This window comes from Oncorhynchus clarkii, chromosome 23 (genome assembly GCF_045791955.1).
Source record: "Oncorhynchus clarkii lewisi isolate Uvic-CL-2024 chromosome 23, UVic_Ocla_1.0, whole genome shotgun sequence".
Lineage (NCBI taxonomy): Eukaryota > Metazoa > Chordata > Actinopteri > Salmoniformes > Salmonidae > Oncorhynchus > Oncorhynchus clarkii.
The window spans coordinates 14,450,383-14,594,561 of record NC_092169.1 but is presented as its reverse complement, the minus strand read 5'-3'; the positions used below and the strand labels follow the sequence as shown (position 1 = coordinate 14,594,561).

The window sequence follows — 144,179 nt, the reverse complement described above, 5'->3', positions numbered from 1 at the left end:
GTTGCCTTTGTTTGTGGCACTATAGCCCTTAAGCTTCACTGTCGTTTTGTATGGTTTATTGTTTTGTTGGCGTCATTTTTAAATAAAGGAAAAATGTACGCTCACCACGCTGCGCTTGGTCCAGTTCTTTCGACGGCCGTGACAAACTCGCATTTTTTAGACTAGTTCAGTATCTGGAGCATCAGCATTTGTGGGTTTGATTACAGACTCAAAAAGGCCAGAAACAAATAACTTTCTTCTGAAACTCCTCAGGCTATTCCATGCGAGAAATTGCCAAGAAACTGAAGATCTCATACAACGATGTGTACTGCTACCTTCACAGAACAGTGCAAACTGGCTATAACCAGAATAGAAAGAGAAGTGGGAGGCCCCGGTGCACAACTGAGCAAGAGGACAAGTACATTAGTGTCTAGTTTGAGAAACAGATGCCTCACAAGTCCTCGACTGGAAGCTTCATAGAAAAACACCAGTCACAACGTCAACGGTGAAGAGGCGACTCCGGGATGCTGGCCTTCTAGGTAGAGTTCCTCTGTCCAGAGTCTGTGTTCTTTTGCTCATCTTAAAAGCATATTTTTGTTGGCCAGTCTGAGATATGGCTTTTTCTTTGCAACTCTGCCTAGAAGGCCAGCATACCGGAGTCACCTCTTCACTGTTGACGTTGAGACTGCTGTTTTGCGGGTACTGTTTAATGAAGCTGCCAGTTGAGGACTTGTGAGGCGTCTGTTTCTCAAACTAGACACTAATGTACTTGTCCTCTTGCTCAGTTGTGCATCGGGGCCCACTTGAAGGGGCGGGACTGAGACAGGTAATGGCGGACTGAACATAGTTATTTTGAGCACCTCAAGATAAAATGTAATATTCAATATCAGCAAGTTAGACTAAATATTAGCACTAGACAATCTGGTGGGTGATAACCTTCAATCTGGATAATAACACAAAACAAATCTTAAGTCTAGAGAAATTTATCAACAAATATTACGAGAACAAACACCCAAAACATGACGGAGAGTAAGACAGGGGAACCAATTTCTAAACAAAAATGTGACTGTTCTACAGACACAGATGATTTAATATTTTCACCACCGGGAATGGGAAAGGTCGAAACCGATCTGTTAAAATCAATAAATGACAAACTAGGTATACTTGAATTAGTCAGTAATAATATAACAGACTTGAAGGCAAGCCTCGAGATGAGTGATGAAAAAGCTGCGACATTGGAGAAGGAAACAAACAAGCTAAAAGTGACAGTCAATAAGATTGAAACCGAAGTGAATGAACTCAAAAAGGAGAACACCGTTCTGAGAGAAGCCTTACTTGACATACAGACTAGATCCATGAGAGAGAATCTGGTACTTACAGGTATCCAAAAGAAAGAAGGAAAAGTTCCTCAGTCCGTAGTTAGAGAGATACTTCTTACAGCGCAGCAGCTTCCACGCGAAGCTGTCGACAAAATCCAACTCGAACGTGTACACCGCTTCGGACAGAGAGGGCAGAGGTATGAACGCCCAATCGTTGCCAAATGTGTTTCATTTAAATATAAAATAATGGTTAAAAGCCTGGGTAAAAGACTTGCTGGGACCAAAATTGGCACGAATGACCAGTAGGAAATTGCAGAACAGCGTAAAGTTCTGTATCCAATTGTCAAAGAAAATAGATTAAAAGGGAAACAAGTAGCTCTCGTCGTCGATAAACTATATATTGATAACGAGTTGTTCAGAGACAAAGACTTCTCCATGGCTATTTAAAAAATTACAAAGTTCTTATAGACGAGGAAAATAATTAAACACAATTCTAGCCCAGTTATGGGTTATAATAATACAATACAAAATATAGTTTTTCTATATATCTTCAAATATAACTAATTGGAACACAAAAGCACGAATTCAACATGGTGAAGATAAAAACTCAGTAAACAGAAGGCTCAGTATGTGTGGATGGTGTGGTGTTTTTTTTTAAATGTTTTGGAAAGTGTGGCGTTGAGTGAGAAAGGAAATGGTTGCATATCCCAGAACCAATGTATTGCTGTGAGCCGGGGTATGAGAGGGCTTTCAATGTTGTTCAGATGAGGGATATAATTTTTATAATGAATTATACGTCTTATTTATTTATTGTCCTATCATGGTGGAACAGTATTTTAAAATAAATTATACATTTGATTTATTTATTGTCCTATCATGGGAAACTACATTTTTAAAATAAATTAAAAATCTAATTTATTTATTTATGATCCTCTATTGATGGAACAGTCCACAACCCTATACCTTAGACACCCAGCTGAATGACCCAAATACAAAGGAGAAGTCCCTAACTGTTTAATGGGCTTGCTGTAAGCGATCTGTATGCAGCCAAAAAGCAACCAGAGACCTAGAGCAGCACAGCACCCTCAAGTTTCTGAGCCTGCTTGGCAGGGTTGGTCCTGCAAAGCCAAAGCCCCATAAAGGGAGAGCATACTATGCAAGGACATTATCAAAGCTGCTAATGAGAACCTTGTACCTAGCCGGTGGGGTGCCCCCACCCAGACAGTGGCAGTGCTGGCAACACTACCTGCAGTAACCCATGGGGAGGGGGGTCACACTCGGACTTTCAGAGAGGGGGTATATTATTGTGGCCCTGGTGGAACAAAATCAAAATTCTGGCTGCATGGAGATGCTTGGGCATATGGTCAATAAGGGAGACCGTGTTGTGGGTGTTTCAGGGAAAAGGTGTACATTTGACCTCCATCTAGGACGTGACAATGGTTAATAAAATCTCTCCATTTATAACCAATTTTTTTTTGCACAGTCTTGCAGGCCTTCTCATATAGCTGCAACTGTATATGCATTTGGAAATCAAGACCTTTCTTGAGTTGGGCTCTGGGATGGTGCAACTGTTGAGAATGTGAGCCTATGGTTGTGTGGGGGGAAAGGGTTGAGTGTGTTGGTGTATGTGCGTATCCCACAACTGTTGCGAAGGAGTAAAAGATGTCAGGGACAATATAGGATGATTCACAAGAATTGTTTGCTAATATAATAATTGCTTGCAATAATGTCATTTTGGTAATGGCGAGACTGGTGATAGGTAAAATCCTTTGCATAAATTGCCTACATTACTACAAATATTAATAGCTAATTATGGAAATTAAGAAACAGGATTTAAAAAATATGTATACAGTGCTGTGATATAGTTTTTGCCCCCTTCCTGATTTCTTATTCTTTTGCACATTTGTCACACTTAAATGTTTCAGATCGTCTAACACATTGAAATATTACACAAAGATAACCCAAGTAAACACAAAATGCAGTTAAGTGATGCTTTTATTTATTAAGGGAAAAAAAGCTCTCCGAACCTTCGTGGGCCTATGTAAAAAAAAGTAATTGCCCCCTAAACCTAATAACTGGTTGTGCCACCCTCAGCAGCAACAACTGCGATCAAGCGTTTGCGAAAACTGGCAATGAGTCTTTCACGTCGCTGTGGAGGAATTTTGGCCCACTCTTCTTTGCAGAATTGTTTTAATTCAGCCACATTGGAGGGTTGTTGAGCATGAACCGCCTTTTTAAGGTCACGCCAAAGCATCTCAATCGGATTCAAGTCCGGACTTTGACTAGGCCACTCCAAAAAAAAATTTTTTGTTGTGTTTTGGATCATTGTCCTACTGCAGAACCCAAGTGCGCTTCAGCTTGAGGTCACAAACTCATTCTCCTTCAGGATTTTTTGGTACAGAGCAGAATTCATGGTTCCATCCACTTTTATGTCAGATGTAACGGGACACACACCTTCCAAAAGTTCAACTTTGTCTCGTCAGTCAACAGAATATTTTCCCAATATTTCATTTTTGGTCAGCACTGGTTTCGCCTTGGAACTCTGCCATAGATGCCATTTTTGCCCAGTCTTTTTCTTATGGTTGAGTCATGAACACTGACTTTAATAACTGAGGGAAGTGAGGCCTGCAGTTCTTTAGATGTTGTTGTGCGTTTTTTTGTGTCCTCTTGTCACTGCGCTCTTGGGGTAATTTTGGTAGGGCGGCCACTCCTGGGAAGGTTCACCACTGTTACAAATATTCTCCATTTGTGGATAATGACTCTCACCGTGGTTCGCTGGAGTCCCAAAGCTTTAGAAATGGCTCTGTAAGCCTTTCCAGTCTGATAGATGTCAATTACTTTGTTTCTCATCTGTTCCTGAATTTCTTTGGATCGCGGCATGATGTCTTGCTTTTTGAGATCTTTTGGCCTACTACACTTTGTCAAACAGGTTATTTTTAAGTGATTTATTGATACAACAGGTCTGGCAGTAATCAGGCCTGGGTGTGGCTAGTGAAATTGAACTCACGATTTCCAAAAAATGTGATTAACGACAGGAAATTCATGATTTAACAAGGGGGGAAAATTACTTTATCACATAGAGCCATGGAGGTTCGGATAGCGTTTTTGTGTTTACTTGGGTTATCTTTGTGTAATATTAAAATTTGTTTGACTATCTGAAACATTTAATTGTGACAAATCTGCAAAAAAATAAGAAATCAGGAAGGGGGCAAATACTTTTTCACAGCATTGTATACAGTTGAAGTCGGAAGTTTACATACACTTAGGTTGTCATTAAAAATTGTTTTTTAACCACTCCACAAATGTCTTGTTAACAAACTATAGTTTTGGCAAGTCGGTTAGGACATCTACTTTGTGCATGACACAAGTAATTTTTCCAATTGTTTACAAACACATTATTTCACTTATAATTCACTGTATCACAATTCCAGTGAGTCAGAAGTTTACATAAACTAAGTTGACTGTCCCTATAAACAGCTTGGAAAATTGTCCCTATAAACTATATTGTCCCTATAAACAGCCAGAAAATGATGTCATGACTTTAGAGGCTTCTGATAGGCTAATTGACATCATTTGAGTCAATTGTAGGTGTACCTGTGGATGTATTTCAAGGCCTACCTTCAGACGCAGTGCCTCTTTGCTTGACATCATGGGAAAATCTAAATAAATCAGCCACGACCTCTGGAAAATAAATTGAAGACCTCCACAAGTCTGGTTCATCATTGGGAGCAATTTCCAAATGTCTGAAGGTACCACGTTCATCTGTACAAACAATAGTATGCAAGTATAAACACCATGGGACCACGCAGCCACCATACCGCTCAGGAAGGAGACGCGTTCTGTCTCCTAGAGATGAACGTACTTTGGTGCGATAAGTGCATATCAATCCCAGAACAACAGCAAAGGGCCTTGTGAAGATGCTGGAGGAAACATGTACAAAAGTATATATAGCCACAGTAAAAATAGTCCTGTATCGACATAACCTGAAAGGCAGCTCAGCAAGGAAGAAGCCACTGCTCCAAAACATCTATTAAAAAAAGACATACAGTTTGCAACTGCAGATGGGGACAAATATCAGACTTTTTGGAGAAATGTCCTCTGGTCTGATGAAACAAAAATAGAACTGGTTGGCCATAATGACCATCATTATGTTTGGAGGAAAAAGGGGAGGCTTGCAAGCCGAAGAACACCATACCAAACGTGAAGTACGGGGGTGGCAGCATCATGTTGTGGGGGTGCTTTGCTGCAGGAGGGACTGGTGCACTTCACAAAATAGATGGCAAAATAAGGAAATAAAATTATGTGGATATATTGAAGCAACATCTCAAGACATCAAGTTAAAGCTTGGTTGCAAATGGGTGTTCCAAATGGACAATGACCACAAGTATACTTCCAAGTTGTGGTAAAATGGCTTAAGGACAACAAAATCAAGGTATTGGAGTGGCCATCACAAAGCCCTGACCTCAATCCTATAGAACATTTGTTGGCAGAACTGAAAAACTGTGTGCGAGCAAGGAGGCCTACAAACCTGACTCAGTTACACCAGCTCTATCAGGAGGAATGGGACATAATTCACCCAATTTATTGTGGGAAGCTTGTGGAAGGCTACCTGAAATGTTTGAAGTTAAACAATTTATAGGCAATGCTACCAAATACTAATTGAGTGTATGTAAACTTCTGGTCCACTGGGAATGTGATGAAAGAAATAAAAGTTGAAATAAATCATTCTCTCTACTATTATTCTGACATTTCACATTCTTAAAATAAAGTGGAGATCCTAACTGATCAAAGACAGGGAGTTTTTACTTGGATTTTAAATGTATTTGCCTGAGGTGTATGTACACTTCCGACTTCAACTGTATATTTTTTGATTGCTATATATATATATATATATATATATATATATATATATAACAGAAATCGAGGTGAGGGCGATGGAAATGCATTTAGCGGTTGATCTACTTCTGTTCTGTAAATGGCACTGTTGTCTTTTCGAAGGATGTATCCCAGTCTTTTCAGGGATATGGGATACGGGGGGGTCGGGGTGGTCTATCAGGAATTGGGATGACAACCCAACTCGGGATGAGGAGGGCTTTTAGCGGGTGGAATAGTGGGGAACAATTGGAGGTTTCCTTAGTAGCAATGCAAATATCATGGTACAGCTATTAAGACACTCAATCATCATGTTACTTTTTAATGGTACGTTAACACACATATTTTGATAAATAGAATTGTACGTTTTGTCTCATTATGGTAAGTGGTGAAATAAGTATAGCCAGTTACAACTGTAATGGCTTAGCAGATAATAAGAAATGACGATCAGTATTTACCTGGCTAAAAGAGAAGGAATATAATATCTATTGTTTACAGGAAACTCGTTCAACAATTTTAGATGAAGTTTTGTGGAAAAAGGACTGGGGGGCGAAATATATTCTCCCATGGGCAAAGAAATTCAATTCATTCGTATCAACTCTACATGCAACACTAGACTCTATTATTATGGTGGGAGATTTTAATACCGTCTTAAATACCTCTATGGACCGGAAAGGAAATCACACTACAAACTATCACCCTCAGGCACTTAAGGAAATCATAAATGTCATGGATATATTGGAATTGGTGAATATATGGAGACTTAAATACCCTGACCTAGTGAGATATACATGGCGGAGGCTTAATCAAGCTAGTCGTCTTGAGTACTTTATGCCATTCTCTCTGGCACCAAAAGTTTAAAAAGTGTTGATAGGGGACAGAATGCGGTCTGATCATCACATAATTTGCATATATTTTGCTCTTACAGAATTTCCACGTGGGTGAGGATATTGGAAATGTTATCAAAGCCTACTAGATAATAAATTGTTTAGAACTAGGACAGAAGAATTTATAACTGACTTTTTCAGACAACATAGGTACAGCAGATCACCTTATTGTGTGGGACACTTTTAAATGTGCCTTTATATGCAATAAAATGCATTATTCATCTATAAAACAAAAGCTATTTTTATCAAGAGTTGCTATCTGACTGTATTAACAGTACAGTTAGATAGCAATAAAAACTGTACCATAGAGGCACAGAATAAGTTAGAGGAAAAACAAAAAGAAATGGAGGAACTTATTCAAGAAAGATCCAGTATAATATATTATAAAAATAAAGTGAACAGGATGGAATATGGGGAAAAATGCACCAAAATCTTTTTCAATCTTCAATCTAGATTTTTGTTTATTGAAACTTGTTACAAATGATAGAGTCACGCATGATTCACCGATTTTCTTCCTAATAATAACGTAAAATTAACATCTGTACAGAAAGACTCATGTGAAGGTCAAATTACAGAGGAGGAACTTCTTTATGCAATTAAAGCCTTTAAGGCTGGGAAAACTCCAGGGCTGGATGGCATACAAGTAGAAGTTTACAAAACCTTTTTTGATATACTCAGATGACCATTATTAGCATGTTTTAACCACTCCTATATAAATGATAGATTATTGGACACGCAGTCTGATATCATTATTATTGAAACAGGACCCAAGTGGTGTATATAAAGATCCAGTCCATTTAATAAAATTGGACACCTTTTACACTTCAGTGTTGTGATGCAAAAATCCTATCAAAATGCTCGGAGCATAGAATTTAAAATGTATTGTCAGATATTATTCATCCTAATCAGACAGGTTTTTAACATGGATGATACATTGGAGATAATATAAGACAAGTACTGGAAACAATAGAATACTATGAAATATCTGGGACACCAGGCCTGGTTTTCATAGCTGATTTTGAAAAGGCTTTTGATAAAGTACGACTGGAGTTTATATATAAATGCCTAGAATATTTCAATTTTGGGGAATCTCTTATACAATGGGTTAAAGTTATGTATGGTAACACTATGTGTAAAATAGTAAATAATGGCTACATCTCAGAAAGTTTTAAACTATCTAGATGTGTAAAACAAGGTTGTCCACGATCGTCATATCAATTTATTATTGCCATCGAAATGTTATCTGTTAAAATTAGATCAAACAATAAAATTAAGGGATTAGAAATCCATGGCTTAAAAACGAAGGTGTCATTGTACGCTGAAGATTAATGTTTTCTTTTAAAACCACAGTTAGAATCTCCCCATCGCCTCAGAGGATATAGATACTTTTGCTATCCTCTCTGGATTAAAACCAAATTATGATACGTATTGGATCACAAAAATATGTACATTTTACATTACCATGTAGTTTACGAATTAAATGGCCTGACGGAGATGTGGACATACTCGGTATACAAATCCCAAAGGAAAGAAATTATCTCACTCCAATACATTTTTACAGAAAGTTAGCAAAAATAGATAAGATCTTGCAACCATGGATAGGAAAATACCTGTCTATTTGTTGAAAAATCACCCTGATTAACACCTTAGTCATATCACAGTTTACCTATTTTCTTATGGTTTTGCCTAAACCTAGTGACCTGCTTTTGAAATTATATGAACAATTTTTTTTGGGGGGGAATGGCAAGCCACACCAAATTCAAAGGGCCTTTTTATATAATTAATATGAATTTGGAGGGCAGAAATTATAAATATTAAAGCATTAGACCTCTCAATAAAGGCATCAGTCATACAAAAGTTATACTTAAATCCAAACTGGTTTTCTAGTAAATTGGTAGGAATGTCTCATTCTATGTTCAAGAATGGCTTTAATGATACGTGCATTTGATTTGCTTGTGTCGAAACAGACTGCACACAAGTGCATGCATTTCATTAGCATGCAATATAACCTACTTATATAGCGATATAACAAAACTTTCCCATGGAGTAAAATTGAAGTAAAATTGAAGGTCGACCATATCCCGAGTAGCTTAGATATAGGGTTTAACAATCATCCAAAGATACCTGTAAATTGACAAAGAGTTGCATCAGTTCTCATACTCAAGTGAATGGCATCACATGAAGAGATTTGGTGCATTTTAATGTTTGGAAAACAACAAGGAAAATGAACATCGGATAGCACAATCAAACCTGAGATCAATGTAAGGTAAAATAAAAAAATCTGAGGCAACTCAGAAAATGAATGCAAAGAAAATAACAGAAATAAACTGGACTACCCTACCTCATGTAACAAAAAACGCTGCAAATAATTAAAAAGCCTAACCTTGCGGTGACAATTAAGATGGAGCCGGTCACTGCTATAAAGTGTGTGCTTGGATTATGAGTGCCTCAGAAATAATCTATTAGTCCTAAAATAAATGACACCATCGTTTTCATGTGACATTTTGCCGATTTGTTAGAGACGCGACCCACTCGTTCCTTCTTTGTGTTCAGTTGCATTGCTCGCTGAAAAAGTTCTTATCCCTTGCTTGCGGCTAACGAGCTACGACTAACTCTGCAGCCAGAATAGTTACAGTTTTCTATTGACATTCATTTGGATACATCCATAACAATGAGATGATAATGCCTGATAATACCTGACATAGTTAGACATGTTTGAAGCCTTGTCAGGAAACTTGTCTACACTGACTGTTACTTACTAGGAGATCACATTGCATTTCAAACAAGATGCTAGAAGCTAGCTAAATAGCTTGTTGCGAACAAACCTGCCAATATGACAACCTATATAAAACACTATCAGTTGCTGAAAACAGCTAGTCAAAATAGAACCACGTGGGAAGATTTGACAGCTTTAGCGGCGAAGGGGACCATAGAAAATAATGTTTGTCACTCACGTTAGGTCATCAGATGCTCCAAGAACATATGCCTCTGCAAAAAGCAAATCAATTCTGGCTAGCTTGCTAGCTAAGTGTTTTCCTCGTTGGACCTGCATTTACAATGTATCCAATTTCTGTTTGTTTAGTTGTTAGTTTAGCTTCCTGTGTCCCGATATATTTTCCAACTGTCCCGCTATGCATTATCTGGTTGTAATGTCTATTCTAGAATGCCCTTCTTGCCAATCAGAAATTAGTATTCAACAATGCTGTGGTTTAATTCCCAATAAAGCGTGGTTTATTTGCCCGGTAGAATTCAATAGCTACAGTTAATTCTTACATGTTCTATGTTTGAGCTGCCTTTGAAAGCAAAAGTTTCATTGAAATCATTATTGGCATTGTTGAATTTGATTTTCATAATAGGAATGATGGTTTGGTTACCTAAACTTGAAAATAGTTGTTTGGTTACCAAGGCAACTACTGTCACTATCTAGTAAACTTGTTAGCTACTTCAGTGGAGTTTGAACACATTTCGACCTGCAAATGAACACATTTGTTAAATTATAGCCATGATATGAAAGAGATAATAATCTTGGCTCTATTTTTTCTCACGAAAATAATGCAACTCCATTGAAGGTTAGTTCCAGAGACCTTTCACTTCGTTCATTCATTTTGCAGAGAATGCATAGCCCGTAGTTGATTATCCCTTACATGTTGGTAACCAGTTGTATAAAAGTGAAAAAGCCGTCGAAGCCGGTGTTTGGAGGATACATTGGCACGGTTTGCCGGCACTCGACTTAATCTCGGGTCTAACAACACCTGTGCCAATATATCCTCCAAACACCTGCTTCTCGGGCATTATCACTTAAATATTACATTGTTGCTAAACTCATGATCGGCATGATTTTCCATATTTGAAGCGGGCCTGTATAGGCCTATTTATTTGGCAAGACAGATGCACATGGCTACATCTCATTGTAGGTGGCTATGTTTTGGTTGTTTAGATCTCCACTTGCCTTTTGTTTATTGTTAATGTAACTATCCTAAATCTAGATTGTGTCATGCCTTTATTTTGCATTTACATTTTTGGCATTCAGAGCATTCATCTTAAGATAGCTAGGTTGGAGAACCACATATCACAGGCATAGTATGTACACTTTTCCTTAATAAAATAGTTATTAGTAATTAGGGGGGGTGAGGTGAGAAAGAGGATTATTTAAGATACTCTTTGAAGAGGTAGGGTTTCAGGTGCTTTCGGAAGATTGGCAGGGACTCTGCTGTTCTAGCTTCAGGGGGGAAGCTGGTTCCACTATTGGGGTGCCAGGACAGAGAAAAGCTTGGACTGGGCTGAATAAGTGGCAGGGGTTTGATGGCACAAGCGGGGAGCCCAGCCAACAGCGTGTTGCTGTAGTCCAGATGGGAGATGCCTGGATTAGGACCTGAGCTACTTCCTGTGTAATGTAGGGCCGTACTCTACAGATGTTGTAGAGCATGAATCTGCAGGAGCGAGTCACTGCTTTGATGTTTGCAGAGAACAATAGGGTGTAGTCCAGGGTCACGCCAAGGTTCTTTGCACTCTGGGAGGGCGACACTGTGGAGTTGTCAACTGTGATGGAGAGGTATTTGAGCGTGCAGAACTTCCCCGGGAGGAAGAGCAGCTCCGTCTTGTTGAGCTTGAGGTGATGGGTCGACATCCAAGCTGAGATATCTGTCAGAAACTCTGAGATGCATGTCACCGCCTGGGTGTCAGAAGGCATAGCAATGATAAGAGAGAATATGTGAGGATATGACGAACCCGAGTGACTTGATGTATAGAGAGAAGAGGATAGGGCCTAAATGCAATCCAAGAGTGTGCAGAGCCTGAGAGGGTAGAAAGGAGGATGTGATGGTTCACAGTGTTGAAGGCAGTGGATAGATCTAGGAGGATGAGAACAGAGGCGAGAGAGAGTCAGCTTTGGCAGTGCGGAGAGCCTCTGTGACACAGAGAAGAGCATTCTCAGTTGAGTGACCCTTCTTGATGCCTGACTGGTTAGGGTCAACATTATTGTTGTGAGAGATAACAAGAGAGTTTATCAGAAACAGCACGCTCAATTGTTTTGGATAGAAAAGAAAGAAAGATCATGCAGGTCTATAGTTTTTGATGTCAGATGAGTTGTGTTGGTTTCTTGAGGAGGGAACTGACTCGGGCCATTTTGAAGTAAGAGGGGATGCAGCCAGTGGTCAGGGATGAGTTGATGAGGGAAGCGAGACATGGGAGGTCTCCAGAGATGGTCTGGAAAAGGGAGGAGAGGATGGGATCAAGCGGGCTGGTTGTCGGGCGGCCAGACATCACTAGTGGCATGATTTCTTCTGGAGAGAGAGGGGAGAAAGTGGTCAAGGCGTAGGTCAGTTCTTTAACAATCTGATATTTTGTTTATTAGGTTTATACTACTTCGCTGTTTTCTTCTGTTCACATTTGTTTGCATTCGCTGTTGTGTCGGTATTCTAAGCCAAACTGCTATTCAGTATTTTTTGTTGCATGCATGAATAACTAAGCTACGACTTTCAGCATTTAGTCTGCATTATTTTGATAAGATAGCTGAGTATGGTTGGATTCACATAGGCTGTTTGTAATAGGTGAATTGGCCTATCTATCTTGTCGTTTTTTTCATCACTGTCCAATGTGCTGATACAGAGCAGAAGAGATCTAAATCTCTCAATGTCGGATTCTCTGCATTTAAACGTTATGTTTATGGTCGTTTAGCTTGATTATACAGTGGGGCAAAAAAGTATTTAGTCAGCCACCAATTGTGCAAGTTCTCCCACTTAAAAAGATGAGAGAGGCCTGTAATTTTCATCATAGGTACACTTCAACTATGACAGACAAAATGAAAAAAAAAAAATCCTGAAAATCACATTGTAGGATTTTAAATTAATTTATTTGCAAATTATGGTGGAAAATAAGTATTTGGTCAAAAACAAAAGTTTATCTCAATACTTTGTTATATACCCTTTGTTTTCACACACTGTTGCTGGTATTTTGGCCCATTCCTCCATGCAGATCTCCTTTAGAGCAGTGATGTTTTGGGGCTGTTGCTGGGCAACACAGACTTTCAACTCCCTCCAAAGATTTTCTATGGGGTTGAGATCTGGAGACTGGCTAGGCCACTCCAGGACCTTGAAATGCTTCTTACGAAGCCACTCCTTTGTTGCCCGGGCGGTGTGTTTGGGATCATTGTCATGCTGAAAGACCCAGCCACGTTTCATCTTCAATGCCCTTGCTGATGGAAGGAGGTTTTCACTCAAAATCTCACGATACATGGCCCCATTCATTCTTTCCTTTACACGGATCAGTCGTCCTGGTCCCTTTGCAGAAAAACAGCCACAAAGCATGATGTTTCCATCCCCATGCTTCACAGTAGGTATGGTGTTCTGCTAATGTAATTTAATTATGTCAATGTGTTTTCATTAATGGAAAACCCTTAATCTATTTTATGAGAATTTGTAAGATTCTTGTTTGCATAAAATAGACGGAGACTAGTCATTTCAATAATAGGTAACAGAATTTATTCTCGGAGCGCGCTGCCACTTCACCACGAGCAACAGTTTATATACAAAACATGACGTCATTTCATTGTTTAACAGAAACCCCTCCTCTCGACAGGGACAAAGTGAGGTGAAAAGTTCATTCTAACTTATTAACACACTCCCAGGTATCTTTTGACTCCTCAAAATTATCGATCACCCTTTAGCTGACAGTTCTAATTAACAGAAAACCTAGGAATGCACTCACTGTCTTATCTTAAACACCCCAGAGCTAAGTTGCGTCGGTTCAACCATAGGTTAACGACCTTATCTGTTTACACAGTCCACTTCTTTCTTCCTAGTTGGAATGGTGTTCATTAACTTTAATTACTCCTTGTCTGTGTCTCACAATCACATCTTATGAACTCATATTGTTAATCAGATATACTAAAACAGAGTATAAGTTTACTTAGTTACAGTTCCATTTAAAATGATTTGTTCAGTCATTTAATGATAATTTTACCAACATGTTCTTTGGATGCAACTCAGCATTCTTTGTCCTCCAAACACGACGAGTTGAGTTTTTACCAAAATGTTCTATTTTGGTTTCATCTGACCATATGACATTCTCCCAATCTTCTTCTGGATCATCCAAATGCTCTCTAGCAAACTTCAGACGGGCCTGGACACGTCTGGCACTGCAGGATTTGAGTCCCTGGCGGCATAGTGTGTTACTGATGGTAGGCTTTGTTTACTTTGGTCCCAGCTCTCTGCAGGTCATTCACTAGGTCCTCCCGTGTGGTTCTGGGATTTTTGCTCACCGCTCTTGTGATCATTTTGACCCCACGGGGTGAGATCTTGCGTGGAGCCCCAGATCGAGGGAGATTATCAGTGGTCTTGTATGTCTTCCATTTCCTAATAATTGCTCCCACAGTTGATTTATTCAAACCAAGCTGCTTACCTATTGCAGATTCAGTCTTCACAGCCTGGTGCAGGTCTACAACTTTTTTCTGGTGTCCTTTGACAGCTCTTTGGTCTTGGCCATAGTGGAGTTTGGAGTGTGACTGTTTGAGGTTGTGGACAGGTGTCTCTTATACTGATAACAAGTTCAAACAGGTGCCATTAATACAGGTAACGAGTGGAGGACAGAGGAGGCTCTTAAAGAAGAAGTTACAGGTCTGTGAGAGCCAGAAATCTTGCTTGTTTGTAGGTGACCAAATACTTATTTTTTTTATCTCATTTTGTCTGTCATAGTTGAAGTGTACCTATGATGAAAATTACAGGCCTCTCTCATCTTTTTAAGTGGGAGAACTTGCACAATTGGTGGCTGACTAAATACTTTTTTGCCCCACTGTATAAGCAGAATTCAATATAATTCCAATGGAAGGACCCCAGAAAATGTTGCACCCTGCCGATTTCAACTGCCCCCTTCGTTAATTTATCCTGGTGCCGGTGTGGTGATATAACTTGATCCCTTGGAATAAGGCCATAGGAGCACTTATTTCAAAGAGTGCTCCGTAAGCCACGCCCCAGTGGGCAGACCTTGGCATAATGGACTGGACACGTTTTAATATGAAGAAAAGCCTCTAATTTTACAATGGGTCCGCTGTGGTTCAGTGTATACTAATTATGCCAATATATTGGAATACATTGAGTGAGTTGACAAAACAGACCACTGGATGCCTTTTCACACATATATTTATTTGGTTCACAGTGGGTCTGTGTAAACTATGCGATTATATTGGAGACAGGTTTATAGCAGTGAATGTCATCTATTAATTTACTGTTGTAGTATTTCTAAGTAGCAGCATACCAGCAAGGGAAACTAATTGTTCTCACTTTATGATAGAACATTAAGATTTTTCTGCCTGACTGTGACGCTCTTTACCAGAATTGGTAGGATTTCCTTGTGACCATAACAAAACTACTTATTTTGTTCAAATAAACCACGTTTCCATTCATTGTTTTTATGCGAATAAGGGACAGATCATGGTTTACTGGGTGGAGGGGTGGTCCAAAATAGGGGAGGTTTGTCAAAACTTTTTTATTTTGCTTTGTGGAGGTTTGTGTGTTTTTTTACCCCCTGGTTTACAAGTTTTACTGTATAATTTCTTCCATCCTAGCCAAATTTCCTCATCTGCTTGCATGCACTTCCTCTATATCAAGGTGTTTTTGTACTTCCATTATGCACAGCGCATTTTTGTGTTCTTACTTTTATTATACCACAAGTCAGTATAGTCTACCAGTCTAACGGTCCCTCCTGCCCTCTTTAGTGGTAGGTGGATCATTTTTCTAGATCTGCAATAGGCTAACTAGCAATCATACCACACATAAAAACATTCAAAGCTTCATCAATTTTAAATATGAATCCACAAGAACAAATAGGATTAGCTGATAGGCAGTGGTGAGGCCAGATGCATTATTTCGCATTAAATAACAGTGAAGACATGACACACAGCTCAAAAAAGCTCCCCTATTGATCTTGTTTAGGGACAATAAAATGATCCTACCTAAACTAGACTAGCCTAATTAATTAATAATTTCATTGTTGTTTTCAAGCAAGTACAAAATTATATTCTAGTCTGTAGTGAAAATGTCATTCCAATAACGACAAAATCCCTGTGATTTGAATGTTTCATTCAATTTGGATCAGTTGTGGATCTACTCTCGACAGTTTATAAGGTCTAGAAAGCCACAATAGCAAGCCAGTCTGGCTGTATTCTTACTTCTGATACTGAATGCGCTGTCGGTTGCAGATCATCACTCTCCCAAGTTGTTACATGATAATGTGGCCACATGCAGTGCATTCGGAAAGTATTCAGACCCGTTGATATTTTCCACATTTTGTTACATTACAGCCTTATTCAAAAATGTATTCAATATTTCCCCCCCTCATCAATCTACACACAATAACCCATAATGAAAAAGCAAAAACTGTTTTTTATAAATTTTGCAAATTTATAAACATTACATTTACATAAGTATGCAGACCCTTTATTTAGTACTTTGTTGAAGTACCTTTCACAGCAATTACAGCCTTGAGTTTTCTGGAAAGGGATTGAGCGATACCTAGTGGGTATGACGCTACAAGCTTGGCACACCTGTACTTGGCGAGTTTCTCCCATTCTTCTCTGCAGGTCCTCTCAAGCTCTGTCAGGTTGGATGGGGAGCGATGCTAAATAGCTATTTTCAGGTCTCTCCAGAGATCTTCGATCGGGTTCAGGTCCGGGCTCTGGCTGGGGCACTCAATGACATTCAGAGACGTTTCCCAAAGACACTCCTGCGTTGTCTTGGCTGTGTGCTTAGGGTTATTGTCCTGTTTGAAGGTGAACCTTCTCCCCCAGTCTGAGGTTCTGAGCGCACCGGAGCAGGTTTTCATCAAGGGTCTCGCTGTACTTTGGTCTGTTCATCTTTGCCTCGTTCCTGACTAGTCTCCCAGAGCATGATGCTGCCACCACCATGTTTCACCATAGGGATGGTGCCAGGTTTCCTCCAGACGTGACGCTTCGCATTTAGGCCAAAGAGTTCAATCTTGGTTTCATCAGACCAGAGAATCTTGTTTCTCATGGTCTGAGAGTCTTTAGATGCCTTTTGACAAACTCCAAGTGTGCTGTCATGTGCCTTTTACTGAGGAGTGGCTTCCGCCTGGTCACTCTGCCATAAAGGCCTGATTCTCCCATCTCTCATCTCCACAGAGGAACTCTAGAGCTCTGTCAGAGTGACCATCTGGTTCTAGGTCACCTCCCTGACCAAGGCCCTTCTCCGATTGCTCAGTTTGGCCGGGCTGCCAGCTCTAGGAGAGTCTTGGTGGTTCCAAACATCTTCCATTCAAAAATGGAGGCCACTGTGCCCTTGGGGACATTCAATGCGGCAGACAATGTTTGTTACCCTTCCCCAGATCTGTGCCTTAACACAATCCTGTCTCGGAGCTCTAGGGACAATTCCTTCAACCTTATGGCTTGATTTTTGCATTTTCTGACTTGCACTGTCAACTGTGGGACCGTATTATGTGTAGATTGCTGAGGGGAAGAAAAAAATAATAATATTCAATTTTAGAATAAGGCTGTAACGTAACAAAGTGGAAAATGTCCAAGTGTCTGAATACTTTCCGAAAGCACTGTATATCATAAAGTGGACACCTAAGCCTTTAGCCTATTCATGCATTGCCCTGATGCATTTAGTGCTCACATCTCCGACAGCTGAACCGTGAGATGGGCAATTATTGTTTTAGGAAAGTAGCCCCCCCCCCCCCTCCCCTAAAATAAAAAGGCTATAAAAAAATTGCATATGCTACACATCGAGACCCAATGAATAATGTTTTGTAAGTTGTTATAGGCTGTTTGGAAATGTAAATATGGCTCATTTGGCCAATATCCCTCATTTATTGATGGCGCTTGCTGCACCAGGTCGGATCTGAATGCATATAGATGTCTGGTAAATTTCTGAAATGTCCAATTATTTAAAATCTTCATGTTTACGTTGTCCAGTGGCAAATGCTCCTAAAGGAAACTCGCATATTGTTTATATACAGATATTACAATATTCACATGGAAATCTGTCACCAATTTGATGGAAAACTAGCTATAGCCACCCTTTGTGAGAAGGACAATGGATATGCAGCCAAAGTTAATGGTCACACACCTTTGAGTCATTAGTAATAAAGGGTATTCTATAAAAGAGAAAATAGTTGACACAAGTTGTTGTAGTAGTAACGTTAGGTTAAGACGATGGATCCAGAGCTGTATAGGTTAACTATGCACTTTAAAGTAGCAGACAGGTAGCAGGTAGAGGGGGCCCTGGTGGGATTGGGCCAGGTACGTCCAGGTGTCAGGCCAGGGTGTCCTCAGTCGTGGTCCAAGAGCCTCAGGCCTCCGGAAAGAGAGACAGCGAAAGATAAAACAAATAATGGTTAGTGAGAGCATGGCTAAGACCATAGATTTTGATTTGATTTGATTTGATTTGAGTACACCACATGCACTGGGAGTAGAGAATAATCAATAGTGTTGCTGTGGACATTGGATAATCTGACTAACACACACACACACCTGTTTGACCCGGCTGTGATACTGTAGGCCAACCTATTTTACTTTTCTGAGTCAATTCAGGTAGCATTCAATATCCTACTTTTCAAAGAAATACCATTTATTTCAATGATTTTGTTTTCCTTTCTTGTTACCTGTTAAATAACAAACAACCATGGATAACCACAACGAAAGTAAGGTGGAAAAACACCCATGTCAGCCAGGCCCATCTTTTTAATAAAGAAACATCATTTTTTTGTTTATTGACATAAATCGTTTTGTTCTGGTCACAAGATAATTCAGAAAATTACGGTAAATAGCGCCACACTCAGGCAGAAAACTGAACGTTCTATTCTCAGCCATGCCCGTCTTTTAAAAGAAAACACAATTAATACATTTATATATCTATTTGAGCAAAAATAAGTCATTTTGTTTGATCATAAGAAAATCCTAACAATTCAGTTAAAGACCAACAAAGTCAGGCAGAAAAATCTGAATGGTCTATCAAAGTGAGAACAAATAGTTTCCCTGGCTGATATGTGATAGGAGAATTATGTTCTCCTGTTCATTAACCAATTCAATTGTAATTACTCAGTCTGCTATATCAGGATTTGTAAGACACTGACGGAGGCCCAGTCTACCACAGTCAAATGTTTATTCATGGGAACGTTCTGACTTGCACAGTACAAAGACCTTCATTTTATAGCGACACACATACTTCCACACAAAACATCAGGTATCTACCCAGCCGACAGAGATTGGGGTCCGTGAGAATAGCCTCTCACCTCCTTCCCCCAAGATAGGGAGAGACCTGGGAAGTTCTCAGTGTCCCAGTCAAGGTCGGCACAGAATCTGACTAAGATAGTCTGTTATCCCCAAAACATTAATTCCCCAAAACATTCATTCTGACTAAGAACTACACTACAGGGTATAATATTATTCTACCGACTATAACCACACACAGGATTATAATAATCTAACGATTCTAATCACTTTCATACATGCATTATAATAATCTAACGATTCTAATCAGTTTTGATTCAAATCAATTTTATACAATCATACGGTTTCGAAGTTATGGTTTCAGAGTGTAATATTCTAATTTATTAAACACAAGTAAAACATATTCCCTTAACAATATGGCTGCTACTTTGAAATACTATAACAGTACATGACATTCACTGCTATTAACCTGTCTCCAATATAATCGCATAGTTTACACAGACACACTGTGGACTTTGACAAATAAATATCTGCGTGAAAAGGGGTCCTTGGACTGTTTTGTCAACTCAATCAATATATTCCAAACACTGGTGGTAACCAGATGATCCCAATAATTGATTTAGCCTGGTAAACGATGCCCCCCTTTGGTATGTTCTATTGCGAACTGTCTGGGACTCGTTGTTGTTTCCATTTTTACTACCCAAAGATATTTTACTTATTAAGTCAAAGAAGAAATGAACAGCAATACAATTGTCTCAAATATATTAGCATAATTAGGCTACACAGAATCACGGCGGACCCATTGTAAAAATAGTTTTTTTCTTTGTATGAAAACGTGCCCCAGTCCAACATGCCTAGCTCTGCCCAGTGGTCTGTGGATTATGGAGTGCTCTTTGAAATAAGTGCTTAAATCGCCTTATTCCAACTGATCGAGTTCTCAGCACACCGGGTCTGCCTGTGATACGTAGCCTACATAAATAAAGTGTATGTGCCCGTGTGTGATAAACGTTTTTATCATAAAACGACCATCATCATATGACTGTACAGCTGTTTCCCTACATACAAACTTTCACATTGCTATTAACTATGAAAGTGTGTAGACTACACGTTATGCCCCACACTGAAAACAATGTGTTGGTTGTTTTGCAACGTGTGTATAAACTAATGTTTGGTTGATTACATGTTGCTCAGTTCTCTACTCTCTACTCGTTTGAGCAGATTGTGATTTGGCAACATCATGTCTCAGCCATATCCTTTCTAGCCAGTGGCTACCCGTCATTCAAGGCAGGTGGGGCTTTTGAGGCCCACATTTTTGGGGGGCTTTCCTATTTTGCATGCCATTTTGGCAATAATACGTGTCACATATCAGTTTGCAAACAATGTCAAAAATATATAATTGAGTTAATAAAGCTGCATACAAACATGGTCTCTTTTTTTGTTTTCTTGAGTAAGAAAGCTCCAAAATGCAGCTGTTTCAGCCTAGCTCTGGCTTTCTGTGGTGGTGGGGCAAGTCAGCAGAAAATACTGAGCATTGCACTGTGATTGGCTCAATGTTCTGTCACTCATGGGGACACTACGTCAAATCATATTATACCTGTATCTACAGTAGCTTTGATTGGACTGATCATGTCAACATCATACTTTCAAAATCTTAAAAAAGCTTGCAGTCATAATCATGAATCATGTCGACAATCTACTGGCAAATCCTTTTTAATCCTTGTCATATGAAGATAAATAATAAGTATAAATTATAGATAAAACGTATTGGTGCTCATCGCCCATTGGACATAAACATTACACAACAAGTTGGAAATTGCAAATTCAACAATGCGTGGTTTGGAAGTAATCAATGTGTCTAACTGCAAGCATTGCAAAGGTCCAAAGTTTAAGATTAAGGGCAGGCACCACAGGCAAAAAAAAATGATTTTTTGTCAATTTTCAGATTTTGGGATATTTTGCAACTATAACTTCCATACTTTCATAAAATGTACAAACAAATTGTCAATAATGTATGTAAATACTTTTTGTATCATTTTATCCCAACTCTGTCAACCACAACTACCATAAATGTCGTTCTTGATAGCATGTTTCATGTAGGACTTCAACCGCTGTCACAGCTTCCACCGAAGTTGGTCCCTTTCCTTGCTCGGGTGGCGTTCGGCGGTCGAAGTCACCGACCTTCTAGCCATCACTGATCCACTTTTCATTTTCCATTGGTTTTGTCTTGTCTTCCATCACACCTGGTTCCAATTCCACCAATTACATGTTGTGTATTTGTCCTCAAAGCGAGCAAAAAAGTTGTTTAGTCTGTCTATGAGCAAGACATCCTGGTCCGCGATGGGGCTGGTTTTTCTTTTTTAGTCCGTGATTGACTGTAGACCCTGCCACATACCTCTCATGTCTGAGCCGATGAATTGCGACTCTACTTTGTCTCTATACTGATGTTTAGCTTGTTTGATTGCCTTGCGGAGGGAATAGCTACACTGTTTGTATTCGGTCATGTTTCCGGTAAGCTTGCCCATATTAAAAGCAATGGGTTGGGCTTTCAGTTTTGCGCGAATGCTGACATCAATCAACGGATTCTGGTTGGGGAATGTTTTAATAGACGCTGTGGGTACAACATCACCGATGCACTTGCTAATAAACTTGCTCACTGAATCAGCGTATTCGTCAATGTTGTTGTTCGCCGCAATGCGGAACATATCCCAGTCCACGTGATCGAAGCAATCTTGAAGCGTGGAATCCGATTGGTCGGACCAGCGTTGAACAGACCTGAGCACGGGAGCTTCCTGTTTTAGTTTCTGTCTATAGGCTGGGAGCAACAAAATGGAGTCGTGGTCAGCTTTTCCAAAGGGAGGGTGGGGAGGGCCTTATATGCATCAATGAAGTTAGAATAACAATGGTCTAGGATTTTGCCAGCCCTGGTAGCAGAATCGATATGCTGATAGAATTTGGGGAGCCTTGTTTTCAGATTAGCCTTGTTAAAATCCCCAGCTACAATAAATGCAGCCTCAGGATATGTGGTTTCCAGTTTACATAGAGTCGAATTAAGTTCTTTCAGGGCCATCGATGTGTCTGCTTGGGGGGGAATATACATGACTGTGATTATGATCGAAGAGAATTCACTTGGTAGATAATGCGGTCGGCATTTGATTGTGAGGAATTCTAAGTCAGTTGAACAAAAGGACTTGAGTTCCTGTATGTTGTTATGATCACACCACGTCTCGTTAACCATAAGGCATACACCACCGCCCTTCTTCTTACCAGAGAGATGCTTGTTTCTGTCGGCGTGATGTGTGAAACCAGGTGGCTATACCGACTCCGATAGCGTGTCTCGAGTGAGCCATGTTTCCGTGAAGCAAAGAACGTTACAGTCTCTGATATCTCTCTGGAATGCTACCCTTGCTCGGATTTCATCTACCTTGTTGTCAAGAGACTAGACATTGGCGAGTAGTATGAGCGGTGCGCGTCTACGGAGCCTGACCAGAAGACCGCTCTGTCTGCCCCTTCTACGGCGCCGTTGTTTTGGGTCACCGGCTGGGATCTGATCCATTGTCCTGGGTGGTAGGCCAAACAGAGGATCTGCTTAGGGAAAGTCGTATTCCTGGTCGTAATGTTGGTGAGTTGACGTTGCTCTTATATCCAATAGTTCCTCCCGACGTATGTAATAAAACCTACAATTTTCTGGGGTAACCTTGTAAGAAATAACATTAAAAAAAAATAAAATACTGCAGTTTCCTAGGAACGAGAAGCGAGGTGGCCATCCCTGTCGGCGTCTAAACACTTTACTGAAAATGACCATAGACCCCACCAACCAGGGATTCTGTGAGTTGAGAGAGCTGATGCTGCTTCAATGTACGTAGCGTGCCAAGCGTAGGCCCAGCAAACAAAGAGGGCCTTACATATGGGGCAGGAATTGCTGATTAATGTTCTGCACATTTCAACAGCCATACAAAGTATGTGACAAATTGAGCAAAGTGATATGAGAATTTGCCCAAAACTGCATATTTGCCCAACAGACCAGTATTCAAAGCATATGCTCTATTGCTTGAAACAAATGTATTAAATGTGAAAATGTATTTGTAAAAGGTATATTTTATGTTTATTTGTCAGTTTAGAAGTGATATATGAATAAGAGTTGAATTAATGTGACATAAATTGTCATATTTATGGAAAGTACATTTTAATTGCATTAGCTTATCTTTATCTGCAATTTTCTCAAAATGACATGTTCCCCGTGCGCCAATTTATTTTTCTCAGTATTCAAATGACATAGACGTACATTCACATTATTCCACACACAGGTTCTTAGGTATAATTGTCAGACTTTTACAGAGGTTTTTTTTTTACATCTTGTGTCGTTTTGATTTTAAGTGTCATTTTATGCATAAATATATGCACAATATGCATCCGTCATACATGTGAATAGTGTTTAAATAATTCCATGAAATAACAATATTTTGATAAAATAATCTGTAAAAGTCTGACCATTGAGTGTCTTATCACAATAAAAAATATACATAAACAATTCTGCCTTGAAGCAATGTGTTGAAAAACAGATTCTAGTAATATGGAAATTAGCTCATATTTAAGGAGGTTTTAACTCATTTGCATATTTTTATTTTAAAATAAATACAACTTTTAATACAATAATATATTTTATTTATGTATACTTTCAACTGGTAAGTTACAATATTAGCCTATGGTGCCTGGCCTTACTCTTTTCATAGTTTAAAATTATAAACATTCAACAATGGCCATGCTGTCAATGAAGCATGATTCGTGCCTTGCTCAAAAGAACTGTTAACTCAGAAAAATCTGACTTTTGTGAGTTCAAGACAACTGGGATCTCGGGAGAAAATGAGCTACAACTGGGAAAATACGTTTTGAACTTTCATCCAAACGAACTCTGGCCTCTTTCTAGAGCTATGACCTGAAGATCACTCTGACATCATCATGATTCAACCTTTTTTTCCCCTGAGTTCCCAGTTGTCTTGAAAGCACCATAAATCCAGAGAATGCCAGACTTTGATGACAAAGTTTAATGACAGAATTTGCCCATGAAGGCCCACCGCGCCACCTTCCTGTTCAAGTGAACACAGCACAACAAGGTCCAAAAATGCCTGTATGCTGCTGTATAAATGATGTAATATGCCAGGGAGATATGTATACTGTAGCTAAGAAAGTAATAATAAGTGTATGTTGGGTAGTAAGATATTAGTAGCCCATGTGCCTCACCCTAATAATTTGGTCTATTTTCACCTCTTAATTTCGCCTACTGTCTTGGTGGTGCACAAGTAGCCTATAACCTGTTTTTGAGAAAGTAAATCCGTAACACTCAAACTTTGGTATGGTTACATAGTCTGCAGTGGAGGTTGCAGGATTGGATGGAAAGCATGAACAGTCAGTAGCTTTTTTATTCCTCACACATATCGTAATTAATTAATATGTTACGTCTTCATCTCATAATTATTGAAGGTAGTGCGATGTTACAGCTATCTTTAGACATGCAGTACCACCACTGAAGTATATATACAACCTGATCTCAGAGCATTTCATATTTTTCTGTATGTAAATCCGAGGGCAGTCTATTTAGTATGATATGTTACTATTCGTATGATTTAAATACATTTGTGGAAGTCCGTCATTTATTCGCATATTATGTTGCGAATTACAATTTGTGTGATACGTTATGAATTTAAAAAATGTGGGATAATGTTAGCTAGGTGACTAAGTGGCTAAGACTTACATTAGTTAGCTGGCTAATGTTAGCTAGGCTAGGGGTTCAAGTTAACGTTAGGGTTAAGAGTTATGGTTAAAGGGTTAAGTTCAGGTTTAGGGGAAGGGTTAGCTAAAAATATTAAGGTTAGGGTTAGGCTTAGCTAACATGCTAAATAATTGCAAAGTAGCTAAAAATAAGTAATTCATTGAAAAGTTTCTAATTAGTTCAAATGCTCAAGTTGTCCATGATCAGATTTGAACAAGCAACCTTTGGGTTGCTAGACATTTGCGTTATTTCGTTTTTGCATTAAGTTACCTTCTGTATTATGTAACCATACCAAATGTAACATACAGTATCATACTCATAGACGTCTAGGTTGTGCGTACAGGTAGATAGGCCTATGACTCTGCTTGCTCTGGTCTACAGAGAAGTGACAGTGTGACATGATATCCCTAGTTGATATTGAATGCTAATATTAATTACTTTTCAGCTCAAAATTCAGGTGTAAAACACTGTTTATTTCTGCATCTTGCGTTTTGAAAATGCATCACCGTTTATTTGCGCAGAGATTGCATGCATGCTTGTGTCTCGCATGCTTTGAACCACTACTATTTTGGGGTTGCCTGTTAAAACGTTTGGAAACCACTGAGCCATCAAACAGATTGCTGATTTGCCTTACAGCTATAAAATCGGTTGCAGGCCAAACGTCAAATTGCAGCGAGAGAGGATTGCCATAAATGATTGTGCAACTACAAAAAAAATTTGGTGATCAAGAATATTAACCGTTTACTTTGCAAGGTCAAATGCAAATGGGGCAACAAGCAACAATTACTAGCATCTTTTGGTATGTCAAAATTGCTTGAAATTGATAATTTACTTATGAAGCTTGCATTTGGATTTTGTTGTTGAGATTAACATAAGCAAAATGTGTTGTAGACAAAATAATGGAGATGGCTGATTGGTAGCCTCAATAAATAGACACAGATTTGTAAATTGAACAAGTCATTGCCTGTATCGATTAATTGTTTTAATTGACTTGAGACTTGACCTAAAAACTTGGCTTGACTCGACTTGCTCTTTAAATGCACAATTTGAACTACACTCAACCCGTTCTACTTGGGACTTGTCTTGAGCCTTGGACCTTGTGACGTGAGACTTGTTTGTTACTCGAATAATAGCGACTTGGTCCCAACTGTGCTAGTTTTGCTGGCAAAATTAACACTGCCCTAAAATCTACTTACCTGATGCAACCTATTTACATATGGCAATAGTAGGCCTATATTCCACTAGAGTGAGCTTCCTGAAACTGAGGGTATTTGAATCGGTTGGTTTCAGTCTTTGGGATGAGAAGAAGGAGAATGTAAATGTGTGTGCTGCTGTGTGTTGCTACGTTAGCCATGTCAAGTTTGGGCCAGTGTATTTTGCACCTTTTTTTCTTAATTTATCCTTGGTCTTGAGCACATGAATGCTGTCGCCAATGATAGCTCCCTAACCCATTATTCAATAAATCCGGCACCTGTGCTGCTGACCTACAGTAAGAATTTAATTTTATTTATTTTTTATTTCACCTTTATTTAACCAGGTAGGCTAGTTGAGAACAAGTTCTCATTTGCTAGTGCTGCTTTTGATACCATCGATCACCACATTCTTTTGGAGAGATTGGAAACCCAAATTGGTCTACAAGGACAAGTTCTGGCCTGGTTTAGATCTTATCTGTCGGAAAGATATTAGTGTGTCTCTGTGAATGGTTTGTCCTCTGACAAATCAACTGTAAATTTCAGTGTTCCTCAAGGTTCCATTTTAGGACCACTATTGTTTTCACTATATATTTTACCTCTTGGGGATGTTATTCGAAAACATAATGTTAACTTTCACTGCTATGCGGATGACACACAGCTGTACATTTCAATGAAACATGGTGAAGCCCCAAAATTGCCCTTGCTAGAAGAATGTGTTTCAGACATAAGGAAGTGGATGGCTGCAAATTTTCTACTTTTAAACTCGGACAAAACAGAGATTCTTGTTCTAGGTCCCAAGAAACAAAGAGATCTTCTGTTGAATCTGACAATTAATCTTAATGGTTGTACAGTCGTCTCAAATAAAACTGTGAAGGACCTCGGCGTTACTCTGGACCCTGATCTCTCTTTTGAAGAACATATCAAGACCATTTCAAGGACAGCTTTTTCCATCTACGTAACATTGCAAAAATCAGAAACTTTCTGTCCAAAAATGATGCAGAAAAATGAATCCATGCTTTTGTCACTTCTAGGTTAGACTACTGCAATGCTCTACTTTCCGGCTACCCGGATAAAGCACTAAATAAACTTCAGTTAGTGCTAAATACGGCTGCTAGAATCCTGACTAGAACCAAAAAAATTGATCATATTACTCCAGTGCTAGCCTCTCTACACTGGCTTCCTGTCAAAGCAAGGGCTGATTTCAAGGTTTTACTGCTAACCTACAAAGCATTACATGGGCTTGCTCCTACCTATCTCTCTGATTTGGTCCTGCCGTACATACCTACACGTACTCTACGGTCACAAGACGCAGGCCTCCTAATTGTCCCTAGAATTTCTAAGCAAACAGCTGGAGGTAGGGCTTTCTCCTATAGAGCTCCATTGTTATGGAACGGTCTGCCTACCCATGTCAGAGACGCAAACTCGGTCTCAACCTTTAAGTCTCTACTGAAGACTCATCTCTTCAGTGGGTCATATGATTGAGTGTAGTCTGGCCCAGGAGTGGGAGGGTGAACGGAAAGGCTCTGGAGCAACGAACCGCCCTTGCTGTCTCTGCCTGGCCGGTTCCCCTCTTTCCACTGGGATTCTCTGCCTCTAACCCTATTACAGAGGCTGAGTCACTGGCTTACTGGGGCTCTCTCATGCCATCCCTGGAGGGGGTGCGTCACCTGAGTGGGTTGAGTCACTGATGTGGTCATCCTGTCTGGGTTGCCCCCCCCCCCCCATGGGTTGTGCCGTGGCGGAGGTCTTTGTGGGCTATACTCAGCCTTGTCTCAGGATGGTAAATTGGTGGTTGAAGATATCCCTCTAGTGGTGTGAGGGCTGTGCTTTGGCAAAGTGGGTGGGGTTATATCCTTCCTGTTTGGCCCTGTCCGGGGGTGTCCTCGGATGGGGCCACAGTGTCTCCTGACCCCTCCTGTCTCAGCCTCCAGTATTTATGCTGCAGTAGTTTATGTGTCGTGGGGCTAGGGTCAGTTTGTTATATCTGGAGTACTTCTCCTGTCCTATTCGGTGTCCTGTGTGAATCTAAGTGTGCGTTCTCTAATTCTCTCCTTCTCTCTTTCTCTCTCTCGGAGGACCTGAGCCCTAGGACCATGCCCCAGGACTACCTGACATGATGACTCCTTGCTGTCCCCAGTCCACCTGGCTGTGCTGCTATTCCAGTTTCAACTGTTCTGCCGTATTATTATTCGACCATGCTGGTCATTTATGAACATTTTAACATCTTGGCCATGTTCTGTTATAATCTCCACCCGGCACAGCCAGAAGAGGACTGGCCATCCCACGTATGCTCTCTCTAATTCTCTCTTTCTTTCTCTCTCTCGGAGGACCTGAGCCCTAGGACCATGCCCCAGGAATACCTGACATGATGACTCCTTGCTGTCCCCAGTCCACCTGACTGTGCTGCTGCTCCAGTTTCAACTGTTCTGCCTTATTATTATTCGACCATGCTGGTCATTTATGAACATTTGAACATCTTGACCATGTTCTGTTATAATCTCCACCCGGCACAGCCAGAAGAGGACTGGCCACCCCACATAGCCTGGTTCCTCTCTAGGTTTCTTCCTAGGTTTTGGCCTTTCTAGGGAGTTTTTCCTAGCCACCGTGCTTCTACACCTGCATTGCTTGCTGTTTGGGGTTTTAGGCTGGGTTTCTGTACAGCACTTTGAGATATCAGCTGATGTACGAAGGGCTATATAAATACATTTGATTTGATTTGATTTGCAACTGCAACCTGGCCAAGATAAAGCATAGAAGTGTGAACAGACAACAACACAGAGTTACACATGGAGTAAACAATAAACAAGTCAATAACATAGTAGAAAAAAATAATCTATATACATTGAGTGCAAAAGGCATGAGGAGGTAGGCAATAAATAGGCCATAGGAGTGAATAATTACAATTTAGCACTGGAGTGATAAATGATCAGATGAACATGTGCAGGTAGAGATACTGGTGTGCAAAAGTGCAGAAAAGTAAATTAAATAAAAACAGTATGGGGATGAGGTAGGTAAATTGGGTGGGCTATATAGGACTATGTACAGCTGCAGTGATCGGTTAGCTGCTCAGATAGCAGATGTTTAAAGTTGGTGAAGGAGATAAAAGTCTCCAACTTCAGAGATTTTTGCAATTCGTTCCAGTCGCAGGCAGCAGAGAACTGGAAGGAAAGGCGGCCAAATGAGGTTTTGGCTTTAGGGATGATCAGTGAGATACACCTGCTGGAGCGCGTGCTACGAGTGGGTGTTGCCATCGTGACCAGTGAACTGAGATAAGGCGGAGCTTTACCTTGCATAGACGTGTAGATGACCTGGAGCCAGTGGGTCTGGCGACGAACATGTAGCGAGGGCCAGCCGACTAGAGCATACAGGTCGCAGTGGTGGGTGGTATAAGTTGCTTTAGTAACAAAACGGATGGCACTGTGATAAACTGCATCCAGTTTGCTGAGTAGAGTATAGGAAGCTATTTTGTAGATGACATCGTCGAAGTTGAGGATCGGTAGGATAGTCAGTTTTATTAGGGTAAGTTTTGCGGCGTGAGTGAAGGAGGCTTTGTTGCGAAATAGAAAGCCAACTCTAGATTTGATTTTGGATTGTAGATGTTAAAGGCCTGCTCGCAGAAGTGTTTTAGGGAGCGTTTGACAGTGATAAGGGGTGGTCGTTTGACCGCGGACCCGTAGCAAATACAGGCAATAAGGCAGTGATAGCTGAGATCCTGATTGAAGACAGCAGAGGTATATTTGGAGGGCAAGTTGGTCAGGATAATGTCAATTAGGGTGCCCATGTTTACGGATTTAGTGTTGTACCTGGTGGGTTCCTTGATGATTTGGGTGAGATTGAGGGCATCTAGCTTAGATAGTAGGACTGCTGGGGTGTTAAGCATATCCCAGTTTAGGTCACCTAACAGAACAAACTCTGAAGCTAGATGGGGGGCGATCAATTCACAGATGTTGTCCAGGGCACAGCTGGGAGCTGAGGGGTGTCGGTAGCAGGCGGCAACAGTGAGAGACTTATATCTGGAGAGATTCATTTCGAACTGTTAGAACTGTTTGGGCATAGACTTGGAAAGTATGACAGAACTTTGCAGGCTATCTCTGCAGTAGATTGCAACTCCTCCCCCTTTGGCAGTTCTATCTTGACGGAAAGTGTTATAGTTGGGTATAGAAATCTCCGAATTTTTGGTGGCCTTCCTAAGCCAAGAAATAAAAGGAGCAGATTTATGGGCGTGGTAGAATATATTCAGTGCACATGTGCAGACAGGGGTATGGTGGGGTGCGGGTACAGTGGAGGTAAGCCCAGGCACTGGGTGATGATAAGAGAGGTTGTATATCTGGACATGCTGGTTATAATGGGTGAGGTCACCGCATGTGTGGGAGGTGGGACAAAGGAGGTATCAGAGGTGTGAGGAGTGGAACTAGGGGCTCCATTGAAAACTAAAACAATGATAACTAACCTGAACAACAGTATACAAGGCATATTGATATCTGAGAGAGACATACAGCAAGTCATAAAGTAATTGCAGGTCTTGATTGGGAGAGTTTGCTAAAACAACAGGTGAGACAACAACAGCTAGTCAGCTAACACAACAACAGCAGGTAAAATGGCGATGACTAGGCAGAGGGGGTCGGATTAACTACACACAGAGCCTGAGTTCACGGCTGGGGCCGACAGATAAAACATAAATAAACAGAATGGAGTACCGTGATTAATGGTCAGTCCAGCAGGCATCAGCTATGTAGCCAAGTGATCATAGTGTCCAGGGGGCAGCAGTAGATGGAACAGGGAAGCCGCCACTACGCTAGCATGCGGGCGACACAGCGTTTAAAGTTAGTAGCCCGGGGGTGGTAGGGGGGGTCTGCTCAGACGGAGGCCGGTTGAAGGCACAGCGGATGGAGTATTCGTCGGCAGACCAGTCGTGTTGGTGCGGCGGGGGGCCGTGTCGACAGAGAATCCAAGCCAGATGGCGAAAGAGGTATTGTAGAATTTAGTTTGCTAGCAGGGAGATGTGCCCGGCTCACGGCTAACTGGTGCTAGCTTCGTGGCAGTGGCGTTAGTCAAGGTCCAGAGTTTACAGCAAGGATCCGGTGGAGTATTGGGCTCTAGCCGTGTATGAGTGGGGTTCGGGTGAACAGCTGAGTAGGCCGGGAGGTGGGCCTCAGGGATAGCTTCGGTACTGGGTGCAAGCTAGCTGTGAAGATCAGAAGTAGTGGTCCAGGGATTACGTCAGGAATCCGGTGTTGTTATGGAGAGACAGTTCGATACAGGTAGACTGGCGAGTATTATCCAGGCTAAAAACAGGGCTGGCTGTGCAGAAGGTAAAAGCCGCTAGCAGTGGCTAACAAAGACTAAACAGCTTGTATCTAATTAGCTGGTTAGCTTCTGGAGGTTCTTGAATGTATTCTAAAATTAAAAATAATTGCGATTCCGTATCACACTGGGTGAGGCAGGTTACCGGAAGGTAAAATCAAATTAAAAATCGAAAAGAGATTGAAAATAAATATGGGTCCAGTGAGTGGTTGGGCTGGCTGGGGACACGGCGATTCAGACAGTTAGCAGGCCTGTGCTAACAAGTTAACAGTTAGTAGGCCGGGGCTAAACAAGCTATCAGTTAGCAGACCGGGGCTAAACAAGCTAGCAGTTAGTAGACCAGGGCAGGCTAGCAGTTAGCAGGCCGGGTTAGCAAGCAAGCAGATAGCAGGGGCTAGAAAATTAGCCTTTGGAGGACGTCGCGATGGGGTTACATCTGTTTTTCCCTCTTCATGCGGTGAGGTCGATAGACCGGTCGTGGAATTAGTAGGGTTCCAAGTAGCTCTAGGTAGCTAGCAGGCCTAGCTGGCTAGCATAATGGGCCTTCAGCAGGTGTCGCGCCTGAGGGGCCTGTTGGAGTCCTTGGGCAGATTATGTCGATATTCCAGTCGTAGGGGATCTGCGGGGTTCCATGCTCCGTACCGGCTGTAGAAGGGGTTCGGATATTGTAGCCCAGGAGTATGCTTCAGTGGTAGCACAGGAGCTCTGGCCGGGCTAGCTTCAAGCTAAGTGGATGGAAACGCTAGCCAGGAGTAGTCATCCGGGGTTGCGGTTAACTAGTTGTGAAGATCCAGATGAAAATTTTCAGTTTGCGGTGGGAATCCGGGGATAAAAATAATAGGTCCGTTATGCTCTGGTTAGAACTGGCGAGAGCTATTCGAGCTGAAGGTTAGCTGATGACCGCTGGCAATGGGTTGCTGACTGATAGCTGGTATTTAGCTGGCTAGCTTCAGTTGAGGGATTCTAAATCCAAAGTAAATATAGATACTTTAGAAAAAAAAGCAGATCCACGCTACATTGGGTGAGGTGGGTTGCAGGAGAGTATTTAGATGTTGAGGTTTAGCAAAATATTTTAAAAGATATGCAAAGAAAAATATGTAAAAAACGATATATACAAGGGACACGACAGGACAAAGACATCTGACTGCTACGCCATCTAGTGATGGGTCGTTCGCGAACGAGTTGGCTCTAAGAGCTGGCTCTTGTAGGTAAATGTTGGGCTCTTGTAGGTTGGGATCCGGCTCGCATATCAGAAGAGCCAAATCTATTTAAAAAATAAGATATGAATAATCAAAAGATTGAAATGAATAGAATTAACTAATTCAAAGAATAAAAACAAAATCATAATAATATCGGCCTAAATGCTCAAGCGCATACACATTCATTCTGACTGTCTGCTCAGACTAACACAGCCTCACCTGTTGTTCCTGTCAATCAGACACGCAGTGTCAACCAATGAACCAAAGATGCGTGAGGAAGGGTCGAGCCAACTCACTCAGTCACACACTTAGCAGCCGAGGAGAGAGGAAGGACAGCTGTGAAAACAACAGCTGGAAAATGAGTCGGAAGCACAGTAGCATTTGGATGCATTTTCATAATGTAGACAATATTAGAGCACAGTGTAGAATTTGCAACCTACACCGGTATATGCAAACTGTGCACCCAACTATGAAGCTAGCTGTAGCGGAGCTTTGATAAACTAGTGGGCCTGCTAGTGATAGCGGTGGAGCCAGCATATCCACTCGGTCAGGTAGACCTACTCCGCGACCCACAGCAAGGCAGTCTTCTACAGACGAGTGTATGCCAAAGTCTATGTCTGTAGCAAAACAAGGCCAAATTGATATTGCATTGGCTAAAACGATTGCCACCAATTTCCAGGCATTTTCGATCGTGGAGGACAGAGGTTTTAGAAATTATGGCAATAGTCTAAATCCAATGTACACAATTCCAAGCAGGAATAACCTTTCAAAATCACTTATTCCACAACTGTATGAGACCACAAAGGCTTCAGTGCGGGAAAGAGTCCAAAAAGCTACTGCAGTTTTCCTTACAACTGGCTGCTGGTCATCAAGAGTAATCACTTCTTACATGTCGGTTACATGACACTTCATTGAAGATTTTTCAATGTCTAACTGTCTTCTAGACTGCTTTGAGTTCAGTGACAAACACACCTCAGAGAACATGGCAGAGGAACTGTTGAGAGTGGCCAGAGAATGGCAAGTAGATGGAAAAGTGGTCTGTTGTGTTAGCGACAATGCAGCTAACATAACCAAAGCCATTAACATTTTTAAATTAACCCATCATCCATGTCTTGCCCACACAATCAACCTGATTGTATGAGATGCTCTGAAGGTGATGAAGTCCACTGTGGACAAAGTGAAAGCAGCTGTGGAATACTTGCACAGGAGCACAGAAGGTGCTGAAAAACTAAAGTCTACACAATGCCAGATGGGGATGCCTGAGCTGAGGCCTAAACAAGACTGCACTACAAGGTGGAATTCAACATGTTATATGTTTAAGCGGTTTCTTGAGTCAAAGGATGCCATCATCTCTACCCTGGCCATTGTCAATGCACCTGATGATGCTCTGACCCAAGAGGAATGGGAGGTGGTGGAGGAGGTATGCAGAGTCCTGGAACCCTTTGAGCAGGTCACTGTGGAGATCAGTGGAGAGAGGTACAGTAAGCAGTTATTACTACATCTGTCACGAGTCCGACCGAGGGTGTTTCCCTTTCCCGGGCAGGTGGCGCTCGGCGGTCGTCGTCACCGGCCTATTAGCTGCCACTGATTGTTTTTCCTTCCCCTCCTTGTTTGTTGAGTGGTAGCACCTGTGAGTGTGTAATTAGTTTGTCTTTATTAGACAGCCGGCCCGCCTGGTTGTTGTGCGGGATTATTTCATTGTAAACCTTCGGCTCTGTGGTATAGGCACGTTGTGTCCCATTTTGTACATTTTTCCCTGTGTTTTGGGAACGTAAAGTTTTTGTGAGCACCCTGTGGTGCATTGGTGCGATTAAAGGACGCGCAGCATTGAACTCTCTGTCTCCTGCATTTGACTCCACACCCACGACACCCGGAGCATTACAACATCATTATTTAATCCAGTATTATATGTATATGAGCAGTAGATGAGAATGTAGTATCAGTAGACAAGAACTAACCTGAACTAATAAGTTATTGTTCTCTATTTTCAGCTATGTGACAGACTCAAAAATGGTACTCCTGTGCAAGGGTCTGCAGCAAATCACAGCTAGCCACCAGAGAGAAGCAAATGTAACCACAGGACATGTGACAGAGTTGATGGAGACCCTATGTTCATCAATAGACAGAAAGTTCCACAGAATGGAACATAATCACGTGCTATCAGAAACCGCTGCACTTGACCCCAGGTTTAAGAAGTTAGCCTTCAGTGTTGCCAGAGCGATTGATGAGGCTCTTCAAATAATAACCTAAGCAGCAGGGAGGGAGAGCCCCAGCGGTCAGCTGGCTCAGACACCAGGGCAACAGAAAGAAGAGAGCAGATGCTGTTTGACGAGAGAGTAACTGGGGATGCAGCACGAAGGAATCCCTCAGCAGGATCTGAGCTAGTGGAAGAACAAGGCCTCTGTCTACCCACGGCTTACTAAAGTCATTACAGGGAGACTCTGCATAGTGGCCACATCCGTTCCCTCTGAGAGGGTCTTCTCGAAAACAGAACAAATAATTACTGGGAGAAGAAACTGCATCAGCCCCTCGAAAGTGAGGCAGCTTGCATTTCTGAATGCAAATCTCTCATAAAAGCAAAATATGGTCAGCATTGCTGTGTGCTGCTGGTTATAACATGGCAATAAAGAAGAGAGAGAAAATATGGACCAGTTCAATGTTTTAAGTGGGATGCTGCAGTTTTGCAAGTTTTTTTTCTTCTGATATGGTGCAATATTATATTATGCTGTTCAGATTGTATTCGTTTTGAATGGTTAGATTTATATGCCCTTTGTTTATATACATTCAAAAGTTATACTCTAAATGCAAATGTTTAATAGCATTATTTTTCATAACAAACCAATGCATTTTTAAATACATTGTGGTTAAGTATGATTTAATTTAATAATATAATTACAATTGCTTTAACGCCAATCATAGTCAAACTATCGCAAACTGACTTGAAACAATACAAAACATATTTTCTTTTATAGAGCCGTTTGGGAGCTCACTGTTTGGGAGCTCACTGAACGGAATACCCATCACTATTCACCTCCCTAGGCCCCGAGACACTGTTGGCTATCCATTGTTTGTGTGTGTGTTGTTGGCTGTTTGCTCTCTCTTACCAACAGATGGCTCTGTTGATAGCCTACCGTAGTTATTGTGTGATTCTCGAACAAGATACGAACGTTAATCAACCTTTCAATAAAACGGTGTAGACTAATAATTAAGTGTGTAGCCTATGTTCAGGAATTAGTCATTGCAGGCTAAACACCTTAGAAAGGACTAAACATAAAACAAAAACGACATTTTAGGCTACCAGGAAATCATCTGACTTTAATTATCTTCACTTTATGTGCTAAACAGTGCCAAGTCCCTGTTTATTATATATATATATATTAGACCTATTACACTTATGCTAGTATCCTACTTGTGCGATGTCACTTTAATTTCAATACGTAGGCGTGTTTACAGGAAAAACAGAGAATCAGAGAAAATTACTATCATGGAACGTTCAGCAGCTATCATCATTACGAATTGAGGGATGTAGATGATGCGCCGCTCTGCAGTAATGCTCACTCCTACCTGCCTGATGTAGATTCATGTAGACTATGCGCCCCGTGGGACGGACCAGGCCTACTTCGCTCATAGCGACTTTTGTACAACAGCATCATTGGCCGGGCAGCAAGATTAATATTTTCGTAAGAAGTTTGCGGCAAGTAAGATAGTCTTCGTTTTCATATCCACTTCTCATTAACACCAGCGAATAAAAACACCGTTTTTTTTTCTCAGCCAATAAACCATATAATTCATCAAGACGCTGCGAGATCACATTTCCTACATCTCTACGGTAAGAATGTATCTGCTTTGATGATGCCACTTCTATTCATATGGCAGCCTGAGCCTAGTGAACAAACAAAAAAACAGTTCTGAGATAGCTCTCTAATGTAGACCGAACCGATATAGCCTACCCAACCAATCATGTTTTACAATTCAATCCGTGTCAACGAGCACTGTGAATAGGCCTAGCGCATTTATATATGGCAGATGTCAAAACATCTATTCTCATATTGTCCATGCAGCAGGCATATTGTGTGCTAGCTTTGAATGCAACATGAATAATTCGAGTTCCTTAAATTGGCATGATACGAGGTTGGCGACGTCTACACTACAGTACGTAGAGCAAACCCGTTCCTCTTGCGACCACCAAGAATGTTCACGAATGCATTCATTGATAACGTTTGATCACTGTGGATCTAACCCTGTTTAAAATGTACTTTTCTGAGCCTTCAGAAGCTCATATTCACCTGTAGTATCTTACACCGTCACTAAGGACAGGGTGTTGAGGTTAGCCCACCCGGTTTAGACGGAATTAGGCAGGGGCGAGGAGCAGATACACATTGGATATTTATTTGTAGGCTACCCAAATACAGCAGCAGGTTGCCTAATGTCACAACTGTGGTTCACCCATGACCACCTTCAATGATAGATGCTGTATGAGACATGTGCATCTTTTAAAAGTAGATATTCTAGCTGTGTATCTAAGAAATTGCTCGATACTGTAATTGGTAGGGGTGCAGTAGATATGTTATCTATTGACATGGGTTTCTACAAGGGCTGGCAAACCATGCCAATATATCCTCCAAACACCACCTTCGAGGGCATTATCACTTTTATACAACGGGTTATATTAACATAATGATTGACATATTTTCATTAAAAAACGTTATTTTGATGAATTTATTCATGCCATTTCATCCTTCCACAAGATATATATATCCCCGACACAAATCTAGGGTTGCTACCCAAGCCAGGCTGGTCGTTAAGTATTTTTGTTCTATAGCTATGGACGTGACCCAAACGTTTCGTAATAAATGTTCTATTGCAATGGTTATTTGGAGACATTTATTTCTAGAGACATTTAATTGGAGAAATTCATAACAATTAGCTAATGATGCGATATTTCACCTGGCATAGAAAATGTGCTCTCCTCAGGACACTGTTCTTCAGAGGAGCTAGCCAACACCACAGCTAATTCACTCACGTCAAACCGAAGCTGGGTAGACTGCAAACTAGCTTCATTTCGTTTCGTTTTACCTGTTTTCTATTGACATTTCTTTGTATATAGCCATAAAAACTATGCTGATTCGTGATTTCGACTGGCTGATAAAAGCTGCCTGCCTGTATTTCTCGTGCCGACTCCCAACCCCTACATGTTCTTTTCTGTATTTACTATGGGACTATTTCATCCTTCCACAAAATATAGTCCCGACACAAATGTAGGGTTGCTACCCAATCCGGCTGGTCGTTCATTCCATTGGTTCGGTTGCCAGAGACCGACCCAGTCGCTCAGTCTTTTTGTTCTGTGTATATGAACATGACTCAGTCGTTCATTCTAAATGTTCCATTGCCATACTGGCTGGCAACGTTCTTATCCCTTGCTTGCTATTGCTACAGTGCCTTGCAAAAGTATTCATCCCCCTTGGCGTTTTTCCTACTTTGTTCTATTACAACCTGTAATTTAAATTGATTTTTATTTGGATTTCAAGTAATGGACATACACAAAATAGTCCAAATTGGTGATGTGAAATGGGGAAAAAATAACTTGTTATTATTTATTTTTTTTAAACAGAAAAGTGCTGCGTGCATATGTATTCACCCCCTTTGTAATGAAGCTCCCAAATAAGATCTGGTGCAACCAATTTCCTTCAGAAGTCACATAATTAGTTCAATAAAGTCCACCTGTGTCCAATCTAAGTGTCACATGATCTGTCACATGATCTCAGTATATATACACCTGTTCTGAAAGGCCCCAGAGTCTGCAACACCACTAAGCAAGGGGAACCACCAAGCAAGTGGCACCATGAAGACCAAGAAGCTCTCCAAACAGGTCAGGGACAAACTTGTGGAGAAGCACAGATAAGGGTTGAGTTATAAAAAAAATAACAGAAATTTTGAACATCCCATGGAGCACCATTAAATCCATTATTAAGAAAAGGAAAGAATATGGCACCACAACAAACCTACCAAGAGAGGGCCAGGCAAGGAGGGCATTAATCAGAGAGGCAACAAAGAGACCAAAGATAACCCTGAGGGAGCTGCAAAGCTCCACAGCGGAGATTGGAGTATCTATCCTTAGGACCACTTTAAGCCGTACACTCCACAGAGCTGGGCTTTACTGAAGAGTGGCCAGAAAAAAGGCATTACTTAAAGAAAAAAATAGCAAACATATTTGGTGTTCTCCAAAAGGCATGTTGGAGACTCCCCAAACATATGGAAGTAGGTACTCTGGTCAAATGAGACTAAAATTTAGCTTTTTGGCCATCAAGGAAAACGCTATGTCTGGTGCAAACACAACACCTCCCATCACCCCGAGATCATCATCCCCACAGTGAAGCATGGTGGTGGCAGCATCATGCTGTGGGGGTGTTTTTCATTGGCAGTGACTGGGAAACTGGTCAGATTTGAAGAAATGATGGATGGCGCTAAATATAGGGACATTCGTGAGGGGAAACCTGTTTCAGTCTTCCAGAGATTTGAGACTGGGACGGAGGGTTCAGCTTCCAGCAGGACAATGACCCAAAGCATACTGCTAAAGCAACACTTGAGTGGTTTAAGGGGAAACATTTAAATGTCTTTGAATGGCCTAGTCAAAGCCCAGACCTCAATCCAATTGAGTATCTGTGGTATGACTTAAAGATTCCTGTACACCAGCGGAACCCATCCAACTTGAAGGAGCTGGAGCAGTTTTGCCTTGAAGAATGGGCAAAAATCTCACAAAAAATATTTTGCATCTTCAAAGTGGTAGGCATGTTGTGTAAATCAAATGATACAAACCCCACAAAAATCTATTTTAATTCCAGGTTGTAAGGCAACAAAATAGGAAAAATGCCAAGGGGGGTAAATACTTTCGCAAACCTTTGTAGCTAGCCAACTACGGCTAATTTACAGTCAAGTCCAACAGTGCAGACATAATAACAACATTAGCTACATTTGTTTAAGCTGTTTGCTAGTGACATTTATTTGGAGACATCCGTAACAATTACCTAATGAGGTACGATTTCACCTGGCATAGAAAATGTGCTCTCTCTTTAGGACACTGTTATTTAGGGGAGCTAGCCAACAACACAGCTAACACAATAACTTCCAACTGAAGCTGAAAACACTGCAAACTAGCTGCACTTCGTTTCGTTTGACATTTTTTCAATTGACATTTCTTTGTTTACATCCATAAAAATGATGCCAGCTGATTCATGATTTCGACTGGCTGAGAAAAGCTGCCTGGCTCTCTCTCGGCCCGAATCCCGAACCATACACGTTCTTACTATGGGACAGTTGGAGATCGAATCTGAATGTTGAAACAATGTTGCAAATGTCAGAGAGATAGACAGCAAGGTTTATACAAATCTCTGCTGTTGAAAACTACATGTTAGTCTTAAGGAAATGTGAGATAATGTCTAGATGCTTTTTATTAGTGTAGTTCAAGTCTATAACTTCCATGCCTGGGCTGATGAGACATTGGATTGCGCAGTGAGAGGCAACAGAGTAAAAAGGCATTTCAACTTCATAGCTTTTAACCAATCAGTGTCCAAGGTTTAGACCCACCCATTGTATAAATACATTTATGTGTGCTCTTCATTTAGGTAATAGTGATGTTCATAACAGGAGCCTGAATTTAACCTTTCAGACAGGATTATTGGGGACTGGATTGATTGAATGTGTGCTGTGATTTGTTTACATACCTTTCTAAAATCAGATAATCTTAACAAAGGCACACCATTGAAAGGATACAGTTGGGCAAAAAAGTATTTAGTCAGCCACCCATTGTGCAAGTTCTCCCACTTAAAAAAGACGAGAGAGGCCTGTAATTTTCATCATAGGTACACTTCAACTTTGACAGACAAAATTAGAAATAAAATCCAGAAAATCTCATTGTAGGATTTTTAATGAATTTATTTGCAAATTATGGTGGAAAATAAGTATTTGGTCAATAACAAAAGTTTCTCAATACTTTGTTATATACCCTTTGTTGGCAATGACAGAGGTCAAACGTTTTCTGTAAGTCTTCACAAGATTTTCACACACTGTTGCTGGTATTTTGGCCCATTCCTCCATGCAGATCTCCTCTAGAGCAGTGATGTTTTGGGGCTGATGCTGGGCAACACGGACTTTCAACTCCCTCCAAATATTTTCTATGGGGTTGAGATCTGGAGACTGGCTAGGCCACTCCAGGACCTTGAAATGCTTCTTACAAAGCCACTCCTTCGTTGCCCAGGCGGTGTGTTTGGGATCATTGTCATGCTGAAAGACCCAGCCACGTTTCATCTTCAATGCCCTTGCTGATGGAAGGAGGTTTTCACTCAAAATCTCACGATACATGGCCCCATTCATTCTTTCCTTTACACGGATCAGTCGTCCTAGTCCCTTTGCAGAAAAACAGCCCCAAAGCATGATGTTTCCACCCCCATGCTTCACAGTAGGTATGGTGTTCTTTGGATGCAACTCACGACAAGTTGAGTTTTTACCAAAACGTTATATTTTTGGTTTCATCTGACTATATGACATTCTCCCAATCTTCTTCTGGATCATCCAAATGCTCTCTAGCAAACTTCAGACGGGCCTGGACATGTACTGGCTTAAGCAGAGGGACATGTCTGGCACTACAGGATTTGAGCCGCTGGCGGTGTAGTGTGTTACTGATGGTAGGCTTTGTTACTTTGGTCCCAGCTCTCTGCAGGTCATTCACATGTTCCCCCCGTGTGGTTTTGGGATTTTTGCTTACCGTTCTTGTGATCATTTTGACCCCACAGGGTGAGAACTTGCGTGGAGCCCCAGATCGAGGGAGATTATCAGTGGTCTTGTATGTCTTCTATTTCCTAATAATTGCTCCCACAGTTGATTTCTTCAAACCAAGCTGCTTACCTATTGCAGATTCAGTCTTCCCAGCCTGGTGCAGGTCTACATTTTTTTTCTGGTGTCCTTTGACAGCTCTTTGGTCTTGGCCATAGTGGAGTTTGGAGTGTGACTGTTTGAGGTTGTGGACAGGTGTCTTTTATACTGATAACAAGTTCAAACAGGTGCCATTAATACAGGTAACGAGTGGAGGACAGAGGAGCCTCTTAAAGAAGAAGTTACAGGTCTGTGAGAGCCAGACATTTTGCTTGTTTGTAGGTGACCAAATACTTATTTTCCACCATAATTTTCAAATAAATTAATAAAAAAATCCTACAATGTGATTTTCTGGATTTTTTTTCTCATTTTGTCTGTCATAGTTGAAGTGTACCTATGATGAAAATTACAGGCCTCTCTCATCTTTTTAAGTGGGAGAACTTGCACAATTGGTGGCTGACTAAATACTTTTTTGCCCCACTTTCTCTGTTTATTGTGAAGAAACCTTATTAGCCTGTATAACAGCAAATAGACTCTGAGGTACATTTGGCAGTAATTGGTCAAATATGTGACATAGGCCGAGCATTGAAATTAATCAGTATTCTCACGCATTAATTATAGATGTTATTCATTCACAATATTAGTGCTGTAATGTCCTTCAGTTCTATACCTGATCAAATGACGAAAAAAAAGCTAGATCATTTTAGACTGATAAACAGATGCTTCATCCAGAAGTCGATGAATAATATATTGGCTTTTTTCCACACCTGGAGATATGTTGGATGGGATTAGATACTCAAATGCTCAAATGGAGATGATTAATTTCATGATTACTTTTTTCCATGTTCTGATTCACATTCCGGGTAGTAAGGTAATCATTTCAATAACAGTGTTTTGCAGGTTTGGCTTTTGCTTAATTGCAATTCGGTTAAAGACAGACATTTCAAAGAAATGGCATAGTTTATACTGTATGTGTATTTTGTGTGTAACGTGGGCCTTTACAAATACGTACTATTCCCATGGAGTAACAACATGACTCTTTATGCTTTTGATTGGACAAAACATTTTACCAAAGGGTTTTGTATCTCCACAGCATTCAATATACTGTGTCTACTCTTACAAGGAAGAGGAAGGAAGGGCTAATTTAAATAATTTAGCAGAAGTCCTAGTTCAGATTATTAGAATCTTGAGTTACTATTGGTTTAAGTTCACTCAAAATGGTTTAGCATTGACTGAACCTATGTACTAAGCTTATGTACTTCCTCATCTTGACTCAAGTAACCAGTGACTACATTCAGTAATGCTGACCCATTGGCTAAATCCATGCATGAGTATCTCTTCATCTCCTTTTCTTTATCAGCACCAATTTGACACCACAGAATATGTTAAATAAATGTGTAGTTGAATGAATCACTTGTTTTTATTATCTTGAGAGTAATGGTATCACTGCTGTTTCTGTTCACTAGGTTCATACACTTGAACACATACAGAACACGCCCATGGTTGTCCAGGGTTGTTATATGAATGTCAAGATCCACTTCCGTGCTCTGACATTGTTTGCTGAAAAGATTCAGATTGCCATCTGCCTGAGGAATAATTCAATGGTTGCCATAGAAGCACAATTATATTACAGCTGTGAAATCTAATCCTGCAGCCTTTACAGTCCCATCAGGTATGCAGTTGGACATGGGATGGATGAAAAGAGGAGGGAGAGATTAGATGAGAGGGAGTGGATATGGATGAATTGTCCATCTCTGAGGAGAATGAGTCTAGATAGAGGTCAATTTAGCCATTTTCCTGCTAATCTGAAGTGGGAATTGGCTGTGAACTGTTTACCATTCCATCAATAGGGAGGACACTGGGAAGCCGTGTTCACTTCACTTTGTTTGCAAATCGTAAGAAATAAACACAAAGGCTACATTGCCCATCTTTCATTATTCCTATTCTGCTTGGAGTATGCTGCAAGATTTTGGGTTTCGTTCATTAAAATCTTTGCAAGGATTGAGTTGCATAGTATTGTGTTAAAGTGTCTGGCTTATATAAAAAATATATTAAATCTCATAGAAAATGTAGTTTATTTTGAACTGCCCTGTATACCCATATGTGCTGATACAGTCCACATGGTTTATGTTTCAACCCCTGGTAGTATGCTCCTACTTGGCTCATTTGGCATATATTGCAGACCATAATTGCAAACCACCCTGACTGACAATTGCAAACCACCCTGGTGTGTGTTCTACTAAAGCTAAGATTGAAGGGTGCATCTGAGCTTATTGCTACTATACATCTGTTTGTGAGCAGCTGGGTAATTACAATTGGGATGAAGTTAAGAGGCACTAGAATGCTGTTACATATTTTATTTAGTCTGCCTTGTGTCCTTGAAGTAGGATGCTTAAGAAGTCTTCTGTTACTAAGAGGCCTGTTGGGGTGAGAGAAAGTAAAATGGAGAGAGAGAAGAGGCAGAGAGACCTTGTATGCACTTGTGTGCATATGCATAGGCTAAATATGTCCCTGGAGGAGAGGAAACATGACACATTGAAGTATCAACCTGAGTTTGCATGTTACAATGCATTAGTCACACTGGAGCAAACTAAGTTGATGAGTTGTGCCTGGCCTTTCACTTCCCTGTAGGGAAAGCTGTGGGAGGAGGTTGGCTTTCCAAAAAAATACACAACAACGTTTCCGTGTAATCATAATGATAAACTGTGTGGGAATGGAATTGCCCGTGCTCCTTATATGGATTGTGGGATGTGGGACTGGGATGTGTCAGTTATAGTGCACTGCCTTGCAAAACCTCTGTCTCTGTTATCATCATTGGGCCTTGCTATAAGATTACTGTAATAGACCGTTTATAGTAGCATCACAAAGCGCAAGGTCATCAAAAGGATGACCACATCGACAGGTTGTGATTGACTGTTGTACATCAGATATCATTAAACAACTTGATGTGTCCTGATCTGACTCAGTGGAGAGGATGTTCATGTATAGGGAATGCCAGTGGTTACAGTGAGTAAATGTTGAGGGAGAAGAAGGAAGTGTCTTTTCACTTTACTGTGCCCGTCTGCAAGCTAACACAAAGAGCTGTTTCTTTAAAACTTAACTTAAGCAGTTCATGAAACCCGGCTGTGAGAAGCTAATTTGAAACATTTGAAAAGATGACGGTGCTGCGTAGTTCTTGAATGGCATCCTAGAAACTGAAACTGTGAAGTACAGTATGTTTTATAATTCCCGTGTGGCCCAGTTGGTAGAGCATGGCACTTACAACGCCAGAGTTGTTTGATTCGCACGCGGGGCCAGTACGAAAAATGTATGCACTCACTACTGTAAGTCGCTCTGTGTAAGAGCGTATGCAAATTTACTAAATTGTAAAATAATTATGACACCATGTATTTCCCATCATTGTGGAATAACTGTAATGTTTATTTTTCAGCATGATGAACACGTGAAGAGTTCTGATAAAGTTGGACCCCACGTTGTAGGAGGATACTTTGAGTTGTAATTGTAATGATTATGTTTGCCGGTTCCTGGTCTCGCCTTGGCTGTGGCCTAGAAGTGTAATTTTTGGTCCCCTAAAACTCAAGGGGCGGCAGGGTAGCCTAGTGGTTAGAGCGTTGGACTAGTAACCGGAAGGTTGCAAGTTCAAACCTCTGTCGTTCTGCCCTTGAACAGGCAGTTAACCCACTGTTCTAGGCCGTCATTGAAAATAAGAATTTGTTCTTAACTGACTTGCCTAGTTAAATAAAGGTAAAATAAAAAAAAAATTAAAAAAGGGTGGGGATCTCTGGAGTCATTGGTTGAGGTTTGCTTTGCTCGTCCATCCACACTCTAAATCGATCATAGTCGTTTATGACATGAAATGCAATATCTGTGATGAATATGTATCTAGCATTAGCATTTCAATGGCACATCTCCACACATCCACTTGGCAAAACCTCCTCAAACGTCCCCACACATCCGTGTTCAGTATGTCAGTATGTCTAGAAACCACAACTACAGACAAGGAATGACCTTACCATAAGATCAGCTGTTCTCTGTGAACCTATAGCTCCTGCATCCCAGAAATATATCTACATGCACGTGGAACAGCCCTTTAACTCTTTCTGCTTAAAGACGCCTCGTAGTGGAGCAACTAGCAAGACACTTCCCTTAAAATACAACATCATCTTTTGTCATTAACTCAGAAGCCTACAATGCATTTGTAATTCCAACACCGGAGTGAAATATTTTCCAACCAATGTTTTGGCTGCTATGCGTAGACTATGCATGGCTTATGCACTACTTGATGATGTGTGTTTGTAAGTAAGTATGAATGAATGATCAAGTCACAGAGGAGTACTACACGATGACTTCACACATACAATCTTAATGACTGGCATATGTCCTCTCTCTTAGTCAATGGGCAAATTGAGTAATTATTCTGGCCTATAGCATGTGTCTACTTTACACTGTAAAACCTTTCCCTGTAATGTGACACGCCATCACATCTGGTTTGCACATAGTGGGACTATCATTTGTTTTTCAACAGGACAATGACCCAACACACCTCCGGGCTGTGTAAGGGCTTTTTGAATTAAGGAGAGTGATGGAGTCCTGCATCAGGTTGAGAATGTGTGTATAGACACATACACACACACACACACACACACACACACACACACACACACACACACACACACAAAAAGTCCTCAATCTACACACAATACCCCATAATGACAAAGGAAAAACAGGTTTTAATTATTTTTTGCAAACTTATATCATATGTACATAAGTATTTAGTACTTATGTACTTATTTAGTATTTACTCTTTACTCTGTACTTTGTTGAAGCACCTTTGGCAGCGATTACAGCCTCTAGTCTTCTTGGGTATGACTCTACAATCCTGGCACAACTGTATTTGGGTAGTTTCTCCAATTCGTCTCTGAAGATCCTCTCAAGCTCTGTCAGGTTGGATGAGGAGCTTTGCTCCACAGCTATTTTCAGGTCTCTACAGACATGTTTGGGCTCTGGCTGGGCCACTCAAAGACATTCAGAGAGTTGTCCCGAAGCCACTCCTGCGTTGTCTTGGCTGTGTGCTTAGGGTTGTTGTCCTGTTAGGAGGTGAACCTTCGCCCCAGTCTGAGGTCCTGAGCAGGTTTTCATGAATGATTTCTCCTGTACTTTGCTCCATCTTTCCCTCAATCCTGACTAGTCTCCCAGTCCCTGCCGCTGAAATACATCCCCACAGCATGATGCTGCAACAACCATGCTTCACCGTAAGGATGGTATTGGCTAGGTGATCAGCGGTGCCTGGTTTCCTCCAGACGTGACGCTTGGCATTCAGGCCAAAGAGCTCAATCTTGGTTTCCTCAGACCAGGGAACCAAGGTCTAGAGTCCTTTAGGTGCCTTTTTGCAAATTCCAAGTTAGCTGTCATTTGCCATTTTACTGAGAAGTGGTTTCCGTCTGGCCACTCTACCATAAAGACCTGATTGGTGGAGTGCTGCAAAGATGGTTATCCTTCTGTCAAGGTTCTCCCATCTTCAGATGAACTCTTTCAGAGTGACCATTGGGTTCTTGGTAACCTCCCTGTCCAAGTCCCTTCTTCCCTGATTGCTCAGTTTGGCCAGGCGGCCAGCTCTAGGAAGAGTCTTGGTGGTTCCAAACTTTAAGAGTGACGGAGGCCACTGTGTTGTTGAAGACCTTCAATGCTGCATAAATGTTTTGGTACTCTTCCCCAGATCTGTGCCTCGACACAATGCTGTCTTGGAGCTCTACTGACAATTCCTTTAACCTCATGGCTTGGTTTTTGCTCTGCCATGCACTGTCAACTGTGGGACCTTATATAGACAGGTGGACTCCAATCAAGTTGTAGAAACATCTCAAGGATGATCAATGGAAACAGGATGCACCTGAGCTCAATTTTGAGTATCATAGCAAATGGTCTGAATAGTTATGTAAATAATTTTGAATAGATTTGCTGATATGTCTAAAAAACTGTTTTCGCTTGGTGATTATAGGGTATTGTGTGTAGATGAGGAAAAACATTTATTTAATCCATTTTAAAATAAGGCTGTAATGTAACAAAATGTGTAAATAGTCATGTGGTCTGAATTATTTCCAAATGCACTGTAAGAATTCCCACTGTAATGATTCTAACATACATGTTAGAATCACCTTTGGCAGTGACTACAGCTGTGGGTCTTTCTCTTTAACTATCCAAAAGCTTTGCACACTTGGATTGTACATTATCTGCTTATTATTATTTTCAAAATGCTTCAAGCTCTGTCAAATTGGTTGTTGATCATTGCTAGACAACCATATTCAAGTCTTGCCATAGATTTTCTAGCAGATTTAAGTCAAAACTATATCTTGGCCACTCAGGAACAATCAGTCTTCTTGGTAAGCAAATCCAGTGTAGGTTTGGCCTTGTGTTTTATTGTTTATTGTTATTGCCCAGCTGAAAGGTGAATTCATCTCCCAGTGTCTGTTGGAAAGCAGACTTACCAGGTTTGCCTATGCTTAGCTCCATTTGGTTTATTATTTTCCTGAAAAACTCCTGACATAGTGTATGCTTAGCGATATTCCATGTTAGGGCAATGTGACTGATCTAGCCCCAGATAATAGTTGGTAATTGATATTCACATATTTTTTAATTGCAAGTAATGCTTTACTTCATTCCCTTCCTCGTCTGTAAATAATATCATAGTGACGTAACGTTATTAAATGTCCAGTAGAAAGCTAAAGCAGCATTATCTTTCCAGCTCCAGAGATTATTCACAGGGCCATTTCTGGCTGGATACACTATGATTCATATTTGACTGACAGCTTCTCTAATGTGATTTGTTTGTGCACGACCTGGTCAGGGGGTGGGGCTGTGCCATCAGTGACGGTCCTTGGTCAGTGTGGGGTTCCTGTTACTATATCTGCTGGACTCTTGCAGGCTACTGTGCACAACATGGTGATCAAGGATTGAGGGCAATGTTTTATCAAATCAAATGTATTTATATAGCCCTTCGTACATCAGCTGATATCTCAAAGTGCTGTACAGAAACCCAGCCTAAAACCCCAAACAGCAAGCAATGCAGGTGTAGAAGCATGGTGGAGATTATAACAGAACATGGCCAAGATGTTCAAATGTTCATAAATGACCAGCATGGTCAAATAATAATAAGGCAGAACAGTTGAAACTGGAGCAGCAGCACAGTCAGGTGGACTGGGGACATCAAGGAGTCATCATGTCAGGTAGTCCTGGGGCATGGTCCTAGGGCTCAGGTCCTCCGAGAGAGAGAAAGAAAGAGAGAATTAGAGAGAGCATATGTGGGGTGGGTTTTATCATGTTTAGCCTTGCTTGTTATTGTGCAATTGTTCATCTACAATTTAGTTTTTCACATTCTTGGATTACAAGTACAGAGTGCAATTGAAATAACTTTACTATATTTTGTGACGTTCAGTGCTGTTGTACTTGACAAATCACTCATTTGTCATTAGGCAATGCTCTTTAGATCATTGTGTTGCCATCACAAAAACAACTCCCATTCTCCATGGGGAGTCCAGGAAGATTATGTATGCTCTCGCTGTCCTTGGCTGAGCCATACCATAAGAAAACATTTTCATGGTTTGTCATGGTATAGAAACAGACGGACACAATAGACACAAAAATGTTGTACTGTGTCTACTAAATCATCAGGGAATAGATTATGACCTTGTGATTTGTGATAGTGTCGCTTTTTTTCTCTCAGACATGTATGTTGTAGTCTCATCAGTAAACTGGTCTAGCTAAAATATGGGTTTAATGAACACCGCTTCAATTAGTGAAATGTATACTTCGGCCAAATGTTTTTATTACATTAGGAACATGTGGATTTATTAGTTTGTATATGTTTGTTGCTGCGAAACAGTGCACCTAGATGCATTCAGGGTCAATCCACTTAAAACCCTTTTGATAATATAAAGTAATTTGTATGTTGGCATACACTAATAGATGGTAAACAGCTTCCGTATGTTGCGTGGGTAAATATGTGCTTAATTTGACTCAATCAAATCAAGTAAACTAGGGATGCACCGATATGACATTTTTGTCCAATACCGATATCGAATATTTTCCTTGCCCCCCAAAAAATGATTACGATAAACGATATTTAACATTTTTGTGGCCTTTTAAGCATTCTAGTACAGTTAAATAGTTAACACACACACATCTCAGTGCAAGAGGCATCACTACAGTCCCTGGTTCAAATCCGGGCTGTATCACATCCGGCCCTGATTGGGAGTCCTGTAGGGCAGTGCACAATTGGCCCAGCGTCGTCCGAGTTTGGCCATCATTGTAAATAATAATTTGTTCTTAACTGTCTTGCCTTGTTAAATAAAGGTTACACACACCACATACACACCAAACCACACTGACCAAAAAGTTATTTTGTTGGCATTTACGTATGTCCCCATTACCAGTAAAACGTAATCAAAACCTTTTTCTTTCACTTACTTGCTGTGCTGTTTCGTTGTTCATTTGTTCAGTCTCAACCAGGATTTCATCATACATGTCAACGATTGAAGTTTCAGCTCTGTCTGTCCGTGGCCTCTCTTCCTCAATGCGCACTGTCACCATGTCCGTTTCCATCTTGTCCAGCTGTGTAGTGTACAATATGTAACACTTCACGTAAACCCTTTTTCTTGTCTGCATCGAAGTAGCGGTCCTTGTACCTAGCAGTGAGCATGGTGGCGACACAGTAAAGAGGCTCAGAGGGAATACCACCGAATCGCTTGTTCACAGCCTTGAGTACTTTTGTAAGATTTAACCCCACGGTGTGTGTCGGCAGTTTTGCTGAGCAGGCATTTCAATGCCATGATAGAGGGTATCACGCCTGCTGCAGACGCAGTTGTCGTGTCTCTGACTATGATTAAATTATATGACATGCTATTTTATCAAATCAATTACCTAACGTTTAATTGATTACGTGATTTAATTAAACCATGCAACAATTAAGCCATTAATAACTTGGGGCACCACGGAAACATTCATATATATATAGGTCGGTTATCTCCCGAATCCACTCTCTTAAAGATCTGAAGATCTTTACTCTCAATAGCAGTCAATTATTAATCGTCACGTTATTCAGTCTCATATTCTTCCGGTGCCGACAGAGATGGCCGCCTCGCTTCGTGTTCCTAGGAAACTATGCAGTATTTAGTTTTTTTACGTGTTATTTCTTACATTGGTACCCCAGGTAAACTTAGGTTTTATTACACACGGTCGGGAGGAACTACTGGATATAAGAGCAACGTCAACTCACCATCATTACGACCAGGAATACGACTTTCCCTAAGCGAATCCTCTGTTTTGCCCACCACCTAGGACAATGGATCAGATCCCAGCCAGCGAAACAAAACAACGACGCCTTAAAAGGGGCAGACGAAGCGGTATTCTGGTCAGGCTCCGGAGACGGGCACATCGCGCACCGCTCCCGAGCATACTACTCGCTAATGTCCAGTCTCTTGACAACAAGGTAGATGAAATCCGAGCAAGTGTAGCATTCCAGAGAGACATAAGAGACTGTAACGTTCTTTGCTTCACGGAAACATGGCTCACTTGAGACACGCTATCGGAGTCGGTACAGCCAGCTGGTTTCTTCATGCATCGCACCGACAGAAACTAGCATCTTTCTGGTAAGAAGAGGGGGCGGGTATGCCTAATGATTAACGAGACGTGGTGTGATCATAACAACATACAGGAACTCAAGTCCTTCTGTTCACCTGACTTAGAATTCCTCACAATCAAATGTCGACCGCATTATCTACCAAGAAAACTCTCTTCGATTATAATCACAGCCACATATATTCCACCCCAAGCAGACACATCGATGGCCCTAAACAAACTTTATTTGACTCTATGTAAACTGGAAACCACAGATCCTGAGGCTGCATTCATTGTAGCTGAAAACAAGACTCCCTATATTCTATCAGCATATCGATTGTGCTACCAGGGCTGGTAAAACCCTGGATCATTGTTATTCTAACTTCCGCAACGCATATAAGGCCCTCCCCCGCCATCCTTTCGGAAAGCTGACCACGACTCCATTTTGTTGCTTCCAGCCTATAGACAGAGACTAAAACAGGAAGCTCCCGCGCTCAGGTCTGTTCAAAGCTGTTCCGACCAATCGGATTTCACGTGGATTGGGATATGCTCCGCATTGCGTCAAACAACAACATTGACGAATACGCTGATTCGGTGAGCGTGTTTATTAGCAAGTGCATCAGTGATGTCGTACCCACATCAACTATTAAAACCTACTCAAACCAGAAACCGTGGATTGATGGCAGAATTCGCGCCAAACTGAAAGCGCGAACCACTGCTTTTAATCAGGGCAAGGTGACCGGAAACATGACCGAATACAAACAGTGTAACTATTCCCTCCGCAAAGCAATCAAACAAGCTAAGCGTCAGTATAGAGACAAAGTAGAGTCGCAATTCAACAGCTCAAACACAAGAGGTATGTGGCAGGGTCTACAGTCTATCACGGATTACAAAAAGGAAACCAGCCCCGTCGTTTTGCTCCCAGACAGACTAAACAACTTCTTTGCTCGCTTTGATGACAATACAGTGCCACTGACACGGCCCGCTACCAAAACCTGCAGACTCTCCTTCACTGCAATCGACGTGAGTAAAACATTTAAACATATTCAATCAATCCTTATCCCAGTCTGCTGTTCCCACATGCTTCAACAGGGCAACCATTGTTCCTGTTCCCAAGAAAGCTAAGGTAACTGAGCTTAACGACTACCACCCCGTAGCACTCACTTCCGTCATCATGAAATGCTTTAAGAACCTAGTCAAAGACCATATCACCTCCACCCTACCTGACACCCTAGACCCATTCCAATTTGCCTACCGCCCCAATAGGTCCACAGACGACGCAATCGTCTGTGGACCTACCACACTGCCTTAACCCAACCACACTGCTGTTCATCGACTGCAGCTCAGCATTTAACACCATAGTACCCTCCAATCTCATCATCAAGCTCGAGACCCTGGGTCTCGACCCCGCCCTGTGCAACTGGGTACTGCACTTCCTGATGGGTCGCCCCCAGGTGGTGAGGGTAGGAAACAACATCCCCACCTCGCTGATCCGCAACACTGGGGCCCCACACGGGTGTGTTCTGAGCCCTCTCCTTTACTCCCTGTTCACCCCCGACTGCATGGTAATGCACGCCTCCAACTCAATCATCAAGTTTGCAGACGACACTACAGGGGTAGGCTTGATTACCAACAACGATGAGACGGCCTACAGGGAGGAGGTGAGGGCCCTCGGAGTGTGGTGTCAGGAAAATAACCTCACACTCAACGTCAACTAAACAAAGGAGCTGATCGTGGACTTCAGGAAACAGCAGAGGGAGTACCCCATCTATCCACATTGACAGGACAGTAGTGGAGAGGGTAGTAAGTTTTAAGTTCCTCGGCGTACACATCACGGACAAACTGAATTGGTCCACCCACCCAGACAGCGTGGTGAAGAAGGCGCAACAGCGCCTCTTCAACCTCAGGAGGCTGAAGAAATTTGTCTCACAAAAATCACTCACAAACTTTTACAGATGCACAATTGAGAGCATCCTGTCGGGCTGTATCACCGCCTGGTACGGCAACTGCTCCGCCTACAACCGTAAGGCTCTCCAGAGGGTAGTGAGGTCTGCATAACGCATCACCGGGGGCAAACTACCTGCCCTCCAGGACACCTCCACCACCCGATGTCACAGGAAGGCCATAAAGATCATCAAGGACATCAACCACCCGAGCCACTGCCTGTTCACCCCGCTATCATCCAGAAGGCAAGGTCAGTACAGGTGCATCAAAGCAGGGACCGAGAGACTGAAAAACAGCTTCTATCTCAAGGCCATCAGCCTGTAAAACAGCCACCACTAACATTGAGTGGCTGCTGCCAACATACTGACTCAAGTCCCGCCACTTTAATAATGGAAAAATTGATGTCAAAATTGTATCTCTAGCCACTTAAACAATGCCACTTAATATAATGTATACATACCCTACATTACTCATCTCAAATGTATATACTGTACTCTATACCATCTACTGCATCTTGCCATCTTTATGTAATACATGTATCACTAGCCACTTTAAACAATGCCACTTTTATATGTTTACATACCCTACATTACACTTCATGAAAAGCCCCTAGTGCTAACCCGATATGACGGCTGGTTACACAAAGGAATGGGGTTGGGTTTGAATGAAATATTGGGAAGACCAAAGGGATTGGGTCTCTATCGGACCTTGAGAAGCTATGCTACCGTAAATACAGAATATTATGCCTTCTAATATCCACCCATTCAGAAAACGAAAATGCAAGATATATTTACACTGAGCTGTGCTTCGATAGATGGGTCGAAGATGGAAGACTGGTTACCCAGCAGAGATCGCCATTGTCCTGTGAAGAATCTTTCTGAAGAATCTTTCTGATCATAGTGTTATAGAGTGGATACGTTAAAGTACCTTGTCTTTATTAGGAGATTGTCTGTCCTTTCCTAGGCCACGTACGTTTTCAGCTGCAGCTGATAGCTCAACGTCTAGGAGGTATCAATTCTTATTTTGTGAATAATCGTCAAAGTTCATACCAAGTTGCCACAATCAGCTCATGCTGTATTCTGGCTTTTCTAGTCGAAAGTCCTAACGTTCAATGACTAGTGACTATATCGACATAACTTGAAACGCTGCTCAGCAAGGAAGAAGCAATAGCTCCAAAACGGCAAAAAAAAAGCCAGACTACGGTTTGCAACTACACATGGGCACAAAGAGCATACTTTTTGGAGAAATGTCCTCTGGTCTGATGAAACAAAAATAGAACTGTTTGGCCATAATGACCATCATTATGTTTGGAGGAAAAAGGGGGAGGATTGCAAGCCGAAGAACACCATCCCATCCGTGAAGCACGGTAGTGGCAGCATCATGTTGTGGGGGTGCTTGCTGCAGGAGGGACTGGTGCGCTTCACAAAATAGATGGCATCATGAAGGAGGAAAATTATGTAGATATATTGAAGCAAGATCTCAAGACATCAGTCAGAAAGTTAATGCTTGGTTGCAAATGGGTCTTCCCATTTGGGACAATGACCCCAAGCATACTTCCAAAGTTTTGCAAAATGGCTTAAGGACAACAAAGTCAAGGTATTGGACATGGACATCACAAAGCCCTGACCTCAATCCTCTAGAAAATATGTGGGTGGAACTGAAAAAGCGTGTGCGAACAAGGAGGCCTACAAAGCTGACTCAGTTACACCAGCTCTGTCAGGAGGAATGGGCCAAAATTCACCCAACTTATTGTGGGAAGCTTGTGGAAGGCTACCCAAAACGTTTGACCTAAGATAAACAATTTAAAGGCAATGCTACCAAGTACTAATTGAGTGTATGTAAACTTCTGACCCACTGGGAATGTGATGAAAGAAATAAAAGGTGAAATAAATCATTCTCTCTACTATTATTCTGACATTGCACATTCTTAAAATAAAGTGGTGATCCTAATTGACCTAAGACAGGTCATTTTTACTTTGATTAAATGGCAGGAATTGTGAAACTGAGTTTAAATGTATTTGGCTAAGGTGTATGTTAACTTCCGATTTCAACTGTAGGTATGCACGTCAGCTTTGACATCGGTTTTGCACATCGGCTTTAAACTAGACACCGATGCCGATGTTGTAATTTTAGTTAATATCGTCCGTTTCCGATATGCTGACCCATATATCGTGCATCGCTAAAGTAAGCCAATGAACAGTGAAAGTCATGAACTATCAACAGGGATAAGTAACTGTTTGTATAATCTGTGTCAGCAGTTTTAGAATGTGATCATTATCATGTAACCCAATAGATGCTCCTTATCTGTCCCAGGTTCTCGTCCATTATTTTGAATCAGTAGAGAACTGACATTGCACAATTTTTCCTAGAGGCCCCATTTTCCCATCACAGCTCTGTATGAGACGGGTTCTCCAGCTAAGCTCACGGACTCACCTCTGCTCTGTCTCAGTGGCCGGGTGCTAACAATCTGGCTTTGTGTTTCCACTTGTGGGTAGAGGAACTCTGGGGCTGGGAGAGTGAGAGGGAGTGAGTAGGCACTCAGAGCCATGCTTTTTCCTTCGTACAATGCTAGAGCCATAGAGTAACTCCACAGTCAATGCTTTGTTTTGGGCGCTCAGATTCCAAAATGCAACAATGTGTAGCAATACTTAGTCGTTTAGAGCACATTGGAATGAAATACTGTCAATTCCAAATATGTACAGACCTGGGTGTGTTTCGTGTAGATGCCATAATAAAAACAGCATTGTATATGTGTTTGGCTTGGCTGTCATGTAAAACATTTTAAGTATTCAATGTTTCTATTGTTGAGAGATAGAATAACTGATTGTCTATTCCTCACTCTGTTCTGAAATTCTGCCGTGGGTGGGATTAGATTGCATGCTTAGCGATTTAATAGCTCTTGAAATTTTCATATTTTGCTTTGCCACACTGTGTGGGCTAGAACAAAGGGGTTTGTCTCAGTGCAGACAAAGGAACAGAATAACACACACATGCGCACACACACACTCACTCGTGACTGTGAACACTACACCCCTTCTCTTTCTTTTTCTCTCTTTTCCTCTCTCTATCCTCGACCCTCCCTCCTCTAACCCACACGCATAGTACAATCTCTCCCTACGGTACAGTTCACTCAATCAGACACCCACTCCTGGTGTACACAGGAAGTAGCTTTATTAGTTTGTTCATCTCTTTTATGAAGACTTTTCCTCTGAGTCAGGCCCAAACAATGAGCAAGAGAAACATGTATTTTGACTAACAAGCAAACAGTGGAGTCCAGTGGAGTCCAGGTCATGACTGTATTCATTGAATTCCCTGGTCTTTTTAAAGCTATTTTGAATGTACTATATCTGGGGGTGTCACCATGGTAAGGAGGCAATAAGGTTTTCTATAGCCACTTTAATAGCAGCAACCATGGTCCAACCTTTTCTCTTGTCTTCTCTTTCTTCAGGTGGTATGTGTTTATGGAGATCACTGAGCTCGAGACGACTTTTAAACCGTTTAATGACTTGAAACTTGGAAGTCCCCTGAAACCCAGCCCACTGGACCTTAGCTACAGGAACAAAGTGTGTCCTGATCACAACCAATACTTCCTCGTCCAGTCCCACCAGACCCTGTTCCTCTGAGACTATGTGAATGTGGACTGTGTTATGGGTACAGAACCCCAAGGGCCCAGTCAGGAAGAGAATCAGACTTTCAGGTTGCTATGGACTATTGGAACAACTCCTGAATCCTGTCAGCTCTGCTTGGAACTGTGAGTAAACCCTGAGTCAATTTCATTTAAACTCAATCAATTTAGGGAATCAATCTAAATGCCATATATTAATGCAAAGGGCCCCTTGTTTTCAATTAGGATTTCAAATCAATTCTTGAACTTACTTTGTTGACCATTGACCATTCTTCCGACACAGTGATATAGGAGATTACAAAAACAAGATTATGGTACAGCTTCAATGTCAGTGCATATGCTACTGTGACGACTTGTGTGTATGGTTAAACTTAGTGCATGTTGGCTGAAAGCAAATCCCATAACAGAGGCTCAATACAGTATCATGCTTTTGAACTATATTCAAATATTCAACCTTCCATCATCCCACAACAAAGGAAACATCAGTCTGTGTAAACTAGCCATTCCTTTGACAATTGATGCCATAAAGCATATAGTGGTGATTGTGATATTTGTCTGTAGCATGGCCTGCTTCTTACCAGTGAAGCCATCCTTCCCTCTAGTACTGTTGCTGTTTGTCTGATAGGGAAGTTTCCCATTATGGCTGCTAATGCTTTACCCAGGGCCCAGACATGTATCTATTACAGCCTCTCATCTCTTCGCATCCTCTCCTCCTCTGTTCACACGCTCTTCTGACATGTTTGTTTTGCACTTCCACTGACTGCTCCAGCCAGACAACCATGCTGCTGAATGTGTTTGGGTGTTGCTTTCCACTGTCTTTCTTTTTTCTTGTAAAAAAAATATGCTTTTAGGTTTTATTGATTCATGGAGAAATCTGAAGTTAAATGGATGTGGATTGGGTTGCCACATGAAGATGAATGTTTTATCTTTGTTTCATAAGACAAAGGATACATTATTGGAAATGTTTTTATTTCACTAGGCATGTCAGGAATGAACAAATTCTTATTTACAATGACTGCCTAGCCCGGGCCAATTGTGCACTGCCCTATAGGTCTCCCAATCACGGCCGGATGTGATGCAGCCTGGATTAAAACCAGGTACTGCAGTGACGCCTCTTCCACTGAGATGCAGTGTCTTAGACCTCTGCGCCACCCGGGAGCCACTAGTCTAGCCAATCTGATGAAATCTCTTTGAAATTGGAGACAAGGAAAGATTTCAAGGTCTGTAATGGATTGCTGTATTTCCGATGCCTTTTTTATGCTTGGATACAATTTTGCAGTCCATGTATGTTTGCACCATGTCCATTGGTCAAGAACATACACAAAACATATTTCAATGCTCGCGGATACAGTATACATTGTCCTCTGACATTGGAACCCGTGAGATAGGTTTTAATAATGTATAAACCATACATTTTTTTATCCATTCATTACTGTGTGCCCTTTTGCTGGGTTCATCTGGGTTCTTGTCAGGTTATATACCGTAACGTTTTTCTTTATCCACATGTCAGAGTGGATATTTTGGTAAGTAGGAATTAGGAATTCAAATGCATACTCTTCATCGGATGAAAGCGTCATTCAGTTGTGTGTGTGTGTGTGTGTGTGTGTGTGCGCAGACATAAAATAGCTTTCAGGGCTTACTGAAGTAAAGTAACAATGAACATTAGGATTTTCCACTCAGGGTTATGGCTGGAATTAATATTTACCCACCTATCAGTGTTGCTGATGGTCAAACTAGATCAGAGGGGATTCATCACATTTAAACTGTTACTTTCACTTCATTTGACACACATACAGTACCAGTCAAAAGTTTGGATGCACCTGCTCATTCAAGGGTTTTTCTTTATTTTTACTATTTTCTAAACTGTAGAATAATAAAAGTGAAGACATCAACTATGAAATAACACATATGGAATCAAAAAGTGTTAAACAAATCAAAATATATTTTATATTGTATATTCTTCAAAGTAGCCACCCTTTGCCTTGATGACAGCTTTGCACACTCTTGGCATTCTCTCAACCAGCTTCCAGCTTCCTGAGGTATTCACCTGGAATACATTTCAATTAACAGCTGTGCCTTGTTAAAAGTTCATTTGTGGAATTTCTTTCCTTCTTAATGTGTTTGAGCCAATCGTGTTGTGACAAGGTAAGGGTGGTATTCAGAAGATAGCCCTATTTGTTAAAAGACCAAGTCCATATTATGGCAAGAACAGCTCAAATAAGCAAAGAGAAAAGACAGTCCATCATTACTTTAAGACATGAATGTCAGTCAATCCGGAACATTTCAAGAACTTTGAAAGTTTCTTCAAGTGCAGTCGTAAAAACCATCGTGTGCTATGATGAAACTGGCTCTCATGAGGACTGCCACAGGAAAGGAAGACCCAGAGTTACCTCTGCTGTAGAGGATATGTTCAGTAGAGTTACCAGCCTCAGAAATTGCAGCCAACATATATGCTTCACGGAGTTCAAGTAACAGACACATCTCAACATCAACTGTTCAGAGGATACCGCGTGAATCAGGCCTTCTTGGTCGAATTGCTGCACAGAAACCACTACTAAAGGACACAATAAGAAGAAGATACTTGCTGGGACAAAGAAACACAAGCAATGGACATTAGACCGGTGGAAATCTGTCCTTTGGTCTGATGTGTCCAAATTTGAGACTTTTGGTTCCAACCACTGTGTCTTTGTGAGACGCAAAGTAGGTGAATGGATGATCTCCGCATGTGTGGTTCCAATCATGAAGCATGGAGGAGGAGGTGTGATGGTGTGGAGGTGCTTTGCTGGTGACACTGTCAATTATTTATTTAGAATTCAAGGCACACTTAACCAGCATGGCTACCACAGCATTCTGCAGCGAAACGCCATCCCATCTGGTTTGCGCTTAGTGGGAAAACACACCTCCAGGCTGTGTAAGGGCCATTTTACCAAGTAGGAGAGTGATGGAGTGCTGCATCAGATGATCTGGCCTCCACAATCATCTGACCTCAACCCAATTGAGATGGTTTGGGATGAGATGGATGGCACAGTAAAGGAAAAGCAGCCACCAAATGCTCAGCAAATGCGGGAACTCCTTCAAGAGTGGCTACATTGAAGAATGAGAAATATAAAATATATTTTGATTTAACACTTTTTAGTTATTACATGATTCCATATGTGTTATTTCATAGTTGTGATGTCTTCACTATTATTCTACAATGTAGAAAATGGTAAAAATAAAGAAAAACCCTTGAATGAGTAAGTGTTCTAAAACTTTTGACTGGTACATTATCCATGACCATAGTATTTACATTAGCAATTTCTGCACAGCTTAGTGGTGGATCAAGTGAATGAAGGCTACTGTTGGCCTTGCATTTTTTTGATCCAGAACAAATAAGATGAAATGTGAGTGAAATATGAATGTTATTGTACATTGGTTGTAATCAAATCGAAACACACTTTATTTGTCACATGCGCCGAATACAACTGGTGCAAACCTCACTGTGAAATGCTTACTTACAAGACCTTAACCAACAATGTAGTTTTAAGAAAAACAAGAGTTAAGAACTAAATGTACTTAAGAAAAATAAAAAGAAAAGAAGAGTAACAATAAAATCACAATAACGAGGTTATATACAGGGAGTCCCGTTACCGAGAAAATGTGCGGGGGTACAGGTTAGTTGAGGTAATTGAGGTAATATGTACATATAGGTAGGGGTGAAGTGACTATGCATAGATAGATAATAAACAGCGAGTAGCAGCAGTGTAAAAAAGTGTGTGTGTGTAAGTGGGGGGGGGGGGGGGGGGTCAATGCAAATAGTCTTGGTAGTCATTTGATTAGCTGTTCAGCAGTTTCATCGCTTGGGGGTAGAAGCTGTTAAGAAGCCTTTTGGACCTAGACTTGCCATGCGGTAGCAGAGAGAAGTCTATGACTAGGGTGGCTGGAGTCTTTGGCAATTTTTAGGGCCTTCCTCTGACACCGCCTGGTATAGAGGTCCTGGATGGCAGGAAGCTTGGCCCCTGTGATGTCCTGGGCCGTACGCACTACCCTCTATAGCACCTTGTGGCCAGAGGCCAAGCAGTTGCCATATGAACAGAAAGGGAAAACCTCTCAAATCTGAAAGCTCTTGTACAGTTGTAATACATACAGTACATGTAACTGCATATCCCTACTTGAATTAATAATACAGAGAAATGTAAAGGTTCCAAGTCTTCTAAAAGGAAAAGATACAATAAATATATGAGCATGTTATTTTTAGTGGCAAACACTTTTCTCAGGATCTGTCGTGCTTGCTCATGTTTGCGTGTGAGAGTTGAGGTTAAGCACAGCTGTTCCTTTTTGAGATGAAGCTGTCGTCAGATTCTCCACTTCCTGCATATTTCTTACCATTAATTTATTTAGGCACTTTATAATATTTATATTAAACAAAAATAGAAATGCAACATGCAACAATTTCTAAGATTTAACTGAATTACAGTTCATATAAGGAAATCAGTCAATTGACATAAATTCATTAAGGCCTAATCTATGGATTTCACAAGACTGGGAATAATGATATGCATCTGTTGGTCACAGATACGTGTGACAAAAATAGGGGCGTGGATCAGAAAACCAGTCAGTATCTGGTGTGACCACCATTTCCCTCATGCAGCGTGACACATCTCCTTTGCATAGAGTTGATCAGGTTGTTGATTGTGCTGTGGAATGTTGTCCCACTCCTCTTCAATGGCTGTGCGAAGTTGCTGGATATTGGCTGGAACTGGACACGCTGTCGTACAAGTCGATCTAGAGCCTCCCAAACATGCTCAATGAGTGACATATCTGACGAGTATGCAGGTCATGGAAGAACTGGGACATTTTCAGCTTCTGGGAATTGTGTACAGATGTTTGTGACATGCCATTCAAAAGTTTGGACACATCTGCTCATTCAAGGGTTTTTCTTTATTTTTACTATTTTCTAAATTGTAGAATAATAATAGTAAAGCCATCAAAACTATGAAATAACACATATGGAATCATGTAGTAACCAAAAAAGTGTTCAACAAATCAAAATATATCTTATATTTTAGATTCTTCAAAGTAGCTGCCCTTTACCTTGATGACAGCTTTGCACACTCTTGGCAACCAGCTTCACTTGGAATGCTTTTCCAACAGTCTTGAAGGAGTTCCCACATATGTTACTCATCACCTGGATTCAGTCTTATGTAGCAAAATGTGAAATGGTGCTTTTTACATTGGGTAAAAGTAGAGACTCATAGCTACGAAATGGTATATCATACACTGCATTTGAGGAACAATGCGAAAGTAATTCTGCTTTGAAAGTTGATCAACATGTAAACTCACTTTTGAGAAAATCGCCTTTGAATGTTTTGATATCTAGTGAAGAGCAGTTCTTTGTCTACACCCATTCAGCATCATTTACACCCTCTTAAGCTTTAGCCCCACCCATCTCGTTTCGCTCTCAGCGCACACTTGATGCTCTGGCCTATGATTTGTTTATCTCCGGATAACATAAAAACAGTCAAATCAGCTCTGCTGGCAACAATTTCATTACGCTTTTTTGCAGATGTTTACTGACATAGGTCATATTCAATGGGTGTTGTACACATGTCACGTAACGTTAGCTAACGAGCCAGCCAGCCTGTTAAACAACAATGAACAAAGTGTCAATACTGTTTAACATTAGACTCTAACTAGAAAAAGCAAACTGCTCTGGGAAACAAATAATAACATCTGCTAGGTAGCCAGCTAACGTTAGCTAGCTAGCTAACAGTACACTTCAGCTTAAGACATATAGCTAGCTAGCTAGCTAGGTAAACAATGAACCTAGCCATGTAAACAACGTTTAAGATCACACACGTCACGTAACGTTAGCTAACAAGCCAGCCAGCTAACGTTAGCTAGTTAAACAACAATGAACAAAGTGGCAACAATGCCACAGTGCTGGGAGCTAACCAACCAGGTCCAATGTTAGCTAGCTAACATTAGGCTCAAACTAGAAAAGCAAACGGCTCTGGGAAACAAATAATAATGTCAACTAGGGTGCCAGCCAGCTAACGTTAGCTAGCTAGCTAACAGTACAATTTAGCTTGAAATGAGATCACTTTCTTTCAAAATTAGAAATGTGTAATATATGAAAATGTAGCTAGCTAACGCTAGATTATCTTATCTGCATACATCAACATGCATCATGGACGCGTCTCCCTGTCAGGAATGCTATACCACGGTTGCCCTTAGTTTAAATATGTAATCCAGAGACAGGTGTTTTCTCCATCTCTTTAGCTATCATACTCTAATTCCACTGATTTCAAAATGTGTTCCTCCAGAAAATGGAGAGCAACACTTATGCAGCTACACAATACATTTTTTTTAAAGCAGCGTTCGACAGGTTTACAGACTGACCAGCTCAAATAGACAGACCCCTTCAAAATAGCAGACCAATACAAACTCCTGTCTCGGCATGTCCAGCCCACTCATTATCTCAGCCAATCATGGCTAGTGGGAAGGTTGCTTACTTTTTCTGTGGCTTAACCAACAAGGCTCATAATTTAACAGATGGCATACAAGTTTGTTATTAAGGCACATGAAAGTTCACATGTTCGAGAAGACATTTCTGCTCAAATAATATTTTAAATAAAACATTTTTTTTGAGTACTTGTTGGCTGATTTTCCTGATTTCCTGATTTTCCACTCTGCGGTTAAGTGTCCCTTGAATTCTAAACAAATCACATACAGTGTCACCAGCAAAGCACCCCCACACTATCACACCTCCTCCTCCATGCTTCACTGTGGGAACCACACATATATAAATAATCCGTTCACCTCCTCTGCGTCTCACAAACAGACGGCGATTGGAACCAAAAATCAAAAGGACAGGTTTCCACTGGTCTAATGTCCATTGCTCGTGTTTCTTGGCCCAAGTAAATCTCTTCTTATTATTAGTGTCCTTTTGTAGTGGTTTCTTTGCAGCACTTTGACCATGAAGGCCAGATTCACAGTGTCTCCTCTGAACAGTTGATGTTTAGATGTGTCTCTTACTCTGTGATGCATTTACAGTCGCAAGAAAAAGTATGTGAACCCTTTGGAATTACCAGGTTTCTGCATAAATTTAACCTAAAATTTCACAACAATAAATTAACTAAAACTAATAACACACAAATTATTGTATTTTTCTTGTCTTTTCTGAATACATAATTTAAACATTCACACTGTAGGTTGGAAAAAGTATTTGAACCCCTAGGCTAATGACTTCCCTAAAGCTAATTGGAGTCAGGAGTCAACTAACCTGATGTCAAAACAATGAGACGAGTTTGGATATGTTGGTTAGAGCTGCCCTGCCCCATAAAAAAACACTCAAAAATGTTGAGTTTGCTATTCACAAGAAGCATTGCCTGATGAATCATGCCTCGAACAAAAGAGAAGACCTAAGATTAAGAATTGTTGCCTTGCATAAAGCTGGGAAGGGTTACAAAAGTATCTCTAAATGTCAGTCCATGGTAAGACAAATTGTCTATAAATTGAGACATTTCAGCACTGTTGCTAATCTCCCTAGGAGTGGCCGTCCTGCAAAGATGTCTGCAAGAGAACAACACAGAAGGCTCAATGAGTTTAAGAAGAATCCTAGTGTGTCAGCTAAAGACTTACAGAAATTTCTGGAAGATGCTAGCATCTCTGTTGACGAGTCTACAATCCGTAAAACACTAAACAAGAATGGCGTATATGGGAGGACATCATGGAAGAAGCCATGGCTGTCCAAAAAAACATTGCTGCACGTCTGAAGTTCGCAAAATAGCACCTGGATGTTCCACAGCGCTACTGGCAAAATATTCTTAGGACAAATGAAACTAAAGTTGTGTTGTTTGTAAGGAACACACAACACTGTGTGTGGAGAAAAAAAGGCACAGCACACCAAAATCAAAACCTCATCTCAACTGTAAACTATGGTGAAGAGAGCATCATGGTTTGGGGCTGCTTTGCTGCCTCAGGGCTGGGACAGCTTGCTATCATCGATGGAAAAATGTATTCCCAAGTTTATCAAGACATTTTGCAGGAGAATGTAAGGCTATCTGTCTGCCAATTGAAGCACTACAGAAGTTATGTGATGCTACAGGACAACAATCCAAAAGACAGAAGTAAATCAACAACAGAATGGCTTGAACAGAAGAAAATATGCCTTCTGGAGTGGCCCAGTCAGTCCTGACCTCAACCCGATTGAGATGCTGTGGCATGACCTCAAGAGAGAGGTTCACATCAGACATCCCAAGAATATTGTGGAACTGAAACAGTTTTGTAAAGAAGAATGGTCAAATTCCTCCTGACCATTGTGAAGGTCTGATCCGCAACTACAGAAAACGTTTGGTTATTGCTACCAAAGGAGGGTCAACCTGTTATTAAATTCAGGGGTTTTTCCCAACCTGCACTGTGAATGTTTACACAGTGTGTTCAATAAAGACATGAAAAAGTATAATTGTTTGTTTGTTATTAGTTTAAAACCTCTCTGATCTCCCCATCCCGGATCCGGGATTGTGAATACAGACTCAAGCTCATTACCATAACGCAACGTTAACTATTCATGAAAATCGCAAATGAAATGAAATAAATATGCCATCTCTCAAGCTTAGCCTTTTGTAAACAACACTGTCACTTCCGGCGCCGACAAAGATGGCCGCCTCGCTTCGCGTTCCTAGGAAACTATGCAGTTTTTTGTTTTTTTACGTGTTATTTCTTACATTAGTACCCCAGGTCATCTTAGGTTTCATTACATACAGTCGAGAAGAACTACTGAAAAAAAATCTACAGCTCGGCATTCAACCTACAGCTCGGCATTCAACACCATAGTACCCTCCAAGCTCGTCATCAAGCTCGAGACCCTGGGTCTCGACCCCGCCCTGTGCAACTGGGTACTGGACTTCCTGACGGGCCGCCCCCAGGTGGTGAGGGTAGGCAACAACATCTCCTCCCCGCTGATCCTCAACACTGGGGCCCCACAAGGGTGCGTTCTGAGCCCTCTCCTGTACTCCCTGTTCACCCACTACTTCGTGGCCACGCACGCCTCCAACTCAATCATCAACACACAACAGTGGTAGGCTTGATTACCAACAACGACGAGACGGCCTACAGGGAGGAGGTGAGGGCCCTCGGAGTGTGGTGTCAGGAAAATAACCTCACACTCAACGTCAACAAAACTAAGGAGATGATTGTGGACTTCAGGAAACAGCAGAGGGAACACCCCCCTATCCACATCGATGGAATAGTAGTGGAGAGGGTAGCAAGTTTTAAGTTCCTCGGCATACACATCACAGACAAACTGAATTGGTCCACTCACACAGACAGCATTGTGAAGAAGGCGCAGCAGCGCCTCTTCAACCTCAGGAGGCTGAAGAAATTTGGCTTGTCACCAAAAGCACTCACAAACTTCTACAGATGCACAATCGAGAGCATCCTGGCGGGCTGTATCACCGCCTGGTACGGCAACTGCTCCGCCCTCAACCGTAAGGCTCTCCAGAGGGTAGTGAGGTCTGCACAACGCATCACCGGGGGCAAACTACCTGCCCTCCAGGACACCTACACCACCCGATGTCACAGGAAGGCCATAAAGATCATCAAGGGCATCAACCACCCGAGCCACTGCCTGTTCACCCCGCTATCATCCAGAAGGCGAGGTCAGTACAGGTGCATCAAAGCTGGGACCGAGAGACTGAAAAACAGCTTCTATCTCAAGGCCATCAGACTGTTAAACAGCCACCACTAACATTGAGTGGCTGCTGCCAACACACTGACACTGACTCAACTCCAGCCACTTTAATAATGGGAATTGATGGGAAATGATGTAAATATATCACTAGCCACTTTAAACAATGCTACCTTATATAATGTTACTTACCCTACATTATTCATCTCATATGCATACGTATATACTGTACTCTATATCATCGACTGTATCCTTATGTAATACATGTATCACTAGCCACTTTAACTATGCCACTTTGTTTACATACTCATCTCATATGTATATACTGTACTCGATACCATCTACTGTATCTTGCCTATGCTGCTCTGTACCATCACTCATTCATATATCCTTATGTACATATTCTTTATCCCCTTACACTGTGTACAAGACAGTAGTTTTGGAATTGTTAGTTAGATTACTTGTTGGTTATTACTGCATTGTCGGAACTAGAAGCACAAGCATTTCGCTACACTCGCATTAACATCTGCTAACCATGTGTATGTGACAAATAAAATTTGATTTGATTTGATTTTGATTTGATCTCAGATTTTCAAAATATGCTTCTCAACCATAGGAAAACAATCATTTGTGTAAGAGTAGCTAGCTAGCGTAGCATTTAGCGTTAGCATTAGCGTTAGCATCCAGCAGGCAACATTTCAACAAAAACAAGAAAAGCCTTCAAATATAATAATTTACCTTTGAAGAACTTCGGATGTTTTCAATGAGGAGACTCTCAGTTAGATAGCAAATGCTCAGTTTTTCCAAAAATATTATTTGTGTATTAGAAATAGCTCCGTTTTGTACAGCACATTTGGCTACCAAAAAACCCTGAAAATTCAGTCCTCAAAACGCGAACTTTTTTCCAAATTAACTCCATAATATCGACTGAAAACATGGCAAACGTTGTTTAGAATCAATCCTCAAGGTGTTTTTCACATATCTCTTCGATGATATATCGTTCGTGGAAGCCTGGTTTCTCCTCTCTATCAAATGGAAAAATACTTGCACCTGGCGTTGCGCACCAATTTCGACACAGGACACCAGGCGGACACTTGGAAAATGTAGTCTCTTATGGTCAATCTTCCAATGATATGCCTACAAATACGTCACAATGCTGCCGACATCTTGGGGAAACGGCAGAAGGTCTAAGCTTATTCCTGTCGCATTCACAGCCATATAAGGAGATTTGGGCTGCAATTACTGAGGCTGTTAACTCTAACGAACTTATCCTCTGCAGCAGAGGTAACTCTGGGTCTTCCTTTCCTGTGGCAGTCCTCAAAAGAGCCAGTTTCATTATAGCGCTTGATGGTTTTTACGACTGCACTTGAAGAAACTTGAAGAATTATTGAGATGTTCCACATTGACTGCCCTTCATGTCTTAAAGTAATGATGGATTGTTGTTTCTCTTTGTTTATTTGAGCTGTTGTGGCCATAATATGGACTTGGTCTTTTACCAAATAGGGCTATCTTCTGTATACCACCCCTACCTTGTCACAACACAACTGATTGGCTCAAATGCATTAAGAAGGAAAGACATTCCACACATTAATTAAGAAGTTTTGAAATGCATTCCAGGTGACTACCTCATGAAGCTGGTTGAGAGAATGCCAAGAGTGTGCAAAGTTGTCATCAAGGCAAAGCGTGGCTACTTTGAAGAATCTCAAATATAAAATATATTTTTTATACTTTCTTCGTTACTACATGATTCCATTTCATAGTTTTGATTCCTTCACTATTATTCTACAATGTAGAAAATAATACAAATGGAATGAGTAGGTGTGTCCAAACTTTTGACTGGTACTGTAGATAGATAGAGCGAGAGAGAGAGAGAGAGGTGAATGAACTGAGAGAAAGCATGCAGGGAATTCTACACCATTAAAAATCTAATTCGAATTGAAATACCTATGAATATTTGGCTAAAACTAATTGAATGTGTCATTGAACTAATTGCACTTCATGGCAGCGAGGTGTGGGGTCCACTTGCAAAACAATATTTCACCCAATGTGACAAACACCCTATTGAAAACCTGCATGCAGTTCTGTAAGATTCTCTTACATGTCCAGAGGAAAACTACAAACAATGCATGCAGGGCAGAATTAGGCCAAAATCCACTAATAATAAAAGCTCAACAAAGAGCAATTAAGTTTTGGAAACATCTAAAATACAGTGACCCCCTCTCATACCGGACAATTTACATTGACCCTCCCTTGTACACTGCTGCTACTCGCTGTTTGTTTGTTACCTATGCATAGTCATACTGTTTATTATCACTTTTTATTTTAGTCTACTTGGTAAATATTTTCTCCTTCTTGAACTGCACTGTTGGTTAAGGGCTTGTAAGTAAGCGTTTCACGGTAAAGTCTAAACTTGTTATATTCGGCGCATGTGGCAAATAAAGTTTTATTTGATGTCATTACCAAGCCCTGCAATGCCAAGAGCTGAGCAAAGAAAATAGTCCCCACATCCAGCTGGTCCTGGGGCTGAGTTGACAAACCTGTTCTACTAACACACTGAAGCCTCAGGACCAGAACATCCAATCCATCAGATCAAAACAAAGTATAACACAGTCAAAACAAAACTACAGTACTTATTGGGAAACACAAGCACAAAGCTAAATCCAGCAGCCCTAAATCGACAGTACACCGTGGCAAACTATTTGACCATAAAAACCTTGACAAAGTACAGGCTCAGTGATCACAGCCTTGCTATTGAGATGGTTAGACACTGTTGGGGGAGGATGCAGAAAGCTGTGGGTTGGCAGCGCACTACATTTCTGCCTGTCATAATAAAATGAGGGACAGTGTCTGACAGACCAACCAACCTGAACATGTCCTCTATGCTTATTGTTATTGTTTAATGTATGGTTATTTTGACCCTTGGTTATTGTTGTTACTGTTGTCCCTTTGACAACATTGATTATTATTATTAATTATGTTAATATTGTAATTCTCCAAAGTAATCTTTGGCAATATGTACACTGTTACGTCATGCCAATAAAGCAAATATAATTAGAGAGAGAGAGAGAGAGAGAGAGAGAGAGAGAGAGAGAGAGAGAGAGAGAGAGAGAGAGAGAGAGAGAGAGAGAGAGAGAGAGAGAGAGAGAGAGAGAGAGAGAGAGAGAGAGAGAGAGAGAAAATTATTAACAATGGCAGTATTAATGATTATATATATATATGCCATACAGCTTTGACTAAAACAGAGAATAAAGTGGTGCTCTGAAGTCTACACATGGATAAAACTCTTAACAATAACTGTACTCTGGTTTAATACAGCCTATGTATCCTTGTAGTGCCTTCAGGCTTCATAGAGTGACTCAATGGTAACAGGAGATTCCTCTTCCTTCAAAGTGATTGTTCCTAGAAAAGGATATTTCTCATTCGGTTTTCACTGTTTCTCACTCCCTCCTATCCAAGCGCTACTCATTGCTATGTGAGATGTACATCTCTTGAGCTTATGTTTAGCTTTGCTCCAGTCTGTCTAGGACTACAGGGGATCTGGTTTCTGTTGTCTATGAGATAATGCTGCCTGTTTGGACATTGATATGTGTATTTTAGGGATATGAGGTCAGAGGAGATGCACCATGCTGCTATGTGGATATGCTCGGACAGGACAGGAAACTGATAGGCTATAAGGAGTTACAGAATCAGACAGACAGAGGGCATCATCCTCTTATTTACACTGACAACACTGACATCGTCAGGCCAGAATTTGTTTGTATCGTGGGCTCCCTCTAGTGGAATTTAGTTAGTGGATGTTTTTATTTTTTTTACAGCATTATGTATTCACTCATGTTCTGTTTTATCTCCACAGTCACAATGGTGTTGTTTCTGACTGCAACTATAATAACCTTGAATAACTCCTCTCATGAGAACCAGACTACAGGTAAGTAACTTTCATAAGAATAGGGAATCAAACAGGGCCTTGTTTCCCAGTTGCGATGTAACTTAAGCATTTCGATGATCTTACCAGATGCATCGTTATTCACGAGTCAACTTTTTAAGAGTGTTTCCCAAACAAGCACGTAGAGAGAACGTTCGTTAAGTGCAATGTTAGAACATCTAACGATACTGATAGGATCGAAAGAAAAGCAGAGCTGCTCTCGGATCAGCTTTCTCCATTCAAATCGTACCTTAGCATTATAATCATCCCAAAATACTAACGACAGATCAGCTCCTAGAGATATATTACCACTTATGGCTGCAGATATAAATGCGGCTTATTCTAAATGCTGAACCTATCATTTTAGTATTTATTAGGATCCCCATTAGCTGCTGCCAAGGCTTTGTGTGTGTGTCCGCATTGTGCTGTGAGGTGTTGTTTTGTCTGTTTTTTTCTTATTTTACTGCTCGCTTGAGAGTTACTTGATGTGGAAGAGAGTTACATGTAGTCATGGCTCTATGTAGTACTGTGCATTTCTCAGAGTCTGTTCTGGACTTGGGGACTGTGACCCAAAAGGGTTCTACCTGCAACCAAAAAGGGTTCTCATATGGGGACAGCCTAAGAACCCTTTTGGTACCCTTTTTTATAAGAATGTGGGTGTCTGAGTGTGTTTCCAGTTCGTACAGACAGTTCAGTGCTTTCAACACATCAATACCTCTCACAAAGACAAGTAGTGATACAGTCAATCTCTCCTCTACTTTGAGCCAAAAGATTGACATGCATGTTATTGATATTAGCCCTCCGAGTACATCTAGCCCTTCTTGCAGTCAATTGACCAAATCGCCATCTAGTGGCCTCATTGGTGGAATACAATTAATATTTGTCATAATTTAATAAACATAAGTTCAAAAACCTTCCCAAAACCCGTTCTTTCTATATCAAACAAAATTGTAGGGTTGAATATTAACTATAATGAACTTATCCTCTGCAGCAGAGGTAACTCTGGGTCTTCCTTTCCTGTGGTGTTCATCATGAGAGGCAGTTTCATTATAGTGCTTGATGTGTTTTGCGACTGCACTTGAAGAAACTTTCAAAGTTCTTGATTTTTTCATTGACTGATTTCCATGTCTTAAAGTAATGATGGATTGTCGTTTCTCTTTTCTTATTTGAGCTCTTCTTGCCATAATATGGACTTTTTTACCAAATAGGGCTATCTTCTGTATACCACCCCTACCTTTTCACAACACAACTGATTGGCTCAAACACATTAAAACCTCTTCAGTCTACCCCCTCCTTTTTCGAACATTCTGTTAAAAATCGCGCAACATTTCAGCGTCCTGCTACTCATGCCAGGAATATAGTATATGCATATGATTAGTATGTGTGGATAGAAAACACTCGGAAGTTTCTAAAACTGGTTAAATAATGTCTGTGACTATAACAGAACGTGAACAGCAAGCGAAATCCCAAGAAAAACCTGGTCACAAAAACCACAGAAAAGTATTAATCTGCCAGTCTCTGAATTGTTTATTGCAAGCAAAAATATATAGCAGGGAGCTTGCAGTTCCTACAACTTCCACACGATGTAGCCAAAAACATCATTTTCATTGACAAAAATCCTTTGTGTAATGACAAATAGATCCTTCATTCTGTCCAGCATACAGCAATCGATTTTGGAAGAGAGACAAAGGACATCGTTTTCTTGAGTAGCTGCTATTGAATACAGATCGCACAGTGATCAATTTGATCGCTTATTAACGTTTACAAATACCTAAAGTTGGGTTACAAAAGTAGGTTGAAGTGTTTTGTCAAAGAATATAGGCAACTTATAGAATTTTAAAAAATGACGTTGCGTTTTGGAAGGGAGCTTTTTCCTGAAACAGACAGGCTATACAAATGGATATTTTGGGCATACATGGACGGATTTAATCGGGAAAAAGACCCAATTGTGATGTTTATGGAACATATAGGAGTGCCAACAAAGAATATCATCAAAGGTAATGAATGTTTTATATTTTATTTCTGCGTTTTGTGTAGCGCCGGCTACGCTAATTATTTTGTTTACGTCCCCTTCAGGTATATTGGGGTGTTGCATGCTATCAGATAATAGCTTCTCATGCTTTCGCCGAAAAGCATTTTAAAAATTTGACTTGTTGGCTAGATTCACAACGAGTGTAGCTTTAATTCAATACCCTGCAGTGTGTTTTAATGAACATTTGAGTTTTAACGAGTACATTTAGCATTTAGCGTAGCGCATTTGCATTTCCAGGTGTCTAGATGAGACATCTGCGTCTCAGGAAAGAAATTCCACAAATGAACTTTTAACAAGGTACACCTGTTAATTGAAATGCATTCCAGTTGACTACATCATTAAGCTGATTGAACGAATGCCAATAGTGTTTAAAGCTGTCATCAATGCAAAGGGTGGAATCTCAAATATAAATTATATTTTGATTTGTTTAACACTTTTTTGGTTACGACATGGTTCCATATGTGTTATTTCATAGTTTTGATGTCTTCACTATTGTTCTGCAATGTAGAAAATATAAACAATAAAGTTAAAACCTGGAATGAGTAGGTGTGTCCAAATATTTGACTGGTACTGAACATCGAATCTTCGTTATCATTTACAAGCAAAATATCCTGTTGACGCCAGCAATACAAGTAACGCTAATAGTAGAAATAGAGGACTAGAAGAGTGTGCGCGCTGGAGGCCTATGGACAAGTCGACGAGCAGTGAGCTAACACTGTAGGACGAAGGCTTGAGGGATATTATTTGGATAGGATCGGACGACTCAACGTATGAGTTACCCTCGAGCCATCGTCGTTACAAAAATACACAAGCTGTATGAAAGCGAGAGGGCTACGAAAGCGGAGGAGTTGAAATATGCAATGGCTGTTGCTCTCACAGGAGACCACTGGACTTCTGTCTGTATCCATAACTACCTTGGGGTTACTGCGCACCACATCAATAAAAACTGGAAACTGCATTCACATGCTATGGCCATAATGAAGACAGAAGACAGTCACTATGCTGAAACGTGCGCTCGGCATTTCATGGATCTAGCAAAGCAGTGGAACATTGAAAACAAAGTTACCACAGTTTGCACAGACAGTGCACGGAACATGATTGCAGCTGCAAGACATATGCCTTTTGAACACCTGCCCTGCATCGCGCACAGTCTCCAAATGTCCATCGCAGTGTCCCTACAGAACAGCGGTGTCACGTTCTGACCTTAGTTCCTTTGTTTTGTCTTTGTTTTTGTATGGTCAGGGCGTGAGTTAGGGTGGGCAGTCTATGTTTGTTTTTATATGTTGGTTTTTGTGTTCGGCCTAGTATGGTTCTCAATCAGAGGCAGGTGTCGTTAGTTGACTCTGATTGAGAATCATACTTAGGTAGCCTTTTTCCACCTGGGTTTTGTGGGTGTTTATTTTCTGTCTTTGTGTTATGTGTGTATGTCACCAGACTGGACTGTTTTCTTTTGTTCGTTCATTTTGTTATTTTTGTATTGATTCAGTGTTCAGTGCTTCCTTTAATTAAAATTATGAACACTTACCACGCTGCGCTTTGGTCCTTCTCTCTTTCTCCCGAAGACGATCGTTACAGAAACACCCACCAACCAAGGACCAAGCAGCGTGGTAATGGGCAGCAGCAGCAGCGGCCAAAAACACAGGACTCCTGGACATTGGAGGAGATTCTGGACGGCAAGGGACCATGGGCACAGGCTGGAGAATATCGTCGCCCCAAGGCTGAGATGGAGGCAGAGAAAGCAGAGAGGCGGCGGTATGAGGAGGCAGCACGGCAGCGCGGCTGGAAGCCCGAGAGGCAGCCCCAAAAATGTATTGGGGGGTGCACACGGGGAGTGTGGCGAAGACAGGAATGAGACCTGCGTCAACTTCCTGGGCTTACCGGAGAGAGAGAGGGACCGAGCAGGCACCGTTTTATGCGGTGGAGCGCAAGGTGTCCCCCGTGCGCATGCATAGCCCGGTGTGGTACAGTGCAGCACCTCGTATCGGCCGGGCTAGAGTGGGCATCGAGCCAGGTGCCATGAAGCCGGCTCAGCGTGTCTGGTCTCCAGTGCGTCTCCTCGGGCCGGCATACATGGCACCAGCCTTACGCATGGTGTACCCCGGTTCGCCAGCACAGCCCAGTGCGGGTTATTCCACCTCGCCGCACTGGCCTGGCTACGGGGAGCATTCAGCCAGGTAAGGTTGGGCAGGCTCGGTGCTCAAGAGCTCCAGTGCAGCTTCATGGTCCGGTCTGTCCGGTGCCACCTCCACGTACCAGCACTCCGATGGAAGCCCCCCGCACCAGGCTGTCTCTCTGTCTTCTCCCTACAGGTACTCCCGCCTGTCCAGCGCTGCCAGATCCTTCCTCCTCTCCAGCACCGCCAGAGTCTCCCGTCTGTCCTGAGCCACCAGTCTGTCCTGAACCGCCAGAGTCTCCCGTCTGTCCTGATCCGCCAGAGTCTCCCGTCTCTCCTGAGCCGCCAGAGTCTCCCGTCTGTCCTGAGCCGCCAGAGTCTCCCGTCTGTCCTGAGCCGCCAGAGTCTCCCGTCTGTCCTGAGCCGCCAGTCTGTCCTGAGCTGCCAGAGCCGCCAGTCTGTCCTGAGCTGCCAGAGCCGCCAGTCTGTCCTGAGATGCCAGAGCCGCCAGTCTGTCCTGAGCCGTCAGTCAGCCAGGAGCTGCCAGAGCCGTCAGTCAGCCAGGAGCTGCCAGAGCCGTCAGTCAGCCAGGAGCTGCCAGAGCCGTCAGTCAGCCAGTATCTGCCAGAGCCGCCTGTCATGCCGGCGATGCCAGAATCGCCCTTCACTCCGGAGCTGCCGGAGTCTCCCGCCTGTCCGGCGCTGCCGGAATCTCCCGTCCATTCGGGACCTGTTGGCGATGGTCCCCAGTCCGAGGTCGGCGGCGAGGGTCGCCGCTCATAAGAGGCAACAGGGGCGGTTGAGAAGGCAGACAAAAACTATGGTGAAGTAGGGTCCACGTCCCGCGCCAGAGCCGCCACCGCGGACAGACGCCCACCCAGACCCTCCCCTATAGGTTCACAGGTTTTGCGGCTGGACGTATGGTCAGGGCGTGAGTTGGAGTGGGCAGTCTGTTTGTTTTTCTGTTTATTTTCTGTCTTTGTGTTACGTGTGTATGTCACCAGACAGGACTGTTTCGTTTCGTTCGTTCATTTTGTTATTTTTGTGTTGATTCAGTGTTTAGTGCTTCCTTTAATTAAAATTATGAACACTTACCATGCTGCGCTTTGGTCCTCCTCTCTTTCTCCCGAAGACGGTCGTTACAAGCGGGTTTGAACATGCCCTAGCCAAGTGCCGAACAGCCAACCAAACGCTGCATTGCTAGGACAACAGCAAGTTCCAAAAGGGCTAAAGAGGGAGTCATTCTCACAAGATGTCACAACAAGATGGAACTCCACTATGGCCTCTGGCCCAACAGAAAACGAACATCGCCATGCCAATCACAGCTGAACTGGAGAAACTGGAGAAGCTGGATGCACTACGGGAAGGGCTCCCGTAGTGCCTCCAGGTAATATTCTTTATCTCTATATTATTGTTATAATAAGATGTTGTGTGTGTGTCTATGTGTAAGAGAGCAATTGTGTAATTGTGTGTGTGTGTGTGAGAGAGAGAGTCTGTGTGTAACAAGCCTCTCACAATTGACTGAAGTAATTTTGAATTATCTTTCACTGCAGGTACTTGACTGAACTTCTAATATGGAGAGAAGTACATTTCCTGCTCCGTGGTGTTGCCTGCTTTGTGTCATCTCCTTTGGGTGATGGAGAGTTCTGATGATGACCCTGCCTACATGGAAAGATTCAAGCTGACATTCACAACAGACCTGGAGAAACGCAAGGAAAACACCAACCTCACATGGCTGAAGATGGGGGCGGCAGGGTAGCCTAGTGGTTAGAGCGTTGGATTAGTAACTGGAAGGTTGCAAGTTCAAACCCCCGAGCTGACTAGGCACAAATCTGTCATTCTGCCCCTGAACAGGCAGTTTACCCACTGTTCAAGCTGTCATTGAAAATAAGAATTTGTTCTTAACTGACTTGCCTAGTTAAATAAAGGTAAAATAAATAAAAAGATCGCCGTAGCTCTCAACCCAAGGTTTAAGGACCTGATCTGAGAAGGGTGAGGTGTGGGCTTTGGTCAGCTACATTCTGAAGGAATGATAAACTGATAAAGCAACAGAGTCAGAGCCACCAAAAAAGAAAGCTGCCCTTTAGTTGAATTATTCTGAGTCAGACTCTGATGAAGAGGAGGAGTTCATTGAGAAATGTGTTGAGCATTACGAGGCAGAGCCCAGCATCAATATGGAGGATTGTCCACTACAGTGGTGGTCAGAGCATGCAGGGGCAAACACCAGTACCACTCTCTAGGCATATCGTGCAAAAGTAAAGAGCAGCTTTATCATCTGAAAATGTCAACAGTCTTGTTTGTCTTTGGAACTGGCTCAGTGAAAAGAAACTGGAGGACGTGTGTGTGTGTGTGTGTGTGTGTGTGTGTGTGTGTGTGTGTGTGTGTGTGTGTGTGTGTGTTTAACTATTCTTGTGGGGACTTATGGTCTCCACAATAATAGTAAAAAAATTTTTTTGACCAACTGGGGACATTAGACATCAGAACTAGAGTTAGGAGCTAGGGTTCAGGATTCGGTGCTAGGTTTGGATTTAAGGTTAAGGTTAGGGTTTTGTGTTAAGGTTAGGGAAAATTGGATTTTGAATGGGACTGAATTGTGTCCCCCCACAAGGTTACCTGTACAAGAATGTGTGTGTTTGTGAGAGAGAGAGTAAGTACAGGACTTTTCCATCTATTTCTCCCCTATTTTGTGATATCCAATTGCGATCTTGTCTCATCGCTGCAACTCCCCAACGGACTCGGGAGAGGCGAAGGTCAAGTAATGAGTCCTCATGAACATGAACTGCTGAACCGCACTCCTTAACACCTGCCCGCTTAACCTGGAATCCGGCCGCACCAATGTGTCGGAGGAAACACTGTTCAACTGACGAAAAAGTCCGCCTGCAGGCACTCGGCCTGCCACAATGAGTCGCTAGAGCACGATGAACCCCCCCAACCAAACCCTCCCCTAACACTGACGACACTGGGATAATTGTGCACTGCCCTATGGTACTCCCATTCACGGCCGGTTGTGACACAGCCTGGGGTGATGCAGTGCCTTAGACCGCTGTGCCACTCAGGAGGCCGCAATTAATTATTTTAATTGTTTGACAGCCATAATCTATATTTATTTATTTTCAAGTTTGAAAAAAAGTTCCTGACCTCCACTTACACATCATGAAATATATAGAGGAAAACATTACAGGCAGCAGCCTAGAATTAGCTAAATAGAATTCAATGGAATGAACATAAAATGTATGTTAATGTGATTGAAATATATAGGCCTACCTGCCCTATAATGTATTTATCTTTTGCAGTCATCTACATTTTCATTTGAAGCATCATTTTATTATTTGCTTGTATTTGTAGTCAACTTCGTTAGAGACAGATATAGCTCTTGTTTCTGTGTTTAGCGTATATCTTCTGTGTATGAAGTGATGCGTAAGGGGGAAAAAAGCATCTGACGACGCACTTAGCTGTTCTACGGGTGGTCTGAGGCAGTCGGTAAATAGAAAGTGTTTAAGTGCATCTTTAGTAACTATGGTTTTGGGAAACGACTGGCCACTAAAGATGGTTCTAGCGATGAGCTTAACGCTATGAAGGCTCTGGGAAACGAGGCCCAGGACAATCAGCATACATTAACTCGATCCTAAATTTAAACAATTGTTAGACATGCCCAGTGCAATTATCTATTTAAATGGGTGCATATAGATGTGAAAATATTGACAACACTTGTATGTGTAGTATACAAAATAATATATTTATCTTTGTTTCCCAGAAAACCCCACCCCCCAGGGTGCCCATGTACTTTCCTATATGCTGGTTGTCTCTCTTCTTCTCATCATCATCGTTCTCCCGACAGTATACTTCCTAAGGTAACAAACAACACTGGGTGGCTTCACCTCACCCCCATCCTTTCCTTTATCATCAGCCCAGCCCACCCCCACTGTGTGTGTGTGTGTGTGTGTGTGTGTGTGTGTGTGTGTGTGTGTGTGTGTGTGTGTGTGTGTGTGTGTGTGTGTGTGTGTGTGTGTGTGTGTAAGTGTGTGTGTGTGTGTGTGTGTGTGGAAAGTGTTCCAACAACTGCTCTTCCAGTAAAACAGAAAACAAATGCCTAGCTAGGTCATATTATACCATGCTCTCTCTGTCTCACTCACTCACTCACTCACTCACTCACTCTGTCAACTACTCTCTCAGAGGTCAGGATACTCTGTGCTTCTCATGAGAAAGAACAACTTTCAGTACAGATGGTGGGTTTCTATTTCTTCTGACTTGTTGAGCTGAAATATTCTCTTTCATCGGTTATGGTCGGATAACATTTTAGTTCTTTCCTCTTTTGTTTCCTTTTCCTCTTCTCTGTCACAATCTCTGGTTAGGTTTAGAAACCACAGGAAGGCTCTTGTCACCTCAGTTGATAAGAAGATTCCAAATGGCTTCTTGGAAGATCAAGGTACGTTTCACAACTTCCCTTTTCCACATACATCTTATGTATAGGACTGTTGCGGTAACTGTATTACCGCCACACCGGCAGTCATGAGTCTTGACCACAGTAAAATTCCACTTGACCGTTGACTCACAGTAATCTCCTCTTATGCACTCTAGCCATGCGTTTGTTAGTAGTACTTAACTTGCTAACGATCATCAGGTTCTAATGGCCTGGTACTCAGGGCTCAGAGCTGTATTGTCATCTGACATCAACGTGAATGCAATTGAAAATCACATCATACACTTATCATCAAAAGAGTATGTGCTTTTAAAATTCTACTCACTGTGATGATCAATTTGAAGAAAGAAGTTCAACAACAGGTTGAAACTGATTGTAAAACATGGTCGTTGTGGATGTTTCAAAGCCTAACACAACAAAATGGACAGCTTTCGAAAGTGATGGATGATTAATTCAAAACATCCATATGTGACCTGTTTTAGGAAACTAGGCGTATGTCGCGGGTCACAACTTCACAGGAGAGCCGTTTAAACGTAAACTTTTTTATTTGTCAACATGTGTTTTTTGGCAGAAATGCCTTCTCGAACATGTGCACTTTCATGTGCCTTATTAACAAACTTGTATGCCATCTTTAATTATGAATTAAATTGTTAAATTACGAGCCTAGTTGGTTTAGCCATAGAAAAAGCCAGCAACCTTCCCACTAGCCATGATTGGCTGAGATGATGAGTGGGCTGGACATGCCGAGAGAAGTTTGGATTGGTCTGCTATATAGCACACTTCTGTCTATTTGAGCTGGTCAGTATGTCGAGGTAATCCTGTCTAACGCTCCTTCAATTATGTATTAAAACTGCTTAAGTGTTGCTCTCTACTTTCTGGAGGACTGAGTTTTGAAATCAGTGGACTTAGAGTATGATAGCTAAGGAGATGGAGAAAACACATGTTTCCGAATTACATCTTCAAACTAAGGGCAACCATGGCATCCGACAGAAGACGCGTCCAACCATGAATGATGTATATGGGTAAGATAGTCTAGCTAGCCACTGTTGACTAACCCCATTCCGTACAAATGTGTGCAACCGCGGCATTCAAACGAGGCTGCAATGAAAACTAATGGGACTGTAGCAACTGTGTTGGCATCAAAATCTGGGGTGTGAACTACGTTTCTATTCAAGCATTGGTTGACATGGTAATGGTCCGGTAGTATTGGAGAAAACCCCTCTGACACCGTACGTTAAATTGTGACGTGTCATGACGTAACGTACAGCACGCATAATGCAACTAATTCTCTGTCAACTGAATGCATACATTTTTTGCTTCATCACAGCAAGCCATCATGACTCTCAAAAGCCGCGACAGCCTCTGTTTACTTCTGAAGATAACTTTAGCACCGCCCTAAAAACCCAATTCAATTTCGACACAAACCTTCAAATAGGTATGCAATGACACATTATATAAACTCTTTATAGTGTTTTATTTACATTTTAGAGGTGATGTTGGACAGATCGTATGAAAAAGCTGTTTCCCAACATTGGCTCATCTCCCCGTTCCTTGGCACAAAGTAGGTTTCGCTTCCCCACCCACCATTTTTTTAAAGACCCGACGGAGCTCATTGCCTTCTTCAGTTATGCAGAGACGAGCAGCATGAAGGTCTCATCATTGATTGTGCTGGAAAGGGGAGACATTGTGCTTTACAGTGGTATTCATATTACAGTTGACCTGAAAATATTACATTTTTGGCTCTAAAATAAGGTCAATTGTACGTTACAGTGCATTAGCTAACTATACATTTTCAGATATTACACGTTTTAAATTTTGACAAAGACCCATTTGCTTGGCTAGCTATAGCATGATGTTAGCTAGCTAACATTGAACCTGGTTGGTTCGCCACCTGCACACTCATGCAGGGTAGTAATGTCATGAGTTGTGATTATGGTTCATTGTTTACCTAGCTAGCTACATGTCTTAACCAAAGACTCCACTATGCATTTTAGAGCACTCTTGTCTGAGTGTGCCAGAGAGAGCAGAATAGCAATGAATTTACTCACGCTCAACACCCGTTGAATATGGCCGGTGTCAGTAAACGTCTGCAGAAAAGCGTAGTTCAATTGTTGCTAGCAGCATAGTTACAGTCACCAACGCTCTGGATAACATGAAAACAGCCTCACCAGCTCTGCCAGGGTGAGTAAAATGGTCAGAGTGGGGTGTTCTCTCATTATGTGTTTGGAATTAGTCAATGTTAGTCAGTTAGCTTGGGTGCTTGACTGTTGTTGTGAAGTCAGAACGTTCGGATCAACCCTACTCATCGGCCAGAGCATCCGGTGTGCTCTCTGATCACGAAACGGTCTGAATTTACAAACGGACAATCTTACAGCACAGTTGCAGTCACCAATGCTCTGGATAACATACCGGCCTAACCATCTCTGCTAGGGCGAGTAATGTTCAGTGATCTGTTCTCTCTCACTTAAATGTCTGGAAGTAGCTAGCAAGTTAGCTTGGTTGCTTGACTGCTGTTGTTAGTACATTCGGATCCACCCTTAAAGAGATGGGTGGGGATAAAGCTTAATAGGGTGTGAACGATGCTGAATGGGTGTAGACAAAGGGCTCTCCAATAGTAGTACCGAAACATTCAAAGGCCATTTTCTCAAAAGTGAGATTACAAGTTTATCAACTCTCAAAGCAAAAATACTTTCCCATTGTTTATCCACTGTAGTTTATGATATACCATTGGCTACAGAGTCTCTACTTTTATCCAATGTAAAAGACTACATTCAAATTTTGCTACATAAGACCGATTTTGAGCCGGTCGGCACCTATGCATATTAGAGCATATGTATTGGCCTATATATGCAAATATCACATTAAGATAAGAATTCAGACACCTTAGTCATTACTTTGTTGAAGCACCTTTGGCAGTGATTACAGCCTCAAGACTCCTTGTGTATGATGCTACTACATTGGCACACCTGTATTTGGAGAGTTTCTCCCATTCTTCTCTACAAATCCTCTCAAGCTCTGTCAGGTTGGATGGGGAGCTTCGCTACACAGCTATTTTCAGGTCTCTCCAGAGATGTTCGATCGGGTTCAAGTCTGGGCTCAAGATGGGCCACTCAAGGATACTTGTCCCAAAGCCACTCCTGCATTGTCTTGGCTGTGTGCTTAGGGTCATTGTCCTGTTGGAAGGTGAAACTTTGCCCCAGTCTGAGGTCCTGAGCGCTCTGGAGCAGCTTTTCATCAATGATCTCTCTGTACTTTGCGCCGTTAATCTTTCCCTCGATCCTGACTAGTCTCCCAGTCTCTGCCGCTGAAAAACATCCTCACAGCATGATAGTGTGACCACCATATCTCACCATAGAGATGGTGCCAAGTTTACTCCAGACATGACGCATGGCATTCAGGCCAATAGGTTCAATCTTGGTTTCATCAGACCAGAGAATCTGGTTTCTCATGGTCTAAGAGTCCTTTAGAAGCCTGTAGACAAACTCCAAGCAGGCTGTCATGAGGAAAATATACAGTTGAATCAATTTTTGAATAAGGCTGTATGTAACGTGACAAAATGTGGAAAAAGTCAAAGGATCTAAATACTTTCAGAATGCACTGTATATAGACAGGTGTGTGCCTTTCCAAATCAGGTCCAAATCAATTGGATTTACCACAGGTGGACTCCAATCAAGTTGTAGAAACATCTCGAGGATGATCAATAAAAACAGGATGCACCTGAGCTCAATTTCGAGTCTCATAGCAAAGGGTCTGAATACTTATGTAAATTTGAATACATTTGCAAAAAAAAAAAATGTTTTGTTGTAGATTGAGGGGAAAATTTTTTAAATCAATTTTAGAACAAGGCTGTAACGTAACAAAATGTGGAAAGGTCAAGGAGTCTGAATACAGTGCATTTGGAAAGAATATATTCCAAAGGCACGCATCAGCGGCTTCTATGCTGGTGGCCTGGAGATGCTTAACGTGTTTGTTAATTAACGGCCAATTACCATGAGACCGGCAGGCTTTTGCATGACAATAACCGGCTGACATAATTTCATGACCGCCACAGCCCTAATTATGTATACAATATTTAATTTGAACCATTGAGTATGTGTTGTGGGATATGATGCAAGCCTTAGGTTGTGTGTACATAGTTTTTCTTGAATTTCAATACTTATCTGTTCTCTAGATAAGTCGTCACAATCAAAACAAAAAGTCAGGTCTATTCTGTAGCGATATCTTACTGAAGGCATATTCTGCTATTGAGATCTGTCAAGACGAATTAACACGTCTAAAATGGTAGAAAATTATAAAAAGATTCACTGTCTACCTTACCACATGCAGTTGAAGCAAAATTCATTGTAACTTTCTAACCTTGTAATTAATCATTATAATGTATTACATTTGTAAAGCACTTTTCATTATACACACTCTAAAAGTGCATAAAATACAATATTAAAGAAACCAAATAGAAAATAATGAACACAACTAAACAGGGCAACTGACACAAAGAACACAGCTGATGCGACAAGGGACAACAAGTACACTAAGGAGCACAGCTCTCTCTCTTCTCTCCCTCTCTCTCTCTATTGTCAAATTGTTTTATAATTTAATGTGTTTATTGTTTGTCTATCTTTATGTATTTGTCCACAAGTTTATATATGTTTACAACAAGCAAGGGGGAGATATCAAAATAGGGGCATTGGGGAATAATAACATATTGTACGGAATACATTTGTAATGTGCTGAAGCCGTCTCTAGAGTAATGCAAGGTCTCTTTCATGATCATGTGAAATGTCAATTGCTATGGAAATGCTGGGATGTGTTCTTCAATTATGTTAATAAAGGTAATTATGATGCAACTATGACGGTGATACGATATGGATTACAATGATTAATATTAAGGCTAGATGCACTACATGTTACACACATAGACACTCAAACATGCAAATTGGCAGAGCTATTATTTATTTGGACATAACACATTATAGTCTTACTCTTGTACAGACATCATACACACTCATATCATAGCCAATATCATACACATCAACCTACTCAGATTTGTTAGACATAATTTGTTTCAATTTTCTAACATCTGTGGCATTGGCTCACAGGCAAGGGAATAAAACAAATATCGCTAGAACCTACTTCTTGAATTCTAAATATCAGACATTTGAAAGCTCTAGTTTTGACCAACATCTGATGTCAGTAACTTTACAAGTACTAATTATGGTCAATTTAGCCTGAGAATATTATCTAGTTATGGTAAGGGGTGAAATAAGTATAGCTAGTTATAATTGTAATGATTTGGCAGATTATAAAAAAAGAAGATCAGTCTTTACATGGCTAAAAGAAAAGGAATATAACATATACTGTTACGGCTTTCTTCCGATGAAGGAGAGGCGGACCAAAATGCAGCGTGATTCATCTTTAATAAAGATAATGACGAACCATACAAAAACAATAAACGTGAAAACCTAAACAGCCTTATCTGGTGCAAACAAACACAGAGACAGGAACACTCACCCACGAAACACTCAAAGAATATGGCTGCCTAAATATGGTTCCCAATCAGAGACAACGATAAACACCTGCCTCTGATTGAGAACCACTTCGGGCAACCATAGACTTTTCTAGACAACCCCACTATACCACAATCCCAATACCTACAAAAACCCCAAGACAAAACACACCACATAATTAACCCATGTCACACCCTGGCCTGACCAAAATAATAAAGAAAACACAAAATACTAAGACCAGGGCGTGACAGAACCCCCCCCCCCCCCAAGGTGCGGACTCCCGGCCGCACACCTAAACCCATAGCGGAGGGTCCAGGTGGGCGTCTGTCCACGGTGGCGGCGCGGGACGTGGACCCCACTCCAACAAAGTCTCAGTCCACCTGCATCGCGTCCTTAGATTGGCGACCCTCGCCGCCGACCTTGGCCTAGTAACCCTCACCAAGGGCCCCACTGGACCGAGGGGCAGCTCGGGACTGAGTGGCAGCTCGGGACTGAGGGGCAGCTCCGGACTGAGGGGCAGCTCGGGACTGAGGGGCAGCTCGGGACTGAGGGGCAGCTCGGGACTGAGGGGTAGCTCAGTACTGAGAGGAAGCTCAGGACTGAGAGGAAGCTCAGGACTGAGAGGAAGCTCAGGACTGAGAGGAAGCTCAGGCAGGTTGATGGTTCTGGCAGATCCTGGCTGACTGGTGGATCCTGGCTGAATGACGGATCTGGCTGCTCCATGCTGACTGGCGGCTCTGGCTGCTCCATGCTGACTGGCGGCTCTGGCTGCTCCATGCAGACTGGCGGCTCTGGCTGCTCCATGCAGACTGGCGGCTCTGGCGGCTCCATGCAGACTGGCGGCTCTGGCGGCTCCATGCAGACTGGCGGCTCTGGCGGCTCCATGCAGACTGGCGGCTCTGGCGGCTCCATGCAGACTGGCGGCTCTGGCGGCTCCATGCAGACTGGCGGCTCTGGCAGCTCCATGCAGACTGGCGGCTCTGGCGGCTCCATGCAGACTGGCGGCTCTGGCGGCTCCATGCAGACTGGCGGCTCTGGCGGCTCCATGCAGACTGGCGGCTCTGGCGGCTCCATGCAGACTGGCGGCTCTGGCGGCTCCTTGCAGACTGGCGGCTCCTTGCAGACTGGCAGCTCTGGCTGCTCCTTGCAGACTGGCAGCTCTGGCTGCTCCTTGCAGACTGGCAGCTCTGGCTGCTCCTTGCAGACTGGCAGCTCTGGCAGCGCTAAACAGGCGGGAGACTCCGGCAGCGCTAGAGAGGAGGAAGGCTCTGGCAGCGCTGGACAGGCGAAGCGCACTATAGGCCTGGTGCGTGGTGCTGGCACTGGTGGTACTCACCTCCAACACCGGCTCTGGTTCTGGTTTCCTCCTTGGCTCCTTACGATAAACAGGGGGAGTTGGCTCAGGTCTGACTCCGGACTCTGCCACACTCTCCCTGTGCCACCCCCCAAGACATTTTTGGGGCTGACTCTCGGGCTTCCATCCACGCCGCCATGTTCGTCTCTCCAACTCCCTTCTCCTATAACCCTCTTCGCACTGCTCCAGCGAATTCCAGGCGGGCTCCGGCACTCTCCCTGGGTCGACCGCCCACCTGTCTATTTCCTCCCAAGTCGTATAATCCAGACTTCGTTGCTCCTGCCTGTCTCCACGCCGCTTGGTCCTGTTGTGGTTTTCTTCCGTCGAAGGAGAGGCGGACCAAAATGCAGCGTGGTTATTTCAATTCATCTTTAATAAAGATAATGACGAACCATACAAAAACAATAAACGTGAAAACCTAAACAGCCTTATCTGGTGCAAACAAACACAGAGACAGGAACACTCACCCACGAAACACTCAAAGAATATGGCTGCCTAAATATGGTTCCCAATCAGAGACAACGATAAACACCTGCCTCTGATTGAGAACCACTTCGGGCAACCATAGACTTTTCTAGACAACCCCTTTATACCACAATCCCAATACCTACAAAAACCCCAAGACAAAACACACCACATAATTAACCCATGTCACACCCTGGCCTGACCAAAATAATAAAGAAAACACAAAATACTAAGACCAGGGCGTGACATATACTGCTTACAGGAAACTCACTCTTCATCCTTAGATGAAGTTGCGTGGAAAAAGGAATGTGGTGGTGAGATAATTTTCTGTCATGGACAAAGGAACTCAAAGGGTGTGATGATATTAATTAACAAAAATTTCGATCTGAATGTCCAAATAATCAGGAATGATTCACAAAGAAGGTGGATCCCTTTGAATATGTGGACAAAAAATAGATTTGTCTCATTACTCTATATGCTCCAAATCCGGATGATCCACACTTCTTCGAAAAAATGTATACCAATTTATTGAACTTACAGGCAACTATAACACAGTGTTAAGTACCTCAATGAACCGTAAAGGTAATCACTCTACAAACTATCATCACTTAAGGAAATCACAAATATTATGGACACATTAGAAATAGTGGATATTTGGAGACTAATAAACCCCGACCTAGTGAGATATACATGGAGGAGACTTAAATCCAGCTTGTCGTCTTGACTACTTTCTTGTCTCTTTCGCTCTTGCATCAAAGATTTCAAAAGTTTTAATAGGAGACAGAATGTGATCGGATCATCATTTAATTGGCCTTCACATAACTCTTATAGATTTCCCATGTGAACAGGGATATTGGACATGTAATCAAAGTTTACTGGAGGACAACTTATTTTTAACTGAGACAAAATAATTTATAACTGAATTTTTCCAGTATAAAATAGGTTCAGAAAATCCCCTTATTGTTTGTGATACCTTTAAATGTAACTTCAGGGGTCATTCAATTCAATATTCATCAATAATAAAAGCAGTTTCTGGCTAAAGAAACAAGACTAACAAGGGAAATCCATGAACTAATAGTACAGGTACATAGCAATAAAAACGATACTACAGAGATACAAAATAAGTTGGAGGAAAAAGAACTTGAGGAACTTATTCAAGAACGATCTAATGTAATCTATTACAAAAATATAGCAAACTGGATGGAATGTGGAGAAAGATGAACAAACTTCTTCCTGAATCTCCAATACAGGAACGCTAACAGAAAATAATTTGCAGAAACTCGTTACTGAAGACTGAGTCATCTATGATTCTCAAAATTATATTTTAAGAGGAAGCTAATTATTTTAGGTAGATGTTCTCTTTTCCGTCTCATCCTCTCCCACTGAATGAGGATTACGGCAAGGAATTCTTTCCAAATAATATAAAAAATGGAAAATGAACAAATGTATCGAAAGATCAGTGCGAAGGCCAAATTACAGAGGAATAACTTTTTGAGGCTATAAAATCCTTTCAGTCTGGAAAAACCCCAGGGCTTGATGGAATACCAGTAGAGGTATATCAAGTATTTTTTTATATACTAAAAGCTCCATTGTTAGATTGTTTTAACTACTCCTATATAAATGGTAGTCTGTCAGGTAGGTCTGATTTCTCTATTATTAAAACAAGACCCAAATGGCATATATATAAAGACCCGGTCTATCTAAAAAAACTGAAGGCCCCTTACACTTCAATGTTGTGATGCAAAAATACTATGAAATGCATAGCACTCAGAATTAAAAGGGTTTTACAAGGTATTGTTCATCCTGATCAGACATATATTTTACATGGGCGATACATTGGAGATAATATACGACAACTACTAGAAATAATAGAACATTATGAAACATATGAGAAGCCAGGAATGGTATTTATAGCGGATTTTGAAATGGCATTTGATAAAGTAAGACTGGATTTTATTTAAAAATGCCTGGATTTTTTTCAATTTCGGTGATTCTCTTATAAAATAATGTATAGCAACCCGAGGTGTAAAATAGTAAACAACAGCTACTTCTCAGAGTTTTGAATTGTCAAGAGGAGTTAAACGAGGGTGTCCGCTGTCACCATATCGTTATGGCCATCGAAATACTAACTATTAAAATCAGATCCAAGAACAACATTAGAGGATTAGAAATCCAAGGCTTAAAAACGAAGGTGTCCATGTATGCCGATGACTCAAGTTTTATGTTAAGTCCGCAAGATAGATCCCTGCAATGTCTCATTAAAGATCTAGGTACATTTTCTGTACTCTCTGGATGAAAACCTAATTATGATTAGTGTACAATATTACGCATTGGATCCTTAAAAAATAAAACTTTTACATTACCTTGCAGCTTACCTATAAAATGGACTGATGGTGAAGTAGACATACTCGGGATTCATATCACAAAAGATATAAATAAGCTCTCCACAATGAATTTCAATAGAAAACTTTAAAAAAATAGACAAGATCATGCAACCATGGAGAGGTAAATACCTGTCTATTTATGGAAAAATTCCCCGGATTAACTCCTTAGTCATATCTCAGTTTATTCACTTACTTATGGTGCTGCTTACTCCTGTTGATTTGTATTTCAAATCATATGAGCAAAAAATATTTAGCTTTATCTGGGACGCTAAACCAGACAAAATAAAATGAGCCTATCTATATAATGAATCTGAATTGGGTGGGTTGAGATTATTAAATATAAAAGCACTAAACCTCTCTCTAAAAGCTTCACTCATTCAAAAGTTTTATTTGAACCCTAAATGTTTCACGAACCTCGCCGAGGATGGTGCCTCTTCCTGTTCGGGCGGTGCTCGGCGGTCGTCGTCGCCGGCCTATTAGCTGCCATCGATTCCCTTTCCGTTTGTTTTGGGTTATTGGTTAATTGGGTACACCTGTTTTGTATTAGGGTTTGTTTGTAGGGTATTTAGGGGCACTAGGCCCGCTGGGTATTTGTGCGGGCTTGTTTTTTGTTACTCTGTGTTTTGATGGTGTGATTTATTCTTGTATTTATTCTCCGGACTGTTTAGTCCTGTTGTTGTTTTGGACTGGCAACTTATTTACGCCCTGTGTGTTGGCGTGACTGTTTTTGTTGCGCTGGGAAATAAATCTGAAGAAACGACTGAACCCTGCTCTCTGCGCCTGATTCCACCCACCACACCTAGTAGATCGTAACAAAATGGTTCTCAAGTAGATTAATAAGAAAAGCTCATCCATTGTTTAAAAATGGCCTTTGTGCAGATTGCCATGTCTCATTTTCGATTAATTGAAAATGATACTTTTTTCTAAGTATGTCTTTTTCAAACAAGCATTGCAGATCTGGCTTCAATTCCATCCCCCTGAAAAGATAGAACAAATATTATGGCTGAACTCAAATGTGCTCGTTGATAAAATACCTGTATTTATGTTTGAAAAGGGTATTTTGTTCTTAAATTATGTTGTAATGGTAGAGTTATGTCCTTCATGGAATTATCAGAACTGTATGGGAAGGTCTGCTCAATCCAAGAGTACAACCAATTGATTCCAGCTTTGCCCCAAAAATGAAGGAGGCAGGAGGTAGGGAGCTGGTCTGTCTGCCCAATATAAAGGATCAAAACTGGCGGAGGAATAAAAATAGCATAAATAGGAAAGTATACCAGTTTCATTTGAGGACCAGGATGTTGACAACTGTGCCATACAGATTGCAAAATAGTTGGGAAGAGATTTTTGATGTACTGATTCCATGGTACAGGGTGTACGAGTTGATATATAAAACAACACAAGATTCAAGACATCGTGCTTTTAAGCTAAAATTATTATATAGAATTCTTGCCACCAACAAAATGTTGAATATTTGAGGCATAAAATCATCGAAGCTCTGCAGATTTTGTTGTGAGGATACAGAATCAATAGACCATTTATTTTGGTAATGCCCTTAGGTAGCCTTTTTCTGGTCTCAGGTTCAGGAATGGCTGAAAATGCATAGCATTGATCTAAAATTGACCCTAGAAATAGTACTGTTAGGAGATCTGGAGAGAACGGGTCAGTCTATTACTAATATACTAATACTATTAGTAAAAGTATTTATCTTCAACATGCAATTTGTATATTCTATTTGATTAGATAGATTGAAATTGTACATTATACATCATAGCATAGTTGAAAGATGTGTGTTGCGTAGAAAGACGAAATGGGTGGCCAGCAGAGATAGATGGGATGGGCTGAGGGAAGGTATGTGGAATTGGAGACAAGTGGTAGTGGAGTTGCTGTGTGGGAGAGGGAATGATGGTCAAAAGATAAAGGGGGAAAAAATCAAACTTAATAAAAGTACATTTGAATGACACTAAGTGGCAATGTTTTTACAATTAATGCTGGTTTGCCTGAGGCTGATGCCATGCAGGTGTTTGTACACATGCATATACACACACTCTCATTCAAATAAACACATACAAGAACACACACATATACATGTAAAAGTGCCAGACATGCACACAAACATATAAAGTAGGCACTGCTGTTGTGATTTCAGTTGCCCTTGATGTTCTTTGTTTTAAATGTACTGTTATTATAGTTGTTTTTTTTGCATTGTTTTCTGTTTTCTTCTGTCTTTTCCTTTTTTCTCGTTACTTCAATTAGTAATTTATTGATTTTTTTTCTTCCGGGGGGGGGGGGGACGGGGGACTGTGGGAGGAGTCTCAAATGGTTGAGGGACAGCTATTGGTGAACTGTGGGGGGGCCTTGGAGGGTTCTGGTTTCACAAGATTGTGATCATGAAAAAGGAACTATGACATATTTTATATCACTATCACGCACACGCCCTCTCACACACAAGGATGGTTCCGTTGCGGAAAGACTGATAGATGTTTGATAGTGTCTTGATGCTGTATTGTTTGTCCTTCAAGTTCTAATACTTTGATGTTACCCACTCCTTGTGTTTTATGTAATAATTATTTAAAAAAATATATATATAAAAAAAGCAAGCTATCAGCAGAAAGACTTCCTAAAGAGAAAGGTATTTAGGCCCATTTTAATGGAGCCCAGAGTCTGTGGTGCCTTCAGGTGGCCCGGAAGGGCATTCCAGAGGCTGGGGCAGTCTAGCTGAGGGTGCGGGTGGGGTTAAGGGAGGGCAGTTATTTGAGATAAGGAGGGGCATTGCCATGAATACACTGGATAATCAGCAGGAGGGTTTTTGAATTCAATTTGGAATGAGACTGGGAGCCATTGCAGAGATGCCAGGATGGGGATGATGTGGTGGCGTTTCCACACTCTGGCAGCTCTGTTCAGGATGTATTGGAGCTTCTGGAGACTCCTGCCTGGGATCCCAATGAAGAGTGTGTTGCAGTAAACCAGCCTCGAGGAGATAAAGGCATAGACAAGCTTTTCTGTATCAGACTAAGTGAGGGTGGGACAGAGTTTGGAAATGTGCTTGAGGTGATAGAATGATGCTTTACAAAGGTGTCTGATGTGGCGGGTCAAAGGTCAGGGAGGAATCAAAATATATATTTTTATCTATATTATTAAATTATTGCACCCACACTGCTCGCGCGCGCCAACTAGCGTCTGCGTTGCCAAGAGCTAAAATAGATTGCGCTGCAAGTCCTGTCTTTCCCCTGTCCTCATTGGTTTATAGAAGCACGTGCCATCTCCTCATTGGTTATACCCACGTGGGGGATTGAAAGACAAAATAGGTCGGTGGCGGTAATGCACGTAATTTATGAAAGTTGCCAATCGTAATATAAAGTCAAGAGAAGAAAAAGCCTGGAAGGAGGAGAGATGACTAGAAACGACTCGGTTTACCATTCTATGTGTGGATTAATTGGAGGAGTAGAGGACCTTGTGCATTTCAGGTAAAATAACAACTCAATGTTTATATCCCAGGACAAATTAACATGCAACAGCAAGCTAGCTAAATTGGGCAAATTAGCTAGCAAGTGCAAGCTAGCTAGCTAGCTAGCTAAATTGCCATAAATGTTTAATGCTTTTCGACCTATCCCCAAATTCATATAATTGGTTCAGAGTTTGTTTTGATATTTGAACCTGTGTGTCGTGATCGCGTTTGACAAAATAAATTTATGCACGATGGCGCACGCACGCAGCCGGTTTGGGTTCCGTGTAAGGGGGAGGGAGGGATGTTCTGTCCTGCGATGGTGAGGTGTGTTATTGTAAGTTATAATGTAACCTCCACATGTAAAGTACAATGTTTAGCAAGTGTGAGTGAGAGTTGAAGACCCAGTCAGTTGTTTTTATGAATCCCTGTATGATGTCACCCTCCTTATGTTCACCTCATCACATTTATTAGGTCATCTACTTTACAAAAGAGAATTGCAGAACTATTATTTCAGTTATATCACAATTATTGTACTGAATGTAAAAACATTGATGTTTACATGTATTTTTTTTTTTTTGCACAGGAGAGCAGACAGTGGTCCTCCTCCCACGATCCCCATCTCCATCCAAGCGTTACTTCCCCATCCCCCTGGACTCGCTAGAAGACCAGTTCCGGATATGCTCGGCAGACGACTGCAAGCTTTTCAGAGAGGAGTTCAATGTGGGTTCCTTTTCATACAACACATAGTAGTCACAGTAGTGTGATACCTTCATTTGTTAATGCTAATAATGTCATGTAGAGTTTATAGTTGTTACATACTATGCTGCATGTATGAGGGTTACATTAATGGCTTCATAGTTTGACCCCCTGTGTTTGTGTTGTGTCTGTGTAGTCACTGCCCTGTGGCTACCAGCACAGCTCCTTTGAGGAGGCTAGCAGGGTGATCAACAGGGACAAGAACAGATATCCAAACATCCTACCGTGTGAGTGATGGAATTGTTATAGGAATACATTTTGCAACCATTAAACCCACTTAAGAGAGATACAAATAAAATAATAACATGTAATGAAATATTTCTAAACAGGATACCTATTTTCCTAGTACAATTTTGTCTCTTTTGACATTTTCAACAGATGACCATTCCAGAGTGTTGTTAACTCAAATCGATGGTTATTCTTGTACGGACTACATAAATGCCTCATACATAGATGTGAGTTATATTTACTATGTATTTCATTCCATCCTATTATAAATCATTTCAATGCATCCAGTGTTACTTCCTTTCTCATTACGGTCTAATAACTACTGTAACTTGTTAAAACACATTTTATTTTTCACCAGGGTTATAAAGAGAAGAAAAAATTCATTGCAGCGCAAGGTAAATAAGCTATGTGCAACATTATTGTAAAATAATATTTATTGTAAAAATGTTTATTGTAAAAATACTGTACTACTAGTGGATTCATTTTTTTCAATGAACTCTTTTATGTAAGTATATGCCATTTTCCAGCACACTAGGCCTACTGTATATCAACAGTATGTCTTCTTACGTCTGTGGTAAGCGTGTCACTCTCTCTTTTCCATAGGCCCAATGCACGACACTGTGGCAGACTTTTGGCGGATGGTTTGGGAACAGAAGACTGCTACTATAGTGATGCTCACTAACCTGAAAGAGAGAAAAGAGGTCTCTCACTTTGGCTGATCCCTTATCTGCTTATACAACCAGTAAAGAATGTCTTCAGATTTGCTAATTGGATCTCGTGTGGAATGATTTGACAGTTCAACATCCTTAGATGTTCTAAAGGGCCTTTACTAGGCCCCTTCTTGTCTTCTCACACCTCAAGGTTATGGGTTTGACCCTTTCCTAACATTCCCAATCCATACAATATGTCACCCCAAATGACTTGGCATCACATTCCATTGAACCTCAAGGGGCTGATCAATAAATAACAAAACAAAGGGTTTAGCGGCACTTAACAATTTGTTGATAAAGTCATCCCAAGGCTTGATTATAATTAGTCTGAGAGTCTCATTAATGATCTACAACATCAGAGTGATTAACTTATTGACTGACAGACTATCACTTCGGTCAACTCTATCACCTGGTCAGTAATATTAATCCCCATGAAAGTCTCTGCCATTCACATTGGTGAAACTATTCAAGTAGTGTCTATTTTGTAATTTTTGCTTTGCTGAATGTCCATTTCACCTCTCTTCAGGACAAGTGTTACCAGTACTGTCCAGACCAGGGCTGTTGGATGTATGGGAATGTGAGGGTGGCAGCAGAGGACTTTACTGTACTGGTGGACTACACCATGCGCAAGTTCTGTGTACAATATGTAAGTGTCATTGTATGTGCCTACATGACAACCCTGCGTATGATCCCTCACTTATAAAACATGATGCTGTGTGAGACTGTGACCAGGTATTTACTATCAGGACTCAGGATAAGACCCAGATGCAGACAGTTCGAATCATAGATGTTTATTACAAATGAGGGTGCTGGCGAACGACAGGTCATGGACAGGCAGAGGTCAGTAATCCAGGGCAGAGTCAGTAATGTACAGAATGGCAGGCAGGGTCAGGGCAGGTAGAATGGTCAAAACCGGAAGATCTAGAAAACAGGGACTAGAGAGAACAGGAGTACGGGAAAAACCACGCTGATAGGCTTGACGAGACAAGACGAACTGGCAACAGACAAACAGAGATCACAGGTATAAATGCACAGGGGATAATGGGGAAAATGAGCGACACCTGGAGGGGGGTGGAGACAAGCACAAGACAGGTGAAATAGATCAGAGTGTGACAATTTGCAGTTTATTATCTAAATGATTGATGTGTTGTCCTGTTGTCAACAGCAGGGGAGTGATGGCCCCAGGGCCCCCTGCCTGGTCACCCAGCTCCACTTCACCAACTGGCCTGACTTTGGGGTGCCCTTCTCCCCCATTGGCATGCTCAAGTTCCTCAAGAAGGTGAAGACGGTCAACCCGTCTTATGCAGGACCCATCGTGGTGCACTGCAGGTACTAAACCAGGGGAGGAGACTGGGGATTGTAACTGGAAATTCATATCTACAGGTTATACTAAATGAAGGCTATAGTGGTTAATATAAATGGTATGATTTGTATAAGTTAACAAGATTATAATGTAAAATCGTTTACTAAAAAAGTATGCCAATCATCTTCCCTTTATTTAGTACTGGTATGGCTGGAATTTCAATGCCTGTGTCATGTCAAATGAAACTACTTTACAAAAGGGCATCATGACCGATCTAAGGGGGCACACGGTACGTGAGGATGGCGGGCAGTCATTTGGAGAATTTTGCATTATTTAAACACCTGAAACAGCATTTTCCTGCAATCTAGAGCGATAATCATTTTTCTTTATTCTATGTATATTTTTGATTAACTCTGGGTAAAAGATTGAAAGGAATGTGATTCTTATACAGTAAATTTAGATTTGCTTGTTTTTTTACCCCCTCCTTTTTCGAACATTCTGTTAAAAATCGCGCAACTTTTCAGCGTCCTGCTACTCATGCCAGGAATATAGTATATGCATATGATTAGTATGTGTGGATAGAAAACACTCTGAAGTTTCTAAAACTGGTTAAATCACGGCTGTGACTATAACAGATTGTGTGTTTCATTGAAAAACGCAAGAAAAACTGCTCTCTGAAAGCTAAAAATAATTTCCATAAGTCACTTCCACGAGTTGTTAAAAGAGGACAAAATTTTATATCGACCTGCATGCAATTCATACAAATTCCACACGATGTCGCCATTGTCGTCATTTTCAATTGAATTAATTGTTGGAAAATCCATCTATCTGGCATCCGTTTCTTCCAGTCTTCACCCGGATGTTGTTAATGAGGACTATGGCAGCCAAGGATTTGCAAGCGAGGAGCTATTGAATATACATCGCCCTGTAATCATTTTGATAGATTATAAACGTTTACTAATACCTAAAGTTGGATTACAAAAGGATTTCGAAGTGTATTGTGAAAGTTTATCGTCGACTTTTTTATTTTAAAAAAATGACGCAGCGTTTAAAAACGATGTTTTTTTCTGAATGACACAGCTTCCATACAAAGCTATTTTGGGTATATATGGACCGATTTAAACGAAAAAAAGACCCAATAGTGATGTTTATGGGGCATATAGGAGTGCCAAGAAAGAAGCTCGTCAAAGGTAATGAATGTTTTATATTTTATTTCTGCGTTTTGGGTAGCGCCGGCTACCGCAAAATCTGTTGTTTACGTGTCGTGCTGGTATTTTGGGGGCTGCATGCTATCAGATAATAGCTTCTCATGCTTTCGCCGAAAAGCATTTTAAAAATCTGACTTGCTGGCTAGGTTCACAACGAGTGTAGCTTTAATTCAATACCCTGCTTGTGAATTTTGATCAAGGTTTGAGTTGTAACGAGTACATTTAGCATTTAGCGTAGCGCATTTGCATTTCCAGGTGCCTACTTGAGACGTCTGCGTCTCAAGTAGGATCAAGAAGTTAAGTTCTACCCACATTGCCAGCAGGCATGCCAGCTAAGATAGTTAGACAAGCTAGCTACTCTAACTTGATAGCCTGAAATGACTTCTTGGTAGCTAGTTATGCAGTTGGTGGATTGGGAACCTATCTGAGCTAGATAAAGCCAACTTCATAAAATTGCTGGTTGGCTAGTAATATTTCTATATAACGTTGAAGTCAGAAGTTTACATACACATTAGCGAAATACATTTAAACTCAGTTTTTCACAATTCCTGACATTTAAACCTAGTAAAAAATCCCTGTCTTTGGTCAGTTACCACCACTTCATTTTAAGAATATGAATTGTCAGAATAATAGTGATAATGATTTATTTCAACTTTTATTTATTTCATCACATTCCCAGTGGGTCAGAAGTTTACATAAACTCAGTTAGTATTTGGAAGCATTGCATTGAAATTGTTTAACTTGGGTCAAACCTTTTGGGTAGCCTTCCACAAGCTTCCCACATTAAGGTGGGTGGATTTTGGCCCATTCCTCCTGACAGAGCTGGTGTAACTGAGTCAGGTTTGTTGGCCTCCTTGCTCGCACAAAATATTTTCAGTTCTGCCCACATATTTTCTATGGGATTGAGGTCAGGGCTTTGTGATGGCCACTCCAATACCTTGACATTGTTGTCCTTAAGCCATTTTTCCATAACTTTGGAAGTGTGCTTGAGGTCATTGTCCATTTGGAAGACCCATTTGTGACCAAGCATTAACTTCCTGACTGATGTCTTGATGTTGCTTCAATATATCCACATCATTTTATTTCCTCATGATGCCATCTATTTTGTGAATTGCACCAGTCTCTCCTGCAGCAAAGCACCCCCACAACATGATGCTGCCACCCCTGTGCTTCACGGTTGGGATTGTGTTCTTCGGCTTGCAAGCCTCACCCTTTTTCCTCCAAACATAATGATCGTCATTATGGCCAAACAGTTCTATTTTTGTTTCAGGACATTTCTCCAAAAAAATACAATATTTGTACCCATGTGCAGTTGCAAACCGTAGTCTGGCTTTTTTTGGGCGGTTTTGGAGCAGTGGCTTCTTCCTTGCTGAGCGGCCTTTCAGGTTATGTCGATTATAGGACTCGTTTTACTGTGGATATGGATACTTTTGTACCTGTTTCCTCCAGCATTTTCACAAGGTCCTTTTCTGTTGCTCTGGGATTGATTTGCACTTTTCGCACCAAAGTACGTTCATCTCTAGGAGACAGAAGGCGTCTCCTTCCTGAGCGGTATGATGGCTGTGTGGTCCCATGGTGTTTATACTTACTTACTATTGTTTGTACAGATGAACATGGTACCTTCATGTGTTTGGAAATTGCTCCCAATGATATACCAGACTGAGGTCTGAGGTCTTGGCTGATTTCTTTAAATTTTCCCATGATGTCAAGCAAAGAGGCACTGAGTTTTAAGGTAGGCCTTGAAATACATCCACAGGTACACCTCAAATTGACTCAAATTATGTCAATTAGCCTATCAGAAGTTTCTAAAGCCATGACTTCATTTTCTGGAATTTTCCAAGCTGTTAAAAGGCACAATCAACTTAGTGTATGTAAACTTCTCACCCACTGGAATTGTGATACAGTGAATTATAAGTGAAATAATCTGTCTTTAAACAATTGTTGGAAAAATTACTTGTGTCATGCGCAAAGTAGATGTCCTAACCGACTTGCCAAAACTATAGTTTGTTAACATGAAAATTGTGGAGCGGTTGAAAAATGAGTTTTAATTATTCCAACCTAAGTGTATGTAAACTTCCAACTTCAACTGTGTCTATATATTTTTTTTGGGGGGGGCTAAAATTATACATGGCCAAAAATATGTTGACACCACTTTACATTAGTGGATTCTGCTATTACAGCCACACTTGTTGCTTACAGGTGTATAAAAACTAGCACACCGCCATACAGACATTGGACGTAGAATGGTCCGTACTGAAGAGCTCTGACTTTCAACATGGCACCATCATAGGATGCTAGCTTTCAAACAAGTTCGTCAGTTCGTCAAATTTCTGCCCTGCTACAGCTGTCCCGGTCAACTGTAAGTGCTGTTATTGTGAAGTGGAAATGTCTAGACGCAACAATGACTCAGCCATGGAGTGTTAGGCCACACAAGCTCACAGAACGGGACCGCTGAGTGCTGAACCGCGCAGGATGTGCCTGCAGGAAGGGTACCACAGTAAGGAGGAGGATGTCTTCCCTGTATTTCACAGCGTTGAGATTACCTGCAAATACAACAAGCTCAGTCCGATGATGCCGTGACACACCGCCCCATACCATGACGGGCCCTCCACCTCCAAATCGATCCCTCTCCAGATTACAGGCCTCAGTGTAACGCTCATTCCTTCGACGATAAACGTGAATCCGACCATCACCCCTGGTGAGACAAAACCGCGACTCGTCAGTGAAGAGCACTTTTTGCCAGTCCTGTCTTGTCCACCGACGGTGGGTTTGTGCCCATAGGCGACGTTGTTGCCGGTGATGTCTGGTGAGGACATGCCTTACAACAGGCCTACAAGCCCTCAGTCCAGCCTCTCTCATCCTATTGCGGACAGTCTGAGCACTGATGGAGGGATTGTGCGTTCCTGGTGTAACTCGGACAGTTGTTGTTGCCATCCTGTACCTGTCCGGCAGGTGTGATTTTCGAATGTACTGATGCTGTACAGGTGTTGTTACACATGGTCTGCCACTGTGAGGATTATCAACTGTCCGTCCTGTCTCCCAGTACCGCTGTCTTAGGTGTCTCACAGTATTGACATTGCAATTTATTGCCCTGGCCACACAGTCCTCATACCTCCTTGCAGCATATCTAAGGCTATTTCACGCAGATGAGCAGGGACCCTGGGCATCTTTCGTTTGGTGTTTTTCAGAGTAAGTAGAAAGGCCTCTTTAGTGCCCTAAGTTTTCATAACAGTGACCTTTATTGCCTACCGTCTGTAAGTTTTTAGTGTCTTAACGACCGTTCCACAGGTGCATGTTCATTAATTGTTTATGGTTCGTTGAACAAGCATGGGAAACAGTGTTTAAACCCTTTACAATGAAGATCTGTGAAGTTATTTGGACTTTTACGAATTATCTTTGAAAGATTTTCTACTTTGTCGAATAGTGAAGACTTAAACTATGAAATACCACACATGGAATAATGTAGTAACCAAAAAAGTGTTAAACATATTAAAATATGTGTTATATTTGAGATTCTTCGAAGTAGCCAACCTTTGCCTCGATGACAGTTTTGCACACTCTTGGCATTCTCTCAACCAGCTTCATGAGGAATGCTTTTCCAACAGCCTTGAAGGAGTTTGCACATATGCTGAGCACTTGTTGGCTGCTTTTACTTCACTCTGCTGTCCAACGCATCCCAAGCCATCTCAATTGGGTTGAGGTCAGGTGATTGTGGAGGCCAGGTTAACTGATGCAGCACTCCATCGCTCTCCTTTTTTGTCAAATAGCCCTTACTCAGCCTGGAGGTGTGTTTGGTCATTGTCCTGTTGAAAAAAAAATGAAAATAGTAAAAATCCTTGAATGAGTAGATGTGTCCAACATTTTGAATGGTACTGTATACATAAGTATATTTTTTAACAGAACAAATCTGAGGGGGCACCTTCCCCCTATGGGCATGTTGCCTCTGACTACACCACCGAAGTTAGACACTTGCAGGAACAACTGTTGAATCAGGTGTTGGCACTGGGGCTTTGCTTCCTGAATGGGCTTCATTGATTGGTTTCCATCACCGTATGCTGGTATCCCAGACTGCTCTCTGTGTGACTGGCCCTTCAAACACTGTGGATGTTGTTGGCTTGTAGACATGTGGCTTTTTAGAATATTTATTTTGGACATGTTGCAATTTAGCACATTTTAGGCCATACCACAATCAAGATTCCTGTTGCTAACTGAGCCACGGAAATACAGTGCATTATCTTTCAATTGAATCATCTAACTTACCTCAGAGTTCTATGACAATGTAAGGTTCACTATTCTGTCGTCTCTTGTCTTTCCTCAGTGCTGGTGTAGGAAGGACTGGAACATTTATCGTCATAGACGCCATGATTGACATGATGCATGTAGAGCAGAGGCTGGATGTCTTTGGGTTTGTGACCAGAATACGGGAGCAGCGCTCTCAACTCGTCCAGACTGATGTAAGTGTTCCCTGACATGTCAATGTCTTCCTGCAGTACAAACATGCAAAGATGACTCTTTCACCCCATCTCTCACCACTCTGTCTGTATTTCAGATGCAGTACTCATTCATCTATCAGGCTCTGTTGGAGTATTATCTATATGGTGACACAGAGCTGGATGTGTCCTCTCTGGAAGGCCATCTGCAGAAGCTCCACAATACCAGAGCACCCCTCGAAAGGCTGGGCCTAGAAGAAGAGTTCAGGGTAAGGGCCAGTCAAACACTTACTGTATATCTGCTTTCCTAAATTGTGTCACATTTATAGCCACATTCAAATGAGGATAGCCATCTCTCTTAAGTAGTCCTAATTTCACTCCATGTCCTCTCCTCAGAAACTGACCAATGTACGCATAATGAAGGAGAACATGAGGACCGGAAACCTTCCTGCCAACATGAAGAAGAACCGTGTGCTTCAGATCATTCCATGTAAGGAATACTCTGACACTCTTAACTGTTCCATATTACATTACAACGCTACCACCATCAAACTCTTAGTGCTGTATTGATGCTTGATATGAATTCATTTTAGGCCTAAAAACTTTGCCAAGTTAACCCTTTGAAGTTGTCTTAGTTTTTGGAATTAATATACTGTAGTTAAATGACACAAATGACACAAGTAGTTGAACTATTGTTGGAAATAAATGAGTTGTTAAGGTTTTTGCTTTGCCACAGATGACTTCAACCGGGTTATATTGTCAATGAAAAGGGGCCACGAGTTCACGGACTACATCAATGCATCATTTATTGATGTAAGTATTTAGAAGCTCATTTAACTTTCTCCAGAGCCGTTTATGTATTTACGTATATGATGCCCTGAACAGTGTTTTTTTTCCAGGGCTACAGACAGAAGGACTACTTCATCGCTACCCAAGGTCCTCTGTCCCACACGGTGGAGGACTTCTGGAGGATGGTGTGGGAGTACAGGTGTCACTCTATTGTCATGCTCACTGAACTCAAGGAGAGGGAACAGGTACGGATCCCACTGTGGCAAGAGCTAACTACAGCCTAATCAGTAAATAACAGCGGTTATTTTAGCAACAGTCGACAAAATGGTTAAAAGGTTTAAAATACAATTCTGATGAATGCTGCAGTTGGACAATGGATGACGATCCTCTGAACTTCTTGCGTTTTTAAAATCTTATATTAATGGAATTATAGCACATAACACATTGTACTGGCACATACATAATGACATGGACTCAGAACATCCAATTTTGTTGTTTCTCTATGAACAATTGTAATTTTAAGAGTGAAAAATAAAAAATGGAGACACAATTTGGGAAAATATATTTTTTAATTATTTTATAGGGCCCCCTCTTACAGTTGTTTATAAAATATAGTGCACTACTTTCTTTTGTGCGTTAAGGACCTGGGGAAGAGTTGCAGGGGAGAGGAGAAGAGAATAATGTGCCTATTTAAAAGCTTGAATTATATATATTTTTTGTAGCATATATATACTTTTTGAAGTAGCTCTCATGCTAGAAAAGGTTGGACACCCCTGCTTTACATTGTTTGAGAGATCAATATCACTATAATCCGAGTGTTCATATTCAGTAATTGCTTTAATTTCAGCACATCTCATTTGTAAAAATGTCAACTTTATTAAATGTTTACTTTTTCATTGTATTCCAACACCATTGTATTCCATTGAGCCCATTTCAGCCATTACTAGAATGTGTTTAACAGGTAATTTCAAATGTTTCCGAGGTCTTAACGTTAATGGGGGAAAAAATGGCACAAGCAAGAGTGGGAAAGAGCCAACAGTGTAAAATGAAAGCAATCAATCCAACGAGATATAAGTGACAAGTCGATTTTGCACCCCTCATATACAGGAAATAGAGCTCCTCAGGTGGGCTGGGCATGCACGTTGCTAGTTAGCTGCCTCTAATAGTGATACACAACATATTTATTTATCTTTTAATTTTTGGGAGGTTAAAATGTTCTATAGTCTTCTACAGAAATGTCCAAGTAGAATTGCCTTATATCATCAGGGTGTCAAATACATTTTGCCCCGTGGGACCACTTTAGTGGTCTGTAAGTCCGCTCAAACATTCCTTGTTGTCAAAATTAGCAAAAACATTTCTATCCATCGTTTTTCTGTATTTTCAATGTGGCCTGACTCTAAGCTTTAATTTTGGGAATTTTTATTAAGCTGAACAGAGAGACTATAAATGTTGATCCATTTTCATTATATTTTATTTTCAACCATTATAATTTCTACACAGTTTCGATTTATTATTAGTCATTTCAATATAGATGTAGGTTGTTTTTCCCACCTGTGGGCTTTATGTTTGACACCCCTGCCTGACATTTATGTGTCACTTTCTCTCAGGACAAATGTTTCCAGTACTGGCCAGCAGAGGGCACTGCGACATTTGAAGACTACACTTTGGAGCTGAAGGGGGATGCCCTATGTGACACTTTCACTCTGAAGGACATGGTGCTCACATATGGACCAGTACGTTTCCTTTACATAAACAAGCACGCGAGCTATCCAATATGGATGTATTTTAAATATATTCTTTGATCTTTATTTTTGTCCTTGAGAATCACTGAGTTTGGTCCTCTAATCAATGGCATTCTGTTATCTAAATGTGTGTCTTATCTTGAAGTGAATTAGTTTAAGTTCATGTTTGGTTTACCTTTATTGTTACCAGGTATACGAATGTATGTAATGATGAATCACATATGTTTCCCATCGCCAGGAAAAACAGTCAAGGCATGTCCGACACTTTCATTTCCACGGCTGGCCTGAGATCGGAATACCGGCAGAGGGAAAGGGAATGATCGACATCATTGCTTCAGTGCAGAGACAGCAACAACAGTCTGGAAACCACCCTATCATAGTACATTGCAGGTAAAGTACATGTACTGTACACACACACCAAATCTGGTAGCCTCATTACTACTGCCCTTTTAATTCTGTAGAGCGCAAGACGTTGAGGGGTGTGGGGGGCTGGGGGTGCAAAGGTGACATGTTGTTGTTTTTTCAGATGGTTATTCTATGGATCATTTAGCTATTGGATGTAGAATTTTGGGACTCCTTTAGGTGTAAAAAAAAAATATCCCAAAATTATTTTCATAAATAGCAAAAAGGACAGTAAAAAAATAAATAATGAAAAAACAAGGTTTAAAAGTATCTGTCCTACAGTATATCTAGGAGATATTTAAAAAAAACACATGAAATATATGTATTTCTTTTTTTTTTACACATATTTATCCCCTTTTTGGGGTAGACACAAAACTACCATCATATTTCATTTGTTTTTTAAAACTGGTACAGGTTACCTTCAGGGGTCGTAGAGCATAGAGTGGTCATAATAGTTTGTAGGTCAAACCATTTGGATGTTACAGACGTTTTTGTGCTAGCTCTACTACTTTTCACCAAAGATGTGAAGTGTACTGGCAGATGCGGTGGATTGAGACACATCCAATGCAACAAAAAAAAATAGCTATATCTCTAGCTTAAACTGACCGATTTTGATGGGGATATATATATTTTTTATGTAACTTCAATTTTTTTGGTAGGTACTACGTCAATTGAATCTAGGGGGTAAAAAACACATTAGGATCATACCAAACACAAAATTATGTTTTAAAGAATATAGATTACTTTTTTTCCATTTTGGTCATGTCAGTTTCAATAAATGGTACATTTAGCCTTTGTAGACTGTTCTACAGGCCAACTCTTTATTACTACTTGTGTGAAAGACTGCTGTGAAAGCTCTGATCAGAACATACGTAGCTCCAGGTGAAGTACTTATCATGCAGCACGGCCCACTGGGATTGATCCAATCCACTGATTCACAGTCAATTAAAACCTCTCAAAGTGAAATCTCCTACGACTCGCGCTTTGATTAATCTGATAGAATGAGCTAACGACAGGAAATGGTGTCATCACTCTCTCGTATTCCTTCATCAGGGCCTGTCTAAAGAGGGGCTTTTTAAAGTTTTTTCTCATCCGTTGGGAATGGGTGCTTGCCCATTACAATCGCCCTCTCTCCTCTCTCGCTCTCACCAGCATTTTAAGCACGGACTCAATCCAAAGAGAGTGAGAGATAGCAGATTTATTAGTGCTACCGTTTGGATTAGTGTCTCTTTAAGGGAGGCTGATTATTAGTACTATTAGTCAAAGGTCACCTTTTCTCCAACTAATTGTTTTCAATACAAATGGGAAAGGATGCCACTGTAAGCTGTTAGGTTTGCAGTATAGCCCTATGGCTAGGGAAGTGGGAGACTAGGAAGGTGTAGATCTAGGAGCTCTACTGTTAGAGATATCTCTTATCAACCTCTAACAAGATACTTTTGTATATATAGTGTATGTGGACACCTCTTTAAATTAGTGGATTTGGCTATTGCAACCACACCCGTTACTGACAGGTATATAAAATCAAGCATCCCGCCATGCAAGCTCCATAGACATACATTGGCAGCAGAATGGCTTTCAACGTGGCACCGTCAAAGGATGCCACCTTTCCAACTGTAAAGTTTGGTGGAGGAGGAATAATGGTCTGGGGCTGTTTTTCATGGTTCGGACTTGGCCCCTTAGGTCTTGGCAACAGTTTGGGAAAGGCCCTTTCCTGTTTCAGCATGCCATTGTCCCCATGCACAAAGTGAGGTCCATGCAGAAATGGTTTGTCGCTCGCTGTGGAAGAACTTGAATGATCCTGCGATGAGCCCTAACCTCAACCCCATGGAACACCTTTGAGTTGTATTGGAACTCCGACTGCGAGCCAGGCTTAATCGGCCAACATCAGTGCCCGACCTCACTAATGCTCTTGTGGCTGAACGGGAAGCAAGTCCCCGCAGCAATGTTCCAACATCTAGTGGAAAGCCTTCACAGAAGAGTTGAGACTGTAATAGCAGCAATGGGGTGACCAATTCCATATTAATGCCCACGATTTTGGAATGAGATCTTCGGCGAAGCGGTGTCCACATACTTTTAGTCGTGTAGTGTAACTTACCTGAATGTTGTGAAATCAGTGCATTGCTTTGGCGCTCAATGCAGCCCACACAGCACGACAGTGAACATGTAGAACCCTAAGGGTGTATGTAATGTAGTATACTCCTTTGATTCACATTCAGTTCTAAGCACATCATTTCAATACCTTCTAATGGTAGTTAGTCGATGATGACGATTCTGTCATGGGTTTATTTCTCAGTGCTGGTGCGGGTCGGACTGGGACATTCATCGCCCTGAGTAATATTCTGGAGCGGGTGAAAGCCGAGGGCCTACTGGACGTGTTTCAGACAGTCAAGAGTTTACGCATGAAGAGACCACACATGGTTCAGACTGTGGTAGGTATTACATATTGTAGCATCAACACATTGTTTGCAATGTTTGGATACAATTTCTATCATAGAGATTTAATGCATGATGGTAGCCTAAATTCATTAAAAGATACAGTATAAAGATGACATATTCAAATGATCTTCAATAGAATGACAATGATGTATTTCAGTGATTTATGTTTGTGTTGTGTGTTTTGTTTGTTGTTTCAGGAACAATATGACTTCTGCTACAGAGTGGTTCAAGATTTTGTTGACATTTTCTCAGACTATGCCAACTTCAAATGACAATATCTGCTACATATACCCATGTATTTTTCCGACAGGCATATACCATTTTGTTAGATCGCTCTTTTTACGCTTTGCACTTAAACACAGTACTTAAACTTATTGTTCCACATTGTAATATATTTGTTTGTATCTCTGTCAGTTTTTTTGTTAGCTCGTTCAAAACAGCCCAAAAGAAAATGTAATATTATGTCTATTTAGTCATGGACTTTTCAACTAGCTTTGTGTCCTGAGTATTTGGATGTCAAACGTTTTGAATTGAAAAGCTAAGACCATTTGATCAAAAATGGGAATGAAGGGTTTATTATGTTAACATTATGTATATACGCTGAGTGTATAAAACATTAAGGACAGCTTCCTGATATTGAGGTGCACCTGGTCAGTCTATGTCATGGAAAGTGCAGGTGTCCTTAATGTTTTGTACACTCAGTGTATATTGATTAACTTATGCATATAATCTGTATCTATTTATATAATGTAGAATTTAATGTACATTTTGAGTATGTTAAAAACATTACCACAAGATTGCCTTTCGTTGCCTGTGGTCTGTACCATAGCTGTGGCACATACTGTGGAAGTCCACAGATTGGACAAAAAAAACTGCTGTTGTGAAGATACACAACCTGCCATAAAAGTTTGTCATTGTATTACTGACCTTACAAGTGACTTAAGTGCCATTTAATATTTGCTGTGTATGACGTTTTTTTTATATCAACAGTATTGTTTTTTTCTTTCTTTCTTTGTGCTACATTGTAGAATAATAGTGAAGACATCAAAACTATAAAATAACACATGGAATCATGTCGTAACCATCAAATCAAAATATATTTGAGATTCTACAACCACCCTTTGCCTTGATGACAGCTTTGCACACTCTTGGAAATCTCAAATATATAATATATTTTTATTTGTTTATTTAACACTTTTTTGGTTACTACATGATTCTATGTGTGTTATTTAATAGTGTTGATGTCTTCACTATTATTCTACAATGTAGAACATAGCACAAATAAAGAAACACCCTGGAATGAGTAGGTGTCTCCAAACTTTTGACTGGTACTGTACATACAGTTGTACTAACTTTTTAAAGGTAGAATATATAGCATTTGTATGCTTTTCAAAATAACTACAGTATATTGGACCTAACATTTCAGCGTTTGCATGAAGCAGTGCCATACAAAGATTGGAAAACTTTTCTGATCAAGAAACAATTGTCAACAAGTGACTTCAACTTCAAGTAGACATAGATAGCTAAGCCAGCAGACTGTCTTTATGTTTTTCAAGACTAAATTAAGAAGATAGATTCCAACAAAATATACATTTTACTGTTTCCATATAGTTAATAAAACAGCCTTCATCTCTGTAATAAACATGATTGGTGTTAAGGGAAATTATTATAATACCAAAAATACATTATTTATTCGGTTTATAGAGTTCTCAACTTGAAAAGTACAATTTAGAAACATGCATCAATTTCCTCTTGATAAGGAGTGTTCAGTCATAGTGCCCTCATATCAATCACTAATTAACTTGATTATTAGTATCATTTAGCAGACACTCTTATACAGAGCAACTTACGGTGCAATTATAGTGAAGTGTGTTGCTCAAGGGCACTTTGACAGTTTTGTCACCTAGTTGCCTCAGGGATTTCAAACCAGTGGTTTTTCAGTTACTAGCCCAACCGCTAGGCAACACGTTCGGCTACCTGCCACCTGGTTATTGACAATAGCAAATTTCAGGATGCTAGTTTCTGGAATTTCAATTTACTGTCATTTACTGTGAAATATATACACAGTATATAAATGTAATTTAACACAAATTTGCATTACTTGGTTACCTGGTTATTAAGTGTTGTTAGGCTATCCTTTTCATACCAAAGGTACATTTATGCATTCATAACCTCTAAGGAGTGGTTATCTGTAGCTCTGTTGGTAGAGGATGGCACTTGCAACGGCAGTATATAAGGGTTCGATTCTCAGGACCACCTGTATGTACTAATAACTGTAAGCTAAATGGCAAACTGTATTAGGTAAATATATAAGGATTGTGTCTTCATTTAGAATCAGTCTTATGTACTGAGTATGAAATTAAGGCTAGTGGTTGCTGTATTGCACAAGCATCTTGTTCCTGTACAGCCTCTTATATTTTTTTACCTTAATTTAACTAGGCATGTTAGTTAAGAATAAATGCTTATTTTCAATGACAGCCTAGGAACAGTGGGTTAACTGCCTTGTTCAGGGGAAGAACAACATATTTTTTACCTTGACAGCTTGGGGATTTGATCTTGCAACCTTTCGGTTACTAGTCCAAAGCTCTACCCACTAGGTTACCTGCCGCCCCAATCATAAGTCTGTATAAAATTTACATTTTTATATTCTGAGTGCAATAAATGCAATGAAAATAAACTAATTTGCCATTCATTTCTGAATATTTGTAAAAGATACATGTTTATCAAACAGTGGAGGCTGGTGGGTGGAGCTATAGGTGGACGAGCTCATTGTAATGGTTGAAATAGAACTAATGGAACGGTATAAAACATTTGGAAACCACAAGTTTGACTCCGTTCCTTTTATTCCATTCCAGCCATTACAATGAGCCTGTCCTCCTATAGCTCCTCCCACCAGCTGCCACTTGTATCAAAGTAACTTTTTTATTGAGACAAATATATTATTTAATTTACAAACATTACATATTTATAATATCTACACTGACGTCACCTCTTAACACATTACGAATTTGTTTGTTTCCATTAAATTCAGTTTGAAGCTTATGCACTAAGCAGGTCCCGTTGGTGACGTTTAGTGTCCATTAGGCACTTAGTGTGTCACACCTGTGGAGAAGGGATTATAATCCTAATGACACAGACTGTTCCATTTCTAACGACCCTTATAAAAAGGGCCCGTGATTATTCCCACCACACTGTAAGAAGGAATAGACCGAACGGACAGTATGTGATTCATTCATATGCCTTCAAGTACATTTAAAATTGTTAACTGATTTATGTGTTGATAATATCTACTAAGTGCATGTTAAATAGGTAACCATTACAAGACAATCCCAAACTATATTTGATTTACGAAAAAATACTTTGGACTATCAAATGTAGCTTGTATTTTACTGCCTTTTTTTTCCAGCTTCCATGGATCTTAGCAGCAAAACGTTTGTGCAGGTGGTGATGTTGGCGTTGATAGCTCAGGTCACTTTCTCTCAGCATTGGTCGTATGGGTGGCTACCTGGAGGAAAGAGAAGTGTTGGGGAGCTGGAGGCCACTATCAGGGCAAGTACTATTTACCCTATGTTTACCTGTATGTAAGTAACTATGTCTACCTGAACATACATGTAATTGTCCTTTAAGTAAATCTACTGTGCCTTGAAAACATGTGTATATATATATATATATATATATATATATATATATATATATATATATATACACTAATGGGTCAGTTCCCCGTTCACAAAAATGTATCGCTCCAACAGACAGTGAGTCACGTGGCCGTGGCTTGCTAGTCACGTGGCCGTCTTTTGCTATATAATGCAGGCAGACAAGCAACAAGGTATTCCGTTACTGTTCGATTGAACATCAGAATGGGCAAAACGAGTGACCAAATCGATTTTGAGCATAGTATGATTGTCGTGCCAGGCTTGCCAGATCCAGTATCTCAGAAATGGCCGTCATTTTTGGAGTGAGATATTTGTTCAAGAAGCAGTCTTTTCAAGGATACTTAGGCAAAGTTTAAGAAGTTCTTTGAGGGTGTTGCATATCGAGTATATGGTATATAACATTACAAATTCCTCTTACATATTGCTATCAAGATGATGGACACAGGTGGTGTAATGGCTCTTCCTGAGGAAACAGATGCCCATATCCCAGAGAGACTGAGACCATATGATGTAGTAAGTATTCATATTCATATTTTAGGTTAGATAATGTATTCATTGTATTTCTAATGGTAAAGCCCTTGTTTCGTCTAAAGATATTGAATTGATGTCTCCTTGTAATATGTTGTAAAAAGATATGCCAAAGTATCTGAAAGAAATGTTAAGATGAGAGTATTGGCTGACAAACGGAAAGCTTTCCTGAAGTGGTACTTAGAAATGTATGGAGACAATGTTGCTAATTTCTGATACATCATTGTAATATACTGTAGCCACAGTATTATACAACATAAAGTAGACTTCGGACATTGACACTTTGTTTCCCTAGATGTCGAAGAAACGAATGCCACATAAATAAAGAACTGTGAGGTAATTCTTCACAAAAAGCAAGAAGACAGCGATGATGGAGCATTCAAGAACAGTTCTGTCCATTTCCAACTAAGATCACATTTAGATTGATGTAATTTACTTGAAGTATGAAACACTAACCTCCTGTAAAATTGTAATAAAGAGTGATTCAAAGATATGTCTCTTTCTATGTCCTTACAATACAGTATCTGCAGTGTCCTATCCCATTTTGGATTCATCAATTAGTGATAAGATTGAGGTGGAGTTGATAAACCATCAATTGAATATTATCGTATATTTGTTTTCCATGACCGACAAGCATGATCAACTTGTAATTCAACAACCTTAGCATGACAACAGCTGGTGATTAAGTAAATGTATTCAAATTCAATGGTGTCATTAGATTTGAAACAGTGGTCTATGTCCCTTTTCTAACTAGATCGTATTGCTTGTCAGTCGTTTATAATTTCATCCATAAAAACCACAAGACCATTTGCATTTTGAAACAGGACATTTATTTTACCTCAAATGTATGTGAGTATGTCACCTGTTGAATACTTGCATTTTATTTAGTTAAAAAGAATTCTGAAATGTCAAGAGGGTTGACATTTTTCGAATAGTTTTGCCAGGATCATAGACATCACTAAAAGACTGTGTAAAACTTTAATGTCGTTCAATAAATTGGTGTTAGTTATACACATTTTCATTTCATATCAGGCAAGGAAAAGAATCTGCAGGGGGCATTTGTTTTAAATTGAACTCATAATCTGGCAAAGCCCAACAGACATGGTACCTCACTAATCGCGCAGTGCATTAGGGGCCCATGATTCATGAACTGTGCCAACACGAGGGAGACCCTTCATTGTTAGTGTGTGGTTGTAATGCCCACCAATGAACCCAAACCCGCCGGTTCTTTAGGGAAAAGGTGAATTTTTTTTAAAGCACATAGAATTAGAAAGAAATTAAACCACTTTCCATTGCACTTTCAGAACAATGGATCTTAATTTGTGATACCTAACATCGTTCGTTTAATATTCATGGTTACAATTTGCATAATGCAATCATTTTCTTGGATAAGGAAAGACTTAACTATTTTACTTCAAAAAAGTACTATTTTTTTTTTACTTGAGAACTTGCTCCAACTATTGCAACAAAGATATACAGTACCAGTCAAAAGTTTGGACACCCCTAATCAGTCAAGGGTTTTTCTTTATTCAGAGACAGCAGGGGTTCAAACATACATTTCCTACATTTTAATATAAAAATTGATTTTATCAAACAAAACTATGCTACAATACCTTTTATCTCTGGGACCGTCAAGATGACAAATCAGAGCAAGATTACTGAATGTAAGTATATTATTTACCTTCAGAGGTGAATGTATCAAACCAGTTGCCGGGATAAAAGTGTTTTGTTGTTGTGCACTCTCAAACAATAGCATGGTATTTTTTCACTGTAATAGCTACTGTAAATTGGACAGTGTAGTTAGATTAAAAAGAATGTAAGATTTATGCCCATGAAAGACATGTCTATGTCCTGGAAAGTTTGTTGTTACTTACAATGTCATTCTAGTCACATTAACGCACATTAGCAACAACCGTCCCGGTTTAGCGACACCGATCCCGTAGAGGTTCAAATAAAATGCAAGTTGGAACCAAATACGGTTCTTGAAAGCGATGCCATAGGGAACCATTCAGCGTCTCTGAAGAACCATAAATGGGATGGTTCTATGAAGAATCATACAAAAATTTTAAAAACAAAAATGTATTGGCCCTCCAGGACCGGAATTGAATAGGCCTGCAGTGGGATTTTAAGCTTATTTGCATATTTTTCTGTGTCCCCTTAGAGTGAATTGTATAGTTACCAGTACCACTCATGACTGTGCTTGCTAGTGACAGATACATGGTTGTTGCATTCATTCATTTTCACTCCTGTGGCCTTCACCAAGTGAGATCCTAAGTGAATATGTTGTCATTAAAATGTAATTTTTTAAGACAATACAATACATATTTTGGTCCTGCTTTAAATTATGTGCAGTTAATAAAGGCTTCATAAAGCCTTCATGAACACAACATAAATCTGTCACAAATCATCTATAACCATATGTCATGCTCAATAAAGAGTTCATAAATGTGGCATAACTGTGTGACATAACCACCAATGCCAAATAATCTACTATGGCATAAACCTGTGCATTATAAAGGGTGGCATAAGCAACGCTTAATAAAAGCTTTATAAAATAATATTACATTGAGGCTTCACAAAGCATTTATATGTATCATGCATCTTGGTAGAGTATTGTAATTCCAGGATAGTGGGTTAGATTCCCAGGACCACCAATACGTAAAAATTAATCAACACATGTCTATAAGTCTCTTTGGATAAAAGTGTACATATTATATGGCATATATTATATTACTCAAAAACAGTTATTGGATGGCCCAACCGCTTTCTCTCTAGGGTGCATAGTCAGTATTGGAGCTGACCTCAACTTGCTGTGCTGCAGGATGGCATCCGCTAGGGCCTTTTTAAAATCTGTTTGTATTTTTTTTTTAGCTAATTCTGTATCATTTTCCCAAATTCAGTTCTCTGGGTTTTGTTTTCCCAGGTTTCGGATTTCTCACAGTTTTTTCTGGCTTCCCCAAGTTATTTTCACACTTTTTAATATAAAAACTGCACAATGTGATTTTCTGTCTTCACAACAATGCTTAAACCGAATCAGGGTACCACTTTTGAGGTATGGAAAATAATCGTTGATTTTTGAGTGTAGTTACCGTTTAATTCAGTGAGCATGCACTGTTTGGTTAGAAGTGTTTCTGTATCACAGCAACCACACATGTAATGGAATTTGCAAATCAAATGGATACTTGTGGTAATACTGGACAGCGAATGAGTAAGATAACCTTTATTTATTATAATTTAAATGAGTTTGCAGTAGTTAAGCATTGAGGTAGATTACATAACTACCTCAATCGTTATTTCAAATAAATTTGGTTACTTCACAGCAATTGCTAGCAAGATAACGTTAGATAGCTAGCTAATATTAGCAGCATGAGCTAGCTAGCTAGCTATACCAATACAACATGTAGCTAGTTAGCAGTCTCAATTAAATAAAAATCCACCTAGATATAGCCACATCTCATAGTCACGTCATGAGATTTGTAAATGAAAGTGGACGATAACAATATTGACCCGTTTCAGGAAAGTAGGGGTATGCCATATAAACTTGTATGCCATCTGTGAATACTTATACAATTGTTAACATACAAGCCTTGTTAGTTAAACCACAGAAAAAGTAAGCAACCTTCCCACTAGCCATGATTGGCTGAAATAATGAGTGGGCTGGATATGCAGAGTGAGGAGTTTGGATTGGTCTGCCATATAGAGGGCTTCTGTCAATTCAAGTCTGTGTTGTAATCCTGTCAAACGTGACTTTAAAAAAATGTATCATGTAGTGGAGCTGCATATGTGTTGCTCTCCATTTCCTGAAGGATCGAGTTTTGAAATCAGCGGAATTAGAGTATGATAGCTAAAGAGATGAAGAAAACACCTGTCTCCAGATTACTAGCTAACATTAAACCTTGTTGGTTAGCTCCCAGAAGATTCATGCAGGGTAGTAACGACATGATTTGGCACTATGTTCATTGTTGTTTAATTAGATAACGTAAGCTGGCTGGCTTGTTAGCTAACGTTACGTGACGTGTGTGATCTTACATGTTGTTTACCTAGCTAGGTTCATTGTTTACTGATCTAGCTAGCTACATGTCTTAAGCTAAAGTGTACAACACCCATTGAATATGGCCAGTTTTGGTAAACATTGGCAAAAAAAAACACAATGTAATTGTTGGCAGCAGAGCTTGTTATGCTGTTTTCATGTTATCCAGAGGTAAACAAATCATTGGCCAGAGCATCAAGTCTGCGCTCTGAACTCTCCGAGAGCGAAACGAGATGGTTGGGGCTAAAGCTTGAGAGGGTGTGAACGATGCTGAATGGGTGTTGACAAATAATAGCTATTCACTAGATACCAAAACATTCAAATGCCATTTTCTCAAAAGTGTGTGTACTGATTTATCAGCTTTCAAAAAATAATTTATTTCCCATTGTTCCTCAAAAATTCAGTGTATGATATACCATTTTGTAGCTCTGTGTCTTTACTTTTATCCAATGTAAAAAACATAATTTAAAATGTTGCAAGTTGGTGAGTCACATATGAATCGAGAGTATTTCTGGTGCAGCACAGAAATACCCTTATCCAGAAGGTTTGACAAAGGTATTTTCTAACAACTTGCTAACTTTCTTTGTTGTTACTTTTAAGGTTGGAACCAATGATTGATTTATACTACCGGTCAAATGTTTTAGAACACATACTCATTCAAGGGTTTTTCTTTACGTTGTAGAATAATAGTGAAGACATCAAAACTAAGAAATAACACATATGGATTCATGTAATAACCAAAAAGTGTTAAACAAATCAAAATATATTTGATATTTCTGAATATATGGTTCTCTAATGTCCTGTGTTGGATTTGCCCCAAACCTAACACTTTGTAATCAGGACAAAAAGTGAATTGCTTTGTCACATTTTTTTTTTGCAGTATTGCTTTAGTGCCTTGTTGCAAACAAGATTCATGTTTTGGAATATTTGTATTCTGTACAGGCTTCCTTCTTTTCACTCTGCCAATTAGGTTAGTATTGTGGAGTAACTACAATGTTGTTGATCTGTCCTGAGTTCTGAGTTTTCTCCTATCACAGACATTAAACTCTGTAACTGTTTTAAAGTCACTATTGGCAGTTTCCTTCCTCTCCGGTAACTGAGTTAGAAAGGACGCTTATATCTTGTAGTGTCTGGGTGTATTGATACACCATCCAAAGTGCAATTAATATCTTCACCGTCCTCAAAGGGACATTCAATGTCAAATATATTTTTTTACCCATCTGCCAATATGTGCCCTTCTTTGCGAGGCATTGGAAAACCTCCCTGGTCTTTTGTATTTGAACCTGTGTTTGAAATTCACTGCTCGACTGAGGGACCTTACAGATAATTGTATGTTTGGTGTACAGAGATGAGGTAGTCTTTCAACAATCACATTAAACCTTATTATTACACACAAGGTGAGTTAATGCAACATATTATGTGACTTGTTAAGCAAATCTTTACTCTTTCATTTATTTAGGTTTGCCAAAACAAAAGGTTTGAATAGTTATTGACTCAAGACATTTCCGCTTTTCATGTTTTATTAATTTGTATACCTTTCGAAAAAACATTATTCTACTTTGACAATATGGGGTATAGTGTTTATGCAGCGACAAAACAATCTCAAAATAATCCATGTTAAATTCAGGCTGAGTATTACAGGACACTACATAATGTGTCAATACATAGTTTATAAACGTTCTGTTCATTTATGAAGGTTCTCTCATAATCCATACTGTAGGGTGTTTAGATGGGTTGATGGACATGCAACGTTTGCATTGGTTTGTGTCTGTATGTGTCAGAGCCAAGATGATTTGGAGTAGTCCTACCTGAGACTACCGCACCAGATATTCCTCTTCTGTTGCCATGCTGGAGACCAGGGCTTGATTACAACCTGTTACAATGATCCAACATTTTGTTGCTGATCTTTCAGTGGGGGAGTGGGTGAATGTGACAAAGACCTGACTGGGCCCAGCACCGCACGCTATGGTTTGTTACATTGTTGTGTGTGTGTTTGTGTACTGAAGAACCTGTAACTTGGATCCAGAAGAATGCCACATTCAATTTCCTTATGTTGGAGGCTTTCATCAAGCTAAATGTTTATTGGTGTAACATTGTCCCCAGGCTATTGTGCACACAGCACATATGTATAAGCCTGGGATATACACCATTCAAAGTTTGCCTTAGTAGGAGTGACCATGGCATTCTATTGGAGTGACCTTACTGAGTAAAGTATTTGTCATCAGGCTATGCTTTGCTAGAAAAAACATTCCCCCCTGGTTGTCACTAGTTAACACAGTCACAAAGTCCTAATCATGGCAAAACCCCACCCATTTCTAAAATCTATCTTCTTAAAATTAGATTTCAAACCTAACCTTAAACCTAACCTTAACCACACTGCTAACCTTATGCCTAACCTTAAATTAAGACCAAAAAGCAAATTTTTGTTTTTAGGATTTTTTATTTTTATTATTTTTTATGATTTAGGCAATTTGAATTTGAATTTGTGACTGTGCTATATAGTAGAAACTATTCCCCCTGGCCTCAAGGGAGAGAAAAAAACGACATGCCCTATCTTCCAGCTAGCTAATTACGTAGCAAAGGACATATCTAGCTAGCTAACTAGCTAGCTAATGCCTTCACTGAGAATAAGAAAGACTACACCCTTACAATCTGCAGTCAATGTGTGTGGCGCTTGCAGAAAAAAACGATCCAAATAAGAGCTACAAACACCATCTCTTTATTGCCAATATGTCGGACCAATATGACAGAGGTGCACACAACATGTGGGAGAAGTTGTTGTGGAAGATGATTGGTTGGTAGATCAAGCTGCAATAGAGCATAGTGGGAAATATGATAATGATGGGTGTGGTTTTGTTTCAACTCTGGGTATTAACACCAACAATGGGATTATTTTACACCACTGGGTGCTAATTTAACTTTTTACAGTGTTACTTTAACTCTTGCATCAACACTAGAAATGTAATACTGAAAAATGAACACTAGGTAATATTGTCCCATTTGCTGTTTGATATGAAAGGGACACATCTGCAGGCTTCCATACTGTAGATCTAAGAATGTTAAGAATGTTAAGAACTCAAAAGTTGTTTGTTGGGCATACGTTGTCCGAGGAACCTTAAGAGCTGAGGAAGAACCATTTAAGAAACAACATTTTTCTCAGTATAGAATTGTTTTGACAGGGAGACAACATACTTTTAGCTAATATATTTTTTTTATTCAATCAGTGCAGTTTTTCATACTTTTTCATCCAAGTAACACATAATTGGTTCATGAGACAGGATGAGGGTATATATTTGGTTAAAATATGTTTAGGTCTACCCACACATTCATTTAATGTTGTTCCAATTGTAACCAGTACACCTTCTTAAATCCCCCCTTTCTTTTCCAGATGGCCTCACCAAGGACCTAGTTAATTGCACATCTTTTAATACAAAACAAAAATTGCCGGTATCTATGTTTCCAAATTTGATTTAACCTCACTCTCTCCTTTCCAGACCCCCTGGTGGATATTCACTTTGTTTACCTGAAATTAAACCTCATATTGTTTACAGCCTCTTAGTCCCTGAACATTTTATAGCATTTTGGAATTATATATTTATTTATTTTTGGTAATGATTGTAGTGTTGGGATTCATTTCAATGTTGCCCTCATCTGCATGAAAATTTTATAATTAACTTTTGATTAACCAGCTCTGTTGCATTCTCTCCCCCATGCACACGGGTGAATAGTACCCACTGCATTCTAATGACTGTTTTCCAATTGAGTGGTGACCTTTTCATCCAAGACCTGCAACTGGAGCTTAACAACAGTGGCAAACAATCATGGTGGAGACAATAGTAGAGGCCGGCAGGCTAGGATGTCATCTTTAAATATAACAACAGAGATAAAAAGCAACCTTATAGGGCCTTAGTGGTGGTGGCAGAAAGCCAAGTGCTTGTGTTATTGGTTGGCTATTGTTAAAGATGGAGGTCACATCCATTGGCACATTGAGAGGGAAAGGACAGGAAGGTAGAATAGCCCATTGTTACTTGTCCTCGCTGGGAGGGAATACTATTATGAAGAGCAATACATTTTGATTCTTTGTCCCATTGAGTAAGCTTCAAAACAATACTTATTTTGATAATAGCTTCAGGAAAAATGTCTCAAAACCCATCCATCCAAGGGCAAAGCATTTCATTTAATATCTGTCAAAAGAGTACATCCAACAAGCATCCTACTTTGTTTTCATAATTTCAGTATCAGTTTAGAGATTATTATCTATAACAATTGGTCTGTACACTTGCATTGAAGAGAAAGAAAAAAATGCTCGTTTCAAACATTCATCAGTTAGACCAGTTAAGATTGAGTGTATGATGAAGTTGTATGCCCTAGTAGGTGATATATTATAACGTCTCTTATTATTAACAGTTTGGGTGAATATCCCATGAGGTAACCGTGAGATGGAATATCAATGAAGTATCATGTGGGTAGTACAATGTTCCCGCAGGCTATAGAGAGAAGCAAAGTTAGTCTTCAGAGAGAGTTTAAATGCAAGGGAGGCCATCAAATACTTCAGAGGGAACTTAAAGCGATTTGAGTGTCTCATAGTAAGGGTATCCATCAAGGAACTTGGGATGACAAGGTTATGTGGTGGTCTAAGGCAATCATTAGCCTATTTGATCTATATTATTTGACATATCCAATCATTTTTATATGTTTTGGAGTGATTATGTTATTGTTAAACTTTGGACTGTGAGCAACAAAGCACCAATTCAGTGTATTGTACCAAAACTAAAATTGCCTAATGGATGATGCTGGTCTCATAATACATCACATGTTACATTTGAATGTTTTGCCATATCCATATTTCCCCACATGGTGACACTCTTGAGCTGTCTGCTTATGAATCTAGTCCATACCTCATCAAGCATTTCAATCATATAAATTTAACATTTCTCAAAATCAAACAAAGAATTGAATCAACCAGCTGTCACTTCAACCTAAAACATGCATGTCACATGTTGGTGAAAACATTTAAGAATAATATATTTTAATTGCCGAGGCTGGGTTACACTGGTCTTAAAATCCAGGTGAGTGGCACATGCTGCTGTTTTCACAAAAATATTTGCTAGGATGAACAAAAGTACATAGTGAAAGTGTAAGCATGTCTATCTCATTATTAACACATACTGTATATCATACACATTTAACATTTCTCATAATCAAACAAAGAATTGAATCAAACAGCTGTCACTTCAACCTAAGCATGTCTATCTCATTAACACATACTGTAAATAAACATTGTCATTTCTGAGTTACTGTAACAACAGGTATTTGCTATAGGAGGAATTTTCTACAGTATACGTTATCTACTGTATGCTGGCAGGGAACCTTCCTGTTGAGAACCAAGTTATATCCTTTGATCAAAGAATAGTGTTAAAGCACTGTGAGAAGAGGTAAGTATGAAATATTAATGAATACAGCTGTGCTTTGATGGATATGTGTGTCGTTCCATGAAATTAGTCCTTTTGGGGTATAGTATAACTTGGTGAAAAAAAAACTTTTTATTTCACCTAATTTTATCATTCTGTCATGAAGAGCACATGTTCAACTTAATAAAGAAAAACGTTTTCCAATCTCAAGAGGTTAAATAAAAAATGACTATATTAAGTGCCTATTAAGTGACAAATAAAGTTACAGGGGTGATGATTTAATCTTAAATTAGCCATAAATCCCCCAATGAAAAGGGTAACTGAAGCTTGTTGTGTACGACATGGTGGTGTAATCAGATGCAAGCTTCACCAAACATTTTAATTGTTAAAAAAAACGTTTTTCCTGTCTATCTATAAGTAAAAGGGTTAACGAGTTATGCTCGACCCACTCAGTTTTCCACCATAAAACCCCAGAATCAGACTTGACTATTATATGTTCAATGTTTCTTAAAGCATATTTTTCACCATATTACATTTTTCAGTTCACATAACAGTGTTGAGCTTAAAGGATCGTACCCTTTTTTTCAATTTTTGTCTAAAATGACATACCTAAATCTAACTGCTTGTAGCTCAGGACCCGAAGTAAGGATATGCATATTCTTGATTCCATTTGAAAGGAAACGTGTTGAAGTTTGTGGAAATGTGAAATTAATGTAGGAGAATATAACACATTAGACCTGGTTAAAGATAATACATATATTTATTTTATATATTTTTTTACCATCTTTGAAATGCAGGAGAGAGGCCATACTTTCAGATAGGAGTCTAGATGTAATTTAGATTTTGGCCACCAGATGGCAGCAGTGTGTGTGCAAAGTTTCAGTCTGATCCAGTGAAGAATTACATTACTGCACAATATTTTGTTTCAAAGTCTACCAGGAGTTTGCCCAAATGTGACGAATTGGTCAATTGATACATTTTAAAGAACAAAACTATAGAGAACATACAAAATGCTATGGTAATAAAAAATGAAAGTTTACATACTCTCAGGAATGTCATACATGATGAATCATTAGTTTATACACTACATTTCATACATCTAGTTGGCCGGGCGGGGTGGGTGTGGAACCAAATACAGCAGTGGGGTCAAACTGTAGAGCCCAGTTGCTACATTTGCACATAAAAATAGGTTTTATCAAACAAACCTATGCTGCATTCTATCTCCGGGGCCCTCAGGATGACACATCAGAGTAAGATTACTGAATGCAAGTACATTATTTAACTTCAGAGGTGAATGTATCAAACCAGTTGCTGTGATAAAAGTTTTTGTTGTTGTTGTTGTGCACTCTCTTCAAACAATAGCATGGCATTTTTTCACTGCAATAGCTACTGTTAATTGGACACTGCAGTTAGATTAACAAGAATTTAGGCTTTCTGCCCATTTAAGAAATGTATTTTTCCCAGAAAGTTGTCTGTTGTATACAATGTCATTCTAGTCACATTAGCGCACGTTAGCAGCAATTGTCCTTGTTTAGGGACACCCATCCCGTAGAGTTAAAATGAGGGCCAGGTTTTTTTTATACTTAAAATGAAGGAGGATAGCATCATTCATATGAACTCATCATTGGCAAAGATATGTTTTTTTTTAAATGAAATAAACAATAATCTTCAGAAATGATTTTGTTAAAGCAACCAAATAACTAGGGCTTTATTTAATGTTCCATGTGGTCTATAATAAAGGGAAACTAATTTAACATAACAGGCTTTTAACATTCAATATTGGTGCACATTTTTTACTTACAATATCAAAGGGATGCAAAAGAGATTCATTTTGTGGAACGACACATGTCTCAAAGTACCCCAGTAAGACACTGCTAAAGGCCAGTGTTCGCATTTTTGAAATGTTATCTTAGCAGCTTGTTTCTTACAACAGTTAGCGCTGAATGTTAGCTCTGTTTCGTTTGCACATAGATCAATCATGAATCATACAGAATGTGTAAATCATTTATCCAAGAGGATTGTGATGTATAAATAATAATATCATACATTTTTGTTTGATTTTGAAATCTCTTTTGGACAAATAAAATAATGAGTTTTAAGAAACCAGTTCTACTGTCGAGCCAGAGTTCCTACAGATGGTATGAGATCACAACAGCAGACGAGGTGGTTGAGGCTTTGTCACCACTGTGCAGCTTTTCATTTCCTGTTCCTAATGCCCATTGGGAGCTGTGACTCATCGGAGGTTATAAGTTAATAATGTACTATAGAACTGTTCTCACCTGAATTAAGGGGGATAGCATCATTTACACAAACTCATCAATAGCAAAGATATGTTTTCTGAATGAAACATTTTTATTTTCTTGTGACCTCATACTTTTGAGAGATATCCTTCTTCTGTTGCCCTCTCTTTAAACTCTTTAAACTTCTGATTTAAATGTGAGACTTTGGACCAGAGTTGAGATAAAGTCGCTGTACTGTTAGAGGCGGTTCATAACAGTAAAAGTACTTACATGATCATTTGGGTACACCACTCCTCATGACCCACAACATCTAACACTGGACCCATACCACAAGCCTTCCTCCCTAGACTTTTCTATGCCATGTCCACTTAGTAGGTTTTAGCCCATCGCCACACAGCAATTAGCAGTATATGGCAAGCTGTGAGGGAGGACAGGATCCATGTCCACGTTTCAACCCCAGATCACGAGTCTCCAACCCGACTTCAAGGCAAGCCATGCAATTAGCCACAATAATGATAATGTGTTATAGGTGAACAGTGCTGGGGTGAGATGCGAATGGGAGGCTAATGGGGGGGGGGGGGGGGGTATATGTTGTGGGATATGGAGAAAATCAAACATACAATGCAGTGATGATTTAAATTCTAGCCTCTAATTATCCATTCCCTTATGTGCGGACCAACAGCATGTTTTTTGCATACTAGCCATCTCTGGCCAGTGGCCTTCAGATATCACACTGGGGTTCTAGCTTTTATTTCTTGTAAGAAAGGAGTGCCAGATGTAACTCATGCAGCTAGGCTGCTGAGAAGAAAGGGGAGATCCACTGGCACATTTCTTAGTTAGACTTTGCACAGCTAATGTAATACATTTGAATATATTTTATATTAGTACAGAAAGATGTGAGATGTGAGCTATTACATATTTGACCATTAGAGATGTTCTATGTTGATTCTGTCCCAACATGTTTGAAATGACCCATTCCTTTACCACTGTACTAGAGGATAGAACTTCAGCTTACCAATAGATAGAAAAACAGACTGCCTTGCTCAGAGCACTAAACATAACTCTGTTCTCTGTGCTCTGGGAACAAGGCCGTTCCTCCAGTCTACCATTGGGCTTTATGGAGGATATTTCACTGGGTGTTGTGCAAAACGAACCAGTTCCCCAGAGTGGCAGCAACTTCACCTTGGTGGGGTAATGCTGTGATATTCTGTTTATTCTTCACTCACTTCATTTTACTCAGAGCAAAGCCCCTGGAGATGGCTTATCTTGGAGCTGGAACAGGTGCACTCTAATTTACTCCTATTGCTTGGGGAGCCCAGGGCCCCTGTAGAGAAGAAAGTAGCAATGTAGCGCACTCCACTGTACGCCACAAACAGCCAGACAAAGAGCATTTAATGGAAAACTACAAAGCTACTGTTTTGAGAGCAGCTCTATCATTAGAATGTAGCGGTCCTTTCCTTCCTTTAGTTTTTTTTTGTCACATAATTTGAGGGAGTTCCAGTCATACAACACACAGTCTGATTGTGCCCACGTTCACTCAGTATTAAAGGAACATCAACTCCCAGCACAATGTAGAGAAAGTTCCGATGAAACCATGCTAGTCTCAAAACATGGATATTTATATTTTATCAGTTTTATTTTGCATTTAATCACCCATGAAAACATATTGTCTCATTAAGACAAAGTGGTTGCCTTTGTTCCCCAAAAACAAAACTATTCCCAATATTTTGATCACCTTAATTCTCTTGATTGTGACATTAGGAAGATGAGCTAGTAGTGGAGCCCTTTGTCCCACTGGCACGGTGTTTGATCCCATCAGGCAACATAGACAGTCTGGGCTATGGCCTATACGCGTCTCAGTCAGGAAAAAAGGTTGTATCCTCTCATCGTCATTCTCCAGTGCCTTTAGAATGAGCTAAGGTATCAAGTAAGAATTTATTTTCCAATTCCTTCTCTTTAGGAACCGTGGATACGAAGAGTAGAGCTGGTTTGTTATTTGTTCGGTATATTATAGGTCTGCATTCAGTCAGTATTTTTGTTTTGTGTTGTTCTTCTCTGGAGAATTATGCAATCAAAAGCAGATGCCTCAAGCAGTCTGGAAAGTGCCTCTTGTGAATAAGAGAAAATCTTGTATACAGCATTTGGGGAAGGGGGGGGGGGGGGGGGTGACATAAGGCATGAAAGGCATGAAAACATGGCAACAAAGCTAACATATATGGTATTGTTCCATGTAAAATATAGGCTTACCTGCATGCTGCTCGTTTTTCAAAGACATACAGTATGCCAACCCTCTACATTATGGTTCAATCCATAACTGAGTACAAAATTAATACACATTCATCAAAACAAAAAACACAATTTCCTTCTGAATCATTTGCATTAGAGTGATTTTTCCTCAAGACTCTCACAGACGAAAAATGTAAGTTCTTCAATGATGGTAGGTCACCTAGGATGTCAGTGTTAAAAAGTAGAGGTCATTCACTCTAAACAAGGCAAATTAATTGAGGATAGAGAGAGTGTGTGTGCATGCGTGTGTTTTTTTATGTGTGCGTGTGAGAGATGAAAGATTATATGCACTTTTAATGAGTGTATCTACTCTAAGCGCACGTTTTTAATTACCTTGCTGGGTTACAAAATTTGCTGGGAGTTTATATATGCCTGAAAGGTTTTCACTTTTTGCTGTTGTCAACCAGAGAGCATTTGAACCAATCAATACCTGTCTGTCCTGTGGCACACTCATAGTTGGCCATTTGGAGAGAGCTGCTTATAGTAAGCTCAGCCAATACTATTAGCCCTAGCCTAAGGGCAGTTCCATGCCTTAGTCAGGGTAGGCACCTGCCCCCGTCATCCCCACCTCACCCCCTTCACCCCTCCCCCACCATTAAGCAGCTCCCACTGGACATCATTTGGACACATCGGCCAAAGAGCACTTCTTTATTCCCTCTCTTTTCTTTCCCTGGCTCCACCAAAAATCAATATATCTCCCCTTTTTCTTAGTTTCACATTTTGCCTCGATATGATTCACCTCTCAGCTGAATACACATGCAGGATCAGCTTCTTTTATCTTCTATTTCCTGTGAGTTATAGGTCCACAACTCTCATTTAAAGCAAAGAAATAGAGAAATGAGTGGCAAGTTATTTTGCTCTTTTGATACAAAACAGATCCTATAATCACTATTTTATAAAGCAACTAGGTAGTTCATTTTTTTCTTACACGTTGTGATCTGGTCTCTCAGAGAATTTGACGTTACCATTGTAGGTTCACAAATGACTTCCATTGTAACAATAATACTGACATCATGAAAAACAATGTCAATTTTACAAACACTTTGTCCATGGTATATGAGGTTCATCAACCCTAAAATATATTCTCTGTGATTGTTAGACTCTACTCTACATCTCACTAGGGCCGTGATTCAATCCTTTGTCGACAATGGTGCTTTTAAAAGCAATGTTCCCGCGTTTGCCGAGACCCCATGCAAGGTAAAGACTGGATATGCCGGCTCAATCGAAAACTACCTTGAAATGACGCGTTTCCCACAAAGTGCGATGTGATTAAATCCCAGCCTAGGTATCTCTTTTCTTAGCGATGTGTCATACCAACCCCATAAAGAAGACATGAGACCAGAACACCCACTTATTACTTCCATTTTTATTGCAGACAATACTCTTTTGCAGACTAAAGTGGTATATGTTATAATTAAGGTAGCTACAGTCATTCATTTACTCAGGCCAACTTTCCCCTTTTACAGCCATAAGGAGAGGAAGACAGCCCTAAGTCTCAGCCACTCCTGTTTATAATAATAACTCTGAAGAGTGATATAGCTGGTTGGTGGTTCTGCAGCGCTGGCGATCTCGGTGGTCACCTCTTATCGACCGGGGTCCTAATGAGCAGCAGTAGGGTTGTGGCTAATAGTGTTGTGTCTGGCGTCCGTTGTAAACGCCCACACTGAGATTATCATTCCCAGGGGGCTGTGGGAAAGGTTGGGCCGAGCCAAGCCCTCAGGGTGGTGGCAACACACTTCAGAGGTCAAGGATCAAAATGAACAGAGTCAGGGTTTCCCTCGTTGTCTTGAGATAAAACAGATCTAGTACTGTGTACACTGTTGTCTATCCCAATCCTAACGTCCATATTCACAGATTGCAACCACGCCTATTTGGTATTACAGTAATAACAACAATGTTTGGATTTTAGATGAATTCCCTCTCAAATAAAATGATGACAATCACTTTTATCACCAATCAAACCACCCTTTTATCAAACCATCAAACACGATTTATCCAAAGTTGCATTCCAGTTGTTGAAACTATTACCAAAGTCAGGGGGTCTCCACTAAACCTCCTACTGTAACTGGTATTAAGAGACCCTGAAAGAGACCTGGCTTGACAGACTGGTTATTGACTTATATGACTTCAGAGATTTTTCTGGCACAAACACACCCATCCCCTTCAGATCGTGGGGGAGACATTGTTGTTTTCGATGCATGGACATTCTGTCTTTGTTGTGAGACAGCCAAAAACGTTCAGCACAATCAGTAATAAGTACACATGAGATACTTGTTATCGTTGAACCAGTAACCTGTGGGGAAAGAAATTGACTTATTTTCAAAAATTATAAATTTAAAATATAAATTTATAATCAAAAATTGTAATCATAATCCAAATGTTTTTTTTTATTTTATTAAACAGGCACTTCATGCAGGCACTTCATGACTAAAAACATAATTGTAATCGTAATCAAAATAAACTTTTTTCATTACTCTTCCTAAGAGTGTGCTTTTACACCGTGGTAACAACAATATTTTACCAGTGCAAGTTTGATTGAATTCAGCCCCATAGAGTATTAGTAGGCCTCCATTGTAATGAAGTCAGCCAATGCCCCATTCGGAGTCACAATGCCATGTCCTAGCAAATGCTGAGCATGTAAAACAGATCTGTCAATTATTCAACATGAACAGGAGGATGTGAGGAGTGACATGGGGGATGGACAGGGGGCTGACTGTGCCTCGGGCAGATGGGGTACCGCTTTGATGTGAGTGTGTGGGCCCTGCAGAGTGGTGCAAGGTGTGCTGGGTAATCTGGCTGCACCCTATGTTTCTCCAACTCTCTTGCCCACTCTTCATATTCTATCACCTCTTCTCTCGGTCACATCTCTCTCTTGCCTACTTTCTCTCACCCCTGCCGCCTTTCCCTTTACCCAATGTTCTTGCTAGTCTTATATAGACATTTGACAGAAATATTGTCAACAGTCATAAGAAACCGACTCATCGGAAGTTGACGTCTTTTTACCTACATTAGAGTTGACTTGGAAGGGAAGCTAGGTGATTGCCATATCCGTGAACAGTATATTGCCAGAGACTGTTACAGTTATATCGTAGAAGACTTGGTGTAATATTGTTACTGTAGTGTTATAGAATTGGTATTACTCATTGATAGAGTGAATGCTGAAAGTTGTCCTCTCTAGAGTCTCCACTGGCAGTCTTACAATAGCAGGCTTAATTACGCTTAGTTCCTAGCAGAGAAAAAGTTAATGGTTGACATTTATCTCCACCAGGAGTGCTCCTTGCAATAACAATAGAAAACCAAATAAGACCTCGTTAATATGCATAACGGCACCCATGAACTTAATTGTCAAGTTGCTTTTATCAACCTGTCAAAGGATTGACAATTAAAACAGCCTCCTTTAAAACTTTAATGAGAAGCAAGTAGGAGAGAGGGAGGATGGTGGAACAAAAAGACACGAGCTTCATCCGTCATGAAAGACACTACAAGACAACTATACCCATTATTATTTCCTATCTGGAAAAAAAACTATGCAAATGACATTATGCATTTTTAAATAATGAGTCAATGAGTAATAACTAATTTATTACCTATACTCTTAGAATGAATATTTAAAGCTGTTTTCAAGCTGATGAATTCATTAGATCATTTTGTGTGACTTGTTTTGCCTCAAGGTCCTGAATGTCTGCCCTTCTTGGGGAAATCCAGTTGAAGTGGATAGTCAAGTTAAACTGGCAAACTTCTGAACTCTATAGCATAGAGGAAGAATATCTCCTGTCGACACATACTGAAAGCTAGAACAATGGTCAAGTTATCTTATGCCCTACGAAGGAGACAGAGGCACCATTTTCCACATTGACACCAGTATGCCTATTTTCCAGTGGGGAGTTGAAAGTGCTGACTCAGTCCCAGTGTGCTGGATGTTGTGCTCCCTTACAGATGTGACCGTTAATATGCTTGCATCCATAATCATTAGTGTGTCTCAGTGCACAGGTAGCGGATGGGGCCCAGTGCGTCTGCCATTTTGTCTCGGTTCACTGTGCTCCCCTGCAGATGTGAACGAGACACACCTGCTTAGGGGCTCTCAAATGGACCGGCGCCATCCGTCACAGCTCACGCAAAGCTTGCTTTGTCAGAACAAGGCCCTGGTTCCAGTCCAACAGCCCTAAGACTGTAGGTCAGTGGACGTCTCTGGTGGTAAGCCCACCCCACATAATATTCCACACCCCCCACACCTCTTTTTCCCCAGGTAAGCTCTCTCAGATAAAGCAAGTAAGACAGAATATAAACAAATGAATTCACAGAGACAAGGATGTACAACTCCTTGCATGAGTAACTCAAACTTCTTTCATGGACATGCATTACTTCGATTCACATTTGTTTACACACACATAGGCATGCAGCATATCTCAAGCCTGCATTGGTTCCCATTATCTGATCAGGCCAGCTGGCTCAGAACCTTAACCAAACCAAACTGGTGACAGCCAGTAGTAGAAAAAGTACCCAATCGTCATACTTGAGTAAAAGATATTTTAATAGAAAATGACTCAAGTAAAAGTTAAAAGACACCAGTAAAATTCTACTTGAGTAAAAGTCTAAAAGTATTTGATTTGAAATATTCTTAAGTATCAAAAGTAAATTTAAATATAAATAATTTAAAATTCCTTATATTAAGTCAACCAGACAGCACCATTTTCTTGTTTTTTTTATTTATGGATAGCCAGGGGCACTCTCCAACATTCAAACATAATTAACAAACAAAGCATGTGTGCTATGAGTCCACCAGATCAGAAGCAATAGGGTTAACCAGGGACGTTCTATTGATAAGTGAGAGAATTGGACCATTTTCCTATCCTGCTAAGCACTCAAAATGTAAAGAGTGCTTTTGGGTGTCAGGGAAAATTGATGGAGTAAAAAGTACATTACTTTATTTAGGAATGTAGTGAGGTAAAAGTAAAAGTAAACAAAATTATAAATAGTAAAATAAAGTACAGACACCACAAAAATCGACTTAAGTAGTACTTTAAAGTATTTTTACTTAAGTACTTTACACCACTGGTGACAGCATGGGACTCACCTGCTCCACGCTTCCAGATATCTTAGTGAACCACGGACCACTGAACAAATAGCAGATTTGGAAATAGCCAGTGTTTGTCTTCAGCTTTCACAGCTAGCCAGCTATATATGAATATCCAGATAGACATAATATACTTCCCTGCCCATAGGTTGGGGGCGGCAGCGTAGCTTAGAGGTTAGAGCATTGGACTAGCAACCGAAAGGTTGCAAGATCTAATGCCCGAGCTGACAAGGTACAAATCTGTCGTTCTGCTCCTGAACAAGGCAGTTAACCCACTGTTCCTAGGCCAAATTAGTTCTTAACTGGCTTGCCTAGTTACAGTGCCTTGCGAAAGTAGTCGGCCCCCTTGAACTTTGCGACCTTTTGCCACATTTCAGGCTTCAAACATAAAGATATAAAACTGTATTTTTTTGTGAAGAATCAACAACGAGTGGGACACAATCATGAAGTGGAACGACATTTATTGGATATTTCAAACTTTTTTAACAAATCAAAAACTGAAAAATTGGGCGTGCAAAATTATTCAGCCCCTTTACTTTCAGTGCAGCAAACTCTCTCCAGAAGTTCAGTGAGGATCTCTGAATGATCCAATGTTGACCTAAATGACTAATGATGATAAATACAATCCACCTGTGTGTAATCAAGTCTCCGTATAAATGCACCTGCACTGTGATAGTCTCAGAGGTCCGTTAAAAGCGCAGAGAGCATCATGAAGAACAAGGAACACACCAGGCAGGTCCGAGATACTGTTGTGAAGAGGTTTAAAGCCGGATTTGGATACAAAAAGATTTCCCAAGCTTTAAACATCCCAAGGAGCACTGTGCAAGCGATAATATTGAAATGGAAGGAGTATCAGACCACTGCAAATCTACCAATACCTGGCCGTCCCTCTAAACTTTCAGCTCATACAAGAAGAAGACTGATCAGAGATGCAGCCAAGAGGCCCATGATCACTCTGGATGAACTGCAGAGATCTACAGCTGAGGTGGGAGACTCTGTCCATAGGACAACAATCAGTCGTATATTGCACAAATCTGGCCTTTATGGAAGAGTGGCAAGAAGAAAGACATTTCTTAAAGATATCCATAAAGTTGTTTAAAGTTTGCCACAAGCCACCTGGGAGACACACCAAACATGTGGAAGAAGGTGATCTGGTCAGATGAAACCAAAATTGAACTTTTTGGCAACAATGCAAAACGTTATGTTTGGCGTAAAAGCAACACAGCTGAACACACCATCCCCACTGTCAAACATGGTGGTGGCAGCATCATGGTTTGGGCCTGCTTTTCTTCAGCAGGGACAGGGAAGATGGTTAAAATTGATGGGAAGATGGATGGAGCTAAATACAGGACCATTCTGGAAGAAAACCTGATGGAGTCTGCAAAAGACCTGAGACTGGGACGGAGATTTGTCTTCCAACAAGACAATGATCCAAAACATAAAGCAAAATCTACAATGGAATGGTTAAAAAATAAACATATCCAGGTGTTAGAATGGCCAAGTCAAAGTCCAGACCTGAATCCAATCGAGAATCTGTGGAAAGAACTGAAAACTGCTGTTCACAAATGCTCTCCATCCAACCTCACTGAGCTCGAGCTGTTTTGCAAGGAGGAATGGGAAACAATTTCAGTCTCTCGATGTGCAAAACTGATAGAGACATACCCCAAGCAACTTACAGCTGTAATCGCAGCAAAAGGTGGCGCTACAAAGTATTAACTTAAGGGGGCTGAATAATTTTGCACGCCCAATTTTTCAGTTTTTGATTTGTTAAAAAAGTTTGAAATATCCAATAAATGTCGTTCCACTTCATGATTGTGTCCCACTTGTTGTTGATTCTTCACAAAAAAATACAGTTTTATATCTTTATGTTTGAAGCCTGAAATGTGGCAAAAGGTCGCAAAGTTCAAGGGGGCCGAATACTTTCGCAAGGCACTGTAAATAAATAAAACATTTAAAAAAATGTTACTGCATCTCCAGTAGCAGCTCATCAGGATGGAAAGTGTTGTTGAACAGCAACAAGAGGAGAAAAACCCTTAGGTGAAGCCAAGAGAAAAGCTGTCTGTGGACTCACAGAAACACATAAATGGATGCTACTGTACATGCTTAGACCAACAAACAGAAATCAGTCACTGATGTGCCATACTTTATTATAAACACATTCATATTAAAGTCTTGATAAAGGCATCAATGTTGTCACATTTCTAAATCCAACCCTTTTTATTTCTTTATAATGTTTTTTAATATAATTGAATCATCAATATGAGACATTAACAGATAGAGTATAGAATCTGTGAATGTAATCATCATTGTTAGCTTCAATATACTGTATCTTTCCATTTGGTCCAACGGTAGGTCTATGTGAGTTATATTCTACCTTCATAGTTTGGTTCTTGTGGATTCTTGACAACAAACTCTTCCCTCTCAGTGTGATGAGAGAGCCCTCACCAACCTCACACCCTATGCCACTGCCTTCTCCCCTCCAACCCTTTCCTCTGTCCCCTTCATCTCATCAACATCCTGGTCTTATTCAACATGCGCTGGAGACAACTGACAACATGTGAGATTCTTGACCAGGATGAGAGACCAGACCAGGGGATCACCATAACAGGTAGCCTTGGGGTGCTGACTCGTGCTGGGGAAGCCGGGGGAGAGAGGCTGTACCACTGTAACACAACCCTGACTGTGTTTGTCTGTGCGTCACTATGTCTGTCCAGTGATTATGAACAGGTCCCAGACGGGTGCCTTCAGGAACCCCCCAGGCTACTCACAGCCTCCCTATCCTCTGCTACGCTATCTGTCACTCTGGATTTTACTGAAGTATGGAAAGCAGAGAAGTGTATCTGGAAGATACATTCTAAATATGTACAGTGCCAGTCAAAAGTTTGGACATACCTACTCATTCAAATAATTATTTTATTTATTTAGACTATTTTCTAAATTTTATAATAATAGAGAAAATATCAAAATTATAAAATAACACATATGGAACCATGTATAACCCAAAAAGTGTTTAAAAAATAAAAACATTTTTATATTTGATATTTTATATTTGTGATTCTTCCAAGTAGCCACCCTTTGCCTTTATGACAGCTTTGCACACTCTTGGCATTCTCTCAACCAGCTTCATAAGGTAGTCACCTGGAATGCATTTCAATTAACAGGTGTGCCTTGTTAAAAGTAAGATTGTGGAATTTGAGAGAAGCAGTTGTGTTGTGACAAGGTAGGGGTAGTATACAGAAGATGGCCCTTGTTGGTAAAAGACCAAGTCCATATTATGGCAGGAACAGCTCAAATAAGCAAAGAAATAAAGAAAAACCCTTGAATGAGTAGGTGTGTCCAAATATTTTGACTTATTTTCTTTTGCATAAGTTCTTGATTCAATCATTTAAGAGAGACAAATATTTTTTTTTGTGTTTGAATTATATCACTATCTCCAATTGAATAAATTTACAATGTTGTAATGTTCAGATTTGAAACAACAGTTGGACGTCAATAACCCTTCACAGATTGATAACGTCTCTGGATTTACAGTAACATGCTCTGTTATGGAGTGTGAAACTCTCTACTAACTAAAAAAAATCATAACTAATGAGTCCATTTAGCGCCCAGCACCGGACTCTGGCCAGCAATCTGCATGGGAATTCATAGGCAATTTGCCACCAACTTAAGGGCTCTGCACCCAAACGTTATCAATGAGCTTGTCAGGTAAAGGCCTAATCTCCTTTTGTTCCCTCCACCTCCCACCTTTCTTCTCCAGTCACTGTGCCTGTTCCCCTGGCCCCAAAGAGGAACCAGTGGCATGATGTCACACACCTGTTTGGCTGGAGGCAGGGGCCTGGAGACTCTAGGAGCTGTGGGGTGTCAAGTTGGCACCCCTGCTACGCCCTGTGGATGTGTCAAAATGGCAGATGATGGTTGGGGTGTGTGCAGCTGCTAGGGATGAAGAGTGCCAAGAGCGCACGTTTCCTGCGGTGAGTTTTAATTTGCTCTACCCCATCTTCTGAAGAGCCCTCCCTCACACACACACACACACACACACACACACACACACACACACACACACACACACACACACACACACACACACACACGCTCACATACACCTTGCTAATACCACTGCAGCTGTAGCAGGGGCCACCCAAGGGCGCAGTGGTTCCATACGAACACATATAGCAGAAGGGATTGGATGGGATAGCTAGGGAAAAGTTGTGAGGGGGCTCAGAGAATAACTTACCATTCTAAGATGAATCAAACTCAAAACAAAGTTACTGGCCCAAATCCATGTTCTTGTTTGTAAAATACTTTTTGTGACATTCAGTTGGTAAAAACTAAGAAAAAAAGATCCCAAAACTTGCTCATGGAATTTGTGGCTGCTGTTGCTGTTATTCCAGGGGTGCATCTTTCCTGACTCCACTTATGCATTTGTCACTGGTAACTTAAATCCCCATTGATCAGACAGCGAGTGTGAATTTCCCACTTTGCGAACAAACCCATTTTCACACGGGACACACACAGATACCTGACAGTTACACCCAAATAAGCCATGCTGTTTACTTCAGAACAAACACATAGATGCCAACCAACAAATCCATTCTCAATACACACATCACCCTAGACGTAAAGAGATTCAATTTTCGCCTACCGGGAGGGTTTCCTCTTTTTTTTTGTTATACATTTTTTTCCCCCTCTTGTGTCAAGACAGCTGCCTTTGATGTTGGCATCTAATATACAGGGCTAAAAAACTATAGTTTCCTGTGAGCTGACAGATAAAACAGAGCAAGACGCCATTACCCTGCAAAGCTGAATAATGAGGAGACCTGAACACACAGAAGACAGGAGCCCAGTTGAATTACCACGGTCTCTCATCCAAGGTGGGAGCTTTTTGACAGCTTTCCAGGCAGCACAACACATTTCCATACTGACTCTGCTCTGAAGTGCCAAAGAAAAGCTTTGATGAAAACATAACTGGGAAACTGGGAAATCTTTTTTTCTTCCATCGAACAACAAAGACCAAACGAAAATGGAAAATAAAGCAGTGTCAAGCTGCAGCTTTCTGTTCTTTAATTACAGTGTCGATATGCACTTGAATGTTCTCCTAGTCTTGCACTCACCCACATAGTATACCGTTTAGAAATGTCTTTCTCTTTGAATTACCATCGGAGTAGACACACCTAACAAGCCATCTCTAAATCATCGATTTAGTTCCAAAAGGAGACAGATATTAAACACCATGATACAATGTAGTTAGATCCTATATTCTGTCTACTGTACACTATAAAACCAAGTGACTAGGACCTGAACTAATAACTAAACACTTTTTTGTAACAATTTTTAAAGGTGTTAATTTAGAATTTCAACGGAAACCTGTCACAGTGTTTAGATTGCAAACACCAGAACATGTTTATTCGCTGTAACACTTTCTAAACACATGAACATGTTTTAAACACTAAACACTGGAGGTGTTGTTTTAACATTATAGGGTGTAAAGCCATATTTGCATATTTCCCAGCATGCCTTTCGGGTGAAGATGAGAGACACCCACACATGACTGTGTTTGTTAGTGACAGAGACTTAATTGTTGCTTTCAATAACTTGTATTCCTGAAGCCTTCACCAAGTAACTGCTCGAGTGAATGTGGTTCAATTAAAACTAAACCCTTCATGACCACATATTAAAACATTCATATGACATTTAGTCATGGCCTAGTTGTCCTCAACATTGTGATCTGAAATTCCTGGCTCATGGGCCACATCAGACCTGCAAGTCACAATACATTGGTTTGTGAATTGATTAGTAATTCCCATCGGAATCCAGCCAGAGGGAGGATATCCAACAACTGGAATATCTTATCACCCACAACCTGCACTCAGAATGAGTGCTATGGTAAAATACTAAATAAATAAGAAACTGGAACAACCATCTCAGTATCAGGTGCAATATATCCAACCCCTTACATATTGGAAAAAGTCCAACCCCTTACATATTGGATTAGTTTTAAAAAATGTAAGTTATTTATTTTTGTATAAACTCAGCAAAAAAAGAAACTTCCCTTTTCAGGACCCTGTCTTTCAAAGATAATTCATTCAAATCTAAATCACTTCACAGATCTTCATTGTAAAGGGTTTAAACACTGTTTCCCATGCTTGTTCAATGAACCAAAACAAGTAATGAACATGCACCTGTGGAACGTTCATTAAGACACTAAAACAGCTTACAGACGGTAGGCAATTAAGGTCACAGTTATGAAAACTTAGGACACTAAAGAGGCCTTTCTACTGACTCTGAAAAACACCAAAAGAAAGATGCCCATGGTCCCTGCTCATCTGCGTGAACATGCCTTAGGTATGCTGCAAGGAGGCATGAAGACTGCAGATGTGGCCAGGGCAATAAATTGCAATGTTCATACTGTGAGACACCTAAGAGAGCGGTACTGGGAGACATGACCGACAGCTGATCGTCCTCGCAGTGGCAGACCATGTGTAACAACACCTGCACAGGATCGGTACATCCGAACATCCCACCTGTGGGACAGGTACAGTATGGCAACAACAACTGCCCGAGTTACACCAGGAATGCACAATCCCTCCATCAGTGCTCAGACTGTCCACAATAGGCTGAGAGAGGCTGGACTGAGAGCTTGTAGGCTTGTTGTAAGGCAGGTCCTCACCAGACATCACCGGCAACATCGTCGCCTATGGGCACAAGCCAACCGTGCTCTTCACTGAAGAGTCACGGTTTTGTCTCACCAGGGGTGATGGTCGGATTCGCGTTTATCGTCGAAGGAATGAGCGCTACACCGAGGCCTGTACTCTGGAGAGGGATCGATTTGGAGGTGGACATGACCCTCCAGTAAGACAATGCCACCAGCCATACTGCTCGTTCTGTGCATGATTTCTTGCAAGACAGGAATGTAAGTGTTCTGCCATGGCCAGCGAAGAGCCCGGATCTCAATCCCATTGAGCATGTCTGCGCTGTGTTGGATCTGAGGGTGAGGGCCAGGGCCATTCCCCCCCAGAAATGTCTGGTAACTTGCAAGTGCCTTGGTGGATGAGTAGGGTAACATCTCACAGAAACATCTGGCAAATCTGGTACAGTCCATGAGGAGGAGATGCACTGCAGTACCTAATGCAGCTGGTGACCTCACCAGATACTGACTGTTACTTTTGATTTTGACCCCCCCCCCCTTTGTTCAGGGACACGTTATTCCATTTCTGTTAGTCACATGTCTGTGGAACTTGTTCAGTTTATGTCTCAGTTGTTGAATCTTGTTATGTTCATACAAATATTTACACGTTAAGTTTGCTGAAAATAAACGCAGTTGACAGTGAGAGGACGTTTCTTTTTTTGCCGAGTTTAGTATACGATCAAATAACCAATCAATGTGCATGAGGAAACATAGATTTAAAAAAAAAATATTCTAAAAGTCAACCAGCAACAAAGTATGCTGGAAGAAATGATAATGAGGCCCACCGCACATATTTTTCACTCAGAGAGTTAACTCAACACAGTTGAGTAATAACAACACTATGAGATTGAAAATATTTCTTGAATCAAATGTCATGTTCAGTTGTGCTTAAACGTAAGTGACAGACATTCCTAACACCAGGGGCAGAGCCAGAGGGGTGTCCGGTGTGGCACTGGACACCCCTGACATCTGTTTGGCCATCCCAAAATTGAATTCGTTACTGGCAGTTTGATGCTGATTGACACCTCATTTCACCTCTTGTTGAAAGAAGAATTCATTTTGATGTTTGGCGGCGCATTTTTCCAATTGAGGACGAGGAAGAGAGAAGATTAACGTTGGTTGCAAGATACAGAAGAATAGGATTGAGAAGAACATATAGAAGAAGAAGAGAGAATATTTCCACAGCTCCACAAGCTCTTTTTGGGATTGGCGAAAGCATCATATTTGAAGTAAGTCTTAAGGTTTAGCATCGGGTTTAGGTTTCCTGAACAACTTTTACAACAGTAGAGTCGCTGTGTATGTTAACGTTAGACCTTTGGCTCCATTAACAGACAGTTACTCAGATAATAGAGATTGGTTCCAATTTAACCTAACATTATGTTTACATCTGTGCTAGTAATAAACGAATATGCCGTGCGGTGTCTTAAGTTACAGTATACGAACGTTTAGCTAATGTGGGGTAACTAGTAGGCTACAGCTGTCAGTGTTCAGCAAGTTAACATTCAGCAATTTAAAATCCATTAACTTCAAATCCATTAACTCAGTTAGATTTTCATACTTGAACTCAAAACAAACAATTGTTATTATCAATCTGTTAACATTACTCAAACGATGACCACAATTTGCAGAATGCCTGTTTCCTATCGTACATGTGTAAGAAATTATAGTTAGCTAAGTTACTTACTGCAGAGTAGGGCTAGCCATGATCTAACTAGTAATGTAGGCTGGGAGATGATTTTAAGCTACAGATATGATAATGGGGATTTGTAATTAAGATTGAGATTGGTCTAAAATGTGGGTAATTGAATGCTTAGATGTAACCATAGACGGTCTTATTTTTGCATAGGGGCAAATAAACATGAAAAGAAAGGGAGAGATATCAGACTTATTTTTAAGGAAGCACAAACAGGCAGATCAGGTGCAAACAGACCCCAGACTACCTGAGGCTAGTCAGAGTCAGCGTGGTCAGACTTCACAACGACCCAGTCTACCAACACCAGGTCAGAGCATCTACCAGGCAGTCAGTCACATGCCCAGTTCAGAATTTAAGTTTTGCTTCAGCTTGTAATAGATGATTTTGTCAGATTGAGCCTCACTTTAAAATGTTGGTTGTTGATTCATGTGTGTTCTTGTTTTGATGGCTGTGGTATTTTTACTGTGATTATACACTAATGATTATTGTGTTATTTTTATGTAATAGATGTATCAAGAGATGACACAGAGACCCCTGACTCTGAGTAGGACAGTGAGCCAGAGCTGCCAGGAGGTGTCATCGAGCCCCTCCCAACTGCATCAAGCACCACATGTGCTGTTCCAAAAGGACCCGATGGTAGGCCAGGCCTATACTTTAAACTACACATTTTAGTTAGCTGCTGTTAGTATCTAATATTGTGGATCCCTTAATGAATTATACATTTACATAGATATATGACACATTATTATAAAGTGTATTTCAGACATTTCAAGATTCAGAGAAGAGGGTCCCTCCTGTACAGTCGTGTTTGAAAACATCTTCCAGAACTCAGCATGGTACTAGGAAAAGGGCTTTTAACAGCTCCTAGTATAAGGACAATTCTTGGCTGCTTGAAAATTCTGTAAATCAAGATTCAACTTATTGTTTCGCCTGTAGGCATTTTTCTCTGTTCAATACACCTTAATCTGCCTTCACATCACAGTCAGGTTTTTATAACTGGAAAATGGTGCTGTTTAAAGATCCTGGGTTTAAGTTCCATTTGAAGGCAGAGCATCATATCAATGCTATGTATGCTTGGAATCAGCATAAAAGGGCTATTGACAGCAACTCATCCATGTTAGATGTCATAAATGAAGACCGGAACAAGAAAGTGGAGGAAAACTGTACTTACATTTAAAACAATTGCAGATATGCTCATATTAACTGCCACTCAAAATATAGCGCAGAGATGTCATCGAGAGTCTGATGACTCTCACAACAAGGGTAATGTTTTGACAATCTTAGAAGAAATAGCAAAGCATGACCCTCTCATAGAGAAAAGGATGCATGCATGTGACAATGCTAAGTACACAAGCCACCAAATCCAGAACGAAGTTCTTCAGGGCTTAGCTGAGATGGTACAAAGTGAAATAATAAGAGAAGTAAAAGAAAATTAATTTTGTAGTGTAATTGCAGATGAAACCAAAGATTTAAAGAAAAATAACAAGTGTCTTTAGTTGTGAGGTACTATTGCATATGGGGCCATCCACAAAAGCGTTTTACACTTTCAGTCAGCTGAAAGATTAGATGCAGCAGGTCTCACAAAAATGATAATTGATTGCCTTGAAAAACATGGTCTAGGACTACAGAAAACATTTTCTGGGACAAGGCTATGACGGTGCATCCGTCATGAGCGCAAAGCATTCTGGTGTGTCTGCACGGATTAAAAACAGTGCAAGATGTCACAACTTCCGCCGAAGTCGGCTCCTCTCCTTGTTCGGGCAGCGTTTGGTGGTCGATGTCACCGGCTTTCTAGCCATCGCCGCTCCATTTTTCATTTATCCATTTGTTTTGTCTTGTTCCCTGCACACCTGGTTTTCATTCCCAATCACACATCATGTATTTATTCCTCTGTTCCCCCTCATGTCTTTGTGTGAAATTGTTTGTTTGTTACGTGTAGCCCGTATTTGGCTGGTTAGCACCGGGTCTGTGTTTGGCCAGCGTGTGTTGGTTTTTGTACCATTTCGTGTACTTTGGGCGTATGTTGCTATTTTCATTGGATATGAATAAAGTGTGCCTATTATCACCCATCTCTGCTCTCCTGCACCTGACTTACCTTCAACCAGTAGTGCACACCGTGACACAAGATTTGCATTTTATGTGCACTGTAATGCACATTGTTTGACTTTGGTTCTTGTCGATGCTGTAAAATCGGTGCCTGAGTCAGTTAACTTTTTTGCTCTCCTGCAGAAGAAGCGTTAGAACTTTGTATCTGGCTCGTACGTTCATCTCAAGTGGCTTGCAGTTCAGAAAGAGCTGTGTCCCCAGCAGTAGCCCAGGGAACAACAGAGACTTATGGATGTATGGCGGGCATGCAGATACATGGCATGCCGTAATCTGAGGGACAGGCTTCCAGCAGTTCTGAGACTGCTACAGGATATCACGCTTGAAAATAGTGGTGATAGATCAGTGGAGGCAAGGGGCCTTCTTTCTCTGATAGATTTATATTTCATAGGGCTTTTGGTTACCTTTTGTAAAGTGTTTGGTGATGCCAAATGTCTTTCTGACATGCTTCAATCAAGCTCTCTTGACCTAGCAAGGGCTGTGGATCTAGAAGGTGCCCTTACAGACACATTACAGGACTATGGAAGTGAGGGTTACTTTGGAGAACTATGGAAAGAGGTTGAAGAGATTGCAAAGCACTGCAAAATAAGTGTACAAACAGTGTGTAAAAGACAGCCTAAAACAAGCTTAAGATTTCACAACTCATTGTTGATGCACACTGTAGGACAGAAAAATTGTGACCAAAGTGATGGTGAGAGCTTCCAAAGAGCTATATTTTACCAAGTGCTTTGTGCTTGACAGTCTCATAGCTGAGCTGCAGAGGCATTATTCAAAGAAGAATTGTGAGATAATGCAAGGGGTCCAGTCTCTCGACCCAAAGAGTACAACATTCTTGAATGAGGAGCCTCTGTTTGCCTTTGCCCAGACCTTTGAGTCAGATTTAGAGGACCTCAAACATGAGGTTCACCAAACCAAGCGGCTTCTTGATAGGAGAATGAAAAGTGGAAGGGACAGACTGTCTACTCTCCTTGACTTGTTGTGTTTCTAGAACCTTATAAAGAAGTCTTCCATGAGCTATTTCGACTTTGTAAGATTTACGTTGTTACAACAGTCAAATTCTAATCAAATCAAATGTTATTAGTCACAATTAGTAAAATGCTTACTTACGAGCCCCTAAGCGACAACGCAGTTTCAAAAAATACGGATAAGAATAAGAGATAAAAGTAATTAAAGAGCAGCAGTAAAAAAATAACAATATATACTGGAGGGTGCCGGTACAGAGACAATGTGCGGGGGCAGCGGTTATTTGTGGTAGTATGTAGATGTAGGTAGAGTTAATTAAGTGACTATGCATAGATGATAACAGAGAGTGGCAGTGGTGTGGAGAGGGGAGAGGGGGGCAAAGTGAATAGTCTGGATAGCCATTTGACTAGATGTTCAGGAGTCTTATGGCTTGGAGGTCAAAGCTGTTTAGAAGCCTCTTGGACCTAGACTTGGTGCTCCGGTACCACTAGCCGTGTGGTAGCAGGGAGAACAGTCTATGACTAGGGAGGCTGGAGTCTTTGACAATTTTTAAGGCCTTCCTCTGACACCGCCTGGTATAGAGGTCCTGGATGGCAGGAAGCTTGGTTCCAGTCAGCAGTGCTTCTTGCGAGAGAAGCTTCTCAGCTTTAAAACTGATTAAATCCCACCTTAGGACAACAGTGGTTGATGACAGGTTAAGTCATCTCGGAATTCTCAGTGTTGAGTCAAGGAGGGCACGCTCCCTCAACATGGATGAGTTTGTAAAACATTTTGCCAGTTCTCACCGGAACCGCAGAATTATGCTGTTGTAAATCTACCTAGGATAATTTGTCACTTAGGCGGTCCCTCTGGTCATGATTAAAAACCTGCACTGTGTACTAGCTAATACATTCTAAAATGATAAATCCAAAGGGTATCATGTCACACAGATTTAATTTGGTCTTGATTAGGTCAATTCCCAAACTTTACTTTGCTATTAGTTAACATAATATATATGAGCATAAATATCATACTGTAAGTTTGTAATATTGAGAAAGTCCATTTCTGCTTGATACCTGGTATGCCAAATTGCAGTTTTATTTTTTGTAAATTTCCATATATTGTAAATAACCTATGCAATTTATGTAACAGACAAATGCCATCTTATCTCCTTGGTGCGTGAGCTTTATTTTCTGAAAATATTTAGGATGGTCAACACTTATAGACCCAGATTATATATTAATGAAAACAGTGACCCAGGTCTCTCTAGTATGTGAGTACTGTGTATGTGTGTGTGTGTGTGTGTGTGTGTGTGTGTGTGTGTGTGTGTGTGTGTGTGTGTGTGTGTGTGTGTGTGTGTGTGTGTGTGTGTGTGTGTGTGTGAGAGAGAGAGAGAGAGAGAGACAGACAGAGAGAGACAGAGACAGAGGGAGTGGAAGAGGGAGAGAGGGAGAGGGAGAGAGAGTAATGTTTACTGTTAATTTTGATTGTTTATTTCACTTTTGTATATTATCTACCTCACATGCATTGGCAATGTTAATACATGTTTCCCATGCCAATAAATCCCCTTGAATTGAGAGAGAGAGAGAGAGAGAGAGAGAGAGAGAGAGAGAGAGAGAGAGAGAGAGAGAGAGAGAGAGAGAGAGAAAGAAAGAAAGAAAGAAAGAAAGAAAGAAAGAAAGAAAGAAAGAAAGAAAGAAAGAAAGAAAGAAAGAAATTGAGCTGCAGTTCCGAGGTAGAGACACTGTATATTAAAGTATTCTAGTGAAGTAACCCTTTTGGACCACACTATCTGCCACATTGAAGAACTCTTGTTAAGTGAATTATCACTTCTACCTCTATTCAGCAATCATAGGATTCATTCATGCTCCTTAGATGCCAGGTTAGGGTTACACACTAATTTTCTGTCATGGTCTATGGACCCCCTGAAGTAGCCTTGGCCACCCCCTGGCCACCCCATGTAGAAAACCCTAGTTCTGCCGCTGCCTAACACTGATCTGAATAAAATAAATGGAAAGTCACATCCATTTTTAATGACTAAATGCACTCTAAACAGGGAAAGTAAACACTAGTGTTTAAAATTTGAACACTTAGGAGATATAGGTGTTCTCCTGATTGGAAATGGACTGGAAAAAGCTGACTATCATGTTTACATGACTATCATGACTACATGGAACTCTATTCCACATCAGGTAACTGATGCAAGCAGTAGAATCAGATTTAAGAAACAGATACAAACACATCTTATGGAACAGCGGGGACTGTGAAGAGACACACACAAAGATACAGAAACACGCATGCGCACACAAGCGCTAGCACACACACGTACATTGTAATATTGTTGTATGGTGGTATTATACATTTTGTATTGTAGATATGTAGTGGTGTACTAATTTTATATGATGTACTTTTCTATATTTGTTTTTTTATGTAATGTAAGTGCAGTTTGTATACAAATACAAGTAATCGTACATTCTAAATGCCTGTGATTAAGATGAGAACACTTATTGGCTAATCTAAATGCCTAATGTTTATGTTTTAAATGTTGACATTACAGTTGTACACGTTTCATGGTTTTACAGTGTAACAGAATAGGTTTGGATGTTAGATGTTTGGCAGAGACGCGGTGTGCTGTCTTGTTGGCAGGGCCCTGTGCCTCAGTATGTTGGTGACTCTGGGTCTTAACGACAGGCTAAACGAAGCGGGCGCTACTGCCCCCTGGATAGGTCATTACCCAACCGTGGCCAAGAGCTAAACTGGAGCAGGGCTCTTTAAAGAGGGGAGCAGGTGTGTTTCACCATAGGGGCTGGACCCAGCCCAAGACCAAACAGCCTTAACAGTCTTTATCTCCTTCATAATGAGGCCATGCTCTCCAGTCTCCACAAACCCACCCTAACTCAGCCCAGACGGGCTAAGGAAGGAGGTGTGGACAGGCCAACCCTCTCTCCGGTTAAATGGTGACAGCATCAAATGACCTGCCTCCCATGCAACTAAATTAGAATAGAATGCCATGAATACTATTATGCATGGTTACAAAGCCTTACAGGCACCAGTTAGTCAGAGTTGTTCCCATCTAAGCAATTATTCAAGGAAGTTTTCGGAAAAAATGTCTATGGAGCATAACATCTCCACATGCTGTTATTAGAAGGTACTATTAAGAAACCAAGATCCAATGTTAAATAACCTGTTTCTCTGGTTTACCTTAAAATTGTCTTGCATTAGGGAATATGTGTGTGTGTGTGTGTGTGTGTGTGTGTGTGTGTGTGTGTGTGTGTGTGTGTGTGTGTGTGTGTGTGTGTGTGCGCGTGTGCGCGCGCGCGTGTGTGTTATTGTCCCTCTCTTCTTTCACCTGTCTGAGTGTGCTCTCTGGTATGGTCCCCAAAGTCTTCTCAGCCCTGTCAAGCAAGTTGAACTTGATCAACATCAAACAGCATAGCATTCAAAAGTATTAGTGTTCCCTGTTGATGAGCG

At 40.7% G+C, this 144,179-nt stretch overlaps 1 protein-coding gene across 2 annotated transcripts; it reads left to right on the top strand.

Annotated features, from left to right (window-relative positions):
• The first annotated feature begins 35,793 nt into the window (after positions 1 to 35,793).
• On the top strand, positions 35,794 to 108,737 carry LOC139381509 (receptor-type tyrosine-protein phosphatase epsilon-like). Of its 2 annotated transcripts, XM_071125114.1 has the most exons (21): positions 35,794 to 36,530; positions 56,571 to 56,873; positions 70,271 to 70,342; positions 78,239 to 78,335; positions 78,837 to 78,910; positions 92,640 to 92,776; positions 92,949 to 93,039; positions 93,191 to 93,267; positions 93,399 to 93,435; positions 93,644 to 93,741; positions 94,277 to 94,396; positions 94,916 to 95,079; positions 100,580 to 100,715; positions 100,811 to 100,960; positions 101,088 to 101,181; positions 101,428 to 101,504; positions 101,591 to 101,725; positions 103,088 to 103,213; positions 103,461 to 103,612; positions 105,918 to 106,053; positions 106,258 to 108,737. In XM_071125114.1, the coding sequence occupies exons 2-21, from the start codon at positions 56,756 to 56,758 to the stop codon at positions 106,330 to 106,332; spliced, it is 2,166 nt and encodes a 721-aa protein (XP_070981215.1). In that variant the 5' UTR covers positions 35,794 to 36,530; positions 56,571 to 56,755; the 3' UTR covers positions 106,333 to 108,737. The 2 variants fall into 2 exon arrangements, with proteins under 2 accessions (XP_070981215.1, XP_070981216.1); XM_071125115.1 differs by lacking the exon at positions 56,571 to 56,873 and having other exon boundaries at positions 36,266 to 36,530.
• The last annotated feature ends 35,442 nt before the right edge of the window (positions 108,738 to 144,179 follow it).

Bases quoted from the DNA above. Each gene is read 5' to 3' on its own strand.
- LOC139381509 (XM_071125114.1), top strand. From the start codon at position 56,756: ATGTGGACTGTGTTATGGGTACAGAACCCCAAGGGCCCAGTCAGGAAG. The intron at 93,268-93,398 runs GTGAGTTATATT...ATTTTTCACCAG, and splicing joins TAAATGCCTCATACATAGAT to GGTTATAAAGAGAAGAAAAA. The intron at 93,436-93,643 runs GTAAATAAGCTA...TCTTTTCCATAG, and splicing joins AAAATTCATTGCAGCGCAAG to GCCCAATGCACGACACTGTG.